Source organism: Pleurodeles waltl, chromosome 11, assembly GCF_031143425.1.
Source record: "Pleurodeles waltl isolate 20211129_DDA chromosome 11, aPleWal1.hap1.20221129, whole genome shotgun sequence".
Taxonomy (NCBI): Eukaryota; Metazoa; Chordata; class Amphibia; order Caudata; family Salamandridae; genus Pleurodeles; species Pleurodeles waltl.
In genome coordinates this window covers 927942736-928073540 of record NC_090450.1, presented here as the reverse complement: position 1 = coordinate 928073540, position 130805 = coordinate 927942736, and the positions used below count along the sequence as shown (strand labels likewise).

The 130805-nt window shown below is 44.1% G+C and overlaps 1 protein-coding gene across 1 annotated transcript; it reads right to left on the bottom strand.

Moving 5' to 3' along the window:
- Positions 1-10397: 10397 nt before the first annotated feature.
- Positions 10398-85044, bottom strand: DDX55 (DEAD-box helicase 55). The gene is made up of 14 exons (XM_069215007.1): positions 84831-85044; positions 70221-70271; positions 70052-70138; positions 64061-64152; positions 63341-63403; positions 61237-61386; positions 58987-59176; positions 48465-48547; positions 47235-47366; positions 46049-46141; positions 45695-45809; positions 43345-43513; positions 24044-24339; positions 10398-11316 (listed from the first exon to the last, which is right to left on the bottom strand). Exons 1-14 carry the CDS (start codon positions 84936-84938, stop codon positions 11155-11157), a joined length of 1791 nt encoding a protein of 596 aa, XP_069071108.1. The 5' UTR covers positions 84939-85044; the 3' UTR covers positions 10398-11154.
- Positions 85045-130805: the final 45761 nt, after the last annotated feature.

Below are 130805 nucleotides of genomic sequence, written 5' to 3'. Positions count from 1 at the left end.
TATGTCGCAAAGCTTGGGGGCGATGGTTGGGCTGGCTTTGTTGTAAATGAGATGGGGGCAGGGGTTGGAGGGGGATCCAGAGTGGATGGAATTCATTGTTTTTTCAGTTTCTTCGTTGGTGGTTGGGGCCCAGGTGATAAGTAGGTTGTGGGGGCATGAGGAGAGTCTGTGTTGGATGGGTGGGGTGTGTGTGTTATGAAACTGTTGTGTATGTCCAGGATTTTGCGGTGGAAGTGGTTTGAGAGGGAGTCGCAGAGGGGTTGTGTGTGTGGGGGGTCTATGTTGCTGGCTTTGGGTTTGGAGAGCTCTTTGATGATGGTAAAGAGTTCTTTGCTGTTTTGGGAGTTGTCAATGCGTTCCTTGTAGTGTGCTCTTTTGGTGGTGCATATGAGTTGGTGGTGATTGCGAATGGAGGTTCTGAGGGTAGAGAAGTTGGTGGTGGAGGGTTCTTGTTGCCAGGCTTTCTCCGCTTTGCGGCATTTGCGCTTGGAGTTCAGTGGTGAACCATGGGGCATTCTTGATGTTGCTGATGATGTTTTTTCTGAGGGGGCCGAGTGAATCTGCGCAGGTAGTGATCCATTTTGTGAGGTTGTGGGACGCAGTGTTGGGGTCGTTGGTGTGGGGGGGGGGGGGGTTCTGTGCCAGTTAGGAGTTCAGGCGTTCTGTGGGGATCTTCTCCCACATGCGGTAGGGCGTTGTGTGTTGGTGGTGGTGTGTGGGGGGTTTAGCGAAGAAGTGAACGCAGTGGTGGTCGGACCAGTGGAGTTCAGTGGTGTGGGTGTAGGTTATGTGTTGGCTGGAAGTGAAGAATGCGTCAAGTGTGTGTGCTGCTGAGTGGGTGGGTGCTGTGACCAGTTGTTGGAGTCCGAGGTTGGTGAGGTTGTCTAGGAGGGAAGAGAAGTTGTGGTCTTGAAGGTTCTCCAAGTGAAAGTTGAAATCACCGAGGAGGATGTAGTCTGTGGAGGTGAGGGCGTGCGTGCTGATGGTGTCAGCGATGGTGTCACAGAAGGGGGGTTGTGGCCCTGGTGGTCTGTAAATGAGTGTACCTCTGAGGGTGGTGGTGTTGTTTATGTGGATTAGGAAGTGCATGTGTTCTGCGTTGTTGAGGGTGTCTTGAGTGTTGGTGGGGACCTTAAAGGTGTCTTTGTGCAGGATGGCGATGCCACCACCTAGCTTGTTTAGGCGGTCTTTGCATTTGAGTTTGTATCCCATGGGGTGGCTGTGGCAATGTAGGGCTCAGAAGAGTGGTTCGTCCAGGTTTCCGTGAAGAAGACGATGTCAGGTGAGTGTGATGCGATGAGGTCCCAGAGTTCTATGGCGTGTTTGTGTAGAGAGCGGGTGTTTAGGAGCAAGCAGTTGAGATGGTTGTGGGGGGTGTTGTTGTGTTGTGCGATGGTGTTGTTGTGGTGGTGTTGTCATGGGGTGTGTTCAGGTTGTGGGGTGTTTTGTGGTGGGGCCGGTTGGTGGGTGCGGGGCCTGTGCAGGAGTTTGGTGCGTTGAGGTTTTTGTGTTTGGTGTGGGGCGTGTGGGTGTTTGAGGTGTGGGAGGTGGAGCAGGAGAATTGGCAGGTGAAGCAGGTGAAGGGACCCTTTGTGTGTGTGGGGCTGGATTGGGTGCAGGCGGGGCGTGGTCCTGGGTTGAGGGAGTGGAGAGTGAATGGGGAATAGTGTTGTCTGGGGGGGGGGGGGGTCTTGGCTGGGGGGAGAAGGGTGGCGGGTGCTGGGCGCGGGCTGCATCAAAGGTGGGTGTTTGGTTGCAGAATTGATTCCCTTACAAGGAGGCTTCCGCCCAACACACCCCGAGTACTTACACTACTGCTATGTTTCGGTCCTGGGAGCCAGAAGTGCACCAAATAGACTCACCTACACTCCCTTCTCTGCCCTCCATGCTCACTCTGAGGACCCTACTGCCAGTGTCCATTAATTTCTGTTAGCCCAGACGTGTTCAATGGGTCCCAAAGTTCAGAGTATCTGGCAACTTACATGTTCATGTTTGTGAAAGTCCTTGTTGGGTTCCTTCAATTCTTTTATCTAAGCTCTCACTTTATATTTGAGATATGACTATGCTTCCCTTTGGAATCCTAGATTGTGCGCTTGTGGTCTTGGTGACTAAGGGCCATATGTACGAACACTTTTTCCCATAGACACAGAATGGGTAAAAACCTTTGCTACATCTGGCCCTAAATGCTCTGCTCTGTGCTGAACCTTCTGCATACTTCGCCTCCTCCTTTACCAGAATTAGTTCTATGTTTTGTGATCTTTGCCGCCTGCCCTTGCTTGTCAAAGTGAATGGTGGTGTTGTTCAAATTGAAGAGTATGTTGAAAGGGTGTGCCCATCTGTAGCATTTGGCTTCTCCCAGCTTATAATGATAAGCCAAAGCTCTCATTTTAATGTGGCTTGTGATTCATCTTGGAAGATCAAGCAGGTGTGATCTTGGTACTTAATTCTGAACAGTTTTCTGGCTGCCTTTAAAACTTCCTACTTTTTAGGTAGAGTATAGCAGCGCACAAGTGCTGCTTTTCCGACGTGTTGGCATGTATCTGGGCTTTTAACAACGCCCACCTCACGCCCATCACTATCACTCGTTCGTGGGCTTGCCCTTCAAAAATCATTTGATGATATTGGTAAATGGTTTACATTTGTCCCTCCTTGGGGAGGTTTTGTAACCGCCTTGGCTATCGTCCCGGTTACATGGCTAATTGCACTTTTGCCCATAAGTTTGACTACGAGCGAACGTCTTCCTTTTGTGTGTCTCTTCATGCTGATGCACATGGCAGCCGTGGTCGCTTATGTGAAACTGTTTTACTTTTCATTTAAGTGGCAAGAAAAGTCCGGTTAGGAGTTTAGAACGCTAATAGCCCTAACTCAAGCAAATGAGAGACCCATTGCATTGCAAATGCTTGTTGCTAAAGAGGTGAAATGTGTCCAGAATGTCACACAGCCACAAATATGAGTGTGTGTTTTTCTTTGACTCACCAAGTGGGCCCTGTCAAGATGGACCACAGGATGTTCTTTCCCTTACAAAAGATACAAAGAAGTGTGACAATGTTGGTCAGTGTGTTCCATCTGCAAGCCCCCTCATTCATAGGTTCTTCCTGTGGGACCTGTTCTCCAGGTCGTAGGTCCCTCAATATAGCTATATCCAGTTGCTTTAATGTCACTTCCATATGTCTTTCCTGGGTATTTTTAAGTGTCTGCTATCTCTTCTACCTCTAAGAGTCTAGTGCTAGGGGAATTAAAGTATTTTCAAAGATCAATTTTTGTGTCCAGGGTTGTTTTTAGCATGAGTGCTTTTGTCAATTTCTTTTTTTGATGTCCCCCTTTAAAACAAAAAGATCGATCAGCCTTGCAAATCACAAATGGGACCTGCTTCATCTGTGCGTCCTTCTTTAGTATTACGGTCTGTTGTACTGCCCGGAGGAATTGGGTGAAGCCCTTCTGAGAGCTCTTTTTAGGTGGCATACGTGAATGTAATCGTCTTTCATTGGGTGTTTAGCAAACATAGTTGGCTCAGTCCTGGTTCACCATCAGTAGTATAACATAAGTTATCTATATCGATTCCAGTAAAGAGATTCTTCATAGCCATCTGGATTAACAGCCTCATAAGAAGTTGGTTTGCCCCAGTCATAAAGGTAGATGCTCTGGAAAATCAGGGCTTTAAGCTTTCTCTTAAAGTTCTCTTAACAGAGATTGTAAAACTGTTTTAGTCCCTTTGCAACAAGCCTCACCAGGCTGAACTTGGCATAGTTCATCAGCACAGACCTCTGCCCTTTTCATTTACACCGGACCCTCTACTGTATTACCATATCGAGAAAACACATGGGTGTGCATAATGTTCTTTTAGAAGAGACCTATCCATGTGGCATCAAGTCTTCAGGCATGTAAGACATTTGGTTATCGGTACCTTAACAAAACAAACATGTTAGGAAGTGATCCTTTTTCTCTCTACTAAAATAGAAGTACTACTATATTGTCACTGTGAATACAGGACAGCATCAAGTGGAGGACAAATTTGCAACTATGCACAATTATCACTGCCTAGCACTCACATTTCATAGTGAAGAACAGCTTGTGTAGTACTCTGTGTTTTGTTAAAAACTTCAGAAATTGTTTAATTAAATTATAGGTTCGATGGCATGTGTAGCTGCAGATACACATGTTGTGCATAGTCCGCCATCTGATGTTGGGTCGGAGTATTACAAGTTGTTTTTCTTCGAAGAAGTCTTTCGAGTCACGAGACCGAGGGACTCCTCCTCCTTTGCTTCCATTGCGCATGGGCGTCGACTCCATCTTCGATTGTTTTTTTTCCGCCATCGGGTTCGGACGTGTTCCTTTTCGCTCCGAGTTTCGGGACGGAAAGATAGTCAAAACTTCGGAAAACTACGTCGGTATTGTTGCGTTCGGGATCGGGTTAGATAGAATCGACACCGAATCGTGAAGAGCTCCGGTAATCCTTTGGGGTAATTTCGATCCCCCGTCGGGGCCTGGTTGGCCCGACCGCGTGTAACATCGAGGCTGATGGAACGGACCCCGTTCCGATTCTGTCCTAAATGCCACAACAAATACCCATATACAGACCAACATTTGGTCTGTAACCTGTGCCTGTCGGCCGAGCACAAAGAAGAAACGTGTGAGGCCTGTCGTGCGTTTCGGTCCCGAAAAACGCTCCGTGACCGACGAGCCAGAAGATTACAGATGGCGTCCACGCCGACAGGACAACGAGGATTCGAGGAACAAGGAGAAGAAGAGGAAGCCTTCTCCATCCGTGAATCCGACTCGGAAGAATTCGACGTCGAGGAAACCGTGAGTAAGACGTCGAAACAAGCCCCACACAAGAAAACAGACAAGCCCCAGGGGACGCCACTGCCAACAGGCCATGGCTCAACCCATAAAGTAGGTGACCGTCCATCGGCACCGAAAAAGGCCGATTTGGTGCCGAGATCGTCCGACTCGGGTCGAGACACAGGCACACAGCAATCTCGGGACCGAGAAAGCGCTGCCGAAAAAGATCGACGCCGAGACAGCGGAACCGAAGCTGCTCGACGCAGAGACAGCGGCACCGAGGAAGATCGGCGCCGAGAAATCTCGACTCCGAAAAAGAGAAAAGTCGCCTCGGAGCCGAAAACAAGTAAAGACACAGTTTCGGTGCCAAAAAGACCAGCAACCGAACCGACTACCGGCTCATATTCAGAGGAACAATCTCTGTCCTCTCAAATGCACAAACACAGATTTGAGGAAGAGTTACAGACCACTGACGTAGACCACACTCAAAAGCGGATCTTTATACAGAGTGGGACAGGGAAGATCAGCACTCTTCCCCCAATTAGGAGAAAAAGGAGACTTGAGTTCCAGACACAGGAACAAACACCACAAACAAAAGTGGCGAAGAAGGTAACGCCGCCACCCTCTCCTCCACCTGTAACTCAGATATCACTGGCACAGACTCCATCGCACTCACCGGCTCACACCACCATGAGCCAAGATGACCAGGACGCTTGGGACCTGTACGACGCTCCAGTGTCAGACAATAGTCCTGAGGGGTATCCTACCAAGCCCTCACCACCCGAGGACAGCACAGCGTATGCACAGGTGGTAGCTAGGGCAGCAGAGTTCCATAACGTGTCGCTACACTCAGAACCTGTTGAGGATGACTTCCTTTTCAACACCCTCTCCTCCACCCATAGCGCTTACCAGAGCCTGCCTATGCTTCCAGGAATGCTAAGGCACGCAAGGCAGATCTTCAAAGAACCTGTCAAGAGTAGAGCAATACCTCCGAGGGTGGAGAAAAAATATAAAGCACCGCCCACGGACCCTGCTTTCATCACCTCACAGCTGCCACCAGATTCCGTTGTAGTAGGGGCAGCTCGCAAAAGAGCCAACTCCCACACATCAGGAGATGCACCACCTCCTGATAAAGAAAGCCGCAAGTTCGACGCAGCTGGGAAAAGGGTCGCAGTACAAGCTGCAAAACAGTGGCGCATCGCGAACTCTCAGGCGCTCCTAGCGCGATATGACAGAGCCCATTGGGACGAGATGCAGCATCTCATCGAGCATCTACCAAAAGACTTTCAAAAGAGGGCAAAGCAGGTGGTTGAGGAGGGACAAAACATCTCCAATAACCAAATACGCTCCTCTATGGATGCAGCGGACACAGCTGCAAGAACAATAAACACCGCAGTAACCATAAGAAGGCACGCATGGTTGCGCACATCTGGCTTTAAACCGGAGATACAGCAAGCAGTGCTCAATATGCCGTTCAATGAGCAACAATTGTTCGGACCTGAAGTGGACACTGCAATTGAGAAGCTAAAAAAGGACACTGACACAGCCAAGGCCATGGGCGCACTCTATTCCCCGCAGGGCAGAGGCACTTTCGGCACCTTCCGTAAAACAACCTTCAGAGGGGGGTTTCGGGGTCAGACTACACAAGCCAGTACCTCACATTCAACACCGTCTACCTACCAGGGACAGTACCAAAGGGGAGGTTTTCTGGGCCAGTACAGAGGAGGACAATTCCCTAGAAACCGGGGAAATTTTCAAGGCCCAAAAACACCTACAACCAAACAGTGACTCACAGGTCACTCAACCCCTCCACACAACACCAGTGGGGGGAAGAATAGGTCAGTTTTACCAATCTTGGGAGGAGATAACAACAGACACTTGGGTCTTAGCAATTATCCAACATGGTTATTGCATAGAATTTCTAGAAATCCCTCCAAATATCCCACCAAAAACACAGAATATATCAAAACAGCATTTAGACCTTCTGGAAATAGAAGTTCAAGCATTACTGCAAAAGAACGCAATAGAACTAGTACCATGTACACAAATAAACACAGGAGTTTACTCACTGTACTTTCTAATACCAAAAAAGGACAAAACACTGAGACCAATCCTAGATCTCAGAACACTAAACACCTACATCAAATCAGAACACTTTCACATGGTCACGCTACAAGAAGTGTTACCACTGCTAAAGCAACAAGACTACATAACAACCTTAGATCTCAAAGACGCGTATTTCCACATACCGATACATCCCTCGAACAGGAAATACCTAAGGTTCGTATTCAAGGGAATACATTACCAATTCAAAGTATTGCCGTTCGGTATAACGACCGCACCAAGAGTATTTACAAAATGCCTAGCAGTAGTAGCTGCACACATCAGAAGGCAGCAGATACACGTATTCCTGTATCTAGACGATTGGCTAATCAAGACCAACTCACTAACAAAGTGTTCACACCACACAGATTATGTCATACAAACCCTCTACAAACTCGGTTTCTCCATCAACTATGCAAAATCACACATTCTGCCTTGCAAAATACAGCAATACTTAGGAGCGACAATCAACACAATAAAGGGAATAGCCACTCCAAGTCCACAAAGGGTCCAAAATTTTCGCAAGGTTATACAAGCCATGTATCCAACACAAAAGATACAGGCAAAGACGGTATTACAACTCCTAGGCATGATGTCCTCATGCATAGCCATTGTCCCAAACGCAAGACTGCACATGAGGCCCTTACAACAGTGCCTAGCATCACAATGGTCACAAGCACAGGGTCACCTTCTAGATCTGGTGTTGATAGACCGCCAAACATACATCTCGCTTCTTTGGTGGAACAGTATAAATTTAAACAAGGGGCGGCCTTTCCAGGACCCAGTGCCACAATACGTGATAACAGATGCTTCCATGACAGGGTGGGGAGCACACCTCAATCAACACAGCATCCAAGGACAAGGGACGTACATCAAGCAAAACTGCATATAAATCACCTCGAATTGTTAGCAGTATTCCTAGCGTTGAAAGCATTCCAACCCATCATAACCCACAAATACATTCTTGTCAAAACAGACAACATGACAACAATGTATTATCTAAACAAACAGGGGGGGACACACTCCACACAGCTGTGCCTCCTGGCACAAAGAATATGGCAATGGGCAATTCGCAACCACATTCGCCTAATAGCACAGTTTATTCCAGGGATCCAGAATCAACTAGCAGACAATCTCTCTCGAGATCACCAACAGGTCCACGAATGGGAGATTCACCCCCAAATTCTAAACACTTACTTCAAAATTTGGGGAACACCTCAAATAGACTTATTTGCGACAAAGGAGAACGCAAAATGCCAAAACTTTGCATCCAGGTACCCACACAGGCAGTCTCAAGGCAATGCCCTATGGATGAACTGGTCAGGGATATTTGCGTACGCTTTTCCCCCTCTCCCTCTCCTTCCATATCTAGTAAACAAATTGAGTCAAAACAAACTCAAACTCATACTGATAGCACCAACATGGGCAAGGCAACCTTGGTACACAACACTGCTAGACCTATCAGTAGTACCCCACGTCAAGTTACCCAACAGGCCAGATCTGTTAACACAACACAAACAACAGATCAGGCATCCAAACCCAGCATCGCTGAATCTAGCAATCTGGCTCCTGAAATCCTAGAATTCGGACACTTAAACCTCACCCAAGAATGTATGGAAGTCATAAAGCAAGCTAGAAGACCATCCACTAGACACTGCTATGCAAGCAAATGGAAAAGGTTTGTTTACTACTGCCATAATAATCAAATTCAACCATTACATGCATCTCCAAAGGATGTAGTGGGTTACTTACTACACTTACAAAAATCGAATCTGGCCTTCTCTTCCATTAAAATACACCTCGCAGCAATATCTGCATACCTGCAGATTACCCATTCAACTTCACTATTTAGGATACCTGTCATTAAAGCGTTTATGGAAGGCCTCAAAAGAATTATACCACCAAGGACACCACCAGTCCCTTCATGGAACCTCAACATCGTCTTAACAAGACTCATGGGTCCACCTTTTGAACCCATGCATTCTTGCGAAATACAATTCCTAACCTGGAAAGTTGCATTTCTCATCGCCATCACATCTCTAAGAAGAGTAAGTGAAATTCAGGCGTTTACAATACAAGAACCTTTTATCCAAATACACAAAAATAAGGTAGTCCTAAGAACCAATCCTAAATTTCTACCAAAGGTTATTTCACCGTTCCACTTAAATCAAACGGTAGAACTGCCAGTGTTCTTCCCACAGCCAGACTCAGTAGCCGAAAGGGCACTACATACATTAGACATCAGAAGAGCACTAATGTACTACATTGACAGAACAAAACAAATCAGAAAAACAAAACAACTATTCATTGCATTTCAAAAACCTCATACAGGAAACCCAATATCAAAACAGGGTATAGCCAGATGGATAGTTAAGTGCATCCAAATATGCTACCTTAAAGCAAAGAGAGAGCTGCCCATTACACCAAGGGCACACTCAACCAGAAAGAAAGGCGCTAGCATGGCCTTCCTAGGAAATATTCCAATGCATGAGATATGTAAGGCAGCCACATGGTCTACGCCTCACACATTTACTAAGCACTACTGTGTAGACGTGCTATCCGCACAACAAGCCACAGTAGGTCAAGCCGTACTAAGAACTTTATTTCAGACTACTTCCACTCCTACAGGCTGAGCCACCGCTTTTGGGGAGATAACTGCTTACTAGTCTATGCACAACATGTGTATCTGCAGCTACACATGCCATCGAACTGAAAATGTCACTTACCCAGTGTACATCTGTTCATGGCATTAGTCGCTGCAGATTCACATGTGCCCACCCGCCTCCCCGGGAGCCTGTAGCCGTTTGGAAGTTATCTTCAACATTTGTACATTTGTAAATATATTACTTAAGCCTTAATTGGCACATACTTATTCGCTCCATTGCATGGGCACTAACACACACAACTCCTACCTCACCCTCTGCGGGGAAAACAATCGAAGATGGAGTCAACGCCTATGCGCAATGGAAGCAAAGGAGGAGGAGTCCCTCGGTCTCGTGACTCGAAAGACTTCTTCGAAGAAAAACAACTTATAACACTCCGACCCAACACCAGATGGCGGACTATGCACAACATGTGAATCTGCAGCGACTAATGCCACGAACAGATGTACACTGGGTAAGTGACATTTTCATTATTAATTGACTAATGAGTAGCAAAAAGGCATTTTTTGTTTTTTTGATCAAGATCACTTAACCATTCCAGTTATCTAAACTACTGATGTAAAATAGTGCATGAACCCTTATAAGTATTGCTATGCTGAATTTCTAAAATAGGCTATAACTAGTTATCTGCAGTGTGCCCAATATCCCATTTGGACTCCACAAACTGTACAAAATGGACCGGAGAAGTGGGCCTGCTTTAATATTTATGTGAGTAGACGATTCCATATTCAAACTTTTCAGCAGATATCTATTTTGAAAAGAACTTGCTTTATGCAATGTGTTTGCACTTTGGTCCTTATAACTAAAAGGCATTTTTTTCAGCTGATCAATTAAAACAATTCCAATAGATACTGTATCTGGTGTTCTATGTACCAACAAATCACAGCTATTCCTTTAATAAAACAACAGCTATGTAAACAAGTTACTTTACAAAACTGAACGGCATGCCCTTTATTGTCTTTAGAAGTATTGAAGGCGTCATCGGTCACTTTGGGGTTCAACTCAGTAACCAGCAGGTTGCACACAGTTATTTTAAATGACTGCACTGAACCAGTGTCTATTTGGTCACTCCCCCTCTCTCTCGTCTGCTTTCTCTCCAGCTCCTCTCTAATACATGGTTGGCATTCTCCAAAGACAATACATGGTGGCAGCTGTCTAACACCACAGTCCAAAGACTCACCGTGGAGTAGCTACTGAGGCAAGTTCATTATAAACTTCATTGCCAGAAGCAATTTTTTAAAGTTGATATAGTCGGACAGTCTGAGCTGTTTAAAACACTTTAATCTGAGTATTATCACCCTAATCATAATAAATTAAGGTTGGCTTTAAAAAAGAGAAAACAACTTAGCCCGTGTTTGTTCCTCATCATTAGGACATTCATGTTTTTTGTCCTCTGGAAAAGAATTGCTAGCTGGTGTGCATTCACCAGGACCCAGAGCGCATGGCTGGCTGAGACCCATGCTGGCGGAACCGTACACTGTTCGGTTGATGGGCCCTTACAGTCTGGTAACAGAGCCAGTGCATAAAAGTCTATCCTTGGCGTAATTTCCAACAGTTCATTTATCCAACTGAACAGCACAGCAAGAAAGCAGATGTTTCTGTTCCATTATTCCGAAGTCTCTGAATCATCGCCTTCGGCAGTGCCTCTCTTCCCACCAGTCAGCTGTTTTTCAAACTCTTCTTCGCTGATTTTACCTTTCTTCAGCTTTTTTAGAAGCCTTGTGTCACTAAGCAACTCATCCATATCTGCATCCTCGATATCTGAGCCCTGGAGAAAGGAAACAGAGCAAACTTGAAGAAAAATTATCAAAACACACATTTTCATGAAAAGGGTGCACATTGATTCATTGCAACCATTTATTGTCTGCCATTAGACAACACAACAATGCCTTATTAGACCTGTGAGATACTATTTACCATTATTTTAGTTTCCTTGGTGGCCATTGTTGAATAAGTTACATTTCCAATGTGAATTGCTTCTTGCAGTCAGAAATAGCTTGATATGTACCTTCTTACTTACACTCCAGTCATTCACACTGAGCTGTGCCTCAACCCTCTCTGGAGTTATCAACAATGTTGTGACAGCCAACTAACCTCAGTGGGTATCTTGGATGCACTGACAAGTTAATGAATGGAGGACAGGGAAAGGGGGTGTTGCTACTTATTTTGAGCCATTATTGGGCAGACAGAGGCAGATGGACTTTTACGCAGCAGAATAAATTATTCCCACTGCTGTGATGTCAGGCCTGTCAATACCTACTTTCAGTGTGTTCTATTACAACACTGGAACGAACAGTAAAGAATTACCTTTTCCATTTACCACTGATGCATGTGTCTAAACATCAGTCTATAGGTTAATACCTCAGTTCACTGCATTCAAATTTCTTGGCTACCTGGTGCTGGGGTTTCATCAGTTCAGATAACTTTCCAGTTGTTGATCATTTTTCAAGTGTACAGTTCTACAGCACTGGAAGGCAAAGTTATATTGACCCACTGGCCAGGATGAAGGCTACAGTGAGAGCACAGCAATGTATAGCCTTCTATTAGGAAACAGAATATCTGACAAAACGTACACTACAGCTAAAAGAATAAAACTATAAGAAACCTCAAAGTGGGAAGACCAAAAAAAAGAAATAACTAAAGGCTTAAATGTGGTGGTAACAAGGAGATGGTAATAGGGTTCACTTTAACTTTAAAGCAAGGCATCAGACTGCTGCACCACCCACCCCTCAAACTAAGGGCTAGCTGTCGAGTCAGTGCATGCCTCAAGACAGGTGATGAGGGCAAGAGGAATATAGCGAAGTCACATGTGTGCTTTCTAAAGTCACAAAAGAAAACTCTATGTTAGTCTTCGTGTGGTAGAAGTCACTATCGTACGGTTAACTTTAATGATCAGCAGCAGTTTCTTTCAGCTTTTATTTCTACATAAAATCTACTTATTCCTTCTGTCTGAATGGCACACTGCAGTTATTAGTGCTTCAGTTTCCTTGAGGCTTGCAGGGGACATCCTTTTACTTGGGGATGCCCATCTGTTTGCTTTACTATACAATTACAAAAAGCAGCCCAGAATGTGAACAGAGTGGACAGACGTAGATATGCACTTCACCCAAGCTCAAGGACTACCCCATCATCCAGGACAAATATTTTACACTATATTTCAACTGAGGTTCTAGACTCCTGCTCACTTAAGCCTATAAGTGCACAGCTGTTTCAACCTGCAAGGGAAGGAGGTCCTGCCTTCTTTGTTCCTGTACCTTCATAGTGGAATTCTCTCCCTCAATTACTTTGGCCTCTACAGTACCATCTAGCTTATGTGTCTGTGTCTACGACCCTTTCTGTAATTAGAGATACTTATGTTTAATGAGAATCATTCCGAGTTACTAATATTATTAGTGTTGTAACAGTGAGCACATCACACAGGATTACATCAGTGGCCACCACATGCATGATTACCAGCAGTGATCACCACAGTTTACAGACAGTTGTCATCAGTAATACAAAAAATATAAGCCGTTTCAATCTGGAATGCCTCTAAATGGCTAATGCATGACAGTGATATCTGCAATGCCCCTGCCACCAGGGTAACGTTGGCAATAAGGCTCTTTAACACTGCATGATTTATCACTCAAACATCCGTGTTAAATATATTTTGGATTTTCAACCAATTTGTTTTCTAAATATCAAGTTATATTCTGAAATTACAAACATTTATGTTTCAAATACAGGCTGCTCAATTTTGGGATACATATATTCATTTAACAAAAAAACTTCTAATTTAGTAGAGTTGCTTGCACACAGGAGACCTACTTATAGGTAACTCATGAGCTGCTCAATGGAGAAGCCAGATCTGGCTTCTGCAAGCTTCTTAAGACTCTGCTGTTCCCAAATATAATGACACTTAAACCTAACATAGTATACACAGAATGATAGTGGCAAGAAGCCAACAGCAGTAAAATACTTCACTACAATTATTAAAAATATTTTGTCCTACAACTGTTTGTACTTTCTGGAATATCATAAAAGTATTTGACTCATTGTTAACCAGGCCACTACACTACTAAATGTTCTTGCTATAGGCATTTGAGTCACAGCTTCCTCTTTGGGTGGGAAGGGAGCGAAAAATAATAACAGGGTAACAAGCCCCTTCCACAGAGATGTAACAAAAAGGCAGAATGATGAGTCAAAACACTGTCTCGTACACAGAGTTCACTTTGATAAAAGTATATGTTTTTTACTAGATTAGCACTGAGTGCTTTTACTCTTTCAAGTAGGGAATAAAAAATAAAAATTGCCTTTACTAACATCTCACCAAGTTTTACACGTTGTACCATAGTGAAAAGCGAATTCACTTAAAAAGTAATAAAAAATCTGATTAAAGCCACATTATTGCGATTTTATGTGACTGATGCACAAGAGCTTTTCACTCTAGAGTTAATCTAACCAGTGGCGTCAGACAAAGCGACAACTTATTCATTTGCTTGCAACGGAGAAGGAGACCTTTACTCCCATTTTAAGACAAAGTCTATCACTGATGGACTCCAGATAATACTAATTTTATTCCCAATTAAGTAAAAGGAACTAGAGGTCAGCTGTGAAATAACATTATCTATGACCATTCCTAAGAACTAAACATAACAGAGCAGGTATCAACGATTACCGTAGTCAATGAGCGTCTTCTAATGGGACTACATTAAAAACAAATATTTAGTGATTAAAATCACACCATCCAAATCATTCCTAAATAAACATAATTATAGTATTGCACTACATTGTACCATTTCTAAAGGCACCTTCAAATCTCTCCTTGAGGCCCCAGTGGGCTTTCTAAACAGTATAATGAGTAATTACTATATCTGAGCGCCATGAACAGGAAAGGGGTGTTGGCATTTATTTTTAATTTTTGCAGAGCCCGCAGTTGCCAAAAAAGGCTTCCTTGCTCCATTAGACTGATAGTACAACCAACCAAAATCCTACTTTGTGAAGAGACATGTCTTAGGTTGCTTCCTTAAGACAAGAATGTTGGTCTGAGATCTCAGTTGTAATGGTTGTAAACTCCAGACTGCTTAGCTAATGGACAAATGATCAGCCGACTTACCAAGGTTTTTTTTTAATCTTTGGACTCTATAAAAGGAAGGCAGAAGAGGATCATAATGTTCCAGAGGGCGAGTTGCTTCAAAAAAATAAATGAAAAAAAAAAAAGGGTGGAGGTCATGCAAGGCCTTGACACAGCTTTTTGGAGAGAGTTCACTTGTAAATCGGAAGATAATGCAGAAGTCAATAGAAGATTTGTGGTCAAGACATGTCCCATGAGGTTCAAACGCAGCCCTGTTGTAAACCAGTTCGAGGCTCTGACTCGAGTATGCTTGGAGACCAAGATAGAGAGTACTAGAATAATCAAGAAGTGCTCTAACCACAGGTTGCATGACAAGATAATGTGCAGTTTTGGAAAGAAAAGTAAGTATATAGTTTAGAAAATGTGTGTTAAACTGTCAGCTGTTAAATCAGTCATTTTTGAGTTTTGGTGTTTTGTATGAACTTCGGAGAGTGTTCTCAAGACTTATAACAGAGGAACACAGTGGTACTTGCAGGCAATGGAGTACAATGATAGGAGCACAGCAGCATGAACAAACCAGTCCATATTGGAGGAAGGGCACTCCAAGAGCATTGGAGGAAGTGCAGTAGTTTGAAAGATCTCCATTTCTCTTCAGAAGTCTTCATGATTGTCGATGGCCCTTAGTCCCCATGGGGATATATTCCAGGGCTTGCAAGAGTTTAATGAGACTAAGTTATAACATAGGCCAGTTTAAAAAATAAAAATTAAAGTTTTATAAGGGGTAATTATCAGGCATGGAGCCAAACTTGATATAAGGTTTTGCTTTTGGTTGTATAACCTGAGTTTAGATTCTAAGAAGTTTGGTCCTGACCAATTAATCATCTGCGTGCAAAGAAAAGGGCTCTGAAGAATATTCTTTTTGCCACCTAATGTATTTGAGTCTATTCAGATAAAAGACTTGTCTAGTTGCTGTATTCTTTATAGCTTGCATATTCGTTTTCTTGGCAGTCTAATTGTCAGTCAATTTGTGTAGTCTAGTCAGAATATCACTACTGCCAAAGTTGCCCGTTTCCTCTGTGAAAGGCCTGGATAAGGGAAGATACATAAAAAAAAAATCTTATCTTAAAGTTAATATTCTTATCGCTTTGTTGATTTGGGATTCAGCAGAGTGGCACGATCATGAACTGAAAACAATGTTTTTGACTTCACTTGACGTCAATGGTGGGTATTCCATTCAGAGGGGCCATGAGTTCATAGACATTATGACTTGCACAGGATCCACAATTCAGTATGTCTAGTCGAGATGTATCAACTTTGGAAGATTGTTTGGATTTCAGATGATCTTGGTATAGTCTACACAGCTGCACCATCTATGACTGAATGATTTTGCACTGTTAAAAAGAGGGGCTAGAAAGACATTAAAAGGTGGGGGGAGGTGCAACTGTTGATCCCTGTGGAAAGTCTATTAGTGTGGCGAGGGATGAGGACTTGAATGGGAGTAGTATCACAATTTGGGGACTAGTTTTAACCCCGTCCCTGCCAAGGACGTAATGGTTACATCCGTGGCTGGGGCACTGAGGGGCCACAGACTTAACCATTACATCCTGGGACCGGCCCTAGGGAAGTGCGAGTGCTCTCCCCGAGGGCCGCACTCCTCCCTCAATCCCCCCATGTCAGGGTTGGAAGAAGAAGAATCGCTTCCCCTTCCACCCCGACCCCCCCAATGACGTCAGCACACGATCGGCCGCTGACGTCATCAGAGGGTGCCAGACGCGTCTAGAAGGAGGTAAGTTGTTCTTCCGGGCCAGGGGTTGGGGGAATTATTTAAAAAGCGGCATAAAGGAAAGGGTTTTCCTCTCCCTCGATGTCTCTTTCAGCATTCCTGCTGCCCGATCGCAATGTGATCGGGCAGCAGGAATGCCTACTAGACACCAGGGATTTGTGTATGTGTGTTTATAGTGTGGGGGAGCAACCCTTTGGGCAAGGGTCGCTCCCCTTGGGGGGGGAACCAATATTTTTATCGCCGTTTCTGCCCCCCTTGGGGGCAGATCGGCCTTTTACTTTTAGGCTGATCTGCCCCCAAGGGGGGCAGAAGCCACTAGTAACCAGGGATTGTTTTTGTGTGTATTTGTTTGTGTTGGGGGTGGGGGCGGCCAAGGGCCAATAAGCACTATTGGACAATTCTTCCCCCCTTGGGGGCAGATCGGCCTATAGGGAGAATCCACTTTGCGCCTGGGGTGTGTGTGTGTGTGTGTGTGTGTGTGTGTGTGTGTGCTTTGTGTGGGGGGGTGGCCCCTTGGGCAAGGTTCCCCCCCCCCCCCCCCCCCAAAGGGGGCAATATATTCTATGCCATTTATGCCCCCCTTTGGGGCAGATTTGCCTTTTTTTTTTGGGCCCAGAGAACACTACAGTAGACACCAGGGAAAATGTATAAATGTTTGGCAAAGTATTTGCATTTGTGATTATAACAGTTTATTTCTCCTTTTTGTTCTAGTTCAAAGCTTTTGCTTCCTTTGCCGTGGCTTGTTGCGGTTTAGCAGTGGTTGTCCTGCGGTTCGCGTAGTTGCATGTTTTAGGTAAGTAAATAAATTTACTCCAAAGGAGTATTGTTGCCATGCAAGAATGACATGTTTGTAGGTGGTGTACTAAATGCAGGATTGTGTGTGAAATTGTTCTTAGATTTATGCACAATGATATTTGTGTTGTTTTATGTCTAATTTGCTTTTCTTTTTTCTTTTTAGTGGGATATCATTGGTGATTGCTGTGGTTTTGCAGATTAGTTGCTGGTGAGTCTAGCTTTTTCAGGCAAGTGAGCGGTATAGTTTTTGAGTTTATAACTCTTAGTGATAAAGCCACACTTTGTTTATTGCTTATCTTACACAGTGCTGGTTGTTGGTGGTGCATTTGTCCAGTTACTTTTTGTAGGAAGGATCATGGCTAGCCTTAGGATGACCGCTCAGCAGGTTGTTGGTGTGCTTTTTGAGTCGTCTTTTGACCATGATTATGAGACTGACTGCATCTGAGGCAGAGGAGGAAGTGCAAGATTCTGGAAGTTAATTTTCTGTAAGAGAGCAATCATCTGATGATGAAGCCACTCTCAGTGCTGATGAAGTGCCTGTTTTAAAAGGTTTGGAGACCACTGAATTAAATTGTATATGCTGTCTGAAAGTAGTACAGGATATGTTTATAATTTCCGGGTCTACACTGGTAGGGATTCAAGTATTGACACCCCTGGTTGTCCGCCCACTTTTGGAGTTAGTGAGAAAATTGTGTGGGAACATGGTAGACGACTGTTTAACAAAGGTCACCATTTATATGTAGATAACTTCTACACTGGAGTTCAGTTATTCAAGGGATTGTTCAGAGTGGACACTGTTGCTTGTTGCACAATCTGCTCGAATCGGAAAGGCTATTCAAGAGAGCTTGTCTGTAAAAAACTTCAGAAGGGACAGTGCGGTGCCTTGCGGAATGATGAACTGCTAGCTCTGAAATATGTAGACAGGAGGGATGTGTACATGCTAACTACCATCCATAATGAGAGTACTTCACCTGTGGCGTTTGGGGTCAAGTTGCTGAAGTGCGCAAACCTGTGTGCATTTTAGACTACAATAAGCACATGGGTATTGTTGATAGAGTAGATCAGAGGTTGGAACCTTACACTGCTGCTCGTAAAGCTTATGTTTGGTATAAGAAATTAGCGGTCCACCTGTTCCACTTGCCAACTTTTAATGCTTTTGATGTGTTCAAGAATAGTTCTCCAGAGTCAAGGATGACATTTGTGAAATTTCAGGAGTCTATCATAGCGAGCCTTGTTGTGCTGGAACAGGTAAGGGTTCCTAGAGAAGCAGTGGTAGAGGATGTGGCTAGATTGAAAGATTGCCACTTTGTTGAGCACATTCCTCCCACGGCCAAAAAATACTTTCCTGCTAAGAGATGTAAAGTCTGTGCTCGAAGAGGTATCAGGAAGGAGGCTAGGATGTCCTGCCCTGATTGTCCTTCAAAGCCTGGGCGGTGTGTGGGTGGCTGTTTCAGGAGCTACCACACACAGAAGAATTATTGGGAAATACCGTGAGCGTAAACTGCGGTTATATATTTTCATATGTTCAGTTTCACAGTTGGCATTACTGTCATGTATTCAGTTAGAGCTTTTGTGTTTGTAGTTTTGTACTTATTTATAATTAGTGGTTTCTTTGTTGTTTAAAAACAAAAATAAGTGATGGCGGTGTGCATGGACTGGCGCTTGGCTGACTGTGTGTGTGGGGTGGCACTTGGCTGACTGTGCATGGAGTGGCACTTGGCTGGCGGTGCCGGCCAAACGCCAGTCCACACACTCCCATCAGCTGGTGTGATTGCTGCATCAGCCATGTGGGTGTATGAAAGTGATGGGCCCTTGAATGGCGCTGTCTGTTGATGCGAGTGTTGTAATGTGCTGGGCCCACGGCTGGCGGCATGAATGGTCTTGTGCATGTCATGTATGAAAGGTGTGTGAATGGATTGTAAAGCGGTTGGTGCCTTGACTCGGCTTTATAGCTCACAAACTTTGAGTCATTGGTTAAGTTTTTTGGCCTTTCAGTTATTAACAGTGCATTTCACTTTTGTGAAATCTCTTGTTAATAAAATTTTATCTACTGAACCATCACTCACCCTCGTGCCAAATCCAACCAGTATGTGTGGTAAAAATGACAAAACCTGCTCCACTACAAACAGGCATCGCAGCACTCCTGTGACACGCTAGGTGTCTCGGGTGGGACCCCGATGATGAAGCATGCCACCAACTTGGTTGGTGGGTGAGGGGTCTTTTTAACATAACCTAAGTGCATTTCTTTTCACATTTCTGTGTTTGGAACATCACAGAAGTATGTGGACACATCAAAATGATCTATGACAAAACTACCTGTGTTTGGGGGTGGGGCAGGCACACCTATGGTTTTGGTCCTGGGTGCGGCCTTCATCTAGGGAAACCTACCAAACCCAGCCATTTTTTTTTTAACTAGAAACCCCAAGAAGTCCAAGGAGGTGTGGCTTGTGTGGATTCCCCAACATTTTCCTACCCAGACTCCTGTGCAAGCCTTAAAATTTGCTTTAAAAAAGCATATTTCCCTCACTTTTCTTTGTAGGATCACTGCTCTGGCACACATTTCCTACCACCCAGCATTCCCCTCAGTCTCCCAAGTAAAATGATACCTCACTTATGTGGGTCCCCAACGCAGAGTCAGCCTAAAGATGTATAAAAGAAAAGTATGTGCTTATCAACTTGCTGTGCTATCCCATCAATCTCTACAGGTTTTTGGCCTTTTTCCGTTGCAGGCACCTGGGCCACCCACACAAGTGAGGTACCATTTTTATTGGGAGACTTGGAGGAACGCTAGGTGTCTATTTTTAAAAAAATGCACAGTTTTGGTAGGTTTCTCTAGGTGCCGGCTGAACTAGAGGCCAAAATCTACAGCTAGGGACTTTGCAAAAACACATCAGATTTCAATGTAAAAATGTGATGTGTCCATGTTGCGTTTCCTGTCGCGAACATTAGGCCTACCCACTCAAGTGAGGTACCATTTGTATCGGGAGGCTTGGGGGAACAAAGAATAGCAAAACAGGTGTTATTGCCCCTGGCCTTTCTCCACATTTTTTCCTTCCAAATGTAAGACAGTGTGTAAAAAAGCCTTCTATTTGAGAAATGCCCTGAAATTCACATGCTAGTATGGGCACCCCGGAATTCAGAGATGTGCAAATAATCACTGCTTCTCAACACCATATCATTGTGAAGATGGTGATTTTAGCACTGCAATCCCTTTGTTGATGCCATTTTCAGGGGAAAAAACCACAAGCCTTCTTCTGCAGCCCTTTTTTCCCCATTTAAAAAAAAAGAAAAGAAAAAATCTCCGCTGTATTTTGGCTAATTTCTTGGTCTCCTTCAGAGGAACCCACAAAGTGTGGGTACCTCTAGAATCCCTAGGATGTTGGACAAAAAGGATGCAAATTTGGCGTGGGTAGCTTGTGTGGATAAAAAGTTATTAGGGCCTAAGGGCGAACTGCCGCAAATAGCCAAAAAAAGGCTTGGCACCGGAGGGGGAAAAGGCCTGGCACCGGAGGGGTGAAGGTAAGATTTTACCCATCTCAGTAGTGACTCCAGAATTCATGTGTTGTAAAGTTTTGGGCTAGCATTTGGTGACACAGTGTCAATGGCAGGTCAAGTAAGACTAAAACAGCGACTCCGTCGGCCTCAACGAATTTGTTGAGGACATCCTAGACAGATATTAGTGGCAATTCAGTGCTTCTTCCAGGCCTGAAGCCATTCTGTCTACCTGGTTGTGCAGTTCAACAAAGTTTGAGATCTTGGAGAAGGCTAACTTTTCAATTAGTTTAAATATGAAGGGAGTATGGATGTGGTGGTGGAGGTAGCAATGGGCTTTGTAGCAGAGGAAGAGGGTTAGTGGCTCTGTCTCTTTGTTTATTTGGTAGCAGCTGTGGGAAGGGAAGCTTGGGAGAAGATTTCCCCTTGACGGCAAGCCTCCTCTTTTAAGGAAGGGGCTCTGCAGCTTCCATTGGAAGTGTTTTGCCGAGATCTTGCCAATAGTGGATGAACAGGCCTGTCTGCCCTAAATCGAATTCTTGTTGAAGTTCCTCTAGGTTGGGAGGCTCAATGTCCATGGCTCGAATGTCGACAAAGGAATCACTTCATCACATTTTTGCACCAGGTGCACATACTCTCTTTGACGCTTGCTTCATGTGTGAGTGATGGTGTTTGGTGCAATTGTGGTGGCTCAAGCATTACACACTTGGGTGTAGGTTTGCTCGGTTTCGTAGCTTTTTGTCGGTGCCGACCAAAGGAAACAGGGGCCTTGGCTTGCCATGTCTTTGTGTCTATGCTCCATAGCCAACCCCCACAGCGGGGGGTTGTGGGGGAGAGGGCTTCTTTTGGGAACATGGCTTAGTGTTAATGCCTCGGGAGGTGATGGCATACTCAGGACCCTAAGTGTGGTCATGGTGTCCTGGGTTCCAGCATGTGCCGTCTGCTTGATGTCCTGCAAATCCTCAGTCCAGGACTCACTGGAAGACACTGTCTCTGGGCTGGTCGGTTATGCAGCTGGGAGACCTGATATGCTGGTCTCTTGTTCTTCAGCACAGAGGGGCTCTTCTTTCCTGAAGACATTGAGGGTCTCGGGAGGGCTCTGCTGGTACATCCTCTGATGTGTCTGGCACTGCTCTCTTCTGTATCTGACAGCCTTTTTAGATCTGATGGTGAGGCATGATGTACAGGAGGTGTCATCATTGTCAGGGGAAAGTCACAAATTACACATTTCCTGGTGGTCCACCTTCAGATATTTTTAACTGCAACACGGCAGTTCTGAAAGGGTGTCTGTTCCGTTGCCAGTGCAGTATTTACTGCAATGTAGAACTGGAGATGGCACTCTGCATTCGTGGCCAGTGGTGTCAATGACAGTCTCCGGTGCCTTCACGCATCAGGAAGATGAAAGGAATAGAGCTTACTCAAATAAGACGCAATAGGATCAATAACAAACCGAACAGAGCCGACGGAACGTCTTCAGAACTCGACGAGCTCAGAGCCTCCTCGGAATATATCTGAACCTATTGGCAGAAAAAAACACCACATCTTGTGACTCAAGAGACATCTTCAAAGAAAAAACTTGCAAATGTCCAAGCTCAACACTAGATGCCAGGAGTATGCTAAGCAAGCATAGCTACAGCCACATATGCTACGGACGTTATGTTTATGGTACCTGAAATTGGTATTTGTGACCCGATGCTCCAGTGATTATTTACTATATGGACAAGTGTTTGCTTCTTATTGCTAAAAAATCGAATGTAAATAGTTTTAAACGTTTTTAAATTTACACTTTTTGAGGCATACGTTTTACAACTTCATTTGCAAATAGCATGGTAACAAACAGATACATAAATCAGTGATTTCTGCTACAGAAGGGGTGAGAACAACTAATGTGCTCAAATGGGAACATGGCTTTAACAGAGTAAACCCTGATGAAACATGGCAGCAAGTTTTGTTTTGGGAACCCAAAGCAATCTCTTGGAGAAAAAAAACTATATAGATGGCACCTGATCGCCAAGACTGGGCACTATATGTAGGAGAAGACCCAAGAATTAGGGGGCAAGCTACACACCTGGTGGGCATGTAAATTGACACAGATGTTTTGGAAGCAAGTACTCTTTCACATTAAAAGGGCTGCTAACGTAAAGTTGTTTTGATATGGTGTTGATTCTTCAACAACAGTTATCAATCTTTCATTAAAATGTGTTTTTGGGGGCAGGCTTAAATTAGCAGATAAGTGGATATTCCGAGTTAAACATTCCCTAGACCTGTCGCGAAAAAGGATTTCCAGTGATGGAAAAATAACAATAAGCTTCCAACACATACCCCACAAAGTACATATCTCTTCTTTGAAATTAAGCAGGTAGAAACAGGCGTGCGTAACAACCACCTGATGAAAATCCTTAATGCCCTAGGAGGGACAGCGTGACAATCAAAAGAATACTCTGACAACACACTGAAAAGTCCCACATCTTTCTACTTCTGATGATCTCTTGTCCCTGGGTATTATGCATGTGGCTTTTAATCCTGTTTGTGACAGCATTTTTCTTTAAAAAAAATGAAAATCTATATTAGGTTGATCAAACACCAGTACCCCTTCGGTCTCTTTCTGCATTCAAACTCTATGCATATTTTCCAGCGCATTAGGGACTTTGTATTGGTGCAAACATTAAATCAATATCTTGTAGAAGCCAGATGACAAACTGAAATTGTTTTGCATTTCTCAAAGCGAAAAACCTAAATCCCAGAGTGCTCACCAGAGAAATGTTGGCCTGAATATCTGGAGTCTGACAATACCACATACATGTGGATTTTCCTCCGGAATGTAGACGGGATAATCAATGTAATATAAGTGCAGATCATGTCACGTATCTCTAATATTATGACATCGTAATACTTTATAAGTGTGTCATGACAGCGTAATCCAATGTGATGTGGTGTTGGCCTTCCCCTTTCTAAATTTCTACCACCATATTACCCTTGTTTCACAGAAAAACAACGCTTAAATAAAAAGGAGGTATAGTTTACACATTCAAAAGACTGGCTCAGTTGGCTACAGCATGGATATCATTGTTTTTTCTAGAAGACTCACTCAACATTATGTATTCAGGCAGACAATATAAGTCTCTTTTGGCTTTATACCAAGGTAAGTGAATGCCTACAAGCTCCTAGAGCTATTCATTTAAGCATTGGTGTAATGTGCCAAACTTTTTACAACCACCTGTCAAGGACTGCCTACTTTTAGAGCATATAAAGCAAATACGCAAAACTTGATCTTGAACAACATTTAGACAAAGACAAATACGAGATACAAACTAAATTTACCAAAATATAAAAATTCATTCATTGTTTAGTTCCAGTTATGTTTTACTTTACCTCATCTATTTTCCTTTTTGCAGCCACTTTTTTCTTCTTTTCCTTTTTGGCTTTTTGTTTTGACCAGGCTTTATTCTTTATGAACTTCTTCCGCTCCATCTGCTGCTGCTGCCTTTGCTGTCTTTGCTCCTCCAACATTTTTCGCCTCTGCTTTTCTCTGTTTTTATCCTTGTATGGAATGGCGTCTGTATCTAAAGTAACTGGAGTGAAGTCTGAAAACTGCTTCCCTTTAAGCTCTGGCATCTTGGGCATTCTCAGCAAACCAAAACCACGGGCTAGGCTTGCAAAGTCTAAGTCTTTAAGACAAAATAATTATAAATGACATTCAGAATAATCAATTTGGGAATTATAATATCTGACGAAATACTGATGTACAATATTATGTGACTCAAAACAAGGAAGCCATGAGCTTCAAACTATTAACATGACCACGTGACTACATTCATTTGAAGTGTACATCTGTTCGTGGAATGTTCCGCTGCAGATTCACATGCTGTGCATACGACTGCCATCTAGTGTTGGGCTCGGAGTGTTACAAGTTGTTTTTCTTCTAAGAAGTGTTTGAGTCACTGGATCGAGTGACTCCTATTCTTCGGCTCCATTGCGCATGGGCATCGACTCCATGTTAGATTGCTTTCCCGCAGAGGGTAAGGTAGGAGTGATAGAGTATAAAGAAAAGAGATGTCCATGCTAATGGAATGTTAAATATAAATATAATAAATATAATATATAAATATATATATACATATGTACAAATGTTGTTAACTTAAACGACTACAGGCTGCGGGGGAGGTGGGAGGGTGCATGTGAATCTGCAGCGGAACATGCCACGAACAGATGTACACTGGGTAAGGGACATTTTCCGTTCAATGGCATGTGTAGCTGTAGGATGTATTTTTTTATGTGTCCAGCTATAACTTCTGTTCTCTATATTAGTAAGTTCTCTGACTTACAAGATGAATCTGTAACCCACTCATCTTGGTCTTGTATCAGGCTTACTGTTTTGTATACTTATACATTGTTTGACGGTAGTTCATACCACCTTTTGTGTATTATGCCTTACCTTGTGACAATGGTACTTCTAACAAACTACAGTTATATTATATTTATTATATACACTTTTCTGCATGACTTTTACGTCTGATCTCCACACCCCTCTCCTTTTCTGAATGCCTCCATTGCTCGTAGCACTAGTCTCTATATGGACTCACTCCGTTTCAAAATGGCCCCCACCTTGGGCTGCTCAAACTGCTCGCCGTCTTAATTAGAGTCCCTTTTCTATTTTGACTCTTTTGCCTGAACCGATCAACCTATAAAAAGAGGCTGACACACACATGGGCCAAACACTCTGCCAAAACCCCGATGCGCATGGCACGGGTTTATTCGCTCCACAAATACTTGAGGTAAGGTACTGCCAGCATTGCTGGCTTGTCTCACTACTTTCTCCCACTTACGGGGAACTCAAGGCAGCCAGGCGAGGAAAGCTTTACTAATCTGTGTCGGCTAGAAAAAATATGTGACAAAAGCATACCACGTTGTGTGAATAGAATAGCCTTTCAATTTCTGTAGAAGTCTGGTAGTGCGCAGCATGCTCTGATTGTGTGTCTTAACATGGTATGAAGTAAAGTTATACCACAGACAGAGACTAAGTGATAAAACGTTCTTTAGTTTTAGAATGACATTTTTTCTGATCGAGATTTTGGTTTTTATAAGCGGTTAAAGTGGCATTAGGGGGCATGGCATGGGCATAAAAAGACTAAGTAAAACGTTCCTTTAGAAGTTTTAATTGCGTTGTGAGAAAACCTTTCTAATTTGATAGGCTCCATCTTCACTTTTCGAGTTTTTCTAGAAAGTGAAAAGAATATTACACATGTAAAATCACAGCAACCTTGGAAAAGCTAGTGACGGGGCAACGCTCCAGCGACAATATAGAACTTGGCATACCAGATTATTTACTCCGTATGTAGCTTTAAAATCAAGTAGCTTTCTGCATAACACCTGCTTTACATTAAATTGTATTTTTTGTTGTTTTATACCCCAGGCTTATCATGGCCATCATTTGCCTATACTATTTGATTTCTCCCAAGGACTCATGACTACCAGCAGCTTGATCTATGTACCTTTCGTGTTTACTTATAATGTTTTATATACATTTGAAGGTACCTTACCCCCTTTCAATTACTTCTTACTTCTTTCTTTACTCTTTTTTCTTCACACTATTTATAGATCTTCTATCCACATCACAACACACTTCGCATCCCCCATTGTTTCTTCACCACTAAGATTCAATGTTTTCTAAAAACAATTTTAAAGCACATGTACTGTATCACACTGTGTAGACATGTTTATGACAATCTCACCTCGCATGATGTTGCCGTTTTATTCCACTCTAGACTGGCTTGTTTGCCTTTTTCTTCTGGAACGTGATTCAGTTAGTCACCTATAAGACCTATTGAGGCATTCACACTACATTCTGGACGTCACATTAACTATACGCACCCCTGCACTTAATTCACACAATTCTATTGCACCTTTGCTCGGATTGTTCTCTTTACCTCTGTACAAAGAATTTTAGATGTTGTGAAGTCACCTTGCGCAATTATACTATACCGACATGTATGTATTTTTCATCTATGTTTCCACAGCCTTGACAAAGTCTTGAAGACGAAACACGTGTTGGCTGTTTTGCTGTATGGACTTATTGTTACATTCGAACATCCTATTGTAACTGTGACCATTTATCACCAATTGGCTGCTCTGGACACATGGTCATTTTGTACAATGCAGTCTTTTGATTGAGATTTCTACTTTCTACCTGCACTTATAATAAATATCTACACATCATCTTCCAAGAACGAACTTTCTATTTATTCCTGAACATTATCAGGATCAGGATTCATGCTATTGGTGTGCCCTGGCCACTCTTCTTTCATTGTCTGAAATAATGTTCTAAGTACAGCTTGACATACTGAGGCTAGCTGTGTTGCTAAAACATCTACACAATAGAGTTTAATAAATGTATGTGGTGTTGACCAAGTAGCTGCTTTACATATTTCAGCCATTGGTATATTTCCTAAGAATGCCATTGTAGCACCTTTCTTCCTTGTGGAATGTGCTTTAGGAACAACTAAGAGTTGTCTTTTAGCTTTAAGGTAACATGTTCAGATGCATTTTACTATCCATCTTGCTAAACCTTGTTTTGAAATGGGGTTACCAGTATGAGGGTTTAGAAAAGCTACAAATAGCTGATTAGTTTTCCTGAATGGTTTTGTTCTATCTATGTAGTACATTAGAGCTCTTTTAATGTCTAATGTATGTAGAGCTCTTTCTGCCAAAGAATCTGGCTGTGGGAAGAAGACTGGCAGTTCCACTGTTTGATTGATATGAAAAGGTGATACTACTTTAGGAAGAAATTTAGGGTTAATTCGTAGTACGACTTTATGTTTGTGTACTTGTATGAACGGTTCTTCAATAGTGGAAGCTTGAATTTCACTAGCTCTTCGCAATGGTGTAATTGCGACTAGGAAGGCAACCTTCCATGTTAAAAATTGCATTTGACATGAGTGCATAGGTTCAAATGGTGGGCCCATAAGTCGGGTAAGCATTATGTTTAAATTCCACAAAGGAACTGGAGGTGTTCTGAGTGGAATGATGCGTTTTAAGCCTTCCATAAAGGCTTTGATAACAGGAACTCTAAATAAAGAGCTGAGCTGTATATTTTGCAAATATGCAGAAACTGCAGTGAGATGTATTTTTATGGAAGAGAACGCTAAATTAGATTTTTGCAAATGAAGCAAATAACATACAATATCTTTTATCTATGCTCAAAGAGGGGCAATTTGTTTAGACTGACAGTAATATACAAATCTTTTCCATTTGTTGGCATAGCACAGTCTGGTAGTGGGTTTTCTTGCTTGCTTAATTACTTCCATACATTCAGTTGGTAGTTGTAAATACCCAAATTCTATCACCTCAGGAGCCAAACCGCTAGATTGAGTGTGTTGGGATTTGGGTGCCTGATCTGCCCTTTGTTTTTTGTAAACAGATCTGGTCTGTTTGGGAGTTTGGAGTGTGGTACTACTGACAGGTTTAGTAGTGTGTACCACGGCTGACGTGCCCATGTTGGCGCTATGAGTATCAGATTGAGTGTGTTTTGATGCAAATTGTTGACTAGAAATGGAATGAGCGGGAGAGGGGGAAAAGCGTAAGCAAATATCCCTGACCAATTGATCCATAGAGCATTGCCCTTGGCTAAGGAATGTGGGTATCTGGATGCGAAGTTTTGGCATTTTGCGTTTTCGTTGGTGGCGAACAGATCTATGCCTGGTGTTCCCCATTGTTTAAAGTATTTTTGAAGTACTTGAGGGTGAATCTCCCTCTCGTATGTCTGTTGATGATTTCTGCTGAGAACATCCGCTAACTGGTTGTGGATCCCTGGAATGTATTGTGCTACCAGGTGAATTTGATTGTGTACTGCCCAGTTCAAAATTTTCTGAGTTAGGAGGGAGAGTTGGAACAAATGTGTCCCTCCTTGTTTGTTTAGGTAATACATGGAGGTCATGTTGTCTGTTTTGATCAGGACATTATTGTGAATAAGGAGAGGCTGAAAAGCTTTGAGTGCTACGAAGACAGCTAACAGCTCTAAGTGATTTATGTGTAGCTGTTTGTGTTGTGTATCCCATTGTCCTTAAATGTTGCGATTGTTGAGGTGAGCTCCCCAGCCAATCATTGATGCATCTGTTGTAACTATGGTCTAAGGCACAGGGTTTTGAAACGGCAGCCCTTTGTTTAGATTTGTGGAATTCCACCACTGAAGGGACATGTATGTTTGGCAGTCTATCAACACTAGATCTTGAAGTTGACCCTGTGCTTGTGATCATTGTTGTGCAAGGCACTGTTGCAAAGGCTGCATGTTTAGTGTTGCATATGGAACAATTGCAATACATGATGCCATCATACCTAATAGTCTCATGATAAATTTGACTGTGTACTGTTGACTTGTCTGTATTTGTGCCAATATATTGTGGAATGCTTGTATTCTCTGCATATTTGGACTTGCTAGCGCTTTTTGAGTATTTAGTATTGCCCCTAAATACTGTTGTATTTGCGCAGGCTGTAGTTGTGACTTTTGGTAATTTATTGAGAACCCTAGCGTGTGCAGGGTTTGTATTACGTAATGCGCATGGTTTTGACACTGCGTATGACTGTTTGATTTTATTAGCCAATCGTCTAGATATCAAAAGACATGTATTTGTTGTCTTCTTAGGTTGGCTGCGACTACCGCTAGGCACTTTGTGAATACCCTTGGAGCTGTTGTTATTCCAAAGGGTAACACTTTGAACTGATAGTGCTTTCCTTGAATGACAAACCTGAGATATTTTCTGTGCGCAGGATGGATGGGTATGTGAAAATACGCATCTTTGAGGTCTAATGTTGACATGAAATCGTGGTGCTGAAGTAGTGGGATAACATCCTGTAGGGTTACCATATGAAAGTGTTCTGACAGAATGTAAAGATTGAGGGTTCTGAGATCTAATATTGGCCTTAAGGTGCCATCCTTTTTGGGAATGAGGAAATACAGTGAGTAAACTCCCGTCCCTACTTGATTTTGTGGCACGACTTCTATTGCTTGTTTGAGTAATAGAGATTTGACCTCTTCCTGTAACAGAGTGATATGGTCTGTGGATAGCAACACAAAAGGATGATGGACGTAGAGTGCTGAACAATGCAAACACTGACCGCCAGTCACAGATCTGTATTTAATCCATTGTTCTTTTGCTCACCATGCCACCCCAGTTTTGACCCAGCCATATGCAAATCAGTCTTGACCCTGTTCCTTATGGGAACAGTCCAGCCCGAACTGCCAAGCCAGGTCCTCACTGGACTGGAAACAAGCACACTGGGACCGGTTTCAGGGTTTCACCCTTCATCGGCCAGGCTAGCTTGAATCCAGTGGCACAGTGAGCAAGGGACCCACGTCTGGGCATACCCTTCCCACTTAGGGCAACTTTAGCAACACAAAAGGATGATGGACGGAGTGCTGAACAATGCAAACACTGACCGCCAGTCACAGATCTGGGTTTAATCCATTGTTCTTTTGCTCACCATGCCACCCCAGTTTGGACCCAGCCATATGCAAATCAGTCTTGACCCTGTTCCTCATGGTCTGTGGATAGCCTGTGTGATTTTGGTGGAATGTTTGGTGGAGTTTGTATCAATTCTAGGCAATAGCCATTGCGGATAATTGATAATACCCAGTTGTCTGTGGTAATGTTTAGCCAATTGTTGTGGAACTTTTGCAGTCTTCCCCCTACAGGCGAGGTGTGAATTAGAAAGGAATGGTACAAGTCAGTGTTTACTTTGTTGAGAGGCTTGTTTTCATGTCTGATATTTTCCCCTGCCTCTGGGGTACTGGCCTCTATAAGTACTTTTGAAACTACCTTGTTGATATTGAGGTTGGTAGGGTGGCTTTGGCTGTGATGTGGATGGCTTTGCACTTTGGGGCCTAAATCCACCTCTAAACTAGGGTTTACAAAAGGATCCCCTGTATTGTGTGGTGTATAGTGCACCCATGGCCTTTGCGGTGTCTGAATCCTTCCGCATTTTTTCAATAGCAGTGTCGACCACTGGGCCGAAAAGCTGTTTTTGGTTGAATGGCATATTCAACACTGCCTGTTGGATTTCGGGTTTGAATCCTGAGGATCTAAACCATGCATGTCTCCTTATGGTTACAGCAGTGTTGATGGTTCTGGCTGCTGTATCTGCAGAATCTAGGGCCAACCTAATTTGATTATTAGTGATGGCTTGCCCTTCCTACACTATCTGCTGTGCCCTCTTTTGCTGTTCTTTGGGGAGATGCTAGATTATATCTTTCATCTTGTCCCAGTGGGCCCCGTCACATCTAGCCAACAACGCCTGTGAATTGGCTATTCTCTAATTGTTGGCTGACTGAGATGCCACCCTCTTGCCTGCAGCATCAAACTTCCTTCTCTCTTTGTCTGGTGGGAGTGCATCACCTGATGACTGAGAGTTTGCCCTCTTCCTGGCAGCGCTTACGGCTACTGAGTCTAGAGGTAGTTGTTTAGTAATATAGACAGGATCGGAAGGAGGTGGCTTATATTTTTTCTCCACTCTAGGAGTAATTATTCTTGCCTTTATACTCTCGCTAAATATTTGATTAGCATGTTTTAGCATGCCGGGAAGCATAGGAAGCGACTGATATGTTGCATGCATGGAGGAGAGTGTATTAAATAAGAAATCATCCTCTAATGGCTCAGTATGCATGGTGACATTATGATATGCTGCAGCCCTAGCTATCACTTGAGTGTAGATTGTACTATCCTCTGGCGGTGAAGGCTCAGAGGGATAGCAATCTGGGATATTGTCTGGAATGGGGTCTGGATCATAAAGATCCCATGGATCCACACTGTCCTGCTGCGAATCAAATGAGTGGGATGGTGATTGCATAGGTGTAGGACTGGTAGTAGGAGAGATATGTAGGTGTGGAGAGTGAGGAGGAGAAAACTGAGGAGGTGGAAGTCTCTCCTTTGTTCTTGGCACTTTAGCTGGAGGCTGTTCAGTGTCCAATTCCTCCTGAAAGGCTAATTTCCTCTTTGGTTTTGGAGGAGGTGCAGTTACAATTCTGCCAGTTTCTTTATGGATATGAATCCTTGGCTTTCATCCATTTGTTCTATGATTGGCTGCATTTGTGAGTCCTCCTCAGTAGATTTTTGGCTTGCTCTAAGAGCTTTTGGAAGTCCATGCTCCTCAGTATAAACAAGTCTTTTTGGCTCTGAAACTGGCTTTTTCGGGATCGAAAAAGATGGGGTCAAGGATGGTCTCGGCTCCGAAAAAGATTTTCGCGATTTTGACTCAGAAGAGCGGTGTTTGCTCGGTTCGGTAACAGAGCTTCGGCTTGAGTCCGATGGCTTTGGAGGAGTGGCCATTTTCGGTGCCGAACTGGTGGGTTGGTCACGGAGGGTCTTCTTTCGGGTCGAGCAATGGCCTTCCAGCAGTGGCGTCCCCAAGGCCTTATGTTTTGGCTTAGATGGGACAGGGGCAGGCGTACTCACGTGCTGTCCTGCTATGACCGGTCTGTCCTCCTCGGAATCCTGGTCGGAGTCGGATCCTCGAACGGAGACTGCGGTCTGCATGATCTCTTCCTCTTCGATGTTGAGATGTTCGGTGCTTTTGGATACCATCTCGAGTCTCCGTGCTCTTCTGTCTTGGAGCGTCTTCTTGGACCGGAAGGTTCAGCAGGCCTCGCAATTTTCTTCCCGATGGTCTGGGGAAAGGCAGAGATTACAGATGAGATGTTGGCCCATATAAGGGAATTTAGCGTGGAACCGAGGACAGAATCGGAATGGAGTCCGGTCCATGAGGCTTCCACGCGGTCAGCCCGGCGAGGCCTGAGTTGGGCGAGGGCGCCCCGAAGGGCGAGTAAAGATGTTTGATCCGACGGTACCAAAGTGTTGATAGAAGGTGTAACGCGATCGAAACAATACCAACGAGAAATAAAGAGTTTTCAAGCTTTTCCGAATCGAACTATCGGAGCGAAAGGAAACATGTCCGAACCCGATGGCGGAAAGAAAACAATCTAACATGGAGTCGATACCCATGCCGAAGAGGAGGAGTCACTCGACCCCGTGACTTGAAAAAACTTCTTCGAAGAAAAACAACTTGTAACACTCCGAGCCCAACATTAGACGGCAGACGTATGCACAGTATGTGTAGCTACACATGCCATCGAACATATATATATATATATATATATATATATATATATATATATATATATATATATATAAAATGTCACTTACCCAGTGTACATCTGTTCGTGGAATTAGTCGCTGAAGATTCACATGCTGTGCACATCCCGCCATCTGGTGTTGGGCTCGGAGTGTTACAAGTTGTTTTTCTTCGAAGAAGTCTTTTCGAGTCACGAGATCGAGGGACTCCTCCCATTTCGGCTCCATTGCGCATGGGCGTCGACTCCATCTTAGATTGTTTTCCCCGCAGAGGGTGAGGTAGGAGTTGTGTATACTAGTAATAGTGCCCATGCAATGGAGTGATTATGTATGTACCTAATGTAGTTTAAAGTTATGTATTAAAAATTTACAAATGTTCAAGATCAACTTCTAAACGGCTCCAGGCTCCCGGGGAGGCGGGTGGGCGCATGTGATTCTGCAGCGACTAATGCCACGAACAGATGTACACTGGGTAAGTGACATTTTCTGTTCAATGGCATGTGTAGCTGCAGATACACATGCTGTGCATAGACTAGTAAGCAGTTATCTCCCCAAAAGCGGTGGCTTAGCCTGTAGGAGTTGAAGTTGTTTGAAACAATGTTCGTAGTACTGCTTGACCGACTGTGGCTTGTCGTGCCGTTAACACATCTACACAGTAGTGTTTGGTAAATGTATGAGGCGTAGACCATGTAGCTGCCTTACATATTTCGGTCATTGGAATATTTCCTAGAAAGGCCATGGTAGCACCTTTCTTTCTAGTTGAGTGTGCCTTTGGTGTAATAGGCAGTTCTCTTTTTGCTTTAAGATAACAGGTTTGAATGCACTTAACTATCCACCTAGCAATGCCTTGTTTAGAAATTGGATTTCCTGTATGAGGTTTTTGGAAAGCAATAAATAATTGTTTTGTTTTTCGAATAAGTTTTGTTCTGTCAATGTAGTACATTAACGCTCTTTTGATGTCTAATGTATGTAGTGCTCTTTCAGCTACAGAATCTGGCTGTGGAAAGAACACTGGTAATTCTACTGTTTGATTTAAGTGGAACGTTGATATGACTTTTGGTAAAAATTCTCTTTAGGCCCTCCATAAACGCTTTTATGACTGGTATCCTAAATAGTGAAGTTGAGTGCGTAATTTGCAGGCAAGCTGAAATTGCGGTAAGATGTATCTTAATGGAAGAAAAAGCTAGCTTTGACTTTTGCAATTGCAGTAAGTATTTCACGATGTCTTTGACAGATGCGTCTAAGGGTTGAATTTGATTATTATGGCAGTAATAAACAAATCTTTTCCACTTATTTGCATAGCAATGTCTAGTAGTAGGTTTCCTAGCTTGTTTTATGACCTCCATACATTCCTGTGTAAGGTCTAAGTGTCCGAACTCTAAGACTTCAGGAGCCAAATTGCTAGATTCAGCGATGCTGGATTTGGGTGTCTGATCTGTTGTTTGTGTTGCGTTAACAGATCTGGTCTGTTTCGTAGTTTGACATGAGGCACTACTGAGAGGTCTAGTAGTGTTGTGTACCAGGGTTGTCTTGCCCATGTTGGCGCTATTAGTATGAGTTTGTTTTGACTCAACTTGTTTACCAGATATGGAAGGAGTGGGAGAGGGGGGGAAAAGCGTAAGCAAATATCCCTGACCAGCTCATCCATAACGCATTCCCCTGAGACTGATCTTGTGGGTACCTGGATGCGAAGTTTTGGCATTTTGCGTTTTCCTTTGTTGCAAATAGATCTATTTGTGGTGTTCCCCAACACTGGAAGTAAGTGTTCAGTATTTGGGGGTGAATCTCCCATTCGTGGATGGATCTGTTGGTGATCCCGAGAGAGATTGCCTGCTAACTGATTCTGAATTCCTGGAATAAATTGTGCTATTAGGCGAATGTGGTTGTGAATCACCCAATGCCATATTTTCTGTGCCAGGAGACACAGCTGTGTTGAGTGTGTCCCTCCCTGTTTGTTTAGGTAATACATTGTTGTCATGTTGTCTGTTTTGACAAGAATGTGTTTGTGGCTTATTATGGGTTGAAAGGCTTTCAGCGCTAGAAATACTGCCAATAGTTCTAAGTGATTTATGTGAAACTGTTTTTGCTGAGTGTCCCATTGTCCTTGGATGCTGTGTTGATTGAGGTGTGCTCCCCACCCTATCATGGAGGCATCTGTCGTTATTACATATTGTGGCACTGGGTCTTGGAAAGGCCGCCCTTGGTTTAAATTTATACTGTTCCACCATTGAAGCGAGATGTATGTTTGGCGGTCTACCAACACCAGGTCTAGAAGTTGACCCTGTGCCTGTGACCATTGTGATGCTAGGCACTGTTGTAAGGGCCGCATGTGTAACCTTGCGTTTGGGACAATGGCTATGCACGAGGACATCATGCCTAGGATTTTCATCACCATCTTGACTTGTATTTTTTCTTTTGGATACATGGCCTGTATTAAATTGTGAAATGGCTGAACCCTTTGTGGGCTTGGCATGGCAATCCCTTTTGCTGTGTTGATTGTCGCCCCTAAGTATTGCTGTGTTTGACACGGCAGAAGGTGTGACTTCGTGTAGTTGATTGAGAAACCTAGTTTGTGGAGGGTTTCTATGACATACTTTGTGTGTTGTGAACACCGTTCTAGCGTATTGGTTTTGATTAACCAATCGTCTAGGTACGGGAACACATGTATTTGCTGCCTTCTGATATGTGCAGCTACGACTGCTAGGCATTTTGTAAAAACTCTTGGCGCAGTTGTTATTCCGAATGGCAACACTTTGAATTGGTAGTGTACTCCTTCGAATACAAACCTCAAGTACTTTCTGTGTGAAGGATGTATCGGTATATGGAAATATGCATCCTTTAGGTCTAGTGTTGTCATGTAGTCTTGTTGTTTGAGCAGTGGGATTACGTCCTGTAATGTCACCATGTGAAAGTGATCTGATTTGATGTAGGTATTTAATGTTCTGAGATCTAATATAGGTCTCAGACTCTTGTCTTTTTTGGGTATGAGAAAGTACAGAGAGTAAACTCCTGTTCCTTTCTGTTGGTTTGGTACTAATTCTATTGCCTCTTTCTGTAGTAACGCCTGAACTTCTAGTCCTAGAAGATCTATATGTTGTTTTGACATATTGTGTGTTTTCGGTGGGACGTTTGGAGGGAATTTGAGAAATTCTATGCAATAACCATGCTGGATAATTGCTAGTACCCAAGTATCTTTTGTTATTTCCTCCCAATGTTTGTAAAATTTGGTTAGTCTCCCCCCCCACAGGTGTTATGTGTTGGGGATGTGTGACGTGGAAGTCACTGCTTGTTTTGAGGAGTTTTGGGACTTTGGAACTTCCCTCTATTCTTTTGGAATTGTCCCCCTCTATATTGTCCCCGAAAACTTCCCCGCTGATACTGGCTCTGGTAAGTGGGTCTTGTTTGTGAGGTTGAGGGATCTGTGCTTTGCCCTCGAAACCCCCCTCTAAACTGCGTCTTTCGAAATGTGCCTCTGCTCTGTGGGGAGTAGAGTGCGCCCATGGCTTTGGCCGTGTCAGAGTCCTTCTTAAGTTTTTCGATGGCAGTGTCCACCTCCGGCCCAAACAACTGCTGTCCCTTAAATGGCATATTCAGCACAGCTTGCTGTATTTCTGGTTTAAATCCTGATGTACGCAGCCATGCATGTCTCCTTATTGTCACTGCTGTGTTGACAGTTCTAGCAGCTGTCTGCAGCATCCATTGCTGACCGTATCTGATTGTTGGAGATACTTTGTCCTTCTTCTACTACTTGCTTGGGCAAATGTTCTATAAAATGTTGCATTTCGTCCCAATGAGCCCTATCGTATCTGGCCAACAAAGCCTGAGAATTTGCAATACGCCACTGGTTTGCTGCCTGTGCCGCCACCCTCTTGCCTGCTGCGTCAAATTTGCGACTTTCTTTATCTGGAGGTGGTGCATCTCCTGAAGTATGTGAGTTTGCTCTCTTGCGAGCTGCCCCTACTACAACTGAGTCCGGTGTTAGCTGTTGTGTGATGTACACGGGGTCTGTTGGTGGCGGTTTATATTTTTTCTCCACTCTTGGAGTAATGGCTCTTCCTTTTACAGGCTCCTCAAACACTTGTTTGGAGTGTTTTAGCATCCCAAGTAGCATGGGAAGACTCTGGTACTGGCTGTGTGTGGACGACAGTGTATTGAATAGAAAGTCGTCTTCAATGGGCTCTGCATGTAGGCTGACATTATGATATGCCGCTGCCCTCGACACCACCTGTGCGTAGACTGTACTATCTTCTGGTGGCGACGGTCTAGCTGGATAACAGTCAGGACTATTATCTGACACTGGTGCATCATAAAGGTCCCATGCATCAGGGTCATCTTGACTCATCCCTGTGTGGGTCGGGGATTGCATCATAGGTGGAGTGGCTACCGGTGATGTTTGCGGCGAGCGTTGTGGCGACGGTGGCGGGCTTGCTTGTTTAGCCACCTTTGCCTGTGGTTGCTTGTCTTTCTCCTGGAAGGCAAGTTTGCGTTTCATTCTAATAGGAGGGAGAGTGCTGATCTTTCTCGTTCCTTTTTGGATGTGGAGCCTTCTTTGGGTGTAATCTGGCTCCATTGACTCTAATTCCTGTCCAAATCTATGTATTTTCATTTGTGAGGACAGTCCTTGTTCCTCTGTGTAGGAACTTGATTTCGGTTCCGAAGCCGAATGTTTCGGTATCGAAACCTTTTCGGCTACCTTTTTCGGTTCCGACTAAACCTTTTTTGTTTTCGGCATCGTTGTCTCTCGGTGCCGACTCATTTCGGTGCCGCTGTCTCGGTGCCGAACTTGCTCGGAGCCGCTATCTCGACCGGAGTCGGATGACTTCGACACCAGTGCGCCCTTTTTCGGTGCCGATGTCCGGTCACCTATTTTTCGGGTTAAGCCATGGCCTGTTGGCGGTGGCGTCCCCTGGGCTTTTGTGCTCTTTTCGTGAGTTTTCTGTTTCGACGTCTTACTCACGGTTTTCGGCGTTTCTTCTGGATCGACCTCATCCGAGTCCGATTCCTGGATGGAGAAGGTTTCTTCCTCCTCCTCAAAACGCTCTTGTCCTGTCGGCGCAGACGCCATTTGCAGTCTTCCTGCTCTTCGGTCTCTTAGTGTCTTCCTGGACCGAAACGCTCGACAGGCTTCACAAGTATCTTCCTTGTGTTCTGGCGACAAATACAAGTTACAGACCAGATGCTGATCTGTATATGGATACTTGTTATGGCATTTTGGGCAGAAGCGGAATGGGGTCCGTTCCATCAGCCTTGAAGAGACACGTGGCCGGTCCGACCAGGCCCCGACGGGGGATCGAAAAAAAACCAAAGGGCTACTGGAGCTCTTCAAAAGTCAGTGTCGGTCTGTTGTAACTAACCCGATAGCGAACACAAACAATACAGACGATTTTTCCGAGATTCTAACTAACTTTCCGACCCGAAACACGGAGCGAAAAGGAACACGTCCGAACCCGATGGCGGAAAAAAAACAATCTAAGATGGAGTCGACGCCCATGCGCAATGGAGCCGAAATGGGAGGAGTCCCTCGATCTCGTGACTCGAAAAGACTTCTTCGAGGAAAAAGAACTTGTAACACTCCGAGCCCAACACCAGATGGCGGGATGTGCACAGCATGTGTATCTGCAGCTACACATGCCATCGAACATAATAATATATTATTCAACAAACTTGAACATCGCCCCCAGGAAATCTTATCAGCTTTTTTATTGAAAGAAGAGGTGCTTCCACCACCCGACGTGTTTCGACCAACAAACGTCTTGATCACAGTGATGAAGTTTGTTGAATAATTTATGGGAGCTTGGCTGTTAATTCCCACATCAGCACCGGCAGCAAGAGTGCGCAATCTGGTATGCGGCCATTTGGGAACAGGCTCACACTGCAAAACTCTATTTCTACATTTCCCCATTCTTTGGCACTTCTATGTTTCCCCCTTTTCTAGAACGTTTCAGTGACTTTGAAAAAAAAATGACACAAGAATGCCAGTTAGTCAAATCAATGCGGATAAAAAACGAATTATAAAATATCAGTCAAACTATGAAAAATATGTGTTTGGTTAAATAGATTGAGCTACATTTATGGAATTGGACAGTTGAGACTTAGACCCTTAATATTGTGTATGCTGTTGATGTTTGCTTTTTTCTGTAGTTCGTTCACCATTCATTGCAATTTTAAAACTAATTTCCTATTAATTTGTGTGTTACTGAAATTACAAGAAAAAGGTGTAGTTCTTGTAAAATGTTTGTTTGCTCGTTTTAATTTATTTAGCTTTTTATGCATGTGCACAATAGGCTGAGGGTGGAATTTCTCTTGTAGTTTTTAAGTAATTTTTGGCAACTCATTTGTATATAGTTTGCAAAGACGTGGTTTTTAAATAATGAGGGGAAATGCTACCTGTACCCAGCATGTTACACTGATAAGCAGCAGAAAGGCTAGAAATGTGCCCTCAACCACTGGAATCAAAAAAGGGCATAGTGATAAGAGATGATCAAGAGGACGTTTATCAGAGTCTGTTTTAAACAAGGAAGCGTATTTATGGAGGTAAATACAGTCGAAATCATTGACAAAGTACTTCCAAATAATATTCTGTTTAAGGTATCAAAGCATCACCATGCTTAACTTTGTAAAGAAAAAAAAACGTGCATGTTGCTTGAGTGCTTAGGGCGCTGCACAATGGAATTGTTGAATCCTTATTTTCTCACATGATGGTTATGAACACTAACTGCTATTGCCCATAGTCTGATCATACCTAGAAAGATATACCAAACCAGACCAATATAGGGGATGCCATCAATTGAGCATTGTTTACACTGTTGTAAGGTTAAGCCAAGTTTTTGGCGGTTTTATTTATCAAGAACTAAATCAGTCAGGGACAAATTATAAATCGCTTTCTTAGTCTTCTAATTGGTTTAGCTCAGTCACTGGGCACAGGTACTCAGAAGCAGAATTTATCAGCCAGGATAAACACCCAAATGAACCCAATTGAACAATAATTTGGATAGGATCAGGCAGGACTGTGAGGAAATGTAGTTGCAGGGGTATCAGACCTGGGCAGGCAAACTACAGCATCACTTCTCAAGGATTGTTACTTTGGGCCCAAGTAGGATTCAGCCCACAACTTCCTGATACTGTGCTAGGGTCCAGCCTAGCCGAGGACCACTCTGCCTCTCCCATTCCAATGCTGAAACTCACATTGCAGCTTTCTTCTGCACATGTATATGTCTGTGGTTCTCTCTTCACGCAAGTCACTTGCAGGCAGGTTCTCACATGACTTGAAGCTGCTGTAGCTGCTGCGCAACTGTATGAATGGCCAGGCAGCTACTTCTAAAAGTCACAAGTGCACAAGTGTGGCACGGGTTCAGCTGCAGCTCTGCTCAATGGGTATAGCCTATCAATACGTGCCCTTCTGTACCAGATCATATGTGAGCATTCTACTGCCTGCTTTGGTTCGTTCTCACTCTCAGTGCCTGCATCCCACACCACCATCCTTCTTCACCAAAGAGCAAACACAGAGACAGCAGGCACACAAAAAACAAAAACTCTGACAGGTAAACCATTAATGAATTGCAACGATTACTTTAGGCTCCATCGACCCGTTGTGCCGAAGCCACTGAACCACCCGCATCACTAATAGCCATGTCTAATTATTTGCCCACATTACCATTCATACAGTTTTTCTTGTATGGATTATGGTTTAGCCTCATTGTTTTTTAAATGATTACTTTCGTGGATGTTTTGTGATGTGAGAAACAAAATGCTGTCCACAAGGATAAATGGGTTAAATTACACAAACGTTTGTTGCCCCCTACTTTGACCCACACCTCCTGAAATTGTCATTTTCTGTGTAGATTCATGTTTGCAGAGCTCTGTACCTTGGCTGACCTGTAGCAATTACTTACACTGTTGTTGTCACCCACATGCCTGAGGGAGGGGGCATGGTTGGTTCCAGGGAGAGTGGTGCCGGCTGAGCCGTGTAACTAAAAGTGTGCATGACGCACTGACTGGTCTTGGGAATCGACCAGCTTGGGCTTCTGAGCAAGAACCCACTCTGCCTTGATAGCAGGGGTGGGGCAGCAAATGCAACCCTCCAAGTCTTTAATGGGGCACTGTGTTGCCTTTTCCATCAAATCCTGGTGCATTTCTCATGCTATTTAATGTAATATACATCACAGGAGCTACGAGGGGATTGGCTGTTAGGCACAAAGCAACTCCCAAGCTCAAGCAGTCAAGCATTAGAGTGCAGGGGTGGTAAGAACATACAACAGGGCCAAATATGGTGCAGCTTTATCTTAAAACACACAAATATTAAGTCATGTTTTTAAAAAAATGTTTTAGCTTCGGACGGCGCTTCCTTCCTTCCAGTAGTGAGCGCAAAGATACGGAACAAGGAGGCCTGTTGGCTGACCGCTGAGGTGTGTGCACACCCCGCGACCCGACTATGCAGTCAGGTAAGGCGTCTGCAGCTGCTCCATTCATTTAGTAACATTGCAATAGCTGAGCTAGGTCCCCGGGCTGCAATGATTGTCAACCACTAGTTGTAAATAAAATAAAATAATATCATCAGATTGCTTCTTTCAAGGACAAGCTTATTTTAAAAATAAATATTGCTCCAGAAGTTATCACTTTCATGTTGTATGTAACATCATAATTAATATAATACTGTGATGGGACTCGAGCAGCGATTGCACTCCGCAGAGTCAAGTAATTGGGAAAGTGTGCTGGGACAGCTCTAGCAGGCCTCCAGTCTCCTGCCAGTCATTTGCACAAGATTAAGGGAAACACAATAATAAGAGCATGCTAGCCCACAAGTCAGATATGTAACCTGGATTGTACAAGCATAATCATTCAGATATCATCTTTGACTTCTTTATTTAGGAAACAGCTAGTGTAAAATGAACTGCGTCACTATGTTACTTTCATAAAGTCTTTGGGCCTCATTACGAGTTTGGCGGAGGGGATTACTCAGTCACAAACGTAACGGATATCCCTTTCACCGTATTGCAAGTTCCACAGGATATAATTAAACCTGTAATATGACGGACGGGATATCCGTCACGTTTGTGATGGAGTAATTTCCTCTGTCAAACTCGTAATGAGGCCCTTCATTTGTAAACTAAGCTACTTAAAACCAAGGGTTTGTATTTAAACCAACAAATCAGAAAAGTAAAATGTGATGTGACGGAAAAGCATGAGGAGGGAGCTGCGTGCCCCATTGTCAAATATGTAACCCATTAGAGGAACCTCCACAAGTATTATTTGAGTCGCACTCCCACCTTTCAAAGAATTTCAGATTGATTCTGCTTTATGAAATAGACGTTTTTATGTTTTTAGTGTTTTTTGAAGGCTTCCATTTCTTATGTGCATAAATTCAACGTGATGTTTTCCTCTAATTTACTTAACTTCTACTGGAAGCGCGCTCCATTGCAAAGTCCTGCAAACTAGCTGCCTGCCAGGACAAAGCCCTATTTAAAAAATACATTGCCAGGTCAGTGATACCCCTAGTGCTCAATTTGTAAAAGATTAAGTGATGAGGCCCAATGTTGTGCTCAGAAGCCCACAGCCAGTGCTATTCAATGTCTGTTTGCTAAAATACCACGGCTGCCTAGTCATGATTCAGCATCATGCCTCTTTAATCCACCACCAGGCACTTCCTGATTTTTCCCTTTGAGACGTTTTACCATCTTTCTCTTCCTACGTCTTTCCCTCTTGTGTGGTTTTTTCTCTTGCTCTGGGTCACAATCTGATGAGGAAAAATGAGTGCCGGTCCCAAAAAATAAATGCTGGTGGTTCCCACCTGCAGCCACTGGGTCAAATTGAGCATTGGCTACCCTACTTGGGTGTTGGGGTTTATCAGCGCAGACTACACCAGGTGAGGGGATAATTCAGTATGCACAAGCTTAGGGGACCACAGACAGGAGGCTCTAACTACTACTGTGTTGGATCCATTATATGACAGCCACCTGTCAATGGCAGGCCATGTAGAGAAATGGAAAGTCCCTGATGGCGCATTTTCTTGCACAAACTGTGCTGTAAAATGCTTCTATATGACCTACAAGTTTCAACATTTTCTTGGGAGAGAATACCCAGGTAGTCTATTGAAAAAGCTATGCTTCACTCGCTAAATTCAGTACGGACCATGTATTTATACCCCACAATGATTAAAGTGCACTAGCCGCCACTGTCTTATACATTTGTTTCCATTAAATGAGCATTATGAAGAGGTGGCTGTATGAGAGGTATTTGGTGGCAAGGTGGTGTTGGGCAGAGGCGAAGAGAAGTGTGGTATGGAAGTACAAATGCTGTCTGAAACAGTTCTCCACCCTCTTTTTTTACATGAAATAAAATAAATACATAGTATGGGGCAATGGTGGACAAAAATACAGTTAGCGTCCTCAGTAATACTTATTATTTATCTTAGAACTGAAGCATTACCCTTTGTAGATGACAGGTGTCCAAGGTTAGGGATCAGTTCAGTGAAAAACAAGTATTTTATAGTATATTTAATCAGGCATATTTGTACACACCTATTACTTTTCTCATATTTGTATGAAGGAAAGTTACCTTTTATCCTGAAGATGAGACTACACTCATGCTTGGCGTAGGCCTGCACACAAGACACAAAGGCTTTCATTCCTTTTTCAAACACTGCCCTGTCAGCCTGTGCCATCGCTCTCACCTTTGGGAGAACATCTGCAGAATTCTTGAAAGGCTGCATTTCCTGCAGGGGACACTGGAGAAAAACAAGAGGGCTAAAACATGTTCTAAAACAAAACAATGTTCACCTCCACAGGTTGTACATGCATACAGAACAGAATTGGGAGGAAAACAATTGGGAGTGTTCCTGCACAAAGTGGAGATGCAGGTCTTTATTATTCTATCAGAATTCTTTGGTAGGCATTCCATACATACATTAAACGGCAAACAGCACATTTTAGTTTAGTGCATACATTTACCCTACGAAATGCTGGGGAGCAACTTTATCTTTTCAAGATTAAGCTGAGAACAATTAATATATTTTTATTGTAAGTGGCTAAGCCTTTTTTTCCTTGGTTATGGAGGCTGTACGTAGGCCTAGTTGTTTGTGGGGCTTTGTGGGAAATCACATAGGCTGTCTTTGATCTCAGGGGGCACTTCAAAGAAACTTTAGAAGTGCACAACACCCCCTTAAGCCCCAGCCCTGGCTCCAGACATCAGTAGGGGATAAACAAGCCGTTTGTGTGACGGCGGGATACAGCCTAGACAAATGTAAGTATGCCCCGCCTCTCCTTCTCCCAGCCCAGAAAGACCATTCAGTATGCAGATGTAATCTTGTTACACCTCCACCCTCCCTGTGTATTGGCTGTCTGGAAAGTAAGCGCAAAGCCCAGCCGTCACCCTATCCCAGACGTGGATTGGTGTCAGGCTGCAAAGCACAATAAAGCCATGAGCACAGTGAAATGCCCACTTTTCTAAAAGAAGCATTTCCACAATGGTAATAAAAAATCCACCAACACCTACCATTCCAACCATACCAAACATGTCAAACATGTCAAACATGTCAAACATGTTCACTCTGCTCCTCATAGATCAGAAAATACCACTTAGACATATGCAAGGGCATTCCTAATACAAACCTATGCGAGAGGCAGCTCTCACAGCAGTGAGAAACTAAATAGGCTGTTTGTCACTAACAGGACAGGCTACATGATAAGGCACGTCTTACCTTTTACCTACACAACACACTGCCTATAGGACTCCCTAGGGCCTACCTTAGGGGTGACCTATATGTAGTAAAAAAGGGAGTTCCAGGCCTGGCAAGTAAATTTAGATGCCAAGCCACTATGGCAGTAAACTGCTCATGCAGGCCCTGCGATGGCACGCCTGAGACAGGTTTGAAAGGCTACTTCTGTGGGCGGCGCAAGTCGTGCTGCAGACCCATTAATAGCAGTTAATTTACAGGACCTGGATATAAGGGATACCACTGTACAATGGACTTACAGGTATATTAAATGTGCCAATTAGGGGCAAGCCAATCATACGAAGTTTAGAAGGGAGAGCAAATTTGGGGATGACCCTGCAAAAAGGGCCGGGTCCAACAGAGCCTAACATTAAATACCTGCTGGAAAGATTATTGAATCCTGCCTACTCCCAGTACGAGTGTAATTTATACAACATAGTAACCACTGAAACCTTTGTTTTTCTTTGAGGGAGATGCAAGGCAATTGTCAGGCACGCACATTCAATTCTTTGTGTGTGCAGTAATAAGTTCCACAACTGTGTGAACTTACCAATGGTGAGAGATGCCAGTCACACAGCATAGGAGGTGGAAGTCCTACACTGCAGTATTTTACCCTGAACATCAGTAGATGCCCATACACTGCAGGTGCTGCAACGGGACTCTGACATAAGTCGTCAGTCTCTCCCCCGTAACACCCGAGCCAACAAACAGCTTAGCACCACAAGTAGAGAAGAGTGCCAATAGTTGATGGGCACTGCAGTTCCAGGTATGCATCACCCTCTAAACTAGAACCTTGTGCTGATTTGCAAGGTGTTCCAGTTCAAAATCAGCAGCAATAAAACTGAAGGAAAGTAAACTGCAGGTTAATGCATCTGCTGCAAATTCACATGCATTTAAACCTGAAGTTGACTAGATTGAATTGCATTAATGGCTAGTAACACCTTCAACACTTCAAGGATTACAAAATCAGTGCCACTGTATAAAATAATATTACAATCTGCTACTAGCACAAAGACATGTTTCTGCTTGTCATAGACCACATAAATAAAAGATGCAATAAATTACATGTCTACAAGGAATAAAATGCCATCTCTCAAAAGAAAGCTTAGTAAATTAAGGGAATTAACATTAAGGGAAATAAGAAGAATAACCCATACAATGTTGAATGCACTTTATTTTAGAGCGGTTACTCACTTTTTGGTTTATTGAAAGAAAACTGACATACGACTCTTCCATGGGAAGAAGAAAGACAAGGGCACTGCCTTGATGGCCAATTCTTGCAGTTCTCCCACATCGATGAACAAAAGCGCTAGAATGAAAGGACAAGAAATACCACAATAAACCAAAGCTGCTTGCTATCAGGATTGAAACGCATTGGCACTGCTGAATGTAAAAGAAAAAAAAAAGAACATCTTAAAAGATGGCTTATATGGATGGGCTACATATTTTACATAATACAGTTGCAGCTAAGAACAGCTTTTGAAAGGAACACATTTTCAAAGAAAGCACTTAAAATGGTTGCACTGGAGCACAGAAATAGGAATATACCTGGCACTGCTTGGTGGGTCATACTGCAAAACCCAGTTCACTTCTGCAATGTCTATCCCACGAGCCATCACATCGGTGCAAATCAAAATGCCACTGAAATGTTTCAATAAACAATTTCATTGTTAAAGTACCAATTTGACATTGTATAATACATTACAACAACGTGTTACATCTTAAAACTGATGGGTCAGACTCCATCAGAATCAACACTTATATCACAGGCCCATAAATTGTCCCAGCATAAAATAGAGGAGGAAGGCCAAACATCCGATATGATGCTTGCTACCCTAGTGCACCGTTACTCAGATTCCTGGCCATTCGGTCTACTCCATCCCAAATCACCCTTTTGCTCTGTGCACATGCCCCCTCTGTCAGATAGGCCACAAACCTAGGCTCTCTTCCCCCTCCACTTTTCTACTACTCTCTCCATTGCCTTTACGGATCCTCCTTACTTTCACAAGGGGAGAGTCAGGGAAACACCACCTTAGTTGGCATGACTAGAACTGAAAGACACTGTGCTAGACTGTGTGTGTCTTGGGGTGAGGGCATCAACAACAAGGATCTACACTGGACTTTGGAGTTACAGACAAGCCTTATCCCACTACCAAATTGCCACACTGGTGGAAAGGTAACCAAATGTTCATGATTTGCAAGTCACAGCAAGACAAAAGAAAAAACATTCACTGATTGTCAAGATTCAAAGACTATCTCCATGCCGAAAAGGGAGAATTATAATTAATGTTATATAATATATTAATTGGCGACTTCCTTCTGAAATATTGGTTTTATATGGTCTGTAGTTCAGACTTGGTGCATGAAAGATAAGATTGCCCATCTTTCCACAGCCTGGTTTCCTAACATTATGGCACAGGTTTACAATTAGGAGGTTGTTCACTTGAGGCTGCATACCACATACCAACTGAGTTGTAGCCCACTAAATCAGTCGATCACATAATATGTTTATTTAATTTAGTAGCTTTCACCTTGCCCACATCATCAATGTTCTCTATAAATTAACAATGTGTAACTAAAAATGATGGAAAGTCAAACTGGTAAAAAATGAATTAAAGGAGTAATTGGAAAAGAAACGAATCACTAGGTTATAACGGATCACACCACCGATTTCTGGCAACATCCAATCCATAGACAACAATACTGACATTGTTACAGAAACTATAGCATATACCTGTCCAATTTCCGAAATTCCGTGAAGATCTTGTTACGTTTATGTTTCATCTTCCCATGAATGCTCATCAATGTCACATTCTTAACCAAGGCATCAAGGATTTTTCCATAGTATTCCACACATGCACATGTACTGTTGACCACGAGGGAAATAGTAAAAAAATAAAAAAAATACAATTATAGTTGAATACTTTTTAGTCCATAATATGAGTCAGTAGATTTAGAAGTAATTATTTGATCATAAAAGAAACATTGTCTGGTCTATTGCAAATAATAAGGCTCTTGTACGCACCGTTAAGAAAAAGACTCACCTAAACTTAAGCAGGTCCGTAAAAAGATATTTCAAACTAAAGAATATAAAGCAGGAGAGAGCCGCTGGGATACGCGGCTGCTACTTACAGTTCATGCTTTCAGTTTTTACCCAAAGGATTCGCTTCATGTCAATTCACAGTTCACTAATGCAAATATATCCAACCTTTTCTTGCACCCTCACATGTGAGAATCCTTTAGCATGCTCAATACAGACTCATGACCATTAACAGATCAATTAGCCAGGACGATACGGTCAGGTAGATAATATCTTTCAAGCATGACACATAAAGGACCAAGTTCAACATGTCTTTCTAATTGGTAGTCTGTGGGTATCAGTCTAATGCACAGTCCAGGCCAAACCCCTCAAGAACTAGATATATTTGTGAATCAAAACTTACATTAAGGTTATTCAAATAAATATGACAGGCAGGCTCATTTGTGTTTGACCACACACTTCCAAGTATGTGTCTGCCACATTCGCCTCAATCATCCAATTAATTGACACCAACTTATCTTCCAACAAACAGACAACCTTCATCTTGAAATCCTGGAACTGGCTCAAGCTCTGATGCTGAGGCAATGTTTGAGGTTCATCATTGGCAAAGCTACTTTGAGGAGCTTTCAAACTAACCGAATGTAATAAAGGCACTATTTGCACTGATCTTACTTTTGCAAACAAGTATGACATGAGCTTAAAGGCCACAAAGCCATGCTTAACATCTGGTTTTAACACATTCATTTAATAAAAACAAGGGCTTTTCCTCCTTTATATCTCACATCAATTGCACTTTTTATGTGCTCTGTCTCTGCGAGCCTTGTATCAACATACAGGAACAACTGCAGCAGAACAAACTCATGTGCAGACATTTGTTCCAGAGCTAATCAATGATTGTCACTGCAGGATATTTAAGAAACCTACCTGAAGAAGACAAGATGTTTTTCCTGCTTGTGTTGTCGAAGGAAGCCAACAAGGTGGTTAAACTTTTCGTCCGCTTTGCAGATCTGCACAAGAAACAACAATATGCAAAAGGAAAAAAATAGGTAAGTGTAACATAAATCGTGACACTCAAAGACTGACTCCTGGGTACAGGTCAATGTTTTATTTATATTAGTTTTGTTTTTATTAGACAGTGTTTGAGTAAACCCGCTCCCTTTCAGCAGTTAAGGAAATGACCAAACTGACCATCAGGTCACCTTTTTTTTTTTTTTTTAAATAAGCAGAAGGTACCTTATGTCATGTATTTTCTTTAAAATGTTTCAATTATACTTTCCTCCCAACCCTGCGGGAAAACAATCCATTGGTAGCTAGTTTTGTATCCCAATGTGATGGAACATTCTCAGGCCTCCATTGGCCACTGGGAAATTCTACAGAAATAGCACAAGACTTAAGAGGCAATACGGCAAAGTATCACAAGTAATACAAGAGTGTGAGCAAAGACACATAACAAACATTTGCAATGCAAGAGGCCTCGCATTTGTAAGAGTTAGAGCTATTGGTGTATAAAAGGCTTGGAGTGGAATGGATGTATGTGGAGTGGAATAATGTGGGCTGATTGGAATGCTTTTTGTTTTTTTAATCAACTTTTATTTTTTGTTTTTAAATGTAATCATGAATTCAACTCATAAAAGAGCACAAAAACAAATTCAGGAACTAACAGAATTTGCTGCATAAATATTTTTTAAACTGGAAGATTATTGTCCTCCAAATAGGACTTCATGAACACCAATAAACATTGCTGTCATCAGCTTTATCAGTAATGTATATGAAATGTCTATGTCCATTATACAATATATTTTACGTCTTCATACTTTGTGTGAAACTTTAGAAGAGTACTAAATTTATTTTATACCGTTACACCTTACACTGTACAAAAATGTCAGTAAGCTCCTCAAACAAACATATCCTTCTGTTACAAAATGAAAGAAAACATCTAAGTAGATTCTTTGAGAGCAATTCTCAATAACAACAATAGGGGAATTCAACAGCTTGTTATTGTTACCCAACTCTATCACTGTATGGGAAATGCATTTGCATAAAGCTTCCGAGGTGCCGAAGGGTATTATCGGATTGATAACATGCTGAGCTATTCCTTGAGGCTCTGCTTGCCTGGAAGAGTGCTGAGCTGCAGTGGGGCCTATGTGGGAAGTGTTTTGTTGTTGTCATGTGTGAGTGACCACAGTGGTGGTCTTGAGTCACTGAGCCAAGGGGTTTAATGGTTGGGAAAAATAGTAGGAGATAAAATGTGTACCCTTTAAATAACTGCATTACTGTGCCCGATTTAGCAGGAGTCTATAGAATCCATTAAAACAAGAAGACAGTGTTGGGAGTGTAAAAAGTATTATCTTACCTGAGAGGGGCTAGGTGGTCATATGATGAAGCATGACACTATAATGTGTGTGAGACCACCTAGTCGGTAAAGGGAACTCCCTCACACACCTAACTGCCACTTTCATGCTTATGAAAGCGATCGCCTAACTGGCGTACTCTCAGCTTAAATAGGCTACAAGAGACCTGTCCTTGACATCCCCCACATACTTTGTGTGCTAGTCTATAGAATCCACTCATTTTATTCTACAGACATGCCGGAATTCAAATGGGGATCTCACACCCATGCCCATAAGAGCCTAGCCGCTCACTCTATTGCACATATTGAAATATTCTGCATCGTGGATCTGCCAAGACTGGTAAAGTTATTCGAGCTCCCAGCAGCCAGTACATTTCATAGCAAAGAAAAACAAAGAATAAAGTAAGTAGGTTTCTGGATCGTGATAATGACGCTGTCTTTGATCCTTGTATATGGGCACAAGGTAATGACTCTTAGCTGATCAAATGCACACAACCGTATGGTTCTGCTCAGTGAAAGCGTAGAGCATGGTCAAAGTCTTCTGCAGCAGGTACACTGTAAATGATTTCTGAATTCACACATGGAATTACGACAAAGCTTTTTTAGGTGCAAACATGGGTGCACTACTCTAGATTGCTCTCATATATTACTTGCTGGTACTGTGCAGATAAAAGGACGGCAGCACTGCCAGGGACTACCCTTGGTAATTTACCTTCAAATGCTTCACATACAGACCGCCCCATCTTCGGAACTGCCAGATCCCAAGATAAAACAAGCGCTATTTCACATGAAAACTGTCTAAAAGCAAACCTTGTCCGCTGAACAGTGAAAATGGTTTACAAAATAGAACGTTAAACTAATTAAAGTAGTCATCATACAAAACAAGTTACCCATTAACGATCCTATGTTGCAGCTGTTATTAACCAAACTTGTTAACAAACAAATGCAGAATCTCAGACATGTACTATTTTCCCCCACGTCTTCGAGTGATTGCTGTATGTTGTACAGTTCGGAGTAGAGGAGGGCAAGCCACTGAAAGCTACAGCCAGGCTCGAGCTTGAAGACTGACTAGCTCAGCTTGAGGTCAAACCAACGTGACGTGCCCTGAACAAGGGAAACACATGTACCACTGTCCCCGCCCAGCAATGTTCCTAACACTACAAACTTAGACAAAAAAAAAAAAAAACACACATAACTTCAAAAGAAATATAACCAGCAATAACCCCTTCGCTGCCAGGCCTTTTCCCCCTCCTGTGCCGAGCGTTTTTTTGGCTATTTGGGGCAGTTCGCGCTTAGGCCCTCATAACTTTTTGTTCGCATAAGCTACCCACACCAAATCTGTGTCCTTTTTTCCCCAACATCCTAGGGATTCTAGAGGTACCCAGACTTTGTGGGTTCCCCAGAAGGAGGCCAAGAAATTAGCCAAAATACATTGAAAATTTCATTTTTTTCAAAGAAATGGGAAAAGGGGCTGCAGAAGAAGGCTTGTGGTTTTTTCCCTGAAGATGGCATCAACAAAGGATTTGCGGTGCTAAAATCACCAGCTTCCCAGCTTTCAGGAACAGGCAGACTTGAATCAGAAAACCCAATTTTTCAACTCAATTTTGGCATTTTACTGGGACATATCCCATTTTTATGATTTTTTGTGCTTTCAGCCTCCTTCCAGTCAGTGACAGAAATGGGCGTGAAACCAATGCTGGATACCAGAAACCGAAACATTTCTGAAATTAGACAAAATTCTGAATTCAGCAAGGGGTAATTTGTGTAGATCCTACAAGGGTTTCCTACAGAAAATAACAATAGCAATTTTTCTCTACGTTTTACTCTGTAACCTTTTCCTGCAATGTCAGATTTTTGAAAGCAATATACCGTTACGTCTGCTGGACTCTTCTGGTTGCGGGGATATATAGCACGTGTAGGTTCATCAAGAACTCTAGGTACCCAGAGCCAATAAATGAGCTGCACCCTGCAGTGGGTTTTCATTCTATACCGGGTATACAGCAATTCATTTGCTGAAAAATAAAGAGTAAAAAATAGCAGTCAAGAAAACCTTTGTATTTCCAAAATGGGCACAAGATAAGGTGTTGAGGAGCAGTGGTTATTTGCACATCTCTGAATTCCGGGTTGCCCATACTAGCATGTGAATTACAGGGCATTTCTCAAATAGACGTCTTTTTTACACACTCTCTTATATTTGGAAGGAAAAAATTTAGAGAAAGACAAAGGGCAATAACACTTGTTTTGCTATTCTATGCTCTCCCAAGTCTCCCGATAAAAATGGTACCTCACTTGTGTGGGTGGGCCTAGCGCCCACAAAAGGAAATGGCCCAAAACACAACGTGGACACATCACATTTTTTCACAGAAAACAGAGGTGTTTTTTGCAAAGTGCCTACCTGTGGATTTTGGCCTCTAGCTCAGCCGGCCCCAGAGGTGGCAGAAATGGCCTAAAATAAATTTGCCCCCCCCCCCGGAGCGACCCTTGCCTACGGGGTCGCTCCCCTTGCGTGATGGCGCAAAAAAAAAGATCCCCGGTGCCTAGTGGTTTCTGCCCCCCTTGGGGGCAGATTGCCCTTAAAAGCGGCCGATTTGCCACCAAGGGGGGCAGAAATGGTCTAAATACAATTTGCCCCTCCAGGGGAGCGACCCTTGCCTAAGGGGTCGCTCCCCATCTCTAAAAAAACAACAAACAACAAAAAAAAAACATTTGCCCTGGCGCCTAGAGGTTTCGCCCCCCCCCCCCCTGGGGGCAGATCGGCCTAATAATAATAGGCCGATCTGCCCCCAGGGCGTGACGGCGCAAAAAAAAAAAAAGAGATCCCTGGTGCCTAGTGGTTTCTGCCCCCCTTAAGGGCAGATCGGCCTAATTAAAATAGGCTGATCTGCCCCCCTGGGGGCAGAAATGGCCTAAATATAATTTGCCCCCTATGGGAGCGACCCTTGCCTAAGGGTTCGCTCCCCACCTCTAAAACAAAAAACAAAACAAAACAAAAACAAAAAAATTATCCCTGGTGCCTAGAGGTTTCTGCCCCCCCCCCCCCACGGGCAGATCGGCCTAATAATAGGCCGATCTGCCCCCGGGGGGGGGGGCAGAAAAGGCCTTAAAAAAAATGCCCCCCCTGGGAGCGAACCTTACCCAAGGGGTCGCTCCCTCATGCCAGTTTTCTTTTTGAAATAAAATCCCTGGTGTCTAGTGGGCGTTTTGACAGCCGGATTGCTTTCAATCCGGCTGCCAAAACGCAGAGAGAGACTTCAAAGGGAAGGAAATAACTTTCCTTCCCTTCTTCCGATCGCGGGAGGAGACCCTGTGACAAACAGCGCGCGATCGTGCGCTGACGTCACAGGGGGTGTGGGGGAGGTGGAACGCTAGCGCTCCCTCTGGGCTGTGTGCTCAGGACATAATGGTTACGTCCTGGGCACAGAAGGGGATATTTAGAGAGAGGATGTGACGTAACATCCAGAACTGCTGACTTTGGAACTGGGGTGCTGGGTTCAAGTCTTAACATCGGTTCTCCTGTTCCTAAAAAATAACATTTAAATACATTGCAATTGTTAACGAAACAGAAATAAAAATCACAAATACACAATGCCTGAAAACGGACTCCTGTGACATAAAGGAAGTAAAGCGGCATTTCGAAAACAGGTGTACATCAGAGCATGAGCAAAGGGAGGAAACAATTATAAAAAAAAGAGTTTCCCTAAACAACAGATATACAATTCAAAGCGTAAGGAAACTGTACTTGGCCTATGCTCTTCAGCCACGAATGGTAGTGGGATATCGACTGCACAAACCGGTAAGGAGACAGCAAAGAAGAGGGACATGCATGCTAGCTATGGTAAGTAGCAGGCAGGATCCAATTCCGTTTACTGAACAAGGCAGGTCTTAAAGACAGCGCATGCGTGCCACCTAGGCTAGACCTAAAAAATAGCAAACTGAATAGCTAGAGATAAAACACCACTGAAAAAACAGAACCTAAACTTCAAGACCTGGTTTTTCAAAAAAGAGAATATCACCAAAAGAGATCATGGGACCTTTAAATGAAGCTCTTTTAAAACTGAATTAATTTCCAAAAACGCAGAAAGGGGGAGACGGCTGCATTCAATCTAGGAAAACAGGAGACTTTAATGTTACATGAACAGTGGTAGTCGACTTAGGCAGCATGTTTGCGTTATAACAAGTACTCAGTTATTACTGCAGTTATCCTTTTAATCAATAAAGTGATTGAAGACTCAGATAAAACAAAAGATAACAAGGAAGAACATGCACCCACAGCATGTACACATACTGGATAGAGATTCCATTCACTTTCTCATTAGTATAATACAGCGGCTGCTTTGGGTCTCTGACTACCTTTTAACCTGAACCTTAATCTATAATATACTTAATAAGACCTAAAATAAAGGTTGCCTAAAACAGAAGTCAACTAATTACCGAAGGTATGGTAATGCTTTACCCGCAACTGTTTAGGCAGTTTATAAGCATATATGTTGGGAGAAAATGACTCCTCCTCCAGGTAACCCCTTTGCCCCAAAAACACACTGCACTCATGCATTCAATCCCTCGCTCATGCTTTAAAATACTACTGTGTGCATGCCTGGATGCATGTTTTGCCATACTCAGCTCCGACCCCAAACAGATACATAGTATTGAACCACTCCCTCTCTCCCTTAGCAGTTTAAGCTGTTTAATTGCAGTGATAGAGAAACAGGAGTCTGTGGGATGTCCCGCTATTAGTCACATATTCACCCAAACCAGATGTTGTCCTCAGGCCAACAACAGAGGTGCTTGGTTGGGGCAACAAACTAGGTAATATACTTTGAGATCCTATGCTTTGGCAAGTCTACACCAGACCACATTAAGCTACCAGAGTGCCCCAGCACGGCCTTCTGCATTCCAGGGAGCACCTCAACTTGAACTCTGACCACTACGAATACAAGTCAGTCAGAGGACTTTGGGAGATGAAAGCAAGTGAACCCATCTACCGGTGCTTAACTCCCAATATCTCCTCTACAGAATGATGGACCCACAGGATAGAATTTACACCAAGGACATAGAGGTGGCTGTGGTTTGAATGCAGGTAGAGCCTGATATGGAAGAGGCATCATCCACTAACTCTCCTGGAATTCTTCTGGGATGAGTATTCATCTGCTGGACCCAGGAGGGATTGCCTCTTCGACTCCAAATATCTTGCCAAGACAACAAGCCACCTAACATTTGCCACAGGCTGCTGCATATGGAGTAGTACAGTAAACATAGGCCAAATCAAAGACACAACTGTCAATCAGTGCACAGCAAGTCTCAACACAAATACCCCAAAACAGTACCAATATGCCCTAAGCAGCTACCTTAAGACACTCTGGAGCACTTCCACGAACAATACTCCCAATACAACCTTCAAGGGCGTACTGTCACCAAGACCATTAAGTTTGCACAGCATTGCCAAAAATAAAAATAAAAACTTTATCTCAGAACCATTCAGTTTAAGTTACCTTAAAATGCCACATCTGCATGTGCACATCACTTTATTGCTATTAAACTGGCTAATTATGAATTCTTTAAAACAACATGCACATCACTGGTAGAGCAACCCATACATTACACTACACTTTCACACTATCCAACAAGATCCACACAACATTTGGGTATTACACTGCATACAAGAGACCATACATCTATTACACTAGTCCCAGATTCCTAAATATCCCATGGAGGTTTATTTCAACCAGCAGCCACCCACAACTCACCGTATCATTCTCAGTGAACTACGCAATTAGTTACCTGTATCATGGTCATAGGTGGGCAATAGCTTTTGACACCTGTATCTAGTGATCATTTTATTTACCAGCACGCCAGAGACAAAATTATCCCAAGAGCTTCAGATCACTTTTTCATCCAGTTCTGCCATTACCTTTTTTTTACAACAGGAAACAGCCTTTTCAACTCTGCCTTTACCACACAAGTAAGTTTTTGTGCCTTTATCATGCATACCTTTTAGCACGTGTGGTAGGAATTGGTACGGTAACTGGGTAGTTATAACTTAGATCATGTTTCCATAGGAAAAGCATTTTTGGGTAACCAAACCAACACTAAGTTTGGTGATGGACATCTTACTGTATGTTTAAAAAAAAACACAGAGAAATTCACTCTAAAAAAACTAAGGTTAAAGGGACCTTACAGTTAGCTAAACATGTCAGTTAAAACATACTGTTTTAAACTAACAAAACCACTAAAAGCATTCACCAGTTATAGCCATCTCAAGTAACTATAACTCATGCCCTAAAGTAACCATAAAGGAGACCTTCGCCATGCACCACTCCTGCCCTCTCATATTACATCACTCATGACATGTTCATGACTGCATTGATATAACATCCCTAAAGACATCTAAAAATTACATCATTGATAACAACAGTGTGCAAAGCGGGAGTGAGAGTTATAGTTACGTTAGGTGTTATAATAACCACACACTGCAGTCAACAGCTTACTTTGCATTAAAAAAGAACATAGAAATTCACTGTAAAAAACAAATGTTAAAGAGACACTATAGTTAGGAATTGTAATAATATATTACTTTACATCAAACAAAACCTTTGAAATTCACTAGACAGAAACAAAAGGGTAAAGGGACATTAGAGTGAGTTGACAATATCTGGAAAACATACTCTTTAAAAGGAACAAAACCACTGAAATTTACCAGTTCTAGTTATCTCAAGTAACTATAACTCGTGCCCTAACTTGCACTCTTACTATGCACTGCTAATTACCTCACATATTACATTACTCATGGCATATTCTATAATATCACTGGTAACATCACTGATGACATTGATAACAACACAGTGCATGGTGTGGGCTCAAGTTATAGTTATTTTAGGGCACAAGTTATAGTTATTTGAGATAACTAAGTGGTGAATTTCAGTGGTGTTGTTTATTTAAAATATTATGCTTTTACAGACATTTTCACCTTATTATAACATCTCTTTGGTGTGTGTGTGTGTGTGTGTATATCTATATATATATATATATATATATATATAGATATATACACACACACATATAGTATAACCCAATAGTTATAGTTACAATTGTATTTCCATAGAAAATGCCTTTTTTGAATTGCTAAATTTTTGGTGCAGTTTCACGAATCTTCACAAAACTTTCCAAACAGGAGCTCTTTTTTGTCTTGTTTGTGTATGTAAAGTTCTGGGGTGATCCGAAAGTGGCGGCCGAGAAAAAACAAGGGGGGGTCCCAAAATGCATTTTCACCATCAATTTTTAAGTAGGAACTTTAGACACAGCTACAGTCCAAATGCCTGAATGGATTTACACATTTCGGTACTAAACTAGATCTTGATCCAGAAAGAGTGCTTTTTCTGATTTGGTATGTATCCATTCAGTAGCTAAAAACATTGTATAATTCTAGACGTGGAAGCTCCCAGGACCTAACAGATCTCATGCTGAGATCCAACCGGCTGCCACTACATCAACAAATATGTGGCAGGAGCTTTCTTAGGACTTGGGACTCAGTCCAGAGTCCAAAAGAAAGAAAAAGGTTTAAAAAAAAAAAGACATAAGGGTGCAGGGTAGAGATACCTGGACTCCCTAGGCCTGGTGAAGAGGGGGTGGGGGAAATGGGGGTGGAGCATCCCGGGCCACTGTTAAAAAAAAACCTCCTCCAGGGTGGACCAAAGCCCAGGGGTGGCAAAAAAAAAAAATCCTCTTTGGGGGAAGGGGTGCATTGTCTCCCACCCCGAGCCCCTGGGAAGCCCCAGGGACCCCCATCCCTTGGGGTGTCATGTAAAATAAGGAGCCGGGCAGCATGGGCCTCCTCCTTGAGCCTGTAAAGGCCCCGGGACCCCGTCCTCCAGGAGTGGCTTAATTACTATGTCCCCAGGAAGCCCATTCCCGGGACACAGCAGTTTTCCTGCCCCAAATAGCACAGACAGGGAAACATATGTCTGCTCCCTCATGGCGGGAGCACTTTAAAGCTCTAGCTCGGTGAGAGCAGACATGCCTTCCATGCTTGCAGGAACGTGGACAGGGAAAGCATGTCTGCTCTCACTCAGCAGGAGCTTTAAAAATGCTACCACTGGTGGGAGCAGACTTTTATTTCCCTGTCCACACTCTTACAGGCAGGCAAACACACGTCTTCTGCCTGGCGGGAACAAACAGAAACAGCTGCTCCTGCTCGGGGGGAGGAATGGTGGATCCGTACACCCAGGAAGGGTGGTAGCAGGGAGCCAGCTGATGCCACAGGGGCTTTAGGTGCACAAGGCACCCTCTCACAAGCAGCACAGGCCCTCAGGGACCACCATAGGTCCAAGGAGGGGACCACCCTCCCCACCCCCCTTTGAGTTAAAATCGGTCCCAGATTTAGATCTGAAGGGTGCCTAGCCATGAAAGCTTCTGGATTATCTCATCTCAAAGCTCTACATGACAACCCAGTCTGACAATTTGGAGTTGAACTTTAAAAAATAAATATTCATGTTATGGAACTTCTAACTTACCCAGTAATAAGACAGCTAGATAGTAAAAACAAAAGTCACTTGTTGCCCATAACAGTTTAAACAACACAAGATCAATTTCTCCTTGACTAGTCCAAATGAGAAATTTGAAACAAGTTTAATAATTTCAGTCATATGATCATTTTAGCAATGCTTTAGGTCTCATAATAGAAACAGGATACCTAGTGAAGAGTTCCACCAACTTTCCAATACCTTCCAATGTGCTTAATAAACTGTCAAGAGTCAAAACATTGCAATGTTCCTTGTAGACACTAAGACCCAAGGATAAGAACCAAGGAGCTGACACCTCCAGGTCTAATTCTATGGTAACTCCTTCTCTAGCCCCAACCATGGGAGGCAGGTAGGACAATCCCCATGTGTTCCAGATGTTCTGAAGAGTAGCATTATGTTAAAGTCCTCCATCTCCATTGTCAAAAACCTAGTAACACTTTTATCAGAAAAGTAATAGTTTAAAAAAGTTTACAATGGATTCAAAGCTACCATCTTAGGTTTTATTTTTATTTTCTGCACTTTTTTATACTTACAAAGTAACCAATTTAAAGAAAATATAATGCGTGAAATTAGATCTCACCATATAGAAGTTCTGAAGGCGTGCTGGTGTTTTCTGAGTGTTGCTGGCAGCGACACCTTTTTCCTTCACAGTAATCCGCACAGGATTGCGGAGACCTGCCCTAACCAGGTTCTCTACTTCTTGAGTCTGAGTTGCGGAAAACAGCCCAGTTCTCCTCTGCTTTGGCAAAAGGTCCAGAATTGTATTTATACTGCAAATAAAACAAAGGTTTTTATTTGACAGTTCAAAATGTATTTATGACATACAATCTATTTGAAAGGACACATTTTGCTGTGCCATGACAAGAAACACATATCATAATTGTTAAATGTGTAGAAGTCCAACAGTTTGAGTAAGCCAAATAGACACCAATCCCCTTTACAACTGATCTATCTTTGAAAATACATAATGCTATGAGCAATAAAAAGGCGATCTGGCATGCCATTAAACAGAAATTGCAAGCACAATGCAATAATATTTTTCTTTGTGATTCTCCCATCCACTAACAAAAAAAGACATATCACTTCCGTGCACCTCACCACTGGCAACTCTACCATCCAGGTAAAAAGTGTCTGGGTGATTCATGCCTTATCTCACTTCCTTGTATTAAACAGAAAATGCTCACTGCCTCTGCATGTGACTCCCCACACCTACCCAGAGTAAATATGGGTCCCTCAAATCCAATTCTGGAAAAATGATTTTGTGCTTTCAAATTATTTAGACCCAATTCATCTCCATCATAACATCCCTATTCAAAGATATTATGGAGCCAAATACTAACTGAAAATAATGTGCATAAAAACTCTTTATACCTGCTATTTACCCTCTGCCAAAAATACTATATCTGATCAGTTGATTCATCCACACGTCCAGTGTAGTATGGTATCCCCCAAGTATGTTCTCTAGCTCAAATGATAACCAATGGCATATGAACTTCCATATGTAGAACAATAATATACAAATCCACTTCGGACTAGACAAATGACCAAACACTGCTACCATCACTCTGTGCCTAGATAGTCCAGTGAATGTTTGAATGTTTCTCTGCATGAATGAAGCCAAAACAGAGATCCTTGTGGTGGGAGAAGCTGTGCCAGTCTCGATTGCCCTTAAGGTATTTAAACACTGAATCCCTCCTTCTATAACACAAAAAGCCATGAACCAGGGGCCATTTTTCACTTTGAAGTCTTGCTCACTTTAGAGTTCTACAAACAGTCAAGGCAATCATTCTTTAGACCTTCATATGTCATAAAATCATCTCTTTCCTTCAAAAGGACTACCAGGTTGAGATGACAAGAGCCCTCATCATATCATGTGTGTATAACTGCAACATTATATATTATGGTCTCCACCAGAAACTAATATCCCGGTTACAAAGCACCCCAGAACCAGGAAGTCAGACTTCCCAAACATCTGCAAATGCACCATCATTAAGCCTGCACTGAAAGTGCTTTACTGGCTTCCAGTAAGCTCGAAGATTAAATTCGGGGTTCTCTGCACGGAACATAAAGCCCATTGGCCCAAAGGCCCAGAATGTAAACATACAGTAGTTCCACACTGAACCCAAGCTAGAAATCTCTGATCATAATTCATCCACTGGATCTGTTAACAATGATTTAAGAAGAAAAAACACACTCTTATAGCCTAATGAATACAAGGTCCAAGGCTCAACTACAATCAATTCAGTAAACTCCTAACCCACTTAGATGTGCTTTAATTATCCTTTCCAATCAAACAATGATCACTTCTGGAGTCAAAACTGAAAAATGGCAGACACTTACTTTCAATCTTGTGATCGAACACTCACTGGCTTACCTCTTACCTCATACTGTACATTCCATTTACTTGTGAGCACTCTGAAGTAGTTGAATGTAACATGCATAGCTTTATAAAATGAAAATCTAAAAAAATAGAATGAGCTGCGGTGTTCCAAATATAAACATTTTTTAAACATATTCCTTTCTAGCAAGTAGCGCAGGCAGGACAGGTCACATAACAGAAAGCAGTGCAAAGTCATTGGAAGGCATCAGCCTTTCTCCCTAGGCACCTTCTTCCCAAGCACAGATGTTATCACTCTATACTGCAAAGAATACTTGGGTAAACTCGTAACTATACCACTCCCGTCACTGCCCGGTTACTCAACACATAGCACTCCCAATAAGCCTTTTTTACTGTCTAAACTGAGAGTCTTTTGCACTACACATCAAAGTGCTCTCAAACAGAAACATTTTTGGACTTCTTAATTTTGCAAAACAAAAAAATAAAAAATACCTTGCTTCAAATCCCATATCCAGGAGTCTGTCAGCCTCATCCAACACAAGGACATCAAGGGTTTTTACTCTGCTTGCTAGATCCAGTCCTTCAGATCTTCTTCTGAACATATCCACCAAACGGCCAGGCGTGGCCACTATGATGTGTCCACTAAGTAAACAGAAGGGAATCTTTGTTCATTGTTAGTAAGGTTGTACATCCAACAAGTCCAATCTAGGATTTTAAAATATCACTGAACATAAAGTCACAAACATGATTTTTATTAAAAGCATTATTTATCGATAGCTCGATTTTCATTTGTTATCAGTGGACATATAGAGCAATGTTCTGCTAATATGGCATGTACCTTGCTATACATTTCTGCTGAGACTTTAATATGGGACCTATGTAGTAAGCAGTGACCTAAAAACACATAAATAAATGATAGGCTGAAAGTTTGATTGCAATGCCTGTACTTTGGAACTATTCCTCCTGACACCGCATAAGCATTCATTTCCTGGAGTTACTAACAAATGGCAGCTCTTCAAAAACCTTTGTAGAAAATGGATCATATGATATACAGAAACAAACAAACCTCAACAAACAGAAAAAAAATTGGTTATAAGAGGAAGTCTTTGTCTAGTATACCTTTCAATGAAAGGCAGCTTATTGTTGCTTATTATTAAAGGGGACCACTATTCAGAAAGGTGTTTTTCTGGTTTAAATGTCGTTACTAGGGAACACAGCATTAGATTTCATCCAGCCCTCAAGAAAACTGTCCAAGAGACCATGTGGTGTTGAATTACAAGTAAATGGTCTAGAAGCTACACCAACCATGGTTAAATAAAACTTTTAAGGTGTGATACAACTTACTGAAAGTCTGAGCTTAGCAACTACTAATGAATATATATATATATAGATATATATGTATACATACACACACACACACACACACACACACACACACACACACAGTTATTTGATTAGGGCAAACCGACCCACAAGTCAGAGGAGCGCAAAGCTGAACATAAACCTCAAAGGATCACTTCTGTGTGAACATTAGGTAATATCAGAGGCTACTATGCAGAGAACTGTGGATCTTCGTTAAGCTTGTGAAGTTTTTGTACAAACCTAATTTGTTTTAGAACAAAACTGCAATGGTGCAGTTAAAACCACACTACATGTTCTGATTTAAACATCATTTCTCTTCATGTGCAGTTTAAGATTTATCATTTTAGGATGTTTTGAATCTCTAGAGTTACTAAGTTTATGACATGTACTTATTTTTGTTACTTTAGCAATGCACAAAGTGCATCACTTTTTAGCATCTGGATAGATATGGCTTTAGCTGACTGTTGAAAAAACGCTAATGACATAATTACTGGGGCACAGAATATCATGGATGGTTACACTGTTCAAGTAACTTCTACGGTCCTTTTGGATTTAAAAGTTTCACACGCATGAAGTAATGGTGCCACCCTGTTTCCACTATTACAGGCATATATTACAATGGAAGGCAGGTGAGTTGGCACTGCCAGAGCTTGTTTATTGATAGAGAGTCCACTCTTCGTCACATGCCTGTTTGGAAAACCCAACAAAACTCTAACTAGAAAATTCTTATTCTGAATGGGTCTTCTGTAAATGATTAAACAAATTTATTCATTCACAAATAAACTCTACCGCTACATATAAAACGAGAAAAAGTAAATTACTAATCACTGATGGCTATTTAATTAGGACATCCTGCAACAAAAAATCTACCATTGAGAATCTATCTGTAATGCTCTAATAGTTTGGATCACGCAGTAGGACATGACAAACCACTGCTCGTGAAGACTGACTTTTCATATATTGCAAACACTTTCAAGTAAAGGGCATCTATTTGTCTTGTGAAAAGTTAGTGCCGGATTTGGAATTCTGGATGCTAAAGCTTCCAGAAACTATACATCATCATTATACAACCTGCTCAAGCATGCGATTGGTTCAGACTCCCTGCAGATTTATGACCTCTGTACTGGGACCGATACTTCAGATAGCAAATTCTGATAGTGATTTTACTTTTACAGGACAATGAGACATTCTGAAGCATAAATGGAACATCATGTAAACTACAGTAAATACATACCCGTGCTCTTTCAGCTTCTCGACATCCTCTGCTGGATTGCTACCACCAATCAACAGGGTTTGGCTGAAACATGACAGTACTTAATGACAAAAATATAGAAAGAATATATCAATCTTTAAGCATCTTCCCCATTAATGGTCATGTGTCTTATTCCCTCCTTGCCTGAGCTGGGAATGGTGTTGGGGACATAAAGTCAGCTTAGAAAAGGTATCTGCAGAAGCACTCACAGTATTTGCTCTACTGACTAAACAAATAACACTTTGGTGCATTAAGCAAATATGAAGGAGTTTTAGGAAGACAGGCATAGAACCTTCAGTTCTGTAATGTACTTTTGTGTGCTTTACAATACTGGGTTAAACATTTTTTTTTTTTTAAAGACAGCGGTTCATTTTTTAGCAGTAGAGCTCTGGAAAATAGAGCTGAGAGCATTTCACCTATTAAGAAATTACTAAACAAGAAACCAAGGATATTCAACCACTTTCCACTTGAATGCTGAATGACACAATCACTGTGGACATCCGCGTACTCCTGAAAGTCGCTACCATTAGAATCTGGAGGAGCTGGTCAGGATGAAATTAGCTTCAAACTCACTTAAATGAGTACCAAGAAACTGGATAATAGTAACACCTGTTATTTACAGCACTTTCAAAGTGGAGAGTGGTATGTTACACCATATTAAAAATGTATTATTAATAAACGTAGACTAGAATTATGACTCACCTGAACTGGGGAAAAGGTTTGATGAAATGGGCTAGCACCTCGTCAATTTGAATTGCCAGCTCTCTAGTTGGTGTAATAATAATGGCTCCCACCTATCACAATAAAAAAAGCACACAGATTTTTTCCCAAGCAACTAATGTAATCACAGTATAAACACAAACAAAAAAACAGGTATACAGGATGCAAAATTAGACAACTCATTTCAGGAAATCAGAAACAGGGTGCAAAAAGAGCACTTGAAATTATTTTAGCTGGAACTCGGAGTAACAATGCTACAGCCTGTTTAATCAGATAGTGAAAATCGGTAGGGAAAAATTTTTTTTTAAGCCAAACGCCTTTATAGAACTTTTTTGTAGCAGAGCAACAATGTTTACATACATAAACATATTTCCAATTCTTAGATGTATATGTATGGAGCCATTCAATCTGCAAAGTGATGGCTACTGAAAAGAAAATTATTTGAATTAATAAGTAAATCAACAATAAGAGCAAAATTTGATTAGGTTAAGCATAACACAGTACAATCAACTAGACAAAATGATAAACTAGAAGCTAATTAAAACTGTTAAGGACAGACTAAGACTAGGAGCTACTGCATCAGTTTCTCATCAGAACATTGAATTGTTTAGAAGTGGGACTTGCCCGTTTGGCTGTCACAAAGTCTTGACAAATGTACATGTGGGTTATAAACTATCAAAGGTGGTCCAGATCTTTCAAATAAAACTGAATTCATTAGTTAAGCTTCCTACATGCACCCCCTTTGTTCAGTGCAAATAAAATGTTACTGTGGACTTGCAAGATAAATTGTGGTGAATAGCCCTAACCTAGGCAGACTCAACTGAAGTAAATGGACCTCAGAAGGAGGTTTCTACCATATTGGGATAAAAACACCTGAACCTCCATGTAACTGATTACATTAGCAAAATATCTTAAAGTAAATCCAATTAGAATGTTGGGCAAAAGGGAACATGGATTTAACACTGAGTCTTTGGACAACTGTCATGCTAGAATGTTGTACTGCAACTCAAAAACTATGGTTCTGTAGGAAAATTCTAAGCACCAGGAAAAACAGACATATAAGCTAATTGATAGTTCATGCTACAAAAACGGCCTACATTATCAGTAACTGATTGCAAAACATCAGGAAACTGATTCTAGTTTATGAAATAACATACTCACTGTTCATTTCCCCGTTTTTCATTCTGCAATCACCAGTGGCTGAGATTAATTCAAGCATTTCTTCTACCCTCTTGTTGTTTACTGCAGTAGATGCCCAACTGCAGAGGGTGCCCCGACATGGATCCCGTGCTCACTGTGCGACTGGAATCAAGCTATACCCCACTGAATGCTTCATGCAAGTAACTGTTCTGCCATGTTGGAACATGTACCACTTGTCCTATATCAAGAGCACTTGCCCCAGCTTTACCAATCTCTTCTTTAACCCTTTTCACTCAATTGAGCGAGCCACTGCATGGAGGATCAGAGTGTAGGGCTGATCTAAGGTACCCCAGCCATGACTCAAGATATGGTGTACTTAAATAATCATTTTAATCATGCTGTGCAGACTTGTATTACTTGGTCAGCATCCCAAGACCCCCCCCCCCCCCCAATGGGAGTGTGACAACACTGAGGAGCAATGTATGTATTCTCATCTTTGGATATCTGCTGTCTCCAAGAATCTGAGCACTACAAACTTTCCAGCTGTTTCCAATTCTTAAGTGAACAGCACAGACAGAGGTAAACAGCCATGTTTCTCCTGCCAGGAGGAAGAGGAAAGAAGTAACCAGTATTACTAAAGCCTATTCCTAATGCATGATATTGTGAGAGAGGTCGAGGTAAGTTCCTGCTTACACTCCAGGATGTACTGAGGATGTGAAAACGTGAAGGGGGCAGGGGCTCTCCCTTCACCAGGTAGGCCTCTCTACAGGGTCTTTGATTTCTTTTCTGCTCACAGAAGCCTACGGCTTGGGTTGCTCCACAGACACCTCCTCATTATCATCTGCTGTCTAAGTTCTGCATGAGGAAAGTTTGTCATGCTGGTGTTTGAGTTTCACATTTCCAATCAGTCCCCATTTTTGCAGGTAGTTACATAGAGGTAAATATTTACTATGTTTGCTTATTAGATAGCTTATTTATTTATGCTGTTTATAATACTGTGAACTAAAGTGTATTTAGGAGTAGGAGGCGAGGAAACAGCAATGAGATGACAGAGTCTTTAGAGATTTGCTGAGGGTCAGCAAAGTATTAAGCTCTGTTATGTGAACATTGGGAGCAAGAACAGCAAAACTTTTCTCTCCTTAGCCTTTCCGGTTGGGAAGGAGATCGGTAGGTAGTTTGCAGAGCCGATATCTTCGCTAGGCATACAGTGGTAAATTTGAGGAGACAAAGCCACACTTTCTGTAATTTTACCTTGGACTATCTTGAGCAGAAAAACAGATGTGACAAAAAATATTTTTGTATCACTGGTTAATGTAATTAATATACAGGTTTCAGTCATCTGATGTCTGGTGCGCAAGACTAGATATAAAATAGTCTGGTCATCCAATATACATTAAAGATATTTCAATTTTAATGCAGACTATCAAAACAGACCAGCCATTAAAATCGTTAGGAAAAGGAAAGCACGATCAGACTATGTAACTGTAGGAACCTTGCTCTGTATATACTATATCAACATGAGATATAGTGTGCACAGAGTCCAGGGGTTCCCCAGAGGCTTGACAGAGGCAATAATAGATAATATTAAAGCTCTATTTTGTGGTAGTGTTGCAATTTTCAACAGTTCCTGGGGGAAAAAAGATTGTACAGTATTACAGGTAAGTATTCAACACACAGTTCCTATCTCCAGGTTTTAGGTAGTCCATCGTTGGGGGTTCAAGTTAACTCCAAACACCCAGCAACACTGGGCTGGTCGGCTGCAGAGGTCAAAGGAGAGCCAAGTTAACGTGGTCTCCTATGGAGACAGGGGGAACTCGGAACCTGGTCAGCCAGCAGGTAAGTACCCGCGACTAGGAGGGCAGACCAGGGGGGGATTAGAAGAGCACTGTAAGTGCCACAAGTAGGCACCACACACACACCCTCAGCGCCACAGAGGCGACTGGGTGCAGGGCGCAAACAGGACATCGGGTTTCCAATGCAAGTCTATGGGGGGGACTCGGGGAGTAACTAAGAGGCTGCAGGCAAGGTCGGGGCGGGTGTCTCGGGCACACCACTGGTCGGACAGGGAAGATGGTCGCCTGCTGGTCGATGCTGCACCGGGGGTCAGGTTCTCCAAGGCCTGGGGGCTGCGGGTCCTTCGGTCATCGGATATCTTCGTCCGGAGCTCGCAATCAGGGGGGGTCCTCTGGATTCCCTCTGCAGGTGTCATCCTGGGGGTTTGGAGGGGTCAACCCAGGGTGGATTCTTGCTCCAAATCGCCTGGGGACCCTTTGTTGCTGGGTGGACCACCTGGACACAGGCCATGGGCGTCGGGTGCACAGGGTCAGGACTCACGCACCCAGAGTGAGGTGGGAGTCCTTGGTTGAAAGTTTCTTTTGGACAGAGCCGCTGTCCTCTGGAGTTCTTGGTCCTTTGGGGTACAGGCAGTCCTCTGGAGTTGTCAGAGGTCTCTTGGCCTGTTGGATGCGTCACTGTTTTTCTTGCAGTTTCTTTGAAGCAGGAGACAGGCCGGTAGGGCTGGGGCCAAAGCAGTTGCCGTCTCCCTTCTTCTCTGCTGGGGTTTTCAGCTTAGCAGTCCTTCTTCTTGTATGCCGTCAGAAATCTGACTAGCTTGGTTCAGGGAGCCCTTAAATACAAGATTTGGGGGCGTTTTAGGGTTCAGAGGGCAGTAGCTATACATCATCATTATACAACCTGGTTAAGAATGCGATTGGTTCAGACTCCCTGCATTCTTTATCCCTATTGGTCCCTATCCTCCAAACCAAGATGGAGGATTCTGCAGGGAGGGGGTCACCGCAGCTATGGACACCTTAGGGGTGGTCCTGGCTGAGGGGGTCACTCCTCCCCGTTTTCCCTAATTTTCCCACCGGGCTTGCCGCCAAAAGTAGGTCTTTGTGCGGGGGTGGGCATCTCCACTAGCTGGAGTGCCCTGGGGCACTGTAACCCGAGGCTTGAGCCTTTGAGGCTCACCGCCAGCTGTTACAGTTCCTGCAGGGGAGGAATGAAGCACCTCCACCCAGGATAGGCTTTGTTTCTGACCAGAGAGTGCACAAAGGCACTCACCCCATGTGGTCAGAAACTCGTCTGAAAGTGGCAGGCTGGCACAGACTGGTCAGTCCTACACTAGCAGTTGGGCTAACATACAAGGGGCATCTCTAAGATGCCCTCTGTGTGCATTTTTCAATACATCCCACACTGGCATCAGTGTGGGTTTATTGTGCTGAGAAGTTTGATACCAAACTTCCCAGTATTCAGTGAAGCCATTATGGTGCTGTGGAGTTCCGAATGACAAACTCCCAGACCATATACTTAACATGGCTAAGTGCACTTACAATGTCTAAGAATGGACTTAGACACTGTAGGGGCATATTGCTCATGCAGCTATGCCCTTACCTGTGGTATGGTGCATGCTGCCTTAGGGCTTTAAGGCATGCTAGAGGGGTGACTCACCTATGCCACAGGCAGTGGTTTGTGGGCATAGCACCCTGAGAGGGGTGCCATGTCGACTTTGCCTTTTTCTTCCCACCAGCACCCACAAGCTGCAAGGCCGTGTGCATGGGCTAAGTGAGGGGTCCCCCAGGGTGGCATAATACATGCTGCAGCCCTTAGAGGCCTTCCCTGGCCACAGGGCCCTAGGTACCATGGGTTCCTTTTACAAGGGACTGAACTGTGTGCCAGGGCTGTGCCAATTGTGAAAACAAAGGTACAGTTTTAGGGAAAGAACACTGGTGCTGGGACCTGGTTAGCAGGGTCCCAGCACACTTTCAAAGTTGGCATCAGCACTAGGCACAAATTGGGGGGGTACCATCCCAACAGTGCACTTTCCTACAGTAACCATGTTTGTATAAACTAGGACTCTGGGCATCGTCCCCAGCAGAACCAGCTCTAGAATCTTTCTCTCCCAGATATTTGTCTGAGGTGGCCTTAGATAAGGGTGGCAAAATCCCATCATGAAGGGGCCCCTTTCAACCCAACGTGGTTGTCATCCCTCACTGTTAACCCAATTTTAACCTCTTCATAAAACACAAATAACAAATATTACTGAATGTCAGTGACAAATACAGGTGTTAATTGTGATATCCAAAGTCACATTTGTTCTAATGTTTCTAATTCAATGGTTTTTAAATTCAAATATTCCTTTAGGTGTCAATAAGATAGATATGATTTAAAATAAATAAAAATTACATCTAGCTATCTGTTCCATTTTGTACTTGTGATAGTGTTAAATTACATTTTATGTAGCGCTGACGAAGCAACAAGGTTGGTTTGCAGAAATAATAAAAAACTAACATTATAACAAATTTGATACACATCACCATTGTTAATGTATCCCTCACATCAATTTGTTGAGTCGTAAATGTAAATAACATGAGAGTGTTTAGCTTCTTAAAACAATCGTTTCACTGCATGAATGTGTCACAGTAATTGCAGTCAATATAGTGGCTGTTGTCCTGGCTGCAGAGACCCATTTATTTGTAAATAACTCTGAGGTCTTCATGTAGTTAGTGAAATGTGTTCATTGTAATGGTCACGGTTTGGGGTCATCATATGTTACAAAACTTGTTGCTCTGCATGAATGTGTTGTTCACTAGTGTAAACAAGCACACTGAGGCTGGGACCCTGTAATGGTGCTTTTCCGCTTACAGCAGTAAAAGAAATTGAGGGGAGGGCTTTCTCCAATGTGCCTGACGATTATTCAAGCTTGCTGTAAAGGCAGGAAGCAGGCAATTCGTTCCTCAGCAAATACAGTTGTGTCCTGGCGTACTCATGAAAAGAATTACTAGCAATTTGCAGTTCTGCAAATAATTCTAGGGTTTTTCAAATAATTCTTACCTGCATTTTCTTTAACTTTTCTTCCCGTCGGAGCAAAATTTCCAGTAGAGGAATCACAAAAGCTAACGTTTTACCGCTGCCTGTAACCTAGGATGTAAATAATATGGTTCACTTTTGTTCTTTGAACACAGAATAAGAGCAACATCCACAAGTTTAAAAAAGTACTTACTGCTTCTGCCGCAATGTCTTTATTGTTCATAAACAATGGGATAGTTGCAGACTAAAACAGAAATTAATTACATTAGTATGGCTTGACCTGCTAGGGATGAAGAAAACAATAATAACTCAGCACTGAAAAAGAAACATAGAACATTTTCATTACTAAAGCGTTTGCTTTGAGGACTGTGAGAATAACATTATTTTGAAACCAGAATAGGGGTTTTGAAAGCCAATTTTAGTTTACATTTTGAATGATCTGATAGTGTAAGTCTTACACTGCGCCAGGCACTATGCAACAACAATGCCCCCTACCTGGAAGTTATCATTTTTAAGCTAGGCACACACACACACACACACTTTCTCAACCTGCAAAGTAATAGTATTACATCAAACTTTGCTGGTCAGTTTACACTTGTGTATATCCTGACCTTGTGATTTATAAGTTGGGCTGGTTCCATTTTAAAATTCAAAATGTTTCTAAGAATTCATTATAAAATGAGGAAAGCACCGTTCTCAGGAAACAGATAACAGGTTACTATGGGAAAATTCTAATTGACATCACGCTGTAGAAGTATTCCTAAAAAAACTATTATAGGGAAGAACATATTGATATGACACCAAAAACAAATTAACTAATTTTACATAAAAGGCTAACAAAATATTTTACAGCCACCTTTTCGACTCAGTTCCCACTTCAAGACTTGCAAGACCAAGCCTTGGCAAAGCCAAAAGGTCATGCCTACGAGGTTGGCTTTGTCAGTATATTTTAGACATACTGCAATGTAGTGTGGCAGCTGGGCAGCACTGCTGAGAAAAAACCATAATATGGCATGGTCTGCACTGGAGCAGAAGGGGACTACTGTTGCATCATGGTGTAGTGTTCTTTAAAGAAGTGTGCGTTATGCTCTTTCTTAAACTGGAGCAGGGCTGGCGTGGCCCTGATGGAGACAGATGTTGTTCCAGATCCTGATTGTGGAGGTGGAGAAGGCCTGTTGCATTTTGTTTTTCTTGTTCACTTCTCTGCTTTCGGTCTGATGGTGCCCTGCCTGGGGATGTGCCAAGAATCACAGGAGATGGGGAGCGTGTGGGGTGCTGGGAACGATGGCTTTATATATGGTTCAGCCAGGTTTGAAAATGGTGTTGCCCAGCAAGGAGAGCCACTGATCAGTGTGGCAGAGATGTTGTCATAGTTTTCAGGCCATGCATTGGAGGTGCTCTGGCAAATGGAAGCCCTTAAAGGTATGGCAATGTGGAGCCAGTCTAGGAGGCCAGGGAGGATTGTCTTGCCATCATTCAGATGTGACTGTAGAAGGGCTTAAACAGCCATGCTATTATTTCTTTCTGGGAAGCCCTGTTTCACTTTATTTAACAGAGAGATTGGGTATCAGACCATCTTTGTTTTTTTGGCAATGTGTTCCTAGATGGCGAGATTGCTGTCCAGGGCGACTTGGCAGTAGCTCAAAGTTGAAGTGGAGATTTCACTTTCTATGAACTTTCATAAAGACTCTCAAAACAGTTTTACTGCCAACTATAATTCCCTGTTTTCTGCCTCTATCCATATTGGTCATGCCTAGAGACTATTTAAATTGTAATTGCTGCATTATGAGATTGTTCTATTAATAAAAATAAATATGTTCTTTTACAAAAAAGTTTCCATTTATCTGGTTTGTACATATTAACAAGTATTTTCTTATAATGCTTTAAATAAAGATTTACCACAATAGGCATTAAACCGCTGTGCATAAAATAATCTACTGTACTGATACATTTTCTATGTCTTTACTTTATCCTTATTTTTTTCCTTCCCCCTTATACTGAACCTCATCTATTGTACCAAAGAGTAAGCCGTGACTACTCTAAGTACAAATAAATTTCGATTTGCAACAACTAATGGAAAAATACGAGAGTTAAATCAATAAATACAAATTTATTTACAATAAAAAGGAGGTTTTTATTAGAAAAAGTTGAAACAGAGCGTATGATTTTGTTAATTTAACGCAAATTTAATTTGCGTGCTGCCTGATTAAGAAACTATTATATATGGAAAATGCTTTCATAATGAACCATGTAGGGAGAGAAGAGGGAAGATGGTGCTAAGGGAGAGATACAATATGAGAGAGTTGAGGCGTCTGCACCTCCCCAAAGTGGGTTTAATACTGGCCCCTTCGAGACAGTGATTTGTACGTCATCTGTTGTTTGTGGAGTCCCTGAATACACGTTTGGAAATATATTTGCCACAGACAGATCCTTTGCTGATCACTCTCTCAAGTTAAGTTGGGGACAGGATGAGTACTTCCGATGGCACTTGCTGCTCGGACTATGTAGCAGGTAGATCAACCAATAGTATGGAAGGAAGTGAACCCGAGAACCAGAAATATCTGCACAAGGCAAAGCTGACAGAAGATCTCACTGAGGACACTTCAATGTAGCAATGCACACATGAGCCACAGGTACTCATTGGACCATCTGGCCAGAGTCACTAAAGCAGATATAGGGCATCCCCTGGCACCACTAAGCTGCAAAACGTCGAGTCAACATCTACGGTGAGAATGCACCATATCATAGCTGCCTGTGACCTGTAGAGTGCCTCTGTGTGACTGATCCCTTCCAATCTATGTAAGACAGGGGTTTGTGCTCTTCACTCTTGCCATTAGGATTCCATTGGCTGAGACCGGTTGCCCTGATTCTAGAACAGGTTCAACCAATGCACTAATTTGAACGGTTCTAAAGACACTGAAGGATCAAGTCAAAGTTAGTTCCATACCTAAATATGCATTCCTAGTTAGGACTGGACTAGCCTGAAGGGTCACGGTGTCCCTGCCACCGGAGAAGTTTGATCATAAACAACCCATTCAGGATACAGTCCTCTAAAGGTCGGTATTCCTAGGTGATTTCAAAGTAGGTGCTGACAGACTGCTTTACCGGTCTACAGAGAAAAAAACAACTTTAAAAGAAATAGGGATAAGCTAGGTCTATAACTAGTCCCTCATAGAACTGTGTTCAAAATGGATACTGGTAATCCTGTAATTCAGTTAAACCAGACACCAAGACTGCGTGCTAACTTGGCACGGGTGGGACCCTATTTTGTTTCTGGAAACTGTAGGGCTTTTGGACTGTTCTTACTGCAATAACTTAGCAATAAGGTCTCACATCCACTTGTCCAGCATGCATCCAGAAATGGAGATATTGAAACCTCTGGCCTGCCATAGTAAGGTAATCTTGACACATTAAATATGGTTGTCTGGCGCCTTTGTCCGGTGACTAGCTTTGTTTAAAAGACCAAACAAGTCGAGAAATCTTAAATTAAAACACACTTAGATGGTGACATTGACCACAGTGATTAATTTTAACATTAAAAAAGCATTTAGGATTGTTACTCTGCCCCTAAAGTTACGAGCACTGTATGTTTTATGAGTGTACCACAACAATAGTGTTAGAACATTTTTCAAAGTGGGGGAGCTGGGCATTACCATCACATTACTAAAGGAATAGGGATTGGTAAGAATACAAGTGCAACCAAAAGAATGAGTATGCCAAAAAGGTCAAACAGATATAGCCTTCGGGCAGGGGAAAGGAATGGTGCCTTTTGGACCACATTTCACAACTACCTAATTATATATGGTATGATGGAGTAATGTAATTCCTAGATAGCTGTTGATCCAAAGAAATATTCTCTTGGTGCTACGAATTCACTAGAAATAACCATTATACCAGCAACTCTGCAGTGACTGGGGAAAGCAAGTCCTTAACGATTTCAAAACCTATGCTAATGGTCTGTTTTTGCAGATAAACCTAGGGAGCCATGGGGTTTCAACAGGATGGGCAATGCTGCTGTAAACAGGTTCTATCCAAAGAACTAACCGTGATTAGTCAATGTAGACATACAATTAACATGATCAGCTGTGTGGACATTAGTACATCCTCTGCAGTTTGCCACATTCCTAAAATTAACTGATTAGGACTCACTGAAAAGGCTAGGGAACACTTAGGGACTGGCATAGGGCTTTTCTTTTTCTCACGCTCTCTCAGTGTTCGGCGCAAGGAAGTTGATTAACAAAGTAAGGGGGAGGGTCACTAGTTATCACCACAGGGACTGTGGAAAAATATATTCCATAATTCTGTGGGTGGAGGTATAAACAGTTCAATCATCACTATCCGCCCTTTGGCGCATACAGTGTCCAAAAGCTCTTATGATGACAGTCATTCAGCCCTTTACTCTTTCTAAAACTGACTGAATGCATTACACCTCCGTAGCTACAAAACCTTTAGCTCCATTAGAAAACATTTTGTACTAAATTTGAGTAATTACAGAAGTGGTCTCCACCACATCAGAAATATTGTATCTTAAAAGTAGAGGCCACCAGCAATATAGTGTTCATTAAAAAAAAAAAAAAAAGCCTATTTTACCAGACTAATATCAGAAGTACTGTCTACTGAATACAAACAAGCATTTGCAATGCAATAGGTCTTGCATTTGTGAGAGTCGGAGCTCTTGGTGTTGTAAATGACAATGTCTTTTACATATGTGTTTTGGTCTGGAGTGTAGTGGGTGTATGCTAGGTGCCACTGCAACCCTCCCAGGCCTGTCGCTGCAGGAGAGAGGACACAAGGCCACCATCTTGGGTGGGTTTTTGCCTCATTCCTACAGACTGTCTGTAATACCCAAGAGATGCAACCCTTCCTAGTGTGTTTACCTACACTTTTATAGCACCAAACAAGCCACAAAGAGGCACCTTTGTGGCATTTAACCCGGAGAATGAGGGGGCCAAATGAATTAGGAGCAAAGATACGGGGGCAACTATATATTTCTGTGTGTTAAACTTTTAAAGGAATTATTCTTCAACATTGACAATACCACCCTAACATTTTCTAAAACATTGACTGTATACAAAGAGAATAACAGAACAGGCAGCTTAACTACAAATGAATTATAGTGATTTTGTTAAGAAGACCACCTGCTTTGCTGCGCTATGAAATTGCAGAACCTGTATTACCAAGCGCTATATTTAAAAAAACGAGTTATTCCCAGACTGCACCAAACAGGCACAAAACAAAGAACCTTAGGAGAAAGGATGTGACGTAAGGGCCAGAGCTGCCGACCTTGGAGCTGGGGAACATGGCTCGAGTCTCGTTGCCGGATCAACATTCTGTGATTCTGGGCAAATCACTTAATCTCCCCTTGCTACCAAAAATTAATGTGTTCTTGTGTAATGTAACTGGTGCTCATGTAAAGCGCTGTAATACCTTTGTAGCCAAAGGATAGATGTATTTTGCTATCAAGCTTGAGGATGTGAAGTACTTGGGTCTGGAGTCACAACTCCTTTAACATCATTTTGGAGACAACACCTTTCGCCATCTTCTTGCCTAGAACTAAACTATGTGCTTGGTTGGTGAGCATGTGCTATCACCTAGTGTTAAGCTCTACTCAAGTCAGTTGGTTAATGCAACCACTGCAGAGGTCTTGACAGAATGATAATGTCACCGATTACAATCCTCACATAGCCTTCCCACCTCTTCAACTCTGCAAGGTTGATGCAAATTAATTATAGCGATTTTGTTGAGAATGGCACCTGCTTTGCAGCGCTCTGAATTGTCAGAATCTGCATTACCAAGCGCTATATAAAAAAACAAGTTATTCCCAGACTGCTCCAACATGCACCAGACAAAGAACCATAGGGGCGAGGATGTGCATAAGGGCCAGAGCTGCCGAACGCGGTTCGAGCCTCGGCGCTGGCTTAATATCCTGTGATTCTGGGCCACTCACGTGATCTCCCCTTGCTACCAAGAATGAATGTGTACTTGTGTAAAGTAACCGATGCTCATGTTAAGCGCTGTAATAACTTTGTATTGAATTTGTGCTATATAAAACTGCAAAAAAAGTAAAGCGCTCCTACACCTTCGTGTCGAGTTCGCGCTACATAAAACTACAAAATAAATAATCCTGACATAGCTTTTCAACTCTTCATCTCTGCAAGGTCGATGCAAATGAATTTTATGACAAGACCGGAGGCTCCTATTATGCGTTCTCTTCTTGCTTTATTAAAACACAGCAGTCAAGACAAAAAGACTACAAATCCCAAGTGGCTAACACAGACAGCCAATGGGATTGAAAACGTAGTATAGAACAGGTTGACCAATAGCAGTATTCCCCATGCTATTGTGACGTCACTTGACTGCAAGCAGCTCTCTTTTCTTGCTGCTGCAGTCAAGATAAGTCACGCTTTTATATCGTCTTATCTTTATTATATATATTTATTACGTGGCATGCATATGTACTTAGTGTATTTTGATGTTGTCGGCATGTTGCCGCATTATTCCTCATAGGCGCTCGTGTTTTGTTTCCTGTCCTCGGCAGCACTCACCGAGTGCTCCCGAGGCAGGAATTCCAATTATTTTCGTATGCGCAACGCGCGCCGCTCCCTAGAGGATTCCCCTCACGTTCAGGTCCAACCGTCACTCGGTTGCCTGACGCGAATGGAGAATAGCCTACGGAGCGCCCTGAAACGCTTCCTCACCTCGCTTCACCGTGTACCTTTATCGGCTGATTTCCTGCTCCTTGACAGCAATTTCCCCGGCCCCGCCCTCGCGTAGGAGGGTTCTTCCTTGTTTACGTCCAGCCCTTCTTGGTAGTTAACCCCCGGCTGCCCAGTTCACTCAGGAAACTCCTATATAATTTATTTCCTGTCATTTTAAAGCCATTTTTTCACCGGGAAGAAATTCCTTTTAATTAATTAATTATCCTTAACATGGAAACCAACTCCTCATCTGTGGAACAGGGTGTTCCCAGTGAAATTGAGGACATAAGAAATGAGTTACGTAATTTCATCAAAACTTCTGTTCAACAGGCTATGGCGTCATCTATGCAAAAATTATCCAAGAATTTGGAGTCAAATTTTTCTAACCTTTTATCCAAATCTTCGGCCCAGTCTGCGGGGGAATGCAGTCAACGCCAGCCTGCCAACCCTATGGTTCCGGCACAGACGGAAAGTGAGTTTACCTCACATATGACAGAGGACGCGGTTCCTCACAAGGCTCCTGCCAAGGAGTATAAGAATATGGTCTCCAAACCCCCTTTGAAACGTAAGGCCAAACAACGCCATTTTTCCCTCCCCACCCCCCTTACCTCTACCCCTAATTCGGATGATGATATCCCAGATGCGAATTCAGATTTTTATGTCTCTGACAAAGATGACACGGATTCGTTTTCACCTCCTCCCAAGAAATCCAAAGGTACTTCTGTTTCTCCCCCTTTGTTCGACTCAGAAGGGTTTCCCATGTTTGACCCCTCCAACATACTTCGACCCAATTCCACCGAATGGCTCCCCGCTGACCATGTTGGGCGTTACGTGGCTCAGAAATTATTTTCTCCCTTAGACAAGCAGACCAGAGCCAAGCTCAAGTCCGAATGTCCACGTCCCCTTCTTCCACACAAAGCTACTTCCACTCCCTCCATTGATGAACAAATGTTAACATTTTTTACTAAGCAGGGCAAGGACCCTCGTAAGGGAGTTGATAAGGCATGGACGTCCTGCCAGGACAAACTACTGGATGTCATAGGTCCACTTACAAGAATCTTTGACATGATTGAATCAGCCAGGCTGGATGGCAGTTTCCTAGACCCAGAAGAGTTATCCTTATGGGTCCAACGTTGTTTCTGTTTGTTGGGGAATGCTAACTCCGCCCTCATACATGAGAGACATAAAGGCCTCCTGATTAAACTGGACCCTAAATTGATTAATCTGGCAACGGTCCAACCCCAAATCCATACCGAGGGACAGTTGTTCGGTGATTCTTTCATCAAAAATCTCAGCAAATACGTGGCCACATTTACCTCATTAGACAAAGCACAACAGTCTATGAGGAAAATGTTTAACCAACGGGTTTTTGCCAGGGCCGGTAGAGGCAGGGGCCGCTTTACCGGCCGAGGTTCCGTCAACCAAGGCTCCAGAGGATATTATGGTTCCTACCAACACAAATTTAGGCCGCAGTTCTATCCCCAGCGCGGCAGAGGCTATCGTTCCAGATCCTTCAGACACTCCAAAGCCTCCAATCCTGCAGGTAAGCCCTCAGCTTGGTGCTTTTCCAACCGGGGGTCGCATCTGCCATTTTCTTTCAAATTGGTTAACAATTACAGCGGATGTATGGGTTCTAAATACTGTGCAAGGTTACACAATAGAACTGTATTCCACCCCAGTTCAAACATTTTACACTCCTCCTCCCCATTTCTCCACAGAAATGATCCAGTTAATCTCTCTGGAGGTAGATTCCCTGTTACTAAAACAAGCAATTTCAGTCACCCAACCACATCCTTTGGGATTTACCAGCCCCATCTTTCTAGTTCAAAAGAAGAACAAAAAGATGCGTCCAGTCATCAATTTAAAGCACTTCAACCAATTTGTGGTGTACAGACATTTCAAAATGGAAACAATTCTGCACCTCAGGGACATACTTCTTCAAAACGATTGGATGGTCAGACTGGATCTCCAGGATGCCTATTTAGTCGTCCCGATACATCCAGACTCCAGGAGATTCCTTCAATTCCATTGGTTCGACCAAACCTATCACTTTACCTCTCTACCCTTTGGTCTATCTTCTGCCCCTTGGTGTTTCACCAAGCTATTGAAGCCCGTGGTAGCTTTCCTAAGATCCCAGGGCATAAGGCTTCTAATTTATCTGGACGATATCCTAATTTTAAGCCAATCTCCTCAAATTCTTCTACTCCACTTACAAACAGCCTCCTCTCTTTTAGAGAATCTAGGCTTTATAATAAACAGAGAGAAGTCACTACTAACCCCTTCCCAAACCATAGAATTCTTAGGATTTCAAATCAATTCCATTTCTGCTACTCTCCTTCTTCCCACATCAAAAATAAGATCCATAAAGTCAGAGATCCTGCAAATTCTTCGCAGCTCTGTCATCTCTCTCAGAACCCTAGCTCGACTAGTGGGCCTGCTGTCCTCCTCTATTCAGGCCATTTTTCCAGGACCCCTTCATTACCGCTCCCTTCAAAGACTGAAGATTCAACACTTAAGAAAAGGCCTATCTTACTCCGATCTCATTCCCTTAGACGTAGAGTCCCGAACAGAGCTTCAATGGTGGATAGACCATTTGGACGCTTGGAACGGAAAAAGTATATTTCCATCAGCCCCAGATCTTGTCTTAGAATCCGATGCAAGTCGTCTGGGCTGGGGGGCCCGATGTGGTCCCATATCGACTGGAGGTACATGGTCTTCCGAGGAGTCCAAATTGCATATCAATTGTTTAGAGATGCTTGCCGGCTCCTTTGCAATCAGAAGCCTAGCAAAGCACAAAGTTCATTGCGCAATACTCCTCAGGATGGACAACATCTCTGCAGTCAGGTATATAAATCATCTTGGAGGCACAAAATCAAAACCTTTGGCGGATCTGGCCAAGAGTTTTTGGGAATTTTGCCTTTTAAACCAGCTTTCGGTTCATGCAGAGTACCTTCCCGGAGCTCTCAATTCAATCGCAGACTGGCATTCTCGCCACCTCCGAGACTCCAGCGATTGGAAAATTCATCCTTCAGTTTTCCACAACATACATTCTTTATGGGGTCCGTTTTCCATAGATCTGTTTGCATCCCGTCTGAACACTCAGCTTCCCCAATTTTACAGTTGGCGTCCAGATCCATTAGCCTTGGCATCAGATGCCTTCTCTCAAAATTGGTCTCTCTCCCTCAATTACGCCTTTCCCCCCTTCATCATGATCAACAGAGTTTTAGCTCAGGCCAGATGTCAGAATGCATCCCTTATTCTCATCGTCCCGTTCTGGCAATCCCAAGTATGGTTCCCTACTCTACTGGAACTTTCAGTGGACTTTCCCTTGTTAATCCCTTCCTTCCCAGACTTACTCTTAGACCCTTTTCAACGTCCACATCCCCTCATTGTAGACAATATCCTCACTCTGTCCGCCTGGAAGATCTCAGGAATCCCCAATCTAGCCCTGTCATTTCGTCAGAAGCTTCTCAATACATCTCAAATTCATGGGCCCCAGGTACCAAGAAAGCCTACAGAGCAGCCTGGGCTTTATGGGACGGCTGGTGTTTGGGAAGGCAACTTGATTCCTTTTCAGCAGATGTGATTTTCGTAGTTAATTTCCTAGCCGCAGAAGCTAGTAAAGGTAAGGCTTTTCGTACCATTAACCTTTATAGGTCGGCTATTTCTTCTAATCATATCCAGGTCAACGGTAAACCCATAGGCGAGCATCCACTGGTGTGCAGATTACTAAAGGGAGTAAAATTTTCCAAACCTCCTCTGCCAAAATACAATCATTTATGGGATGTTAATGTTGTTCTGAAGTTTTTAATTTCATGGCCGGATAACACGCTGTTATCTCTTAAAATGTTATCTGCTAAATTAACAATGTTATTATGTCTAATCTCTATTAAACGTTTATCTGATGTAAAAGCACTTGACGTCTCCAACCGTCAATTTACCCCTTCGGGGGTATTATTCTCGGTTGTTCGACGTACCAAAACCAGTTTATCATCAGTCTTTTATCCTTATTTTCCACAGCAACCAAAATTATGCGTAGGCCAATGCCTTAAAGTTTATGAACAAAAGACTGCAGATTTGAGAACATCCTCCTCCCAACTACTTATTTCTTTTAGGAAACCTTACCACCCGGTTTCATCTGCCACTTTAGCTCGTTGGGTGAAATGGATTATGTCCCTAGCTGGTATCGATATTTCCAGATTTGGAGCTCATTCTACCAGAGGGGCAATGGCTTCCAAAGCTTTCTGGGCGGGTTCCCGTTTAGAGGATATTCTAAAATCTGCAGACTGGTCTAATGACAATACATTTAGAGTCTTTTATTGTAAACCTGTTGATGATCTTTCATTTAATGTAATTAATATGCTTTAAACTTGCATAATAGGAGCCTCTGGTCTTGTCATAAAATGTAGATTTTCCTAGTTCATGACGGAAAGTCTTAATTTTATTAAAGACACGGAGGCGAGTATTATTCCACCTCTGGTAATAAATACTGTTCTCCCTCCCTTTCTTTCAGCGCCAAGTCCGGCCACTCCATCAGCATCCTAATATGATATCCTCACTTCTGGCGAATCCTTCACTCACTACAAGTTCAGGATCCTGTTCTGGCTTCACCGAATATGCCTTCATTTGTAGACTTTTGGACTTTACTTCTGATGTGTTTGCTTTTCTTATGGCATTGTTTATTCTTTGTACGCTGTTTCCACTTCTATTCAGCAATTGACTTTATTTGCAAGAAAAGAGGGCTGCTTGCAGTCAAGTGACGTCACAATAGCATGGGGAATACTGCTATTGGTCAACCTGTTCTATACTACGTTTTCAATCCCATTGGCTGTCTGTGTTAGCCACTTGGGATTTGTAGTCTTTTTGTCTTGACTGCTGTGTTTTAATAAAGCAAGAAGAGAATGCATAATACTCGCCTCCGTGTCTTTAATAAAATTAAGACTTTCCGTCATGAACTAGGAAAATCTACATTATAGTGATTTTGTTAAGCATGGCACCTGATTTGCAGAGTTATGAAATGGCAGAACCTGTATTACCAAGCACTTTATAAAACAAGCATTTGCAATGTAATAGGTATTGTGTGTGCTCCAGTTAGAGCTATTAGCATTGTAAATTCCTAACTGGATTTTTCTTGCCACATAAATTGAAAACGAAAAGTAAAACAGTTGACACAAGCAAGCCGATTCAAAGTGCAACAGCCGCCATGAGCGCAAAGAAGAGATACAAAAGGAAAAAGAAGTTCGCTCACAGTCAAACGTGTCCGCAACTGTGCAATTATCCATGTAACAGGGTCGATGGCCAAGGTGGTAATAAAACTGCCCCAAGGAGGGACAAATCTAAAGCGTTTACCAATGATAACAAAGGATTTTTGAAAGGCAAGCCCATGAACGAAGGATAGTGATGGGCATGCGGTGGGTGTGGTTAAAAGCCCACAGATAGATTACAACAAGCCAGAATGCTTGCGCGCTTAACCTAAAAAAAACAAGTTATTCCCAGACTTCCCCAACACGCACGAGACAAAGAACCTTAGGGGTGAGGATGTGGCATAATGGCCAGAGCTGCGGACTTTGGAGCTGGGGAACATGGTTTAAGTCTTGGCACTGACTCAACATCCAGTGATTTGGGGCAAGTCACTTAATCTTAACCTTGCTACACAAAATGAATGTGTTCTTGTGTAAAGTAACCACTGCTAATGTAAAGCGCTGTAATACCTTTGTGTTGTGTCCGCGCTACATAAAACGCCAAAAAATAAAATAAAAAAGACCCCGCAAACATCGCAAAGAAACAGCAAAATACCCGAAACCAAGGAAGACAAAGAGAAAACACACCACCACGAGCAAAGCTGCGAGGCAAAATTAAAAATAGTGTGCCACTTTAAGGTACCTTCACGATCGTGTAATAATCCATGTAACTGGGTAGGGATCCAAGGCAGTAACAAAACTGCCTCAAGGCGGGACAAACATAAAGCACTTACCAACAACATCAAGGGATTTTTGAAAGGCAGGCCCAGGAACGAATGAAAGCGATGGGCATGAGATGGGCATGGCTAAAGTCCACATAATAGATTACACCAGTCCAAAAGCAGCGCTTGCGCACTGCTATGCTCAACCTAACAACGAACCATGGTGCAATCTGCAGTAGGATAATAACCCTAAATACTGTACAATGGATGTGTGCTTCTCAGACTATGGGCCATGACCACGCATATAAGATGTTGTGTCTGTGGCAGGTTCCAATGAAGTCTAGCTTGTTGGCTAACGCCATTTCATGCCCAATGTCTAGAGTTGTCTAACTGCTTTATGTCAACAGGGCACAATGTTTCCAATCCTCTACTTTTGCAAATCACTTTTCATGCTTTGATGCATTTACGGTACCAAAATAAAACTGCATCTTACAAGAGGTTTTACTGTTAAGCTCGAAATGTATACAAACTGTCCCAAAAGTAAGATGTGGGGATACTGTGTTCTACAATTTTTGTGAGGCTCTCCAAATAGGTGGCAATATGTACGATGAAAGATAATGGCACTGTATGTCAATAATGCATTTCACTTGCCTACTGCATCAAGCAAAATGTATTTCGAGTCTGCAGTTGTGTTTATCGTAAATAAACGTGCGATGTAATTAAAAGGAGGTAGTAAGTACATCAGGGTTAATTAAACCATTTGGGCATCACAGTAATCAAATGAAATGTGTCTTGACAATACTTAAGGTTTAAGAGTGAATGCGGAGTATATCGTGGGGGTAGCTGGAATTATTTGTTAAGTTTTGTTTGTAAAGCAAACAAGTATTTTAAATATATATATATATATATATAAATATGGGACTCTCTACCATGCTGAAGTAGCCTTCTTGGTTCACACAGTTCTGTACCCACAGGGTAACTAAATCAAATCAGAATTACAAAATGCACTCACTTACTAGTCAAAGAAAGGAAAATAAAACAGGCTTCCATGGTAAAATAATTAGCAGAAGTTTATCTGAAGAATTACCGAGTATTTAATAGCCCGTCTCTGAAAATACAACAAATACAGCTGAAAGAAGAAAATATGTAAATGGCTTCTTTATTTGCTAATTTCACGTTTGAGTTCTTTCAATGTTATCTGGGAGTGATGCTGCACCTCCTCTACCTCTAGTTCCAGGACTACTCTAAATCACAGTTGTAACTGATAATACTTCGTGGCAACAAAAGTCGTATTCTTCTTTATAGGTATCGTATGTTATTTAGTGGGGCGTGCCTATCAAACTCCTAACCTAGATGGAGGCTCGAAGCCAAACTCTGCACACCTACAAGAGTCGGGTGCTCATCCTAACTAGGAGCTGGTTGGAGCCTAATATATTGATGACATTGCAATTGACGAAACAAGGACACTCAGCTTGTCACTGCACAAGTAGATATGAGATAAACTATGACTTGAAGGTAGGTGTTTGGCTTTTCCAAGCTCTATATGTAAGAGATATGCAGGTGCAGTAAAAAGGATGTGATGGATCTGTGTAAATGAGTATGAGTAACACCAATAATCATTATATAGCACTTACGTATAAGAACGTATTACTATGCAAAGGAACTATGAAGAGCGCTCATAGAATAAAGAAAGATTGAAAACAAAAAGTATAGGGTTTCAAACCTATGCATTGCAGTTTGCATGTAGCTTTCTGATGCCAGTTCTTTACTCATTTAGCTGTACTGTAACTTGTGACATGCACGTAACACACGGATCTCTACAACAAAAGGTGAGATTCCGTTAGCTAGTTAGACAAAATACAAACCTGTGACCTGCATGTTACACACTGTGGTTTGCAGCAAGCATCCTCTTAACGACTGTTTTCATGTTATAAGTGAAACCAATAACAAAACTGCACTCAGAACTCTCCAGCAATTACGTTAATCGCCAGAATTATCCAACCAGTATTAATAGCTAGATACAAAAAGATCTTGGCAGCAGGTGCCATCCAAATATTTTACATTTCTAGATGACAGTTTAAATCAAACAAAAACAGATTTACTGCTGCATTTGTGCTTGTTGCCAGTTTCTTCAGTGGCAGAGATTCTGAAAACAAAGTGCACAGTTCACTATCAGACAGATTTGCAAATACAATCCATATACCTGTACTGGGGTCATATGTGTGAAACCCAGATCCGCCAGGCTCTGCAGCACCTCCTGGTGCAGTTTCACAGGGAGGCTCTGCCAGCTGCCTTCAGTCACAGACTCCATCTCCACTCCGTACAGCTCTCCTGTGCCTATGCTGCACGCGAGCTACACTTCTGTCTCCCCCCGATGAGAAACACACGCTGCCACCTTCCGAGTGTGTTATCAACATAGAAGACAGACTAACATTCCAGCCCAGCCCCGCCCCCCCCCCCCCACGACAAAGTAGAAAATACGGCGGCCATCTTAGAGTGTTTCGTTATGTTCTTAAAGGTAGGAATCCTTACAAAGATCGAAGCTGAAATGGCTTATTGAATAGTACGGAGAACGATTTTTGTTGTTTTATGCATGAATATATTCGCTAGTATTATTTCCATAGTAGACATCAGTATAGTTTACCTTTTCTTTGTGGAACTAGGAATGTATTAACTCGGATACAACAGCAAAATGCAGCAACTTATATTCTAAGACGGATGTTTCATTAGCACGTAAACGTGAATCTTAAGCATCGAGGTCCTTTTTGTGGCCTTTCATACGGTGACAATCTTTGAAAGGGGGCGTTAGCATTACCTAGCTTAAAAATCAGAAAATAAACTGAGCAGGGACTTTGGGACCTAGCATTTTCTACTGTTTTAACTGAAGTGCTGAAGTTGCATGTAATGTGTGACTTACAATGTAGATTTTCCAAATAATTTATGATGGAAAGTCTTAATTTTATTAAAGACACAAAGGTGAGTATTATGCTTACTTTTCCTGCATTCATCTCAATAGCAGCTGCAGTCAAGAATATTAACTAATCTCAGATGGTTAGCAGAACAAGCTACCAATGGGAAATAAAGATTTACAACAGGCCAATCAGAACGCAATGCACATAAAGAAATACCAAACCTGACTGCAAGCAACCCTCTTTTCTTCTGCGAGAAAGTCATTAGTAAGATTTAAACAATGGAAAAATACAAGCAATTATACAAAGAGCTAAAATTTGAGAAAACACTTTTTGGAACCAATCCAAAACAAAAGTAGAGTCCGGCTTGAGGAGAGAAGGATGGTAATGATCCATAGTTGGCGCTGGAGGGAGTACATTTCTGACCCATGAAGGAAGATGAGCACATGGTTCTATCCTGATGTAGTCGCTGAAGTGTTTGTAGAGACCAAAGGGAGGGAAGAAGAAACAAAATTATAGTGAATGAGTGGTGGGATAATACTCGCCTCCGTGTTGTTAATAAAATTAAGACTTTCCATCATAAATTATTTGGAAAAGCAACATTTTATGTCAAGACCGGAGGCTCCTATTATGCTTGTTTAAAGCATATCAATTACCACTAAAGATGCAGTAGTAATAGGTTTACAATAGAAAGTACGAAAGGTAGAATCATTTGACCAATCTGCTGATCTCAGAATGTCTTCCAAGAGGGAACCAGCCCAAAAGGCTTTGGACGCCATAGCACCTCGGGAAGAATGGGCTCCAAATTTGGAGATATCAATTCCCACAAGGGACATAATCCATTCGACCCAACGAGCCAAGGTGGGGTAAGAAACTGGTTTAAAGGGTTTCCTAAAGGAAATTAAAAGTTGGGTGGCCGAAGACGTTCTGAGATTAATAGTATTTTGTTCATACATTTTCAGACAGTTACCCACACATAGTTTAGGATGATTGGGAAAGAAAGGGTAAAACACAGAGGAGATATTGTTTTTTGTACGTCTAGAAACATTAAACAGGACACCAGTAGGGGTAAAATGTCGAGCAGAAACATCCAGAGCTCTGACATCAGAAAGACGTTTGATAGAGACTAAACACAATAACATTGTCAACTTAGCATAAAGCATTTTGAGAGACAACAGCTCATTATCTTGCCAAGATAAGAACATTTGTAAAACAAGGTTAACGTCCCACAAAACGGTTTATATGGGTATAGGAGGATTGTAAAATTTTACTTCCTTTAACAGCCGGCAAATGAGAGGATGTTCTCCAACTGGTTTACCGTTAATGAAGGGATGATGAAGAGAGGTAGTTGAACGATAAAGGTTGCTAGTCCAGTAGGATTTACCAAAGCTAGCTTGAGAACCGAGAACCGAGAAAATTAGCTATTAAGCTTACATATGCTGAAAAGGGATTACAAGATTTTCCCATACATCAGCTGGACCAGATTGACTAAGCAGACTTGTAAGCTTTAGATGTACCGTGGCCCAGGAATTGTTGATATAGGCTGAAGCGTCGAACGAAGTTCCTGGATAAGAGAAGAAGGGATTAGTTGAGGATCAGATCGTGTGGAAGATCTTGGGTGTTGAGAAGTATCGATGGAAAGGAGGGAAGAAGGACCAGGAAGTCTATTGATAATTCAAGAAGGGGAGGGAACCAGACTTGGGACTGCCAAAATGGGACTATTAAGACTACCGTGGCCTTTTGGTGATGTATTTGTGCAAGCACTCTGTTGATCATGATGAAAGGAGGGAAGGCATTATTTGTTGCATTTGACCAATCTTGGAGGAAAGCATTTGTTGCAAGAGCTTGGGGATCCGGTCTCCAACTGAAGAATTGAGAAACTTGAGTATTTAGGCGAGACGCAAAGAGATCTATTTGGAAGGGGCCCCATTTGCGGTAAATCAGATTGAAGATGGAAGAATGAAGTTTCCGGTCGCTGTAATCTGAGAGATGACGAGAGTACTAATCTGCAACTGAATTGAGAGAAACTGGCAGATATTCTGCTTGAACTGAGATTTTGCGATGAAGGCAGAATTCCCAGAAGCTTTTGGTTAATTCGGCTAGAGGTTTGGATCTGGTACCGCGAAGATGATTTATGTATCTGACAGCTGTGAGGTTGTCCATGCGGAGAAGGACCGAGCATTGTGCTTTGTTTTTGGTGAAGCTTCTGATCGCAAAGGAGCCTGCAAGCATCTCTAAACAATTGATGTGCAATGAAGACTCCTGAGGAGACCATGTGCCTCCAGTCGATATTTGACCACATCTTGCGCCCCAACCTGTTAGGCTTGCATCAGATTCTAAGACAAGATCTAGGGCTGATGCAAAGATAGTCCTTCCGTCCCAGGCTTCCAGATGGTCTAACCACCATTGAAGTTCTGTACGGGATTCTTGATTGAGGAGGATGGAATCTGAATAAGCAAGACCCTTGCGCAGGTGTTGAATTTTTATTCTTTGGAGAGCTCGATAATGAAGGGGACCCGGGAAGATTGCTTGAATCGAGGAAGAAAGAAGACCTACAATCCTTGCAAGAGACCGTAGGGAGAGAGAAGTCTGCCGTAAAGATTGGATTATTTCTGATTTGATGGATTTTATTTTTGAATCTGGGAGTTGAAGGGTGCCTTGAGGGGAATTTACTAGAAATCCTACAAATTCTATGGTTTGGGACGGGGTTAAAACAGATCAACCCCTTTGCGCAGGTCTTTTCCAAACTTGTAGAAAAAGGTTATCATGGAGGTATCGATGAAAGGGGCAGAAGTAATGTGGAGAGGTAGAGAAGGTCTAGGGCATTCGGATCTAAGTTTAGCGCGCACTTGTTTATCAAGAGGGAGGCGTAGTTTAGCTGTGATGTAATTTGTACATGGTCTGATGGCAGCCACTCTGTGGAATTAGGATGGTGAATTAATTGGGGATCGAACATAGGCATCCCATCAGCATCTAGAAGAGGAGTAGAGGAATTAAGGTCTCCTGACGCTGATTTAACCTTTTTGGTAGGAGGACCAATCTAAAAATCAGAATTACTGATATTATCCAAGTCTTTGTCGGAATCTAAATCATCCATGTCGTCATCGGTATCTTTTATTTTATTAATCACAATCTTATGGGTTGAGAGTATATGTTTAGATTTTGCTTTACTCTTAGTACCCATAGAGCTTTTCCCCTCCTTGTTAGGAGGCCTGTGAGGAACGTTGTCCTCCGTCCTGTGTGAGGTAGACTCACTGTACGAAAGCGCAGAAACATTAGTCTGGATATCATTAGAAGCCTCCGTGGCTTTGCGCTTTCTGCTTTTCCCCGCAGACAGGGCCATTTGTGATTGTGACAGACAGGATGAAAAAGTATTTTCTAATAGTTTAGAAATTCTTGACATGGAGGCAGAAACAGCCTTTGCCACTGAGGATTGTATAAATTTATTCAAGTTTTCTGAGAAAACTTAATTATTATCATTATCTTCTTCAAAAAAGGAGGAAAAATCAATTTTAAAGGAAGAAAATAATTTTCACTGGTAAAAACAGGGTTAATTTTAAAGAGGGAGGAACCCAGGAAAGGGGAGTGTAGAGAAGAAAACCTCCTTGCCAACCAGAACGTCAGGCAGAGCAAGGCCGCGCCTCCAGGAAGTTATAGCAACGTGAGGCAGAGTGTGGGGGAAAGGCTAAAAATAGCAGCGCACTGGACCAACGTGAGTAATTAAATAATGGAGGCCAATGCGCTGAAAGGGGAGATAAGCAAAGCTTCAGCTTAAATGAAGCGCACTGGACCGTCCTGAGGAGAGTTTCAGAAACGGCAAAGAGCGCGATAAGCACGAGGCAAACAGTTGCGTCAATCGTAGAGGAGAAAAGGGGGTTAGGGTGAGGCAATAAACACTGAGGGAGAAAACCTTAAGAACGCTGTAAACGCGCAGTAAAACAATTAAAATATTAAACAATTAAATAGTAGAACGTTATGAATGTATGGAACGCAATAAAGATATGCTTATCTTAACTGCGAGCAGCAAGAAAAGAGGGCTGCTTGCAGTCAAGTTTGGTATTTCTTTATGTGCATCGCGTTCTGATTGGCCTGTTGTAAATCTTTATTTCCCATTGGTAGCTTGTTCTGCTAACCATCTGGGATTGGTTAATATTCTTGACTGCTGCTGCTATTGAAATTAAAGCAGGAAAAGTAAACATAATATGAGCCTCCGGTCTGGACATTAAATTGAGATTTTCCTAGCCTTGGCGTCTGAAAGGATAGATTTTATTAAAGACACGGAGGCAAGTGTTATGCTTTCTTTTCTTGCTTTAATTCAACAGCAGCCAAAAAAACAACACCCAGAAACCCTGGGAAGAAAAAACTACAATATTACATCATGAAGGGAAGACCAATCTCACCTCGAGCATGGGTACATCTCTCTTGACTAGAAGCAACAAGTCCTCTTTCCTTGCAAGAGACAGTCAATATGAGCCAAAGGAAGAAAAAATGAAGAAAAAAAACAGTCAATAATGCCAACAACAAGTCTTTGAAAGTGTCCATAAAAAGGACGGAGAGGGAAGCTAGTCCTGGTGGATCCAAGGAAAACGTCCGGCTAGGCGGATCTTGAAGATGAGATGAGGTTCTTGCATCAGATGGTAGCAGATGAGCTAGTTGAAGGCAATGGAACTACAGTGATAAGAAAGAAGGGCGGGTTAGAAAAGATCTGGTGGGATAATACTTGCCTCTGTGTCTTTAATAAAATCTAGCCTTTCAGACACCAAGGTTAGGAAAATGTAGATTTTCCTAGTAAGTTATGAAGGAAATTCTTAATTTTATTAAAGATACAGAGGCGAGTATTATGCCTTTCTTTTCTTGTTTATTTAAACAGCAGCGCAGTCAAGAACCTACAAATCCCAAAAGGCGAACAATGGTAGCCAATGGGAAACAAAACGTAGTCCAATGAAACCCACCAATCACCAACCAGACAACTCCCCTACTAGTTATCTTGTCCTTGAACAGCCCTCTTTTCATGTGCGAGTGATCAAAAGGTAAGGAACATAGGAACAATACATAAAATGATACAACAAGCCATTAGGACCGAAAAAAAGGTCTTGGAAAAAGGTCACATCTTTATGTAGACTTTGAAAGGTAGCAACAGGTTCTGGAACAGAGTTAAGGAGGCAATCAGAAGAAGGCGTATAAATCCGTCTCTGGAAACGAAGAAGGATGTTATCCTTGAGATGAAGATTGTGCCGTAGTAGATGATGCTGTTAGGGAGGGACAAAAACATAAAGTAAGTACAATGAGGTGGGATAGTACTCGCCTCCGTTTCTTTAACAAAATTAAGAATTTCCTTCATAACGTACTAGGAAAATCTACATTTTATGGAAAGAATGGAGGCTCTTATTATGCTTGTTTAAAGCAAATTAATCACCATAAAAGAAGCATGTTGTACAGGTTTGCAATAAAATGCTTTAAAAACATTATCATTCGACGAGTCAGTTGATCTGAAAATATCCTCCAGCCGAGAACCAACCCAAAATGCCTTACAAGGCATAGCTCCTCTTGACGAATGTACTCCAAAAGAGGAAGTATCAATGCCCACTAAGGGCATAACCTACTTAACCCAACAAGCGAGGGTAGGAGATGAAACCGGCTTAAAAGGTTCCCTAAAGGAAATGAGCATTTGGAATGCTGAGGATGATCTCAAATCGACTGTCTTTTGTTCATAAAGCTTTAAGCATTGGTCTACACATAACTTAGGATGGTCAGGGAAACAGGGATAAAACACTGTAGACAAATTAGTTTTGGTACATCTATGAACTGTAAATAAAACACCTGAAGGAGTAAATTGGTGAGCAGTAACATCGAGTGCTTTAACATCAGAAAGCCATTTGATAGAAACCAGGCAAAACAACATAGTAAGTTTTGCAGACAACATCTTCACTGAAAGAACTGTATTATCAGGCCATGATAAAAAGAGGTTTAGTACTAGATTAACATCCCACACACAACTATACTTTGGTAAATGAGGATTACAAAATGTTGCTCCCTTTAATACACAGCAGATTAAAGGGTGTTCTCCAACTGGTTTTCCGTTGATGTAAGGATGGGAAGAGGAAATAGCAGACCTATATAAGTTAATGGTGCGATAAATTTTACCTTTGCTAGCTTCTTCAACCAGGAAATTAACTATAGAGGTTACATCCGCTGAAAAGGAATCAATATGTTTTCCCATGCACCATCTATCCCATAAGGACCATGTGGATCTGTTTGCCTTTTTTGTTCCTGGAGCCCATGATTGGTTAATGAAATTTGAAGCTTCTGTCAAAATAGGTGGGATTGAATGGGAATCCCTGAGATTTTCCAAGCTGAGAGAGTAAGAAGATTGACGGTAATCAGGCTGTGTAGAAGACCTCGCGTATCTGAAAGATGATGTGGGAATGAAGAAAGAAGAAATGGGGATTCTATTGAGAGTTCCAAAAGAGTGGGGAACAACACCTGAGATTGCCAGAAAGGGGCTACGCGAATCAGTACTGCTCCTTGTCTTCTTACCTGGGCCAATAATCTGCTGATCATAATGAACGGAGGGAAAGCATAATTGAGAGAGGTTGACCAATCCTCGAAAAAGCATCGGATGCCAAGGCTAATGGATCTGGGTGCCAACTGAAGAATTGGGGAAGTTGGGCATTGAGACGAGAAGCAAAAAGATCTATTTGGAAAGGACCCCATTTGCGATGAATAGAGTTGAATATGTCGGATGGAGCTTCCAATCGCTCGAGTCTTGGAAATGACGAGAGTGCCAATCGGCCACTGCGTTAAGGTTGCCCGGTAAATACTCAGCATGTACAGAGATTCTGTTTTGGAGGCAGAAATCCCAGAAACTCTTCACAAGATCCGCCAAAGGTTTGGATTTTGTGCCTCCCAAATGGTTGATGTAACGGACCGCCGAAATGTTGTCCATCCTGAGAAGGATAGAACAACAGACTCATTACAACCCTGACAGATGGCGGTAATTTGCGGAAAGGTACTGCCAACAGGCTGGCAGTACCTTTTTCCAAATTATGACATTAACGGTTTGGCTCAAGCCAAACCGCCAATGTACCACTCCGTCCGCCAGGGTGGTAATGGCCGCTGGGCTGGAGACTTCAGTCTCCAGGTAGGCGGCCGTCACAATCCCACCATTGGGATTATGACCCCGCCTACCACCATGGTTTTTGTGGCAAGGGTACCGCCACGAAAACCATGGCTGTAGGCACTATCAGTGCCAGGGAATACCTTCCCTGGCATTGATAGGGGTCTCCCCCGCACCCCTCCCCCTCCCCAGAGTACTCCCCCACCCTCCCCCTCCCTCACCCACCAAACACATTTACACACCCACACGCGCACACATGCACACTCATACACACATGAATACCCACATTAACCATGCATGCACACATACATACCCACACACCGCAACACACACTAACAGAAATTGTTGCATACATGCATTCACAACACACAACATACATGTACACTCACATTCACTCATTCACGCACGCATTCAACGCGACTCACACCCGTATGCGCGCATACAAAAACAGACACACAACCCCCCCACAACACCCCCACACATGCACACACCACCCCCGCCACCTCTCCTGTCAGAGAACCCGACTTACCTGCTTGCAAGGGGTCCTCTGGCAGGAGACGGACGTGGCGCTGCTGCCAGCAGCAGCGTCTGCCAGCAAAACACCGCCAGGCCGTATCATGGCTCATTATACGGTAGGCGGTCTTTTGCTGGTGTGGCACTGCTGCTGGCAGCAGTGCCACCTTACCTCCGTCTGCCGCCATGACCGTAGACAGTATTCCGCCAGCCTTCTGGCGGAATTCCGTCTATGGTCATAATGCGGGTGGGCGGCTGGTAGCCACGGCGATGGTATGTTGGTGGCCATCACCGTGGCGGTAGGCTGCATTTACCACCAGTGTCATTATGAGGGCCTATATCTTTTGCGAGGCTTTTGATTGCAAAGGAGCTGGCAAGCATCTCTAAACAATTGATATACAACCTGGACTCCTCTAGTGACCATGTACCTTCAGTCGAAATCGGGCCACACTGGGCACCCCAAACCGAAAGACTTGCGTGCGATTCCAATACAAGATCTGGGGCTGATGCAAAAATTGTTCTGCCATTCTAGGCGTCCAAATGGTCTATCTACCATTGTAACTCTATTTGAGATTCTTGATCTAGGGAAATAACGTCTAAATAAGCAAGACCTTTTTTGCCAAATCTTGAGTCTTCGAAGAGCCCAATAATGAAGAGGGCCTGGAAAAATAGCTTGAATCGAAGAGGAGAGAAGACCGACTATCCTTGCTAAAGCTTTGAGAGAAAACCGAGCTGTGCACAAAATAGGAAGGATTTCAGATGTGATAGACTTTACTTTTGCTGAGGGCAATTGAAGAGTAGCGGAGACGGAGTCTACGAGGAAACCTAGAAATTCTATTTGCTGTACTGGAATTAAGGCAGATTTTTCTTGATTGATGATGAACCCGAGGTCTGAAAGGAGCGAACAAGTTAAATGGACCTGAGATTGAAGGGAAGGAAGATTCTGATTCATAATCAGAATGTCGCGCAAGTAAATGATCAGTCTGATTCCCTGAGCTCTGAGAAAAGCTACCACCGGTTTCATGAGTTTTGTAAAACACCATGGAGCTGAAGATAGCCCAAAGGGAAGAGGGAAAAATTAAAAGTCTGGTTTAGCCATTGGAATTGTAAGAACCTCCTTGATTGAGGATGAATGGGTACGGTGAGATACGCATCCTGAAGATCCAAACAAACCATCCAGTCTCCCTGTAAGAGAGAATCTCTGAGGTGTAAGATAGTCTCCATTTTGAAATGGCGATAAACAACAAAGTGATTGAATTGTTTTAAATTGATAACCGGACGCATCTTTTTGTTTTTCTTTTGAACCAGGAATACCGAACTGAGAAAACCTGAAGAATCTACACGACAAGGGACAATGGCCAGTTTTTGAAGAAGAGCTTGGACCTCCACCGAAATTAGATTTGTAATTTCTGCAGAAAACTGTGGAGGATGGGGTCGCGTCGCCTGAAAAGGTTCTGAATATAGTTCTATAACATAACCCTGAACTGTGTTCAATACCCATGGATCCGCAGTAATCGCCTGCCATTTTGGAAGAAAACGTTTTAGTCGACCTCCTACAATAGGAAGGCCAGAAGGGTGACTCACCTGCTTGAGCGGTATATCTGGAACCTCTGTTTCCTCTGCTACGAAATCCACGATTTCTCTGTGGGTAAAATTGAGGTCTGTATTCCTGGAATGAGGATTGGGCAGCGGCATGGGAACCTTGGGCATTTTATGAGCGGCTGGCAAAGTGGTTCCTACATTTGCCGGCCCTGGAGAAAACCCGACCAGAAAACATCTTCTTCAAAGATTGTTGAGCTTTATCCAGAGACGCGAAAGTAGCTACATATTTGCTAAGTTCCTTAATAAAGGAGTCTCCAAATAGAGGGCCTTCCGCCTTGATACTTGGATCTGAGACTGCCAGGTTCACCAACTCGGGATCCAGTTTGAGCAGGAGTCCCTTCCTGCGCTCATGCGTTATTGCGGCATTAGCATTGCCTAGCAGACAGACAGCACGTTGGACCCATAAAGATAACTCATCTGGTTCAACAGATGCATGTTCCAACCTAGCTGATTCAGCTAAGTCAAAAATGCGTGTTAACGGCCCCACCCCATCCAAGAGTTTATCTTGGCATGTGGACCATGCTTTATCTACTCCTTTGCGTGGATCCTAGCCAAATTTAGTGAAAAAAGTGAGGAGTGAAGGGTCAATAGTAGGTGTTAGAGAAAGTTTAGAGTGAAGAGATGGTCAAGGACATTCGGAACATAATTTTGCCCTAGTCTGTTTATCCAGAGGAGTGCACAGACGTGAGGCAACATATTCTCCAACATGGTCTGCTGGAAACCATTCTGTTGAGTGAGGGTGATGGATTTCGTTGGGCTCGAACATAGGAACCCCTTGAGAGTCAGAAACCGTGACAGTTTTTGAAGCTTCTGAAGATAAAGGTTTGGACTTCTTTGGAGGAGGTGAGGCAAGAGGATCCTCATTGTCATCATCGGACTTGCCAGCGTCCGAGACTGCATCACCCAAGTAGTCATCAGTGTCTAGTATCTTTGAAATAATTATAGGGGATGATATATGTTTGGACTTCTTAGTACTTTTAGTAGATACTCTTATGTTTGTAATCCCCTCCCTTAAAGGAGGCCTGTGAGGGGCCACGTCCTCCGCCTGCTGTGAGGAATTCTCACCAACCAACAGCGCCACTTTTGAGGTATTTTTGGGAAGAGGACGCTTTCTACCATCCCCCGCAGACTGGGCCAAAATCACCTTAGATACCAGGTTAAACACTGATTTTTCCAATCTTTTTTGATAATTTGTTCATAGAGGCAGAAACTGCCTGTTCCACTGAGACTTGATTAAAGCCACTCAAATTGTCATTAATGGGCTCCTCCTCCTCATCTAAATTGCGAGAGATAGGAGAACTATCAATCTCCATTGTAAAAACTATAGGAAATGCTGACTTAAACAAAGCAGTACAGAACGGGGTTAAATTTGTGAGCTTGAAGGCACAGAGAAGCTCAACTCGCCTATGGGCAGGGAAAAGGGAGTGACCTGTAACCGGAAGCAGGAAAATTCCTTTAGAAACGAAGAAGCAGTCTGAGGGGCACACGAGGGAAGAAACAGTTGCAGAAACAAAGAAACACTCTTGAAAAATGCCCAAACGAAGTAGTAGCAGGTAAGGAAACATAGGCCCTCATTCCGACCCTGGCGGTCAAAGACCGCCAGGGCCGCGGACGACGGAAGCACCACCAACAGGCTGGCGGTGCTTCCCTGCCCATTCTGACCGCAGCGGTAAAGCCGCAGTCAGAAAACCGGGTCCGGCGGTTTCCCGCCGGATTTCCCCCGGCTGGGCGAATCCGCCATGGCGGCGCTGCAAGCAGCGCCGCCATGGGGATTCTGACCCCCTTCCCGCCACCCTGTTTCTGGCGGTTTTTACCACCAGGAACAGGATGGCGGGAACGGGTGTCCTGGGGACCCTGGGGGCCCCTGCACTGCCCATGCCAATGGCATGGGCAGTGCAGGGGCCCCCTAACAGGGCCCCATCCTGCTTTTCACTGTCTGCATAGCAGACAGTGAAAAGTGCGACGGGTGCAACTGCACCCGTCGCACACCTGCAACACCGCCGGCTCCATTCGGAGCCGGCTTCAATGTTGCAGGCCGCCTTCCCGCTGGGCCGGCGGGCGCTAACAATGTTAGCGCCCGCCGGCCCAGCGGGAAGGTCGGAATGGCCCCAGCAGTCTTTCGACCGCGGAGCAGCCATATGGCAGTTCCCGCCAGGCGGGCGGCGACCGCCGCCCGCCGGGGTCGGAATGACCCCCATAATGTCCGCCTCAACTGTTGTCTAAAATGGTGACTGCGAGTTGAGGAGAACGTTGTATTAGGAATCGAAAGCGCGAGCGAAGCACAACAGTGAAAATGAAGCATGCGGCTACGAGCCAGCTGGGAAAAAAGCGCGCGTCAGGGAAAGCAGTGCTCAGTAATGCATATGCACAGAATTACAGCAACATGACAATGTGACTGAAAATATCGAGAAAAGTTATGAAAGTACTTATCTTGGCCGTGAGCAGCAAGAAGAGAGAAGGCTGTTCACGGACAAGATAACTACTAGGGGGGTTGTCTGGTTGGTGATTGGTGGGTTTCATTGGACTACGTTTTGTCTCCCATTGGCTACCGTTGTTCGCCTTTTGGGATTTGTAGTTTCTTGACTGTGCTGCTATTTAAATAAACAAGAAAAGAAAGGCATAATAAGGACTTCCTTTCTTGCCATAAAATCTCAATTTTATTACAAGACCGGAGGCTCATATTATGCTTGTTCAAAGCATAGAAATCACTGTTTGAGATGGATTAGAAACTGAATTACAATAAAAGGTTCTGAAAGTATTTTTGTTTGACCAATCTGCAGATCTTAGACTATCCTGTAAATTGGCGCCAGCCCAAAAGGCTCTAGAAGCCATGGCTCCGCAAACTGAATGGGCTCCAAAGGAAGAATTAGAAATTTCCGCTAGGGACATAACCCATATGACCCATCTAGCTAGAGTGGGAGAGGAAACTGGCTTATAAGGTCTCTGGAAGGATATTAGGAGTTGGGAAGAGGAATGACTTCGAAGATTTGCTGTTTGTGAAACATAACACTTCAAGCAATTACCAATACATAACTGCAATTGCAACGGTAAATAAGGATAGTGTACAGTTGCTAGGTGAGTTTGAGTATGTCTGTGAACTTGAAAATATACACCTAAAGATGAATAGTGGAAAGAGGATACATCGAGGGCTTTAACATCAGATATACGTTTAATAGAAACCAAACACAACTGCATGGTTAATTTTGAAGAAAGATGTTTGAGAGATAATTCATCATTGTTTGGCCATGAGAGGAAGAGGCGTAGAACTAGATTAACATCCCAAATGGTACTATATTTAGGAGAAGGAGGTTTGGCAAAACATATTCCCTTTAAAAGACGGCATATCAAAGGATGTTCTCTGATGGGCCTTCCATCCACTCTGACATGTTGCAGACCTATAAGTATTGATCGCTCTATAAGCTTTGCCCTGGGCAACAAGGGAAGCTAGAAGGTTCACTACTAAAGTGACATTTGCCGAAAAGGGATCAGAATCTCTATCCAAACGCCAGCTATACCATGCCATCCAGCTGATTTGTAGAGCTTTGTTGTCCTGGGAGCCCAGAATTGTTGAATTAACTGGATAGCCTCTTCCGAGATTCCTGGGGTTCTTTAGGAAGACCCAAAATCCTCCAAGCTACTAGATATAAGGAACCGTCCAGAATGAGGTTGTGTCTGAGTCTCTGCGAATCGAGGAGTAGGTCGGGAAAGGGAGGGAGTAGTAGTGGGAAATCCAATGTTAGTTCTAGGAGAGTCTGGAACCAGGGTTGAGATTGCCCGAACGGGATGATGAGTACTAGGGATGATTGATGTCTGCGAACGTGAGCCAGAACGCGGGCAATGAAGAGGAAGGGAGGAAAAGCAGACAAGAGGGTTTGAGGCCATGTTTGGAGAAACGTGTCCGTGGCGATAGCCAAAGGATCTTGTTTCCAACTGAAACAATAGGGAAGTTGGCTATTGATCAGTGAAGCAAATAGATCTGTTGACATGGTACCAAAGACTGAAGAAAGAAGATAGAAGACTGAAGGAGGAAGCTTCCAGTCACCCGAGTCTTATGAATGTCTGGAGAACCAGTCCGCCACGGTGTTCAATTCGCCAGGAAGGTATTCTGCTCTGACTAAATGTTTCTCGGAAGGCAAAATTCCCAAAGACTTTTGGCTAAAATTGCCAGAAGCTTGGATCTCGTATCTCCCAGACAATTTAAGTACCTTACCGCAGAAAGGTTGTCCATGCGAAGAAGAACTACACATTTTACTTTGTCTTTGATAAAGGATTGGATGGCAAAGAAACCTGCAAACAAATGATGTGCAGTAGTGACTCCTGTGCGGACCATGTACCTCCAGTCGAGATGTGACCACATCATGCGCCCAAACCTGTCTGACTTGCATCTGACTCTAAGACAAGATCTGGGACAGCAGAGAAAATTGTTCTCCCAGTCCAGATGTCTAAATGAGTGAGCCACCAGGTGAGTTCTTCTATGGAATCTGAGTCCAAAGCGACTGGGTTCGAATAAGGTAGACCTTTGCGTAGGTGGCAGATTTTTAATCTGTGAAGTGCTCTGTAATGAAGAGGACTGGAAAAAATAGCTTGAATTGAAGAAGAGAGGAGACCCACTAAAAGAGCTATTGATCTGAGAGAAGATAGAGGAAGAGACAGTGTATGGCGAATCTCCTTGTTTATGAGATCCACCTTTGACTGGGGTAGTTGAAGGATAGCTTTTTTGGTATCTCTCATAAAACCTAAGAATTAGAGTCTTTGGAAAGGAACAAGGGAGGATTTTTCTAGGTTTATTAGAAAACACAGACTCGATAGCAGATCCCGGCCAAAGGAAAGATGGAGTAAAATATGATTCTTGTTTTGTGCCATGATTAGGAAATCATCCAGATAGACAATGAGTCTTATTCCGTGGCTTCTGAGGAGGGCAACCACCGGTTTTAGTATCTTTGTGAAACACCAAGGGGCTGAGGACAGCCCAAAAGAAAGAGTTTTGAACTGATAAAAAGAGTTTTCCCATTGGAATTGGAGGAACTTTCTGTGAGATTGATGAATGGGAATCGTCATATAGGCATCTTGAAGAGCCAGATGGACTAACCAGTCGTTCTGAAGTAGGATGTCCCTGAGATAAAGAATGGTTCCCATTTTGAAGTGACAGTACACTACAAAATTGTTGAAAGATTTGAGATTTATGACAGGTTGATGTTTCTTGTTCTGTTTTAGAACGAGAAATAAGGTACTGAGGAAACCTGGGGGATTGAAGGGTATAGGTTCTATAGCCTGTTTTATGAGTAGGGATTTAATTTGTTCTTGTACTAATAGGTGTTGCTCTTTGGAAAACATTAGAGGAAAGGCCAATTGATCTTGGACGGGGGTCTAGTAAAGATCTATGCGATAGCCTTTGAATTACCCAGGGATCTAAAGTTAGAGATAATCAAGTTTCTATAAAAAACGTTAACCTGCCCCTGACCGGAGGAAGGCCAGAATTGGAAACTCTTACCTGAGAGTTGTTCTCCTCTGGTACAGAAACATCTGTTGCGGAAACCTCTGGAACAGTGGGGTAAAACTGGGGTTTGTACCCTTGAAACGAATCCTGTTGGTAGATCTGGTTCTAGGAGCCTTTTTTGAGGTATTGGCCTCGTGGGACGAAACGGTCGGCAAAACGGCTCCTTGCTTTTGCTGGCCCTGTCAAAAACCCAGTTGGAGAAGATCTTCTTGATGGAAGTTTGTGCTTTATCAATTGCAGTGAAGGTGGACACGTACTTGCTATTCTCTTTTATGAAAGAGTCATCGGGACACCTTGAGCTTTGGGACCCTCCTTCTTGGTCGACAGACTATTAAATTTGGGATCGATTTTGACCAGAAGGCTCTTGTGCCATTCTTGTGAAATATAAGAATTGCCATTGCCCAGCATGCAGTTTGTGCGTTGCGCCGAATTGGACAGGGTGTCTGGGTCGGGTACTCTCCTTCCATTTTTGCCTCTTCGGCCAGATCCAGAATCCTAGTTAAAGGGCCTACTAAGTCAAGTAATCTGTCTTGACAGTTAGACGAGGCTCGGTTGACACCTTTTTTGGAGTCCTTTCCAAATTTAGTAAAGAACAAAAGCATATTGGGGTCAATTATAGGGGTATCAGTCCCCTTGGGGGGAAGGGAGAGGCGAGAACATTCTGGTGGTCATTACAACCCTGGCGGTCGGTGTTAAAGCGGCGGTAAGACCGCCCACAGGCCGGCGGTAAAAAAATTGCAATTACGACCGTGGCGGAAACCGCTAACAAAGACAGCCACTTTAACACTCCGACCGCAACGGCGGTACAAACAAACAGCGCGGCGGTCACCGCCAACAGACAGCTGGAGACAATGTACCACCCACACTATTATAACAGGCCAATCCGCCACCTTTTCCGGGGCAGATTCAACGTAGATAAAAACATGGCAGAAACAGGAATCCCGAAGGAAAAACGCTCACCTCTACATACCCAATGAGGAACGAGGACGCAATGGATCCGGAACTCCAAATTCTCCCTGCAATAGTCTTCCTGCTCCTCTAACAGGAGCACGAACGCCAGAGGCGTTGACCACGGTGAGTACTGCACCTACGACACAGGGGAGGGGGGAGTAAAAAAACAGGGACATATACACGCAACACCCCCACCCTCACCCACTACAACACACACACTAATGCAAATCAATACATCACAGTTACCCCCTCTAAACCCCCTAGAAGAATGCAAAGACAATAGAAAATGAGTATAACCATTGTAATATATTAAACGCAAGTAGGCAGAAATATATATATACATCATGTACAAAATATATACCAAGCATAGTAGTCCAGGTAGTGCTCTAAGAAAGTCCGTGGAACACTGGGACCACATGGTATGGGCGAGGCCCACACAAGATCCCCGACCATGACGGAGAGAACACTGCAGGGGCATCAGAGAGCAAGGCACCTCAGGGGGAGGGAAAAGGGGGGCACCTCAGCCGCTTGAGTGCACAACGCCAAATCCACGAGGGGGCCACATGTTCCATCCTGGGGAGTGCAAAGCCACAGTCTCTCAAGTCTCTACAGTGGGTGGCTTGCCCACTGCCATATCCTGGGGAGTGCAAAGCCACAGTCTCACAAGTATCTACAGTGGGTGGTTTTCCCACTGTTCAATCCTGGGGAGTGCAAAGCCATGGTCTCTCAAGTCTCTACAGTGGGTGGTTTGCCCACTGTTCCATCCTGGGGAGTGCAAAGCCACAGTCTCTCAAGTCTCTACAGTGGGTGGTTTGCCCACTGTTCCATCCTGCGGAGTGCAAAGCCACAGTCTCTCAAGTCTCTACAGTGGGTGGCTTGCCCACTGCCATATCCTGGGAGTGCAAAGCCACAGTCTCACAAGTCTCTACAGTGGGTAGTTTGCCCACTGTTCAATCCTGGGGAGTGCAAAGCCACAGTCTCTCAAGTCTCTACAGTGGGTGGTTTGCCCACTATTCCATCCTGGGGAGTGCAAAGCCACAGTCTCTCAAGTCTCTATAGTGAGTGGTTTGCCCACTGTTCCATCCTGGGGAGTGCAAAGCCACAGTCTCTCAAGTCTCTACAGTGGGTGGCTTGCCCACTGCCATATCCTGGGGAGTGCAAAGCCACAGTCTCACAAGTCTCTACAGTGGGTGGTTTGCCCACTGTTCAATCCTGGGGAGTGCAAGGCCACAGTCTCTCAAGTCTATACAGTGGGTGGTTTGCCTACTGTTCCATCCTGGGGAGTGCAAAGCCACAGTCTCTCAAGTCTCTACAGTGGGTGGTTTGCCCACTGTTCCATCCTGGGGAGTGCAAAGCCACAGTCTCTCAAGTCTCTACAGTGGGTGGGTTGCCCACTGCCATATCCTGGGGAGTGCAAAGCCACAGTCTCACAAGTCTCTACAGTGGGTGGTTTGCCCACTATTCAATCCTGGGGAGTGCAAAACCACAGTCTCTCAAGTCTCTACAGTGGGTGGTTTGCCCACTGTTCCATCCTGGGGAGTGCAAAGCCACAGTCTCTCAAGTCTCTACAGTGGGTGGGTTGCCCACTGCCATATCCTGGGGAGTCCAAAGCCACAGTCTCACAAGTCTCTACAGTGGATGGTTTGCCCACTGTTCAATCCTGGGGAGTGCAAAGCCACAGTCTCTCAAGTCTCTACAGTGGGTGGTTTGCCCACTGTTCCATTCTGGGGAGTGCAAAGCCACAGTCTCTCAAGTCTCTATAGTGGGTGGGTTGCCCACTGCCATATCGTGGGGAGTGCAAAGCCACAGTCTCTCAAGTGGATAACAGTCTCCACTGGTTCTGGAGGGGGCATGGTGCCCAGAGTGCTTCATCCTGCTAAGGACAGAGGTAGTGGATGACAGTCTCCACTGGTTCTGGAGGGGACATGGTGCCCAGAGTGCTTCATCCTGCTAAGGACAGAGGTAGTGGATGACAGTCTCCACTGGTTCTGGAGGGGGCATGGTGCCCAGAGTGCTTCATTCTGCCTGTGACGGACTCAGTAGTGTCAGTGCCCTTGGCGCTCATGGGCCAGCGTTGCTTGAGACAGCGGTGCCCTGTTCAGCGGTGCTTGAGATGGCGGTGCCCTGTGCAGTGGTGCTTGAGACGGCGGTGCCCTGTTCAGCGGTGCTTGAGACGGTGGTGCCCTGTTCAGCAGTGCTTGAGACGGCGGTGCTCTGTGCAGCGGTGCTTGAGATGGCAGTGCCCTGTGCAGCGGTGCTTGAGATGGCGGTGCCCTGTGCAGCGGTGCTTGAGATGGCGGTGCCCTGTGCAGCGGTGCTTGAGACGGCGGTGCCCTGTGCAGCGGTGCTTGAGATGGCGGTGCCCTGTGCAGCGGTGCTTGAGGCGGTGGTCTCCATTGCAGGGACTCAGCTGCTGGCGGTCCTTCATGGCCCAGCGGGGTTTTTGCTGGCGGTCCTTCATGGCCCAGCGGGGCTTGTGCTGGCGGTCCTTCATGGCCCAGTGGGGCTTTTGCTGGCGGTCCTTCATGGCCCAGCGGGGCTTGTGCTGGCGGTGGCCTCCTGGGCAGGTAGGCTGGTGCTGGCGGGCCCCTCCTGGGTAGCTGGGCTTCTGCTAGCGGTCCTGTCCTGGACAGCTGGGCTTGTGCTGGCAGTCCTGTCCTGGGCAGCTGGGCTTGTGCTGGCGGGCCTGTCCTGGGCAGCTGGGCTTGTGCTGGCGGTCCTGTCCTGGGCAGCTGGGCTTGTGCTGGCGGGCGTATCCTGGGCAGCTGGGCTTGTGCTGGAGGTGGAACCTGGGCAGCGGGGATGATGGCGGTCTTCTCTGCCGTGATGCTCTTCCCAGACTCGCTGGATTTCTTGTGGCCCTTCCCCACCTTGGAAGGTGTCACAGCTGACTCCACACTCCCACTGGGACCCCTGGGAGCGGCTTTAGTGGCTGGAGTCTTCCCCCTCTGCCGCCGGGCACTGGCCAACTTCTGATGCTTCACAGGTGGGGGACTGTCTGTGCTGTGGCTCCGTGCCACACTGGCTGCCCTGGCGGCCGGTGCACTCCAGATTCCGGTGACTACAGGCACCACTGGTCCCGGAGATGTTGTGGCTGAGGTGCTAGTTCGAGACCTATGAGACGGACGGGGTGGGGGAGGTGTGGGAAAGAGGTCAAGGTTGAACAGGAAATGTTTTTTGGACACACTGGGACGGGTAGCTGAAGGGGGTTTGGGAGTGGAGGAAGAGGTGGTGGTTGTAGGAGGTGTACGTTTGGTGACTTTGGGTGAAGGTGCATGCGCTGGAGGCTGTCATGAGGAGGATGGCTGTTGGGTGGGTGTGTGCCTGCGTTTGTGTATCTTGGGAGGGGGCGTCACAGACACACTGGGAGAGGACACGGGGACGTGTGAATGGTAGTGGGGGTGGTGACTGCACGTGAGCGGGGTGTGGTGGTGGGTATGCTGGAGAGGGACGTAGTGGCTGTAGAGGTAGTGCATGCAGGTGTGAGTGTAGACGAGACTGGGAGGGAAGAGGGAGACGAGGAGGAGGGGGACACAGTGGAGGCAGTGGATGTTGGTGTGTCTGCATATGTGTGATGCTTGCGTGAGTGCCTGTAGGATGTGTGGTGCTTATGTTTGCCTGAGCTTCCCTTGTGTGTTGACGTGAATGCATGCTGGTTTGTAGGTGTGCTTGGGATAGGTTGAGGTACAGGGGATTGGGTCGGGGTGGAGGAAGTTGGAGGGGGAGGCTAGACACAGGGACAATGGCTGCCATCAGTGCTGAGGCCAGCGTCTGAAAAGCTCGCTGAAGGGCCGCCTGACCACAATGAATGCCCTCCAGTAATGCATTTGTTTGTTGCAACTGCCTTTCTACACCCTGGATGGCATTCAAAATGGTAGACTGCCCAACAGTGAGGGACCTGAGGAGGTCAATGGCCTCCTCACTGAGGGCAGCAGGGGTGACTGGGGCAGGGCCTGAGGAGCCTGGGGCGAAGGTGATGCCCACCCTCCCGGGTGAGTGGGCACGGGGCGAAGGCTGAGGGGCTGCTGGGAGGCCGGTGCCACAAGGGAGCTCCCATCAGAGGACGAGTCTGTGTCACTGGTGTCAGCTCCTGTCCCCACCGTGGAGCTCCCCTCGCCCCCTGTCCCACTGGTGAAGTCTGATTCCATAGTGTGGCCCTCCATGGCCATGTGGGATGCAGCCCCCTGGTGCTCCGGTGCCACTGCTCCTCTGGGAGAACAGGGAGACCACAAAAAGGGGGGACGACAAAAGAAAGACATGTTGCGACAGACACAGAAGCCCCCTGCACTACAGCGCGCTCTTGGGCTCCACTGTTCAATTCCTGGGAAATGGCCTACAAGGCTATGGACGACATCTGCACACATAGATGACACAGGGGCATGACTAGGTGTAGTTGTCACTCTACAGAGGTGGGGTGGGGTGCCACATGGCCTGCCTTACGGAGGGGCCTTGCCTACGGAACTCGCCCTGGCCTAGGGAAACCCACAGTCCACCTCCCCCACCCAGACACCTCCACTGCGTGCAAAGTCAGCAGAATGAGAGTGTACTCACCCCCTTGTGGCTGCTTAGATGCCCTCAAGCGCCCATCCAACTCCGGGTAGGCCACCGCCAGGATCCTGAACATCAGGGGGGTCATGGTGCGACAGGCACCCCTCCCACGTTGGGAGGCCATCCCCAGCTGAGCCTCCGCCGTCTTCTTGCTCTAGCGGCGAATGTCCTCCCATCTTTTCTGGCAGTGGGTGCTCCGTCTGTGGTAGACCCCCAGGATCCGGACGTCCTTGGCGATGGCACGCCAAATATATTTTTTCTGGTGGGCGCTGACCTACATGAAATGTACAGGGGAAAAAGAGAAGTTATTACCAACTGCACCGTCAAACTGATTGGCCCCCATCCCTACCCTTGCCATGTGGCACATGCATTCACCGTCTTTCATGCACGCAGCACTCTCCCCCTTCCTTCTTACATCCAGCCCTCTCCACACAGGCATAGCCCATACAACATGCTCCCTGTGTACTTACCTGTTTGTCTGGAGGACCGTAGAGTAGCGTGTACTGGGGGAGGACCCCATCCACAAGTTTCTCCAACTCCTCCGAAGTGAAGGCAGGGGCCCTTTCCCCAGACACTCGAACCATTGTCTCTTCCAGACCGAGGTCACAGCAGCACTTGCAGTGTAGGTCCTCTCCTGTCGAAGATCAGGTATCGAGTGATTCAACAGATAGAAAATGGCGGTCACGTCCGCGGCGGTGCGTACCGCCACCGCCGGCGTACATCGTCATTGGCTCCTCGGACCCATAGGGTCCAATGTTAACCAATGCAGCATTGTGCCGCGGTCTTCGACCGCCTACCGTGACGGTGTACAACGCCAGCGCAGTTACCTCACATCCCATTGTCCCACTTTTAGGTCAGGCAGCCACCATTTCAGGGGCCCACATGGCTTCATTTTCAACTGCGTCACACATACCTAGGCCTAGACTCAACACACATACAGGCCACCTTTTGTGTATGAATGGTGTTCTGTGTAAACTGTGGGTACGTACCTCTGAGTTGTTTGACTCTGTGCTCGCTGTTGTCCTTCATAGGCACCGTCCGCTGGGACATGTGAGGAGATGGTGGCATCCTCCGGTGTACCGACCGTTGGTGGACCTGTCGAAAATGGAGGAGCGACATGTGATTATCACATACAGGCTTGACCGTGCCACAATCCAGGAACTGTGTACCCAGTTGGAGCCAGACCTGATGTCAGCAATCCGCCATCCCACAGGAATCCCCCCTCAAGTGCAGGTGCTGTCAGAGCTCCATTTCCTTGCAAGTGGGTCTTTTAAAAAAACAGTGGCCATAGCATCAGGGATGTCCCAGCCTATGTTTTCCAACGTATTGTCCATAGTGTTGTCTGCCCTTCTGAAGCACATGCGGAGCTACATCGTTTTTTCTCAGGTGGAGGATTTGCCTACAGTGAAAGGTGATTTCTATGCCCTGGGACACATCCCCAACATCATAGGTGCCACTGATGGGACCCATGTGGCTTTGGTCCCCCCCCACAGGAATGAACAGGTGTACAGAAACCGGAAGAGTTATCATTCGATGAATGTACAGATGGTATGTTTGGCAGACCAGTACATCTCCCATGTGAATGCCATGTTCCCTGGCTCAGTGCATGACGCCTACATCCCACGGAATAGCAGCATCCCTTATGTGGTGGGTCAACTCCATAGGCACCGTGTGTGGCTATTAGGTGAGCACCTGGAAGCAAGACTGTGGGAATGGTTGTCTGGGTCTGGGGAAATCCTTCCAGGTTAGTGCGTGTCTAACAGGTGTCCCTCGCCATTTGCAGGAGACTCTGGTTACCCCAACCTGTCATGGCTACTGACCCCAGTGAGAAATCCCAGGACAAGGGCAGAGGAACGCTACAGTGAGGCCCATGAGCGAACTAGGAGGGTGATCGAGCGGACCTTCGGCCTCCTGAAGGCCAGGTTCCGGTGCCTCCATATGACAGGTGGATCCCTATTCTACTCACCAAAGAAGGTGTGCCAGATCATCGTGGCCTGCTGTATGCTTCACAACTTGGCTTTGCGACAACAGGTGCCTTTTCTGCAGCAGGATGGTCCAGATAGCGGTGTTGTGGCAGCTGTGGAGCCTGTGGACAGTGAAGACGAGGAAGCAGAGGAAGAAGACATGAACAACAGGGACTCAGTGATCCAGCAATATTTCCAGTGAGACACATTAAGAGTACAGACCTGCCTACTACATGTACTTTCACACTACTACCTCTCTACTGTCTGTCGTTTTCACCCAGTGTATGGTCACTGAGTTGTCACTTTCCCTTACGATTTCACAGATGTGGGTCCCACTGTGTGACATCTGCTTAGATTCATCATGGACTAGAGCTGTGTGACATAGGTATGTTGACATTACAATTGAAAGAGCATTTTGTCACTGTAATTGCTAATACACTATTTCGAAAGCACAGACAGACCCCAGATTGTTTTGTGCTTTAAGTGTGTTTATTTAAGTGCTCAATATTGGAGGGGGTAGTAAAATGGTGAGGGGTGATGGCGGAGGAATGTCCATGGCAGAGTCCAGTCTATTAGTCTCACAGGTGCATTGCTCATATGGGCATAGGAAGTGGAGCTGGGGCAGTTTAAGTATGGACAGGGTGACAAAGTGGGACAGTAGGATGACAATCAGGGTGGTCTCATTTCTTGGCGGGGGTCTTGGCATTGAGCTCTGTCTTGTTCCTGGATCTCAGGGACTGTTTGCGGGGTGGTTCTCCCTCTGCAGGGGGTGGGGTGCTGGTGTGGTGGTCCTGTGGCGGGGCGTCCTGTCCACTAGTGTCGGCGGAGGTGGTGGGCAGTTCATCGTCCATGCTAGTGTCAGGGGCTCCTTGTAGTGCCACAGTGTCCCTCCTGGTGTTGACGAGTTCCTTCAGCACCCCTACGATGGTGCCCAGGGTGGAGCTGATGGTTCTGAGTTCCTCCCTGAAGCCCATATACTGTTCCTCCTGCAGGCGCTGGGTCTCCTGAAACTTGGCCAGTACCGTTGCCATCGTCTCCTGGTAGTGGTGGTAGGCTCCCATGATGGAGGAGAGGGCCTCGTGGAGAGTGGGTTCCCGTGGCCTGTCCGCCCCCTGTCACACAGCAGCCCTCCCAGTTCCCCTGTGTTCCTGGGCCTCCGTCCCCTGGACCGTGTGCCCACTACCACTGCCCCCAGGTCCCTGTTGTTGTTGGGGTGGTGGGTTAACCTGGGTTCCCTGTAGTGGTGGACACACAACTGATTGACGTGTCCTGGGGACGGAGGTATGGGCCCGCTGGGTGGGTGCTGTGCTGGTGTTTCCAGAGGGGGGAAGGTCTGTGGTGGCCTGTGACTGGGTGAGGGGAACCAACTGTCCAGAGGTCCCCGATGGGCCGGGCTGGTCATCTAGATCCAGTTGGACAGAGCTGCTGTCATCACTGTGGGCCTCTTCTGTTGGTGGTGTGGACATGTGTGGACCCTCCTGTCCGGTGACGTTGGGTAGGGGTCCTGCAGGGGTATAAAAGGATGGTTATTACATCTGTGTGTGTCATGGTGTGCAATGGGTGGGTGACCATGTACCCCAGTGGTGGCATTCCTGTGTGGGACCTTGTGTGATGATGGTTTAGGGGGTTGTATGGGTATGTGCAGTGGGCATGCTTTAGTGATGGGTGTCTATGCTTTGTTGTTGCATGCAGGGCTTGGTCTTGGGATGGGTGGTTTGTGATGTTGGGACATATGTGAGGAGTTGGAGTGCTGATGGTGAGGGTGAGGGTGGGGGTATGTGCTGGCATGCAGGTAGGGTGGGGGATGTAATAGTTAAGATTTGTCTTACCAGAGTCCATTCCTCCACCTACTCCTGCGAGGCCCTCAGGATGCAGAATCGCAAAGACCTGCTCCTCCCATGTTGTTAGTTGTGGGGGAGGAGGAGGGGCTCCGCCTCCAGTCCGCTGAACCGCCAGGTGGTGTCTTGAGACCACGGAACGCACCTTCCCCCGTAGGTCATTCCACCTCTTCCTGATGTCCTCCCGATTTCTTGGGTGCTGTCCCACTGCGTTGACCCTGTCCACTATTCTTCGCCATAGCTCCATCTTCCTTGCAGTTGAGTAAATTAAAGAGTAATGGCACACATGTGGTATTTCACTCTTAGTAGACCAAAGTTATATTTCAGCCAAAGTAGTCTAGACACTATTCATATCTGGTAAAACACCAACAATTATCCTTAAATAAAATTTATTGACCCTATTTCTCACTCTGAAATCCACAAAATCATATAAACATTCCAAAGCCTATATATTGTCATTTGACACAAAATAAATAATATATTTTAGTACCAACTTCATAGTTCATATTCACAATCCCATAGTTAATCCAATTATCACAACTGTATAAACATAGTTTCCAGCTTGCTTGTCCGTCGTCAACACGTGTTTCATCCGGGGGAGTACCCCTGGGATTTCCTCAGGACTTTCTTGTCAAAATTTCATCACAACTTCCTAAAACAATATTGTCATATAACATAAATCAATTTCAGCTTTTCATGTTCATGTATACCCTAATTTAGATATCCCTTCGGGCAGATCGTGGAGGTAATTTTGGAGGGTGGATACCTGAGTTCTGTGCACCGTGTTGATATAGTTACAGTAAGCTATACATTTTGGGAGTAGGAGCGCCAATCACTCACTACCTCGCTCTCTATTGTTGGATTCCTTGCAATTGAGGTGTGCTGCACCTGTGATCCGAATAGCTGTGGCTCTAACCGGACGATTTCCTCCACCATGACCCTGAGCTCCTCCTCAGAGAACCTGGGGTGTCTTTGCCGTGCCATGGGGTGTTGTAGGTGATGTGTGGGGTGGAGTGTGTGGTGATAAGTGTGCTGATATGTAGTGGTGTGTTGTGTGAGGTGCGTGGAAGTTCTGTGGGTGATGGTGTTGTGTGCCTGTGGATGCTGTTGTTCTTGCTGGTGCTGTCTCTCTCTGGCCTTCTTTTGGAATTTTTGGTAGTAGGGGTTTGTGGGTGATGTGGGTGTGTGTTTTATATTGTAATGGGTGTGTGGGAGTGGTGTGTGTATGTGTATCAGGTGTGTGTATTTGGAATTGTCCAATGTGGTCTGTTTTGTAAGAGTGTGTGTATTTTGAGCGCGGCGGTGTGTACCACCAATGGAATACCGCGGTTGAAAGACCGCCGCGTGGATTCGTGTGTCGTGATAGTGTGGACGTATTTCTGTTGGTGTGACGGTTGAGGTTTTGTTTTCGCCAGTTTATCACTGACCTTTGGTGTGGCGGACTTGTGTGGGTGTCTGAATTTTGGTGGATTCCGAAATGTGGGTCATAATAGCTGTGGCGGAATTCTACAGCCGCGGCGGTGTGTTGGCGGTCTTCTGCACGGCGGTAAACGGCTTTTACTGCCAATGTTGTAAAGAGGGCCTCTGATTTTAGTTTATTTCAAGTAGGTTTATCTAGGGGGTGTCTTAAATAAAAGGAAACATAGTCCGACACATGGTCGGAAGGGAACTGGGGTGGTGAATAGATGTAGGGTCAAACACATCAGAAGTTTTTTTATAAGGGAAGCCATCTCTGAAGGAGACATTTTTCACCTTTTCTCTGAAGGCCCACCATAGACACTGTCATTAAATTCGACCTGGGACGAAATATCGTCTCCACCATCATTGCTATCACTATCAGTGTAATTGAGTTTAACGATATCAAGAGGAGAAGAAGGAAGCTCCGAAGAATTATTTGCCTCTCATGTGGGAGGCCCAAATTTGATGGAAACGCCTTTATGAAGCTCCAAAGGAGCAGCATGGTTCTTTTCTCTTTTACAAAGAATCTCAGTAGGGTTTTGTAACATTTTGGAAATAGATGATTTCAAGTTTTTTTAAATATGCAGCATAGATACTGATACAGCATGCTGGACAGAATCCTTTATGAAGGATTTTAAATTATCTTTTAATTGTTGAGTATCAGACATAGTGTAGGGTACAAATTAACCCAAAAGATTAAAATTACAAAAGGCAAATTATGATTTATGTATAAGGTTGTCAAAAAACAAAAGAATTAATTTCCAAAATTATGTAGGCAGAAAAACCCAGCTTTAAGGGGTTAAAGATAGGGGAGTGTAGCAGGCCTGGAGGCATGTCCGGCAGAAGGATAGAATAGGATGGGCAAGCAGAGAGAGAAACGCCCTCACCCAGCTGCAGAGAAAATCAGAGCGTACTGGGCAAGTACTAGTATTTGAAGGCTCCGACAACATGGGAGAAAAAATCCTCCCAGCAGGCCAGATATAAACGGTGTATTGAGAAATGAGGAGCGACGGGCCACAGCGGTGAGAAAACGAACCCTAGTGAGGTGAAGCGCACCAGGAAGATGAGCGTTCTAAACTAACGAAACTCGCTCGCGAGGGAAGAGACGGTTAGGAATAGCGCTTGCAGCGTTAGTACACTAACGATGTAATAAAAAAAGTTTTCTCAAATATGGTAATGAATAAGAATAGAAAACAATGAGTATACACGAGAGGTATACTTACCTTGACTGAGAGCAGCAAGAAAAGAGGACTTGTTGCTTCCAGTCAAAGTAGATGTACCCAGGATCAACGTGTGATTGGTGCTGCATTTATGATGTAATATTGTATTTTTGTCTTACCAGGTTTTCTGGGTGTTGTTGTTTTCTTGGCTGCTGTTGAATTAAAGCAAGAAAAGAAAGCATAATATGAGCCTCCGGTCTTGTAATAAAATCTTTTCCAGTAACTTGTTTTTTCACATCACTTTAAAGTCGTCATTAACAGATCTGATTAGGAAAGATAATGGTTTAGTTGCACCTTCCTAACAGAAAATCTCTTTACTTTAATACAGATTTGCCTACCTTTATTGAAGGAAAGCCAAGATTTGGTTAAAGACATGGAGGCAAGTATTATGCTTTCTTTTCTTCCTTTAATTTCAATAGCAGTCAAGATATAACAACAAAACTACATTTTTCATGAGCCCCTGGGAAAGAAGAAACCACCAAAGTTAGTCATAAGGGAAGAACCAATAGAGAGACTTTAAGCTTAAGCTAAATAACTGTCTTAACTAAAGCAAAGATTCCTCTTTTCATGCAAGAGCATGTCAGGGATACCAAAACATTGGTATAATAACAAGGACAATAGAAATGGCTAGCAATAGAGAAAAAAAGTTTTTAGCGAGATACAGCATAGTAATTGAAAAGATGTTTGACTGTTCCAAAGGTTTCCAGGAAGAGGAATGCCCCAATCCATGCAGTCCAGATGATGTAGACAAACCCAGTGGAATCAACTTGACAGAATGATGAACATTCTTATGTGGAAGTGGTGGATGCAGGGGAAACCGGCACTGAAAAACAAAATAGGGAGGGGTATTAAAGAGAGAGCAGTGGGATAATACTCACCTCTGTGTCTTTAATAAAATCTAGACTTTCCTAACTAAAGCTAGTAAAATCTGTATTTTATTACAAGACAGGAGGCTCCTATTATGCTTGTTTAAAGAATATGAACAACAGAGTTTGCAAAATTAGTAATTGGTTTACAACAAAAGGTTTTGAAAGTAGAAACATTAGTGCAGTCTGCTGATCTGAGAATGTTCTCTAATCCAGCACCCCTACTGAAGTAGGCTCCAAAAGAATTGGTGTCAATAGCTACTGAGGACATAATCCATTTAACCCAACAAGCAAAGGTAGTGGAAGACCCAGGTTTATATGGTTTAAAGAAGGAAATCAACAATTGAACAGAGGACTTTCTCAAACCTGCAGTCTTTGCAAAATAAGTCTTTAAACAATTCCCTATGCAAAGTTTTGGATTGGAAGGTAAATAGGGGTAACGTACAGCTGATAAATTTGTTTTTGTTCTTCTATAAATTCTGAAAGAAACACCAGAAGGCGAAAATTGCACTGTAGATATATCTAGAGCTCTAACATCAGATATTCGCTTCAAGGAAACTGAACACAACAACATCATCAATTTTGCATGTAGGAATTTAAGAAGTAAGAACATTGTTATCCTGCCAAGAAATAAACAAATTCAAACTTAAATTAACATTTGATTGTATTTTGGAGTAGGAGGATTAGAAAATCTTATTCCCTTCAAGAGATGACAAATCAAAGGATGCTCACCGATGGTTTTTCCAGCCACTCAAACATTTTCCTCAGAAATAGCAGGACGGTAAGTATTACTGTTCTGTATGCCTTCCCTTGAGAAGCTAAGGAGGCAAATAAATTACTAATCAAAGTCACATCGGCTGAAAAGGGATCTGAATTCCTGTCCACACACCAGCTACACCAGGGCAGCCAGGCAGACTTATAAACTTTTATCGTTCCTGGAGCCCAAGAGTGGCAGATGTATTGAGCAGCTTCCTCCGAAAGTCCATGGGTTCTCCAGGCTGACCCAAAATCCTGGCTATTATAATGACAGATGAAAAGGAATAGTTGAGATGAAGTGATCAGTCTTGAAGAAAAGCTTCCGGTGCTAGAGCTTGAGGATGGTTGGTCTCCAACTGTAAAATTTGAGAAGGTGAGAATTCAAATGAGAGGCGAATAAATCTACTGAGATTGTGCAGAATTTCAAAGAAAGGTTTTTGAACACTGAAGGATGAAGACTCCGGTGTCTGGAGCGCCAGTCCGCTACAGTGTTCAGTTTCCCCAGAAGATATTCTGCTTGGACCAACAGTTTTCGTTGTAGGGAGGGTTCCCAAAAACCTTTGGTTAGCTCTGCTAATGGTTTTGATTTCATTCCTCCAAAATGATTGATGTATTTTACTGCAAACAGATTGTCAATTCTCAGAAGAATTGAACAACTGATCTTGTCTTTTGCGAATATCTGAAGCGCATAGGAGCCTGCAAGTATTGCTAGACAATTTATGTGCAATGAGGACTCCTGCTCTGACTATATGCCCCCAGTAGAGATATTACTACATCTTGCGCCCCAACCTATCTGACTTGCATCGGATTCTAATACTAGAAATGGGCCGTAGAGAAAATAGCTCTCCCGTTCCAAGGATCCAAGTGTTCCAGCCACCGTTGGAGTTCTGCTCGTGATTCCTGGTCTAATTGACTCATGTCTGAATAAAGGCGTCCTTTACGAAGATGTTGAATTTTTAATCTTGTAGAGCTCTGTAATGCAAAGGACCCAGAAAAATAGTTTGGATGGAAGAGTCTAAAAGGCCTACAAATCTTGTGAGAGACCATAGAGATTAGAATGATTGAGTACTTGCTGAATTTCATGTTTTATTTGACTGACTTTTTGCTGAGGAAGAAGCAAAGAGGATGTTTTTGTGTCTATAAGGGAACCCAGAAACTTGAGTTGGGTCGAGGGATCGAGAGAAGATTTTCCAAGTTTAGCAGAAAACTTAGAGAATTCAAAAGATGAAGACATTTCTCCAAATGACATAGAAAAAGGTCTTTGTTCTGGGCCATTATAAGGAAATCATCTAAATAAATGATCAACCTTATTCCTTGGGCTCTTAGATGAGCCATCACCAGTTTCATTATCTTCATGAAGCACCATGTTGCCGAAGAGGGTCCAAAAAGAAGAGCTGTGAATTGGAAGATTGAATTTTCCCAATGGAACTATAGGAATTTCCTAAATAACAGATGAACAGGAATAGTGAAATATGTGTCTTGGAGATCTAAGTGGACCATCCAATCGCCTTCTAATAAGGTATCGCTGAGATGAAAGATGGTCTCCATCTTGAAATGATTGTAGACTACATAATTGCTGAAGATTCTTAGGTTTATCACTGGATGAAACTTTTTGGTTTTTTTCTATGCAAGAAAAATTGTACTCAGAAAACCTGTTGGGTGATGATTTGTTTCCTCTTTTGTGTTCTTTGAGAATTAAGAACGAATTTCCATGTTGATCAGATTGCTTTGCTCTTGGGAAACTTTTAAACAAGGAGGAAAATGTGTTTTACAAGAGTTTGGTAAAGGTCTATGCAATAACCCTGAACAGTTTGTATAGCCCAAGGATCTGCAGTGATCTTGCACCAATTTGGAAGAAAAAATGCCAATCGACCTCCTGCCGGATGAGGGTTAGAATTAGAAACTCTTACCTGAGTTTTGCATTCCTCTTTGATGGAAACCTCTGCTCCTGAATCCTCTCCCTCTTTGAGGGTAGACCTGGGATTTGTATTCTTGACTGAATCCAGAGGAGCCTCTGTAGAAATTTCCTCTGTGAGAGACATAGCGGCCAGTAAAGTGGCTCCTCTCTTTACCAGGCCTGCCAAAAACTCTGGAGCTGAAAATCCTCTTGGGAGAAAACTGAGCCTTATCCGTATTAGTGAAAGTTGTTGTATACTTGCTCATTTCTTTTATAAAAGAGTCTCCAAAAATTAATCCGTTGGCCTGTTGGCCTTCTTCTCTGATGAACAGGTTTCCCAGTTTTAGATTCATCTTTAATAAAATAGTTTTGCTCTCTCTTAGTAAATGGCAAAATTCACATTGCCCGGAATGCAAATTGCCCTCTGAGTCCAATTGAAAGAGTTTCAGGATCAATTTGTGAGCCTTCCAGTCTAGCTTCCTCAGCCAAATCCAAAATTCCAGTAAGAGGAACCATTAAATCAAGATGCTTGTCTTGACAGTTTGACCTGGCCATGTCAAGCCCTCTTTTAGGGTCTTTACCAAATTTAGAAAAGAATAAAACCATGTTAGGATCTATAGCTGTGGTGGCAGTAACGTTATTTGGTAGACTAGGACGGGGACAATCAGACCATAATTTGTTCCTAGCGGATTTATGGATTTATCCAAGTTGTCTCAAATAGAGACAAACATACTCAGCTATGTGATCAGACGAGAACCACTCCATACAATTTAATTTGGATGATCGATTAAAGTGAAATTAAACATTGGTTTCCCCCATACAATCAAGTACAGTCTAATCTGTCTTATTAGATGGCTCTCCCAAATCCGCCTGAGAACATTTTCACCTTTGCCTCAGAGGCCCATGCGAGACATTGTCTGTTTCCTGGTCTTTAACATCATCCAGGTCATCCTGATCCATGTCATCATCAATCAATCAATCAAAGAAATTTATAGAGTGCGCTACTCACCCGTGAGGGTCTCAAGGCGCTAGGTGGGGTGGGGATAAAGAGGGGGTAAGGGGCGGTTACTGTTCGAACAGCCATGTCTTGAGGTTTTTTCTGAAAAGCAGGAGGTCTTGGGTTTTGCGAAGGTTGGTGGGGAGGGAGTTCCAGGTCTTGGGGGCGAGGTAGGAGAAGGATTTGCCTCCAGAGGTGGTGCGTTGGATGCGGGGGATTGTGGCTAGCGCGAGGTCGGCAGATCGGAGGTGGCATGTGGGAGTGTGGAAGTTCACTCTTTCGTTGAGGTAGGTTGGGCCGGTGTTTTGGAGGGATTTGTGTGCGTGGATGAGGATCTTGAAGGTTATCCTCTTGTCTATGAGGAGCCAGTGAAGGGATTTGGGGTGTGGTGTGCTGTGTTTGTGACGGGGCAGGTCCAGGATGAGGCGTGCAGCAGTGTTCTGGATTCTCTGGAATTTGCGTTTGAGTTTGAGTGTGGTGCCGGCGTAGAGGGCGTTACCGTAGTCTAGCCTGAGTGCATGTGTGACGGTCTTCCTGGTCTCTGTGGGAATCCATTTAAAGTTTTTTTTCAGCGTGCGGAGAGTGTGGAAACAGGATGAGGTGACGGCGTTGATTTGCTGGGTCATGGAGAGGGAGGGGTCTAGGATGATGCAGAGGTTGCGTGCGTGGGTTGAGGGGGTGGGGCCTAGTGCGGTGGGTCACCAGGAGTCGTCCCATATGGTTTTGTTGGGGCCGAAAATGATGATTTGTGTTTTGTTGGAGTTGAGCTTGAGGTGGTTTCTCATCATCTAGGTGGCGGTGTCAATGAGTGCAGCATGGAGGTTGGTTTTGGTGGTGGTGGGTTGGGGGTGAGGGAGATGATGAGTTGGGTGTCGTAGGAGAGGATGGTGATTCCGTGTGGACGGAGGATGTTGGCGAGAGGGGTCATGTAAATGTTGAAAAGAGTGGGGCTGAGGGAGGACCCTTGGGGGACTCCTCATATGATTTTGGTGACAGTAGAGTGGAATGGTGGGAGGCGGACTTTTTGGGTTTTATCGGTGAGGAATGAGGTGAGCCAGTCTAGGGCTTTGTGTCAGATGCTGGTGTTGTGGAGGCGTGTGCTGAGTGTGTGGTGGCAGACAGTGTCAAAGGCTGCGGAGAGGTCAAGGAGGATGAGTGCGACCGTCTCGCCCTTGTCGACTCTGGTTCTGATGTCATCGGTATATGTGATGAGGGTGGTTTCCGTGCTGTGGTTTTTGCGGAACCCGGATTGTGAGGGGTCCAGTATGTTGTTTTTCTCCAGGAAGTGGGATAGGCAAGCGTTGACTATTTTCTCTGCGACCTTGGCGGGGAAAGGGCAGAGAGAGATGGGGTGGTAGTTGGAGAGGTTGCCTGGGTCGGTTTTGGGCTTTTTTAGGAGAGCAGTGATTTCTGCGTGCTTCCAGGAGTCTGGAAAGGTGGCGGTGGCGAATGAGGTGTTGATTATGTTGCGAAGCTTGGGGGCGATGGTGGGGCTGGCTTTGTTGAAAATGCGATGGGGGCAGGGGTCAGAGGGGGATTTAGAGTGGATGGAATTCATGTTTTTTTTCAGTATCTTCGTCAGTGGTTGGGGCCCAGGTGGCGAGTAGGTTAGGGGGTGCCTGAGGTGGGTCTGGTTTGGGTGGGTGAGAGGCGTGTGTGGTGGGTGTGTGTGGTGTGAAGCTGTTGTATATGTCCAGGATTTTGTGGTGGAAATGGTTGGAGAGGGAGTCGCAGAGGGTTTGTGTGTGTGTGGGGTCTATGTTGCTGGCTTTGGGTTTGGTTAGCTCTTTAATAATGGTGAAGAGTACTTTGTTGTTATGGGAGTTGTTGCAAATGCGTTCCTTCTAGTGTGCTCGTTTGGCGGTGCGTATGAGTTGGTGGTAGGTGCGAATGTTTTTTTTGAGGGAGGATAAGTTGGTTGTTCAGGGTTCTTGTCGCCAGGCTTTCTCCGCTTGGTGGCATTTGCGCTTGGAGTCTTGGAGTTCAGTGGTGAACCATGGGGTGTTCTTGATGTTGCGGGCGGTGATATTATTTCTGAGGGGGGCTAGTGTGTCTGCACAGGTAGTGATCCATTTTGAGAGGTTGTTGGCCGCGGTGTTGGGGTCATCGGAGTGGGGGGGGGGGGTCGTGCGACAGTTGGGAGTCCAGGCGTTCTGCCGGGATCTTGTCCCACATGCGGAAAGGTGTGGTGTGTTGGTGGTGGTGAGTGGGAGGTTTGGCGAAGGAGAAATGGACGCAGTGGTGGTCGGTCCAGTGGAGTTCAGTGGTGTGGGTGTAGGTTATGTGTTGGCTTGAGGTGAAGATTGCATCAAGTGTGTGTCCTGCTGAGTGGGTGGGTGCTGTGACCAGTTGTTTGAGTCCTAGGTTGGCGAGGTTGTCTATGAGGGAGGAGGAGTTGTGGTCTTGAGGGTTCTCCAGGTGAAAGTTGAAGTCACTGAGGAGGATGAAGTTTGTGGTGGTGAGGGCGTGCGTGCTGATGGTGTCGGCGATGGCGTCACAGAAGGCGGGGTGTGGTCCTGGGGGTCTGTAGATTAGTGTGCCTCTGAGGGTGGTGTTGTTGTTAATGTGTATTTGGAAGTGCATGTGTTCTGCGCTGTTGATGATGTCTTGGGAGTTAGTGGTGACTTTAACTGTGTCTTTGTGCAGGATGGTGATGCCACCTCCTGGCTTGTTAAGGCGGTCTTTGCGTTGGAGCTTGTAGCCCATGGGGGTGGCTGTGGCTATGTCGGGTTCTGAGGAGGGGTTCGTCCAGGTTTCCGTGAGGAAGACAATGTCGGGTGTGTGTGATGAGATCCCAGAGTTCTATTGCATGTTTTTGTAGGGAGCGGGTGTTAAGGAGCAGGCAGTTGAGATGGTTGTGGTTGGTGTGTCATGGGATGGTGCTGCTGTGTGTAGTGGTGATGTTGTTGTTGGGTGTGTTCAGGTTCTGAGGTGTTGTGTTGTGCGGCCGGTTGGTGGGTGCGGGGGGGTGCGGGTGTTTATTGCGTTGGGGTTTTTGTGTTTGGTGGGGGGGCGCAGGGGGTGGTGAGGGGCATGAGGGATGTGGAGCAGGAGAAATGGCAGGTGTAGCAGGTGAAGGGGCCCTGTGTGTGTGTGGGGCTGGATAGGGTGCAGGTGGGGCGAGGTCCTGTGTTGAGGGAGTGGAGGGCGAGAGTGGAGTAGACTTGTTTGGGAGGTCTGGGTTGGGGGGGCAAGGGGGACTGGAGCTGGGCAGGGTCCGGGGGCGGACGGGAGCAGACGGGCTTGCCTCTGGCGCGCCTCCGGCGCACCAGCGGCGCAGCCGCCATGAAGAGGGTGGGGTGGGTGGGTGGAGCAGCTGGGAGGAGGGAGGGGGCCAATGGGTGTGAGCGGGGGTGGGGCCGCATGGGAGGCAGGGGGCAACATACTCGGCAGTAAGATAACAGAAATGTAAACAAGGCACAATACTAAAAATAACTACGTCCTTGGCATTCACAAATACGGAAAAGGGAGAAAAATATGCGGCACAATACTAAAGGCTACGTACACGGAGGTAGTAAGAAACAGGAGAGGACCTAAGAAACACGACGCAATGTACAATACAAACACGGTAGTTAGAGAGATACAGAGGAGGAGGAAAGGCACGGCTAGAAGCAGAAAGTAGGAAATACGTACAACGGTGACAGAAAAGCGGAGGAGGAAAGAAAGTGAAATATAAAACAAAAAGGGGTACTTACATGGGAGTTGGAGCTGCCTACCACTAGGCACCAGGGATGAGGCACAGGTGGGTGCCTGCGGGTGGAGGAGGGCTTCAAACTGTTGTCGAGGCAGCAGTCGGATGGGTCAGGGGCACGGGGGCAGGCTGTTGGAGCCAAGTGGACTCCTGGCCAGAACTAGGTCAGGGTGTCACACGGGGCTCCGCAGTGGCCGCCATTAAGAGGGTGTGCGCGGGGGCGGGCCGCAAGGGGGGCAGCAGCAGGGGGATACGTACTCGGCAGTCAGATAACAGAAATGTAAACACAGCACAATACTAAAAATAACTACGTCCTTGGCATTCACAAATACGGAAAAGGGAGAAAAATATGCGGCACAATACTAAAGGCTACGTACACCGAGGTAGTAAGAAACAGAAGAGGCCTAAGAAACACGGCACAATGTACAATACAATACAATACAATACAAACACGGTAGTTCGAGAGATACAGAGGAGGAGGAAAGGCACGGCTAGAAGCAGAAAGTAGGAAATACGTACAACGGTGACAGAAAAGCGGAGGAGGAAAGAAAGTGAAATATAAAACAAAAAGGGGTACTTACACGGGAGTTGGAGCTGCCTACCACTAGGCACCAGGGATGAGGCGCATTGGAGGAGGGTCTCAAACTATTGTCGAAGCAGCAGTCGGATGGGTCAGGGGCACGGGGCAGGCTGTTGGAGCCAAGTGGGATCCTGGCCAGAACTAGGTCAGGGAGTCACTCAACTGGGTAATATTCAGTTGAAGAGAAACCTTATCCACAATATTAGAATCCTCACGGGGAGAGAAGGACCTCAATTTTGGGAAGAACTCTTTTTATTTAAATTTGAATGAACCTTAGAAAAGGTGTGTTTCTTCCCCTTATTTAACCCAAAAGTATTATTCTGTGAGATACTTTTTTGAAATTACATTTATTTGGCAACTCTAGCATGGAAGCTGAGACAGCTTGTTGTACAGAGTCCTGAATAAATGTGTTTAAATTATCACGGAATTCTTGAGCTTCCTGAGCATCAATGACATTAGAGTTGTTTTTTGACATTTTGAATAGGAAAAATAAATTGCAACTATAAATAAATAAATAATGTAGACTGGAGGGCTTACAATGACACCCAAAAATACAAATGTGTAGAAAAAACTAATTAAACTGTTCAATAACTAAAATATATATGGCTCAGAAGGGTTAAAAGCAGTCAGGCGAGTGGTGTATACAAGGGGTGTGCTAAAGAGGAGACTGAGACACAACCAATGGAGGTAAGCAGGCACAACCGCTAAGCTCCACTCCTGGGGAAGGAATTGGAGAAAACATGAGGAACAATGCTGCCTTCTCGATCAGAGCAGGCAAATTCACTGGTTACTGCGTTCCTGGAACACAGCGTCTCTCCTCAGAGCATGGAGAGGCGTGCAATGAGGAAAACACGTGCTCGAGCGCAAAACCGACAGTGCATCCGACAGGGGAATGCCCTTTACCACATAAAGGAATTAAGAGACCAGGGGCCAGATGTAGCAAAGGGTTTTTCCCATTCTGTGTCAATGGAAAAATGTGTTCCCAGGTATCTAAAAATCAACAATAACTGCTAACCAGCAACACATTTTTAATGAAATAAAGGGGCATATTTATACTCCGTTTGCGTCGGAATTGTGTTGTTTTTTTTGACGCAATTTCGACGCAAAACTAACTCCATATTTATACTTTGGCGTTAGACGCGTCTAGCGCCAAAGTCCATGGAGTTAGCGTCATTTTTTTGCGTGGACACCTACTTTGCGTTAATTATATGCAAGGTAGGCGTTCCCGTCTAAAAAATCGACTCTGAGGCATGTGCGTCGGATTTATACTCCCGGGCAAAATTCACGCCCGGGAGTGGGCGGGTAAAAAAAAATGACGTACGGCCACTTTTGCGCCGTTTTTTAGCACCTGCAAAAGGCAGGCGTTAAGGGACCTGTGGGCTCTGAAGGAGCCCAGAGGTGCCCCCCCATCCCCCCAGGGACACCCCCTTTCACCCTTGCCCACCCCAGGAGGACACCCAAGGCTGGAGGGACCCATCCCAGGGACATTAAGGTAAGTTCAGGTAAGTTTTTATTTTTTATTTTTTTGTGGCATAGGGGGGCCTGATTTGTGCCCCCCTACATGCCACTATGCCCAATGACCATGCCCAGGGGACAGAAGTCCCCCTGGGCATGGCCATTGGGCAAGGGGGCATGACTCCTGTCTTTGCTAAGACAGGAGTCATTTCTATGGGGGTTGGGAGTCGTAAAAAATGGCGCAAATCGGGTTGAGGCGAAAAAATTTACTCAACCCGACTTGCCCCATTTCTTGACGCCCAAGCCCCATATCCCCCTACGCCGACGCTGCCTGGTGTACGTCGTCTTTTTTAACGCACACCAGACGGCGCCGGCGGCTAACGCCGGCTAACGTCATTCAATAAATACGGCGCCCGCATGGCGCTTCAGAATGGCGTTAGCCGGCGCTAATTTTTTTGACGCAAAACAGCGTTGGCGCAGTTTTGCGTCAAAAAGTATAAATATGGGCCAAAGTGTGAACAAAAATATAAAATAATTATACTTATCTTGATTGTGAGCCGCAAGAAAAGAGAAATTGTTGCTCGCAGTTAAGACAGCTATTAAGCTTAAAGTCTCCCTAATGGTTCTTCCTTTATGTCTCCATTTGGTGGTTTCTTCTTTCCTATGGGCTCATGGGAATGTAGTTTTGTTGTTATATCTTGGCTGCTAATGAAAGTAAAGCAAGAAAAAAAAGCATAATAGGAGCCTCTGGTCTTGCAATAAAATGTGGAAACTCACCCACTGCAATAAAACAGACAACTTCGTGGAAAGATCCAACAAGCTTTGGCAAAGCCAATAGGTCTAACCTATACAAGAGCTTAGGCTTTGACAATGTGTTTTGCCATGTTGTACACATGTGTGGCTGCTTACCAGCATGGCTAAAAGTTAATGGCGTAGAGTGTCTGAGTGTAGTGGGGAGTAGAGTGTTGTAGTGTGGATTTGTTGGAATGTCGTGGAGTGCAGTAGAAGGTGTAGAGTGTTGTGGAGTTGAGCAGAGGGGAGTAGAGTTCAGTGGTTCAGTGGCAGAGAGTATAATAGAGTAGAGGGGGTAAAATAGGGTGGAGTGGGTTGGAGTGGATTGAGGTGGTGGGGTGGATTGGATTGGATTGGTGTAGAGTGGGGTGGATTGGACTGGATTGGGGTAGAGTGTGATGGATTGAGTGGAGTGAGGTAGATTGGTGTGGGGTGGATTGAATTTGAATGGGTTGGCTTGAAATGGGGTGAGGTGGATGGGATTTTGGTGGATTCAAGTGTGATGGATTAGATTGGATTGGGGTGGGGGTAGATTAGATTAGACTGGAGTGGGTGATTAGATTGGGCTGGACTGGAGTGGGGTGGATTGGACTGGAGTGGAGTGGGGTGGATTGGACTGGAGTGGGGTAGATTGGATTGGAGTGGGGTGGATTGGAGTGGGTTGGGGTGGATTGGAGTAGGGTGGGCTGGATGGATTGGAGTGGGATGGGCTGGATGGATTGGAGTGGGACGGACTGAACTGGTATGGGATGGGTGGATTGGATTGGAATAGAGTGGGTGGATTGGAGTAGAGTATGGTGGATTGGAGTAAATCGGTGTGGATTGGAATGGGGTGTGGTGGGCTGCAGTGTGGTGGTTTGGGTTGGGGTGGAGTGTGTTGGATTGGATTAGAGTGGGGTGGATTACACTAAGGTGGGGTAGATGGATTGGCCTATAGTGGAGTGGTCTGGATTGGAGTGCAGTGGATTGTAGTGGGGTAGGCTGGATGGATTGAGTGTGGTGGGTTGGATTGCGATAGATTGGATAGGGGTAGTGCGGATTGGATTGGGGTGGGGCGGATAGGATTGGGGAGGTGGATTGGATTGGGGTGCATTGGAGTGGGTGGCCGGTCCACCTGCTCTATTTAGATGTTAGCGGGACCATAGGCAAAAGACCACTGACTGTCTGCCGTCACTGCCAAGAAGCACCACCCGCGCCAATGGTGCAACAGGCAAAAGTGGCTGGTGCCGGGTCTCCAGCACCTTTTACCGCCGAGTCAATGAAGATGTGTGTTCCCGCTGACGCAACTGTAGCAGCTAAACCTCCACACTTGAGTTGGCGGATTGGGAGGGATAAAAGCATGAAACTTACCTCTTTTAACACTTTTCCCATTTCCTGGTGCCATGAATCCAGGCATGCCAGTACTACCTTTGAGGCTGCTACTGGACCAAGATGAAAACCAACCCCGTCGTCGCTGGAACAGAAGGGAAGTCACTGTTTTACCTAGGATCCTCAGAATTATCGCTATACAGTAGCACTGGACACAAGCTGGACACAAGGTGTACAGACAACAGTACATTGACGTGCAATGCATATGTCTGGTAATGTTTTACAAGAAAAATATTTTAAAACACACCTCGAGGTATCAGTAGTACCCATCAATCTGGCACTAACTGCCTTCATTGCAATGAACACCTATACCAAACATCACAGCAATCACAAATTAAAATGTGCCCATACAGGTGTGTGCAATAATATTTCCTAAACTAACATATCTAGTACATAAATAGTATTCACAATAGGAACGTTTCAATTCCATGATATTGTAGCAATTGCAATACAAAATGCTACAAGGGGGTGTACACAGAATGTACAACCAATCCTACCCCTGAACTGCAAACATGTTAGAGACCTATGAAGGTCACATGTCCCCTTGGTGTCTGCATTTGTTTGACAAACAGTAGACAGCATTTAACCCCAAAGTGTCAGAGTTCCTGTGTAATGCATATGTGCATATTATTGACACAGCATGTCAAAATAAGCACACATGCTTTCTCCACTCACAATATCAGAAACACATATCATTTTGGTGCAAGTGACCAGTAACATGATGAATATCTGCATCAAAATTAATATGTCCATCCCAAATGTACAATATCAATGTATGCATTAAAAAAAAATATATATATGCAAACTATTCTGGCTACTGTGACAAATGAGTGTAAATACATGGCATACACATTAGCAAAAATGACATAATCAGCAAACAATTAGTAACAATCAAAAAATAAGGCCAGGCCAAAGATATTTGGAAAATATTTTTTAAATAAATGAGATAAGTCTCTCAGAACTGGTAGGCACATATGTATGCAGGCAGTAACCAAAAGGCCCCAGGCCGTCAGTCAGTCTCATGTGTTGCATGTTCAAAACTTGCCTCCTAAAGTCACTGCCACAATAAACCTCCTCTGGAAGGGGCTTCTATGGGGTAGACAGCAGGCACCTAAATGATGTTACGGGGATCCTGAGGTTTGAGAGGGGTGATTTTGGTTTGAGAGCAGTGGGTTTGGATTTGGAAGCAGTGGTTTGGGATATGGATTGGGTGAGTTGGGATATGGAAGGGGTAGGCTGGGGTGTGGAAGGGGAGGCAAAGACGTCTCAGTGTGGTGGACTTAGGTTTTGGTCTGGGAGGAGGAAGGGGTCAGGGCCAGGGCAAACAAAAGGTCCTCCTTGGGGAAAAAGGCAGGGTGACTGGGAGGGAGTTCAGATGGGAAGGTGGAGGGAGTGGCTGTGTCTGATGTGCATGTGGCTGTTTAAGGTGTGGGTGTTCGAGAGTCTGGTGTATGTGCTGTATGTTTTGCTTTGTGTCTCTTACTGGGTGTCTGTTGTGTGGGTGGGTGTGGGCATTTGTGTTCAGTATGTGTGTGTGTGGATGTGTCTGGTGTAGGAGTGGTGTGTTGTTGTGTTGGTGTCTGTGGGTGTGCTGGTGCATGTGTGTGTCGTGGGTGTGCTGGTGGTGTGTGTGGGTGTTTGTGTAGTGGTGGGTGTGGTGTCTGCGGGCGTCCTGGTGGTGGGTGTGGGTGTTTGTGTTGTGGTGGGTGTGGTGTCTGTGGGTATGCTTGTGGTGGTGGCGGGGTGTGTAGTATCTGCATGTGTGTGTCTGTGTCTATATTTCTTGGCATATTGTGTGAGGATGTGCTGCCTATGGTTGTTGTAGTGGGTGTTGTTGTAGTGGGTGTGTGAAAAGGTGTGAGTATACTTGGGAAAGGGCTGGGTAGAAGGATTTTGTAAGGGGAAGGGGTCGGAGCCTATGCATAAGGTTGGGGTGGCTGGAAGGCTGCGCTCAGTGAGGAGGCCAGACCCTGGAATGACCATGGTAGGCCATACAGGGCACCGTGAATACCATCCAGGTAAGTCAGCATCTGGGTGTTCTGACCAGCAAGCCCCTGGATGGCATTCAATAATGCAGTCTGGCCTACAGCGTTAGCCCTACAGCCTCCTGACTTAGCACAGCCTGGGACTCCTGGGCAGGAGGAGAGGTACCTGCAGCAAAGTCGACACCACCCCTTTTAGGGGTGGAGGAAGAGGGGGGGTAGGGATTGGAACAAAAGTATAACAGTCTCTCCAGGGTCCACCACCACTAGGGACTGGTCTTCATTGGAGGCCTCCGAAGAAGGGTATAATCACTTGTGGCCTCTGTGCCAGTCCCCTCACCCTCAGTACTACTGTGTCCCTCGGTGTCGGTGATGTCCACACCTGAACCACATTGGCCAGCTTCCTCCCCGCTGACGTGCCCGCTGTCACCTTCGCCTTGCGAAGATGAAAAAAACAGATACAACAGTTAGAGGCTATTTGTGCAAATACAATTGAACATGAACTTTGATCACACAACATTTGCTCAAAGTCTAAAAATTCCCCATGCTAGCTCCTTTATCATGGATGCCTTTGTCTCTTCTCCACTTGTAGTGCCCTCCATGAAAAAAGGGCTTCAACAGCATTAGTTAACACATAGGCCTTAAGACATTTTCAACCCACTGCAGTACAGAGCCAAAATATATTTACATTTCGAAAAGAGTCATGGTTTGGGCCTGAGATTGACTTCTCAAGATGGGATACCACAACATCTATATGATGGAACCTTCCATCTACAAATGCCCCTTTAAGTATCACATTTCTCTCCGTCATTGATTTCTCATCTGGACAGAAATAAGGACACCAAAATGTTGTTTGGGGGATGTGTAATTCTCTCACCAATGTGTGCATTCAAATTCACGTTGTTTGACATAGATAAGCTTACATGTACATTTGCGAAGGACTAAGGCTTCATGCCAATCTGGTACTGTCCACATGAACTGACTAGACTTTTGCTGTGAAAACAAGTTTCAAACATGTTTCAGATAAGGAATGATGCCACTGTACACATTTCTAGTCCTTTTGGAGTAGATGCTCATTATCATATTGTCATAGCACCAACTTACCAATGTCAAATCTAAATATTTCAACTGCATCATAAGTGTGCAGTTTGCCATGTCACCACTAATAGGACCTACATTACCTACTCACATTTGTGATGGAGCATCACACCTGACTCAATTATAAAACAGGGCAGATTTGTTCAAACTCCCCTTCATGACACGGGAAAAATGCAGGTACTCCTTTGTTTGCATGCATGTCTGCTCAAAACAGTACTTGGCTTGCAATGAGGAATATAGTGGCAACCTTCAACCCAAAAGACTACACCAGACACAGCATCAGACACCGTCTGATTAACTTACACCTCCAGAAATACTCATGTGTGTTGGATGTGTGTCAACAGTCATGTTGATGTCATACAACATTGCTGGAAATTAAAAAGGCTAAATAACAAAAATAGCTGCATTACATTAACTTAACTTACCCCCTGGGTGCTGCTCTTGGGCCCTCAACTGCCCATCAAGCCCCAGGTAGGCCACCGCAAGGATGCATGCCATTAGGGAGGTCAGAGTGTGGCGCACCCGCTTGGATCATTGGGAAGACTGGCCAAGCTGGTCTTCTGCTGATTTAAGGGTTCAGCATCAGAGATCCTCCCACCTCTTCCGGTAACGCAGGCTGCGCCGCTCATAGACCCCCAGGGTCCGCACCTTCTTAGAGATGGCCTTCCAGGTCTCCCGCTTTTGATGGCTGTTGACCCGTATGGATTACAGAAAAGAATTTAAAAAAATGTGAGTGATTTTGTTTGTCTTTAATGCTGTGACACAATGTGGTTGCATCGGTCACATGAATTCACCAAACAGCAGTTTCATCTTTTTCTGATACATTTAGAGGTTCCTGGGAAATACTGATTTGCAGTGATCTGTTGAGTACCGTCAACACTTTCTATCTACTCATGTTGTGAGCTACGAAACGCTAAACAACCTGCACAATCTTTGCACATAACCCCACAAAAAGCTACATTGGCTTCATGCCAAAACTCCTAAGAGTAAGAAATAATTGTTTGCATCACATACAGTGACTAAGGACAGTATGGAAGGGCAGCTATGTGTCAGCGAGAGCATGGATTTGGGGGCTGTATGAACAAGTGTGTGTGTAGGAATGTGACATACTGGTATGGATGATTGCAAGGCTGTGGCATTTGAACTTGCAGCACAGGAAACAACTTTCCCCATATGTAGTACCATGACATGTTTAAACCATACAGAACATCCTATTCCACAATACAGGTTGTAATCCCAGTTGACAGGACAGCATCAGCTGACTCCATAACTTTATAAAATCTTCTTCCATTTAACATTAATATATTTTTGACATGGGCTATATGTCTTCACTTCTACTACTAGTACACTGTCTACTGACCACTGGTAGTAAGGGGCCTGTAGGTTGGCTGATGACCTCTGGAATTGTGAGTTGCACTGACAGATATTTCAGCTTCTCCTTTCAGGGGACTTTACATATCCAGGTACAGACATTTCTGATATTGGCAAACAGCATTCTTTCCACAGCTAAATCATTCAGTTCACTACACTCCAATCACTACATGTCACTCATGTACAAAAAAGGAAAAATTAGCCTGTGAGCAAAAAAGGAACCACTTACTTAGTCAAACAATTCCCAATCAGATATGTACCTGTTCCTCTAGGTTCCCATACAGCTGGGTGTACAGGGACAGGACCTCCCCCTGGCAAGGAGCTCTAGCTCCTCCGTGCGGAAGGCAGGGGCCCTGTCACTGTTCCAAGAGGTCAGTAACAGCAGCAAGAACACAAGGATGTCTTGTTGGCAGCAGTGTTAGCAAGCAAGTGGGCTTTTGTTTGATACGCCACACACAGGCTGCAATCCGTGATGGAGATGGGCACAGCCATTGGCCTTCAAAAGTAGCCGTCACACATGTTAGCCTATGACACAGTCCATCTAATACGTGGCCAGCTTCCGTCGACAGCCGACGGCTACCCAATGTCGTGACGGCAAGGTCAGGCACTGGCCATTTTATTTGTCAATTTATTAGTGCGTCAACAGCACTCAAAATGGAGGCTAGTGTATATACAAATGTCAGATACAAACAACACTGTTTTTGGTAAAATGTGACACATTAAAAATGAACCGTGGCTGTATTTCACATCAGTAGTGCAGCAGAGGAAGTAGTACCACCGTTGGCAGTATTTAGAAGAAAAAAAAGTGCAAATAATACAGTTAAAGTGTATTAGTTGCACATAATAAAAATAAAAACATAGAAATGTAAAAAATGTATTTTTAAAGTTCCTAAAAATTGGAGAACATTATGTCCACATATCTGACAGTGCGAAATTTCTAATGTAAGTAATACATATGATGTGTGTTTAGAATCAAGTATGGTGTGGCCATTTCTACTTATATTATTTGTCCATAGACGCAGACATTTTAACCCAGGCATGGGTAGAAGACGACAACCTCAAGTCTTCAGACCATTTCCAGACCTTGCCATTATGGAGGAACAGGATGTCATCAGGAAGTTCAGGATGAATAGACAACTGGAGCCTAATCTCCTTCCTCACAATGTGAATACAACAGCAATAACACCAACAGTAAAATTAATGGTAGTGCTTCATTTTGTGGCCACAGGATCTTTCCAATACACTATGGCAGTATCTGGAGGCATGTCCCAACCAACTTTCAGTGGTGTGCTGCAAGAAGTCCTTTCTTCAATGCTGAGATACATCAACAGCTACATCCAGTTCCCACGACAACAGGATTTTGCCACTGTGAAGGGAGAATTTTATGCTTTGGGTGACCTATTGCATGTGGTTGGAGCCACCACATGCAAGGGAACAGGTCTACCGCAATTAGAAGGATTTCCATTCCATCAACGTGCAAGTTGACTGCTTAGCTGATTTGTACATCTCAAGTGTGTGTGCCCACTTTTCTGAGTCAACACATGATTCTTTTGTACTACGCAACAGCATCACACCCCTGCAAATCTCATAACTTGGATCGGAGAGAGCCTGGCTTGTTGGTAAGTACAAAGTGACATGAGGATCATTTGCTTGAATCCTAGTGTAGGAAGGTACAATGGTGTGATGTGATATTTATTTATTGAAATAT

Coding starts and splice junctions, on each gene's coding strand:
- DDX55 (XM_069215007.1), bottom strand. CDS start 84,938: ATGGAGTCTGTGACTGAAGGCAGCTGGCAGAGCCTCCCTGTGAAACTG. Junction 46,142..47,234: donor GAATTTCGGAAATTGGACAG/GTATATGCTATA, acceptor GAAACATTTCAG/TGGCATTTTGATTTGCACCG. Junction 45,810..46,048: donor GACCCACCAAGCAGTGCCAG/GTATATTCCTAT, acceptor CTTTCATTCTAG/CGCTTTTGTTCATCGATGTG.